Source organism: Gigantopelta aegis, chromosome 6, assembly GCF_016097555.1.
Source record: "Gigantopelta aegis isolate Gae_Host chromosome 6, Gae_host_genome, whole genome shotgun sequence".
In the NCBI taxonomy this organism is placed as follows: domain Eukaryota; kingdom Metazoa; phylum Mollusca; class Gastropoda; order Neomphalida; family Peltospiridae; genus Gigantopelta; species Gigantopelta aegis.
Window position 1 is genome coordinate 42,384,862 of NC_054704.1, and position 144,179 is coordinate 42,529,040.

General features: G+C 38.0%; 1 protein-coding gene and 1 long non-coding RNA gene across 2 annotated transcripts; both read left to right on the plus strand.

The window, feature by feature from the left end:
• The first annotated feature begins 5,241 nt into the window (after positions 1–5,241).
• LOC121374210 lies at positions 5,242–80,121 on the plus strand. The gene is made up of 3 exons (XR_005958202.1): positions 5,242–5,384; positions 53,825–53,880; positions 79,982–80,121. It is a non-coding gene; the product is annotated as an uncharacterized LOC121374210 (long non-coding RNA).
• Positions 80,122–90,766: 10,645 nt separating this feature from the next.
• LOC121374557 lies at positions 90,767–110,530 on the plus strand. Its single transcript, XM_041501662.1, has 5 exons — positions 90,767–90,843; positions 93,846–93,983; positions 94,654–94,745; positions 96,072–96,222; positions 108,087–110,530. Exons 1-5 carry the CDS (start codon positions 90,767–90,769, stop codon positions 110,089–110,091), a joined length of 2,463 nt encoding a protein of 820 aa, XP_041357596.1. The 3' UTR covers positions 110,092–110,530.
• The last annotated feature ends 33,649 nt before the right edge of the window (positions 110,531–144,179 follow it).

Here is a 144,179-nt window from a genome sequence, read left to right on the forward strand (position 1 = left end):
TATAAATGGCCGATAATTGAGTACCGGCTTACAAATGTAATATAGCCGTGCCCAATACTTGCCCAGTAACAGCCGTCTCATCAGCATGCTGGCGATCAGTGCGAGATTACTCGTTCGCGCCAGTCGATTATCGCGTTACACTAGACCGAAAACATGTCACTTCAATCAGCGTTCAGTGCAGCAAAATACAACTATTGGACGTTTCCCAGTCACGCGATATGTCCGCCATGACACTTGCCATGGCGTGCACCAGGTCTAAGTTCAGCCAGCGAACGTTTCGCTAACGTTCGCGAACTATTTGATTAGTTCCCGACGTCGCCATCTGGTTTAATGTGAAGCGCATAAAACAGTCTAGCGGACGTTAGCGACAAGCGGTTGACTGAACTTACTCCTGGGCTGAGTTCAGCCGGACGGACTGAGCAGAAAAAACAAGTTCGCCCGACTGTTTTATGCGCTTGACGTTAAACCAAATGACCACGTTGGGAACCAATCAAATATATAGTTCCGGCTGAACTTGGGGCTGCGCTTAGTTCAGCCAAACTGAGCAGGAATGAAAACGTTCACAAGGCTGGTTTATGCGCTTCAAGTTAAAGGTTCTAATAGACCAAATCAAATCCTATTGTCGATAATGTTAACGTTTATTAATAAAACGGATATGAGCAGCCTATCAACATACCCAAGTATAGCAATAAAAAGTGTGGCACCTCACATCTAATCTACCTGCAAGAAAAAAATGGGGGGTCACATACCATTTAAGAGATTTAATTAATGTTTTTAATATCAACCGTCGTGTTTTGCTGAAAATTGCAGTTCCATTTTTGGGGGTACTCCACATTAGTTTCAACCTCTGGTATATACTGCATAACAACTGTATAACAAATAAACTGTATTTATTTATTGTCAATGGATAATAGTATTTGCACAAATAAGCAAAGTCACATATTACTATCAATCACACCCACAGCTGCTTTTACTCCGTAAATATTTGAGGTGCACCTCGAACTTTGACACGGAACTCTCTTCTTTGGTACTATCCAACCTAAACTAAATGTAGACATATTGGACCCGTCAACGAATTCGCCAATGTTGGCATCGCTCGCTGTTGCTGGAATGGTGGCAGGTGTCTGGTGTTGTTGAAAACATAACACCACGATAAGTGACAAAGTTAGGCCTACCTGTCAATAACGGAGTGATATATTAAGCTTCTGGGTTTAGGGATGTCAGATGCTGGGGTCGTATCCAAGTAATATCATAGACGTACGGGCTTCTATTTTTGTGGGAGGGGCATGCTGAGTTTTGCCCGAATTAAATAAAAATGGACAACAACGTTTATTTATCTTAGCATTATTGCCAAACAGCTATATAGGGTAGCATACGAATCATGAATTATGGAAATACACGGTCAAAACGTTTCAGGCTAGCTCGTGTCGCCCAAATATCTATATAATTTTTGTCCGAATTTGATGATTGTCCTCAGCACCAGGGGAGCAGTTGCCTCCCTGCCTCCCTGTCTCGTACTCTTATGCGTAGTATAATGGTTCCAGAGTGCATAGCTCTTTCGAGGGGTAAAGGCGAGTACACAAACTCATTTCTCATTCCTCACAAACCGCTAACCTCTTAACAGTTGTTCTAGACCAATAAATGAGCTGTTTGCTGATGGGTATTCAAGTTTAATATTAGATATAAGTAAACACGAACAAATAAGAATAAAATGAAAACACTTGACCTGTGTCAAGTATATACGGTTGTCTCCTTCAATCAAAATTGGTTCTATCCTGTAGACACCAAGGTGTTTGGTAGTTGGTACGATGATGTTAAGATGGTAGACATCTTAACGTCATCCTACCAACTACCTTGATGTCTACAGGATAGAACCAATTTTCAAAAACGCTGACAATTTTTTATATGCCAGATTTGGGTTTTATAATAAATGGTAATGAAGGAAGGAAATGTTTTATTTAACGACGACCTCAACACATTTTATTTACGGTTATATGGCGTCAGACATATGGTTAAGGACCACACACAGATACTGAGAGAAACCCCGCTGTCGCCACTTTATGGGCTACTCTTTTCGATTAGCAGCAAGGTTTTTTTTTTTCTATGCACCACCCACAAACAGTATAGTACATACCACGGCCTTTATTACACTAGTTGTGGAGCACTTGCTGGAACGAGAAATAGCCCAATGGGCAAATTGTAATGACTACTTCGTCCTAGGTCAGCTCACTGGTCTGACCTGAGACAGGGGTGCCTGAAACCATTCGGGTATATGAGCACGTAAATAAAGTTCCGAGTCAGAGTCTGGTAATGACCAGGAAAGATACACATTTCAGAAGTTTGTTTGGTTTAACGACACCGCTAGGGCACATTTATTAATTAATCATCGGCTATTGGATGTCAAACATATGATCATTCTCGTAGTTATCAGAGGAAATCCGCTACAGTTTTTCTAATGCAGCAAGGGATTTTTTATATGCACTTTCTTACAGACAGGAAAGCACATACCACGGCCTTTGACCAGTTGTGGTGCATTGGTTGGATAGAGAGAAACAAAAAACAGTAAGTTGCATGGATCCACCGAGGTGGTTCGATACTGTGATGCAAGCACTTCAAGCGAACACTCAACTGACTGAGGTAAATCCCGCCCCACACATTTCAGAGTAGCAAACGCCTTTCAGAAAGGAGTGCGGTGTAGCTTATTGGTAGATCGCTTACATGAGATGCGATGGGTTGCAGCATCTAAACACTCGATAGACTCGAGCTGTTTTCCCGTGTCACTCAGTGCCTAGAGGAAACTGCATACAAAGAAGGAAACAAAGAAAGAAAGGAACAAAGAAAATAACAAGAAAAAGAAGAAGATATATTTTATGTAATGATACGTTTTCGGCAGTGGATTTGTTGTGTTTCTGTCTCCACCAAGTATCAAAATAACCAGGTTAGACACAAATTCTGTTTGTCCGTTATCCGTATGCGTAAATCTTAACAATCACTGAAAATGCAACTAGGGCCGTACCCTCCGGGGGGGCAGGGAGGGGGGGGGGGGGGCTGGAGGGCAGCCCCCCCCCCCCCCCCCCCTGAGAATCTTGTCCTTTTTTTTTTTATATATATCTCCAGTAATAGCATAGAAATGTCAGGGTTTAATTTGTATAGTGTTTAATTCCCTGTATTTTGTATGTCATACGCTCAGGTAATATTCTAGAGGTTATAATATGTTATACGGCTACAGGTCTCTGACCGTCCATATTAAATAATAATACTGTATATCGAGACCAACGCGCTAAAAATAGAACAGGAAATGCATAACGGAAACCCTAATAGTTTGATATTTCGAGAATACAAAATCTAAAATGGCAATATCCAATTCTCCAATTTCTGATGCGCCTAGCGCTAAGAAGGCAAAGAGATACACACAGCAAAATGTATCGTCTTTTTTTCACAAATCAACAAGGTAAGTTGCTGTTAAGTCTTGAAAAATTACCATTTGCATTAATGTTGACACAATCGATGTCACGGACACGATGTGTTCAGTTGAATAATAAAATTAATGCTGATTGTATATTGCCTAATCATCTTAATAGACCCTACTACTACTGTCCCTACTATTATAAAATAATATAAAAGTGTTGGGTTTTTTTGTGTGTTTTTTTGTTGTTGTAATGAGGTGAGTTAATATAGCTGTATTCCTACAGAATCGTTTCCAGAAACAAAATGCGTGCACATAAGTTGCACCAAGGCATGCGTTGTCAAAGCTGCGTTCACCGACACGTGTTCACGAACGCTAAGGGACTGTCTAAAAATGTCATCACTTCTCCTTAAAGGAATAACCCTCTAATACTTTTCAACACCCCCTACCCCATCCAAACTAATTTAGTCAGGGAAAAAGCAGGTGTTGAAATGTTTTGTGCCACAACACTTGTAGGACGAAACTGACAAGGTGTATCTTAAATGACAGACTCGGCAAATCTTGAAACAAATCGGAAACAGGACATTTACGTATAATTGCCGAGACTAGTTTACGTGTAGTTCGTGAAAATGTTTGTTAAAGGTGCTTTGTCTGTTTTTCTATATTTTAATATGTTTTACTAAAACAAAATATAAGCAATACTGCAGTTTAAAAAAATTCGTGCAGTTTTTTTTCTATCAACGAATATCGTCCTCTGTCCACACGCAAGGCTCAGATTTTGACGCCATTTCTCTGTTAACCTGCCGTTTGGCTGACCGCTTCCAGAACTAATATATAGGAAAATGGCGTCAAAATGTGAGCGATGTATGTTGACAGTGGACGTTATTCGTTGATTGAAAACGCACACGAGTTTATTAAAACGGCAGTTTTACTTGTATTTTGCATTAGTAAAATATATTAAAAGATAGAAAAACAGGTTTAGAATTTCACTTTATAAATAAATAATAAATTAAAAAAAAACAGTAAAAAAAAAAAACCGAACTTTTGGACACTTCCTTTTTCGACTTTTTATTTGCATGGGCGTTTTACCCCCCTCCCCTCCCCCCCCCCCCTCCTCACCTCTCTCCCCTTCCGCGGGTTATTCGGTTAGAGAGAAGTGATGAAATTTTGATGGTCCCTAACGTTCACGAGCGCTTTGATTGAAGTCGACGACACATGATTGTGAACTTTCTTATTTGCTTGGTACACAATAAATATTGCATATCTTACCATAACTTGATGTTAAATTAATTTATAAAATTTAGTGCCCCCCCCCCCCCCCCCCCCCCATGGATTTTGGTCAGGGTACGGCCCTGCAACGTCTCTGTACTCGTATACTTACACGTCTACGTATCGATTCACTCTAGGCATTATGCATTACGTATACGGTTACGGATTACGGACAGAATTTGCGCATTATACATGAAACATCCTTCACAAACCATGTTGTTAAACAAATACCCACATCCCTTTCCTTTTTTCTTTTTTTTTAAAGAAAACAATTGTATGCGTGTAGCCTCTGTGAACGGTAGTGTAGGCATTTCATTCACAAGATGCATAAGTTGGGGTCATTCATTATCACTTGACAACCAATTACCCGGCATTATCTTTCCGCCGTTCATTTTTGTTGGCAATAGTTCTGAGGTATCTTGCCGGTTGCAGCGGCTGTTGGCAGGAATCAACGCTATCGATCTCAAACTCGACCTTACTTCTGGTTGCCGCATTCTTCCTGACTCCAGATTAGAGCGAAATTCAGAATCGGGCAGACAACAAAAGTGGGGAGATAGAGAGCTCTGTTTTTCACGTCTGTGTGTACACACGTCTGCAAACCATTTGCTCGCATGCACGATTTCGCAGGCGATTACACCCTACGCAGATGTTGCATGCAGCATCAGGATATGAATGACGTAGACAAATCCGGGTTGCATGTCAAACGAAGGTAAGAATTGTTTGTCGGTTTGTTAACGAACATTCTATCGATTTCTGTTGGTCATACGTTTTAATTCCAAGTGAGAAGATGTCAACAGTGTTTCGCTGTCACGATTCCACGCTACGGCTTTTGCGTGACATGGCATGAGAATGGGGATGGGGTGGGGAGCGGGGGCAATTACGAATTCGTAGCCTTCTCATTGGCGTTAGAGCTCGCAGTTTTGTATTGGGTGGGGAGTGTGAGGGCAGGCTGAGTTTGACACAAGTAAACGAAAATGCCCGAATTTGGAAATCCCAAAACAACATTTATTCATATTAGCATTACTGCCAAACAGCTATATATCGTGTTGCATATGAATCACTACGCATTTTCACCTGAATTACAACTAATATTGTGGTTAGAATGATGCAAATACATGGTGAAATGGTTTGAATCCAGCTCATTTTGCCCTAGTATCTCTATGGTTTTCCCACGAATTCGAGTATTTGACCAACACCCCACCCTCACAACCCACCCCCATCCGAACCCCCACACACCCCAACCACACCCCCGTCTGGTAAACTTAGAACATTTGTCTAGTATGTATAATGAAACACAAATATACACTGATTGTATTTAACAGGGTTGCGATGCAAATCGAATCATATGATGCCATAATCCCATCCATACAGTGGGGGTTTTTGTGTGGGGTTTTTCTACTTTTCTCGCCTTTCCCACCATCTCCTCCCTCGTTTTGTCACAGCTCTATGCTAGGTATGTTTGGTATTATGCATTATTTCAGGCGCTGTACGTGTTTAAAAGCACAGTTGTATGACAAACATAACTCGATTTGTCGCACAGTTTGCATCCTTACGATTCCTGAAATATTCTACGTGTGACATGCCACACCAAAATACAAGTTCTCTCTCCTTATATATTTAATTTCAAACATCAACTGCGAGTACACATTTTTGAAGAACTTGTAGATTACATTTTTCACATTTGGAGCAACTGGTAGCCTGTGCAAAACTAAATCGCATTTATTATGCAAAACCGGTTTCCCTATTTACGTGGAAAACGCAGTCACCTCAGTTCACACGTATGAAGCAAAACCGGTTTCCCTATTTACGTGGAAAACGCAGTCACCTCAGTTCACACGTATGAAGCAAAACCGGTTTCCCTATTTACGTGGAAAACGCAGTCACCTCAGTTCACACGTATGAAGCAAAACCGGTTTCCCTATTTACGTGGAAAACGCAGTCACCTCAGTTCACACGTATGAAGCCATTTATATTACACACTTGCAGCAGCAACTTGTAGTAGCCTGTATACAGAGTGCGGAAATTGGTCACGTAAAACGAATATTCGATTTGTTGATCAATTCCTCTTTATTGACTTAGAACTTTACAACTAATTGGTACGTTGACGAGGCATGCTACACATGCACACGTTCCCGTAGGAGTTAGGACCCGCAGTAAAGCCAGAACGAAGTGGTGTTTTTGAAATAGGGCCGTGTTCAATATGGTCGGGCTTCTTTTTTTTTTTTGGTGCAGAGCGGGCGTGGAATACTAAATATGGAACCATCAAACAATCGATCCTAATGTTATCAATAACAATCTGAGTGGGTGTTCCAACCAGTGCACCACGACTGGTATATCAAAGGTTGTGATACGGGTTCTCCTGTCTATGGCAAAGTGCGTATAAAAGATCCCATGCTACTAATGGAAAACAATATGGCGGAATTACCTACTGTGTGGTATCCAATAGCAGATGATTAATTAATCAATGTTTTCTAGTGGTGTCGTTAAACAAAACCAAACTTTAAAGGGACATTCCTGAGTTTGCTGCAATTTTTAAGATGTTATCGACTAACACAGACTTTTTAACGATTGTAATTGCATATCAAATATATTTTTCTGCATCAAATATTAGTGGCTGTATATTAAACGTGTTTCTGATCGTTCTAATATTTGTACTAGGTTAAATTTCATTTTATTTCCTAAAATATGATTTTTTCGTACGTACGAAATTATTTAAAGACAAAATCCTGTTTAGGCTTCTTATAAATATTATGACGACCAGAAATACATTGAATATACAGACATTGATATTCTAAACAAGAAAATATATTTAATTTGTAAGTTTAATCGTTGAAATATTTTATTAGTCAGAAACATCTTACAATGCAGCAAACTCAGGAATGTCCCTTTAACCATGCAGTATAATGTTCAGATTTTTCAAAATTAAGCACACGGGAGGTATGTGGTGTGTGGTGGGGGGGGGGGGGGGGGGGAGATACCGTAATACTTATTTTATGCCAGGTGTGTCTGTTGTAACTGGGTGAGCCATTTAGCTCAGTCGGTTGAGTGCCCGTTTGAGGTGCTTGCGTCGCAGGATCGAATTACATCGGTGGATCCATTCAACTGACTTGGGGGGTCGTTCCAGTCAGTGCACCACAACTGGTCAAAAGCCGTGGTATGTGCTTTCCTGTCTGCGGGAAAATGAGCATAAAAGATCCCTTGCTGCATTAGGAAAAATGTAGCGGGTTTTCTCTGAATTACCAAATGTTTGACATTCAATTACCGATGATTAATTAATCAATGTGCTTTAGTGTTTTCGTTAAACAAAACACACATTTTAACTGTTGTAATTGTTTTAATACGGATCGTTGATACAAATACAATTTCATTATGTGGGTGGACAGTGTACAAAAGCAATTTGCCTCCTGACCAAGCCATACAATCAGTTCTTGGACAGGCCTTCCCAGACAGCTTCTAGCGTCAGCTATCTATATGTTTCTTTAATAAATCGCGAAATTATTGGTGTTGAGAGGTCGTTAATCCATGCCAGCGGTACATCATTCGTGCAAACAGCACGGGAATTAGGTCTTTGGGGCACATATTGCCGTCGGCGTTATACGTATAGACTATTCCTCCCGTTTTAGAGTTCGTAACTCGTGTCATCATCTGTTCAACAGGATAGATGCAGCGGTACTGTCTTCATGTGAGAAGACGTCAAACTAAGTACTAATAACTGTAGTTGGATTGGTCAGTTTGAAAAAAAGGACAGATATTTATTTTTCACAGCTCTATGGACGATGTTTGAAGTTATTTAATGAATTTAACATATGTATAATTTAGCTTTAACACCGAAAACCAATAGCCGATGGTTTTGTTCCTGGCTGGTTCCGTTAAATATTAATTTATTAATTCATTCAGATTCATTTTATTCATACATTCATTCTACGATTGGTACATCACAGACCTATGTTTGAGAGGTATTAGGTCATAAGATTGATCTATTTTGGTGTATACATTGGGGTTGGGGTTTTTTTAATAGATTGAACCAGTATATTATAACTGGTATATCATTGGCTGTGATGACCCCAGAAACTAATCGACAAGAGTAGCAGACGTGGCGTTAGCGGGTTCCGCATATTGTTTTCTAGATCAAGTGTTTGATGTGTTCACATGCTCATATCCCGAGAATTCAAACATGTAGGAACAGGCTGTGAATTAACTTTTTACAGTGATTCATGAGTGCTTGTTATCACAGCTATGCATATTCCACTGAGCTCTATTCTGTGCAGGTTTGCGTTTTCTCTCAGTCTTGAGAGTGGCAGTCCTCCTGAGGGCGGCGCGGAGATATGAAACATTATGTATTTCCTATGGGAGTGGCGGTCCTCCTAAGGACGGGAGTATGATAGTGGATCATAGAAGCAACGACTTTGTATGACATCCTTTTGACTCCGCCTTATGCAGAGATACGATTTCGATATCGGAATACGGTTTTATCGTTCAGATTAGCATCAGGAATTGTTCCCATAGTAAGAAAGAACAAGCTTGGGCGTGGGTAATTTCTGACATTTTTTCTTTCAAAGAGAACTATTTAAGCACGCTTGCCGTGGCCACAACTTATGACCAAGTACCACAATTTTCAAACTTTAAATACGCAATGGCCGTAGAATAAAATGTACCGGGATGTCGTTAAACACAAGCGTTTCCTTTACTTCCCATGTAGACCGCTGGTGTTCATCCATTGTAACCTCATCTTTCCGGACTTGATTTGGACGAGATTTCACGAGAAAACAGTTTAGCCCACTGATTGTTCAGCTTGATGTTGATCTTATCTTGTTATATCTATTGTGTCAGGGTTTTGCCAAGCGCCGGTTGTTCCTTTGGGACACGTTTTGATCGAATCTCTGCTCCGGTGCTTAGCAAAATCACCAAGGATACAAGTTTAAGTCTGATGGAAACGAAGTCTACAAATTTGAATCAAGATAATTTACAATTCTCAGATGAATCTCCGTCAGTCGCAACACAAAAGTTACAAATTATACAGTTGATTGTGAATAATTCTCTTTTTTTTTAATCAAATGTCGCATGGTGCTGGCGATTGCATAACCCAAACTAGTTTCGTCATAAAGAAGGGTTGATTTACTCTCCAATTTTCTTGGGTTGTGGTGTGTGTGTGTGTGTGTGTGTGTGTGTGTGTGTGTGTTTCAGTCTTAAGAGTCAATTTTATGTATATATGTATGTAGTCATTTCAGTATATTTATGTGTTGTCATGTGTTATATTTCTTGTGAATGCAAAACAGCCGCCGGCGGGACGTAGCCCAGTGGTAAAGCGCTCGCTTGATGCGCGATCGGACTAGGATCGATCCCTGTCGGTGGGCCCATTCGGCTGTTTCTCGTTCTAGCCAGTGCACCACGACTGGTATATCAAAGACTGTGGTATGTGCTATCCTGCCTGAGATTGGTGCATGTAAAAAACTCCCTTGCTGCTAATCGAAAAGAGTAGCCCATGAAGTGGCGACAGCGGGTTTCCTCCCTCAATGGTCCTTAATCGTATATGTCCGACGCCATATAACCGTAAATAAAAAACGTGTTGAGTGCGTCGTTAAATAAAACATTTCCTGTCCTGCAAAATAGCTATTCTTAACATCATTAATTTGATCAAATGGATGAGTGGCATATTATTTCAAGCTACAGTTATTTCAGTAGACTTAAGACACAAGTCATACGTAATCAATATGTTTCGAAATGAACAAATAGTTCATCCTCCTACTATAAATGAATACAAAAAGAAGCACCGATGAATATTCATTAAAATCATATTTAGTCATTATTTTCTGGCTTTAACAACGTTCACTGTCCTTCAGTGCCTTTAATATCTCTCATTTAAACAAAGGTACACGATAAAACGATACAGATTGGCTTTTTGAAGACAATGATATCGAGCAGGAATATATTTAAATGCTGTAGGTGGCATACTGGATATTTTCGTCTTTGGTAGGTATTGTGTTACAGCTCTTGACGTACATTTTTGGAATACTTTTACTTTTAGTATCAGTCGTGGTCATTGCGTTGGGCGAAATCTAACGCTCGCGAGTCGGTATAGCGCTTGCTCGAGGTGCTTGCGTCGTAGGATCGTATCACCTCAGAGGACCCATTTTCTGACTGGATTTTGTCCCGTCCGAACCAGTGCACCACGACTGGTATATCAAAGGTCGTGATATGTGCTGTCCTGTTTGTCAGAAAGCGTATATGTCAGAATTACCAAATGTTTTACTTCCAATAGCCGATGGTTAAATCAATGTGATCTAGTGGTGTCGTTAAAAAATAAAACATTCTCTCATTGGATTTTTGCCCGTACCAACCAGTGCACCACGACTGGTATATCAAAGGCCGTCATATGTTTTACTTCCAATAGCCGATGGTTAATAAATCAATGTGCTATGGAGGTGTCGTTAAGCAAAACAAACTTTAACTTTGTGGTGATTGCGTCTTGATTGTTTGGATCAAATTGATGGACATTTCATATCCATTCAGGTCGTGATCTAATCTAAACAAATATTAAAATTCATAATTCGTGGTTTCCTTTCCTACACATGTATGGTGTAGCTGTTTTCGGAATTTGAGATACCCGAAAATCAGCTTTGATTAGCTCGTTAATACATTTAGTTTATTTCTATGCTTCTTTATTATAAACGTAACCAGCTGTAGATTTGTTTGTACACTGTTATTAGGACAAATAAGTATGTTATTTTTGGTTACACATGGATGCTTCTAGGTGATGACCAGGTCACCAATGTCATACCGCCAATGAAAAACTACACGATGGAAATCGATTACACTGTGACGTATAGTTAACCTGACATTCGTGTGTCTGTGACGCGTACGTCAGCTACAAATGCAACGGCTGTAAATAACTGTTAGTCGAAAACGATGTTAAAATTTGCTTACAACCTTAGGATATGTAAGAAATAGAATAGTTTATTTCTATGCTTCTTTATTATAAACGTAACCAGCTGTAGATTTGTTTGTACACTGTTATTAGGACAAATAAGTATGTTATTTTTGGTTACACATGGTTGCTTCTAGGTGATGACCAGGTCACCAATGTCATACCGCCAATGAAAAACTATACGATGGAAATCGTTTACACTGTGACGTATAGTTAACCTGACATTCGTGTGTCTGTGACGCGTACGTCAGCTACAAATGCAACGGCTGTAAATAACTGTTAGTCGAAAACGATGTTAAAATTTGCTTAAAACCTGAGGATATGTAAGAAATAGAATAATACATTCGTGTCCGTTAGATACCATTTATTTTACAACTCGTTGTTTATAAAAGTATGAACTCGCTTTCGCTCGTTAGATACATTTTAGAACACTTCGTTGTGAGATAAATGGTATCTAACGGCCACTCATGTATTATTCTCCATTTAACTAACCCTCTAATGAATGTGTTTCTTTCTGTTTTACTTTATTTGACTAAAGGAATAATTTTTGAGAAACCGTTAACTGTAACTTTCTGGTGCTGTTTTTGTATTAAATCTATATCGTATAAGGTTAAATAATAGAATACGGGAATGGGGTCACGTCCACAGAGAGACGGGAAATGCATTTCTGAAGAAACGACTTCGTTTTATTACATCATAAATTAGCTCTTGTTCGTTACTATGAAGAAAACACATCTGATTGATAGTCATTATGACTTTACTATGATATATTGCATACTACTCTTGTTACTGCGGCTGTTGATGATAATGGCGGCTGTTGATGATAATGGCGGATGTTGATGATAATGGCGGCTGTTGATGATAATGACAGTCATTACTTAAGTATGGCTACGCTTACAGTTAAGGTTTAGCAGAGGCGGCTCCAGGTGGCGGCTCCAGGTGGTAACAAGGAGACCTAAATATTTAAAGTTTGTGTTGTTTAAAGGGACATTCCTGAGTTTGCTGCAATGTTTTAAGATGTTATAGACTAATAAAATATTTCTACGATTAAACTTACATATTAAATATATTTTCTTGTTTAGAATATTAAAACGACCAGAAACACATTGAATATACAGACACCGATATTCTAAACCAGAAAATATATTTAATATGTAAGTTTAATCGTAGAACTATTTTATTAGTCGGAAACATCTTACAATGCAGTAAAACTCGGGAATGTCCCTTCAACCAGTAGAGCACATTGATTTATTAATCATCGACTATTGGATGTCAAACATTTGGTAATTCTGACACTAGTCATCAGAGGAAACCCGATACATTTTCCCATTAGTAGCAAGGGATCTTTTATATGCACTGTCCCATAGACAGTATAGCACATACTACGGCCTTTGCGATGCCAGTCGTGGTGTACTGTCTGAAACAAATAATGGGCCCACTGACGGGGATTGATCCGAAACCGACCGCGCATCAGTCGAACGCTTTACCACTGTGCTACATCCCACCCCTGTCCCCTAAATATATTAAAGTACTTCTTTTTTTCTGGGGGAAATCTGATTTTACTTGTTTTAGTCTTCGGTGGGTTTCCCTTTTCACGGGTTGATCTATGTGTCCTTTTTCCCCTCCCCCACACAAATATTTTCCGTGGATCCAGCCCTGTCAAATTCAGTGGCCTGGACATCCAACTTCGCTATCTACGCAGAATAGGGCTGAGTTCAGCCAGACTGAGCAGAAAAACGTCCGCTAGACTGGCTTATGCGCTTCACGGTAAACCAAATGGTCACGCTGGGAACTAATCAAATAGTTCCAGAACGTTAGGGAATTATTTGCTGGCTGAACTTGGGGCTGATGTTAACGGCTTTTGTTATTCTGAAAGGAAATCCGCTACCGCCAAATAGGCTGGTCTGGCTGATTAGCACCAATGTCATGTCATGTCATAGGGTTTTACGTGCACATTCAGAACAAGCTGTTGTAGCGCACGCCTGTCGTGGGCGCAAGAGCCGGCCTTGGCCGGCTCCTCCGTCCATGACAGGAAAGGATTAGCACCAACGTATTTTATTATATATATATTAATAATAATGTCTAAAGTACACGACAGTCCAAGGAAGGATTCAAAGCCATCATCCACAAGCCTTAAAAGCGATGACTTATAATAAATAACCACTACGTCACCGAGGCAAATGTTCAGATGTTTTTCAAACACATGTCATTGGCTTGGTTATCACCATTGCATTATATATTATGATACCAGGCTGTAGAAAACACCCATGGTAATCAATATTTGTCCTCAGTTGCCATAATAATCAATATGTTTTTAATTATTTCACTGCCACCAAAAGATGCAAAGTTGCATTCAGCCTTTGTGTGTTATTTAACCGAAATCATAACACTTATTACAGTTAGCCTTGAGACGTCGAGACAGTTGATACATAATTTAGTCGTTGGCGCCCGTACACGTCGTGTATGGGCGTATCACATCAAGGCTGATCTACGATCCCAGACGTTGTTGTTGTGTTAACGGTAATATGCATTACGTTGGCGACGATATGCTTATGTTTACGTTTTGTTTTTCTAGCCTGCCTTTGTAGCGTTCTGCATGAATGCAGCTGTTCCAATGATGTAAGGAATTTAGGCAAAATCAAGAGTATGGACAACGACGAATGTTTTACCAGACAGACAGACAGACAGACAGATATTTTTTTTTATTAAAGTCTCACCCAATATATATATATGAAGGAGTTTTGCAGGTTTATATACCACAAGATTTCAAACATGCCCATCACGAGTTTATACATATAACAGTAAAGTTTGTTTATTTTGTTTAACTACACCACTAGAGCACATGGATTTATTAATCATCGGCAACTGGATGTCAAACATTTGGTAATTCCTATATATAGTCCTAGACTGCACAGTAAAACTCATGAGAAACATTCTTAATGAACAATATAAAGACCACGCCTTTTGGAGTTGTGAGAGACTAAAAATCACTTTTCATATCCAGGGGATGGACTTAGCCCTGTGGTAAAGCGCTCGCTTGACATGCGGTCGGTCTGGGATCGATCCCCGTCAATGGGCCCATTGGGCTATTTTTCATTCTAGCCAGTGCACCACGATTGTGCTATCCTGTCTATGGGATAAAAAAAAAACCCACCAAATTGTTAACATCCAATAGCTAATGATTATCAAATTAATGTGCTCTAGTGGTGTCGTTAAACAAAACAAACTGTTTTCTTTTTTTTCATATTCCATATCCCATAGTACTGCATCAGTAGGAATGTACTTCTCCACCCACGAAAAGAATCGGCAAGCTCTATTTCACCTGAAACAAATATAGTCTGGTCCAAGATGTGCTTGAAAGTAATAATATATTTTGTTCGCAAGCGTTTTTAAAACCATAAGACATTATCACTATGTATTCGTCTTACTGAACCACAAAGAAATCTTGATAAATTTTGTTCGAGTTAGATCATTTGTACATCACATCAATTTGACAAACATAATCGATGATGGTAAATGTACTTATTTCTCGGATCATAGAAAATTGTGTATGTTTATTAACCTTCAGGGCACGTCTCTTTAGCAAACAGTCAGTGCTTCCGATCTACGTGTCCAGGAAACGTACTTGGAAATTGATTAATCACGAACACGCGAATTTGTATTACAAGATAGGTGAAACGGTGCAAAGGATGTAGGTGTAATACTTCATTACTGGTCGGTGTCTGTTGGATGGTGAATATAAAAGAACCCTTGCTACTAATATGGCAAAAATGTAGCGAATTTCCTCTCTCATTATGTTTGTCAAAATTACCAAATGTTTGACATCTAATAGCCGATGATTAATAACTAAATATGCTCTAGCGGTGTCCTGTCCCGGACTTAGCCACTGGCGTTGTCAGACACCAAGCTAGTGATGGGCATGCTTAAAATCTTGTGGTATATAAGCATGTAAAACTCTTTCAAGTTCAAGTTATAGCGGTGTCGTTAACCAAAACAAACATTAACTTTAACTTTAACTTTTAACAACATACTTTGTCGTTTTAAAGGTGACCAGACCATTATTAGGATCGGACTGTCAACGGCCCTCGCTATTGATTTTGTAAATTTATTTGGCGTCCTCCAGGGCAGTCTCTAGAAAATTGCGATCCCTTGCACACAGCAGACTTCGTTTTCGTTCATTTGGCAAGGAAGCCAGATAAAACAGCTAAAAAATTAATTTTGCCTTTCCGCCTTGACGCCAGGCGGCAAGTCCGAACGCCATTTGTAACAAAGCCCACATGATTTATTTGCCTGCCAATACAGCTCTGTCTTTGATACCTACTAATGAGGTTGTTGTTGCTGCTGGGTTTTCAAAGCGCACCTGGTTCTGTGTATCGGATGACGTCTGTGGTGGCGTGGAGCAGCTGGAAGGAACTCACGATCTGGGGGCCGTGTTTAGAGAACCATTCATTACAAATGTTGCCAAAATGCAAGGTCGCATGTAATGCTATGTTAGGTAGAGGTGGATCTAAGGGGGGGGGGGGGGGGGGGGGGGGCAAATTTTGCGACAGTTATAATTTTATTATGTATTAATTTTCATTTAAGTTTCCTTGGCATTCCGGCTCATGTCACTGGGCCCCCCCCTAAATAGATTTTCTGGATCCGCCACTGTTAGGCAAATACACCGGCCTCGGTGGTGTAGTGGTTAAGCCATCAGACATAAGGCTGGTAGGTACAGAGTTCGCACCCAGAGCGAGTTTTAAAGACTCACTGGGTAGGTGTAAGGCCACTACACCCTCTTCTCTCTTACTAACTACTAACAATTAACCACTAACCCACTATTCTGGACAGACAGCCCAGATAGCTGAGGTGTGTGCCCAGGACAACGTGCTTGAACCTTAATTGGATATAAGCACGAAAATAAGTTGAAATGAAATGAACGCATGTATGCTATGTAAGGCAAATACACCTGCCTTGGTGGCATAGTGATTAAGCCATCGGACATAAGGCTGGTAGGTACTGGGTTCGCACCCAGCTACCGGCACTCACCCAGATGGAGTTTAACGACACAGTGGACAGGTATAAGGCCGCTACACCGACTTTTCTCTCATTAACCACACACAATTGAACGCTGAATCTCTGTCATGGACAGACAGCCCATATAACTGATGTGTGCCCAGAACAGCGTGCTTGAACCTTAATTGGATATAAGCACGAACTTAAGTTCAAATGAATTAATGAATAGGCAAATACTTAGCAGTCGCGCAGTCATTGTTGATGCCATGACCATAGTTAGCTAAGTCATATGAATACCAAATTATAATCCTTAGTATGTATCATATAACCACATAATATTCCCTTTCATATATTTAAAATACTTAGTCAGCCGAATAATTCATCCAATAGTGTGCTCTAGAGGTGTCATTAAGCAAAACAACTTTCGTGGCAATTTACCAATTTTTTCGCAGTTATGGCCCTTGAACTTAGAAAATACGAAAATGTGTTGGGCCCGGTAGGGGACATGTATTGATTTAGCAGTACTCTCAGAATGTTTAACTTTTTTCTGAGACACCTTATGGCTGATGTTTGTTTCGTTTTGCTGTTGATATTGTTTGTTTGGGGGGTTTACTTGTTGTCGTTGTTTTGTATTTTGTTTGTTTGTTGTTGTTTTGTTGGGTGGTTTTTGTTTGGGGTTTTTTTTTTTTGGGGGGGTTGTTTTTTTAGGGTTTTTTTTTGTTGTTGTTGTTTCTGTTGGGATATTTGTAAGGGGGTCGTGCTGGGGTGTCTTTAAACATTAATTCATTACCAGATGTGATTCAAACATCTGATACATTAACCTTCGGTCTCGGCTAATGAATTATTGGTATGGCTAGTAGAAAATATGACTCTATTACTATAACACATAGGGCACATAATCAAATGTCGAATACTGGGTGAAGACGACTACACTGGCTTATTTCACTGACCACACGCAGCTACACCAATAAACCAAAGCCCTCAAATATCTCACAACTAACCCACTCTCATCAAACTATCAACAATTCGGATAGATAACAGATGTGTCCAGGAGAAAATACTTGAAAAGCCATACACTATTTAACACGATGATTTTGAGTAAAGGCTCACAATGAGGATTATTTACTATTTGCACAGTTTAAGCAGCATCACGTCATTTTAATTGTGTTTGGTCGTAAACCTTGGAAGGTTTTAAAATGTATTAAAATAGGCATTAAGAAGCTAATTTTCGATAGTGTACTGAGAAATTTGCGAATCCAATTGCGTATTTTGCAACTGGTGTGTTTCAAAATGTATTATAACATACATTGAGAGGCTAATTCGCGAACAGTTGTACTGAATGGATAATCTGCGAATGCATAGAGATTATTATACCAGCTTGTGTGTCGTACTGATTTTACGAAACGAATGTCAGGATTATTGTATTACCCTCGCTCTCGCTCGGGTAATACAATAATCCTGACATTCGTTTCGTAAAATCAGTACGATTTACACGCGAGTGTAATAAATAGAGATTATTATACGAGCTTGTGTGTCTGGTTTGAAAAAAGTAACAAATTTAATTTATGCAAGAAACATTTAACACAACAGGCAAAAAAAGCCATGTTTTAAATTTAAAAAAAGTCAAATGAACTTTCTTTGTCGATAGAATACAGACTTCAGCTGTTTGATGCAATAGTTGTTCCTATATTACTATATGGTTGTGAAATTTGGGGATTTGAAAATATAAATATTATAGAAAAGATTCATATTCAATTGTTACGATATTTAGCGCCTGTCAGGAAAAGTACTCCAATATATATGTTATATGGTGAATATGGAAGAACACCTCTATCTCTGAAAATACATCTAAGAATAATTTGCTTTTGGTCACGACTGTTAACGGCTAAAAGCCTAAAACCATCTGTAAAGGCTTACCAAATAATGTATTACGATTTTATTCAATTCGGTATGCATTATAAATGAATAATTAACATCAGAGATCTATTTTACCAGCTTGGATTGAATAACGTTTGGGACCAGCAGTCATTTAAATCAGTAGAGTGGTTAAAAAGAGTTGTGAAGAGAAGACTGTCGGATCAGTATCTACAAACATGGAGAAATGACATCTTTACGACCAGCAAAGGAACTACTTATAGAATATTTAAAGACAAATTGGAAGTAGAATCATATTTTAACATTCTGGATAAAACAATGTACACAACAATTTTTCAAATCACGTTTTACCAGTTGAAAAGGGGAGGTGGACAAATATTTTATATGAAAATAGAAACTGTACGCTTTGTAATAGCAATATTGTTGGAGATGAATTTCATTATCTATTTATATGCAAAAAATTTAGACAAGAAAGATTAAAATATCTTAACAAATACTATGTAAATAGATCAAATATATACAAATTCCAGCAACTCTTCAGCTCAAAACGTATTAGTGTTTTTAAAACATTGTGTAAGTTATATCAATTATTAACAAACAATTTTGTGCTTCTTGACTTACGTGTAATTTTAACTGTTTTTAATATTTAGCTGCTCATCTGTTTGTATCGTGGTATATATGTTTCTGAAATCATCTTGACAATTTGTATGTTTATTGTTATTTATGTTCCTCTGATGCCACCGAATGGGGGCCATGAGAGTAAATAAAGTTCTGTTCTGTCGTACTGATTTTACGAAACGAGTGTCAGGATTATTGTATTACCCTCGCTATCGCTCGGGTAATACATGAATCATGACACGAGTTTCGTAAAATCAGTACGATTCACATGCGAGTGTAATAATTTCTTTATTATCCACAACATTATTTTCATGAATAACAAGCTAGGATCATGTCAAAACGTTTCAAACATAACTAAAAAGAGACGACGAAACGATGTCATTTTCCGATATGGCGTCATTTTGATAAGCGGTTACACTGTGGAAGCCGCATTAAGTTGTGACTTTGCTTCACACAATTGCGTCATTAGTTGTGCACGTAAAGTCATTATATTTCCCTGAATATCTTGAACTATTACTTATTTTTACAACCATTTTGTAGTTCGCAGATTTCATATAATGTTCGTGGCTAAGTGCAACTGGTGGGTCAAGATAAGCTCACGGCCACCCGTCATATTTACGGTGATTCATGAGCTCAAATCCATTAATGTCGTGATCGGTCCTTAAGAGAAACCATGAATCAGATTAAAACCGGTCAGTTCAATGAATACTCAGTGAAAGGAACCTATAAAGAAAACTGTTAATGGCTATGTGGCAAGAGTCATTGAAGCAACCGGCCTCGATGGCACAGTGGTTAAGCCATCGGCTGGTATGTACAGGGTTCGCAGCTCGGTACCGGCTACAGTTCAGAGCGAGTTCTTTAGGGTTCAGTGGGTAGGTGTAAGGCCACTACACCCTCTTCTCTCTCCCACTAATCACTAACCAACTAACAACTAACCCACTGTCCTCGACAGACATCCCAGATAGCTAAGGTGTGTGTGTCCAGGACAGCGTGTTTGAACTTTAATTGGATATAAGGACAAAAATAAGTTGAAATAAAATGAAATGAAGCAACCATAAAATATTAATTCGTGATTCAGCTTTCCTATACAGTTGTACGATTCACTGAATATGTTAACGTTTCTTCCGTTTAACGACAATACTAGAGCACACTGATTTATTCATCATCGGCTAATGGATGTCAGATATTTGGTATTTTGACTCATAGAATTCAGAGAAAACCCGCTACATTTTCCCATTAGCAACAAGAGATCTTTTCAAAATGCACTTTCCAGACAGACAACCATATACCAGTCGTGGGGCACTGGCTGGTACGGGTAAAACCCTATTAAAGAACGGGACCTCCGAGGAGGTTCGATCCTGCACGATTCACTGGAAGTTGTGTGACAACATCCTTTACAGAAGAAAAACAAACTATGAAATATTTATAGGAAAATTATGAAAAATATATCATAGGAAACTATCTTGCAGAATCATGAATGGAACATTTGATACTGTTTAGCGTACGAGGTACATACACCATAAGTTAATTACCGCTTTTTCCGAACTAGCATTTACAGACCGATAGTAATTATTAAAATCCACGGGATGGTGGTCTGGCATCTTGTTTTAGGAACAGATAATATAGACGGCTTTCTCGTCGGTGTGTCTTGCAGAGTTCAGTTAATGTTCTTCTGCTAATTAGATTCCAGATACTCCAGCGTGAAGCTTAGAAATCCAAATCTCGTTAAGGAGGCATTTGATGATAAAACATCAACAACAAACAGTTTACTGACATTATGATTATGACGTCTTCTTGGTTTCTGGAACTTTAGAATGGTGTATATTTATGTAAATGTACTGGTTAAGCGAAATGCCAGTCTCATCGGCGCTGTGTTTACCGTACTTTATCGAGTATATTACGGGGTTCGTATCCCCAGAATGGTTCCAGCTCAGAGTCTGTATGTATGCCCACATAAGACTGTCAAATCAAATGTCGGAATTTAACGTGCTTATATCAAATTAATGTTCAAACACGCTCACTGGGAGCACAAACTCTGATTTGCGCTAGAAATTGTGTCCTAGATGAGAAAATGGGGTAGGGATAAAAGAAGGCAACTGAAATTTGAGGGAAAAAAAGAAAAAGGCTCAGTGTATGTGGATATCTCTGTTATCAAGGGGACGGGATTTAGTCGGTTGACAAGGACAAAACATAAAATAGTTTCACGCGCATGCTTTATAGACAGGTATCATAATTTTCTGACATTTTCTGTAAAGCTACGTAAAAATCACGATGCCCTTGATGTTGTGCGATATAGCTGTAAATCCCATTTACTTTCGGGCGAAATATTGCTTATATTGTATATTATATAAATAGTTAGGGCTGTCGCCGTTTGAAACGTTTATATTGCTAAACTAAATTAAAGTATAATTAGTATTCTAAGTGTGTTGGTTTAGTAACCTGTTTTCATTGTTTTTGTTTCTGTTTAATTCACTTCACAGACGTTGACCATGATTTGAGAGTACAGGAGCTTGCTAAGCCAGGTTGACACTGTACGGATAGACGAATGTTAAGTTTGTTTTGTTTAACGACATCACTAGAGCATATTGATTTATTAATCATCGGCTATTGGGTGTCAAACATTTTGTCATTTTGACGCGTAGTTTTTAGAGGAATCCCGCTACATTGTCCCATTAGCAGCAAGGGATCTTTTATATGCACATCCCCAACTGACAGGACAGTATATACCTCAGCCGTTGATATACCAGACGTGGGGCACAAGCTGGTTAGACGATTATCATGTAACTCAGAATATAATACGCCACACCTCTGTGCTCCAAATCGCCGTTAATGTTTTTTGGACCGTCGCCGTAATTCAATTATAAATATATATTTTATAATATCAATAATGAATGGTATATGATGGTTAAGTAGACTGTTGAATAAAGTAATTTTCGGGACAAATCAAATATACATATTGTCAGGTAATATTTTGTCGGGTCATTAAATGGGTCAATGATCTGTGACTGTATGCCTTTAATTGACTTGCGCAGTCACGCAATTCTACAGGAAGCAATCAATAACGTAGAATCTTCTTCAAGTTGTGGAGTATTTGTTGTACTAGTTTCAATTACGAGGAAGTTGACATAGTTAATCTAGCACCAGTATTTGTGTCAGACGGGAAAATCCAACCTCGCGAAATACGACCGCTTGGAATGAACCTTGGAGAATTTCCGGTAAAAACATTTTATATAGAGAGGTTCAGATTCCCCTGTTTCAAACATCAACTAGTAACTACCTAATTTACAATAAAGAGAATATATCGAATATTGTTATAATAGTTTTGCAAAATTTCAAACTCTGTTAAATAATATTTTTCAAGCTCCTGTACTCTCGGCTATTGGGTGTCAAACATTTTGTCATTTTGACGCGTAGTTTTTAGAGGAATCCCGCTACATTGTCTGGGAATCCCGCTAACATAATTTGCTATAATATTACAAAAGATTATTGTAAAACTAGAAAATAAATAATGCAAATAAATGCTATACAGGGAGACAGAACTAAACGACCACTTTGCATTGTAGACCGAATTCCAGTCACTATTAGCGTCGTAATGCACAAATGTAATGTGATATTTAAAGTCAGTAATGTGACACTATTGACGAGGAGGGGCGGGACGTAGCCCTGTGGTAAAGCGCTCGCTTGATGCGCGGTCGGTTTGGGATCGATCCCCGTAGGTGGGCGCATTGTGCTATTTTTAACTCCAGCCAGTGCACCACGACTGATATATCAAAGGCCGTGGTATGTGTTATCCTGTCTATGGGATGGAGCATATAAAAGATCCCTTGATACTAATCGAAAAGAGTAGCCCATGAAGTGGCGAGCAGCGGGTTTCCTCTCTCAATATTTGTGTGGTCCTTAACCATATGTCTGACGCCATATAACCGTAAATACAATGTAAAGAGTGCGTTGTTAAATAAAACATTTCTTTCTTTGTTATGTATGTTCAGCCTGGGTGGGTTCATATACTGCTTACATTTATGATTTAAAACGTGATGTACATTATGGCATACCTGTAACGATGACCATTGTTGGTTATTCACAAAATAGTATTAAATTCTATTTCTGCTTTCTGTTTTAATACACAGCATGTAGTTGTCATAAAGGCAAATCTTTTTTTCGTAGGCGATTGTTTGGGATATGATTGCCCGTAGCATCGATCTACCTCGATAAACCCAATAGTGTGCCCATCCCAACCACTGCTCCGCCATATAACCGTAAATAAAATGTGTTGAATAAAACATTTCCTTCCTATTGACGAGGACCGGCCTCGGTGGCGTCGTGGCAGGCCATCGGTCTACAGGCTGGTAGGTACTGGGTTCGGATCCCAGTCGAGGCATGGAATTTTTAATCCAGATACCGACTCCAAACCCTGAGTGAGTGCTCCGCAAGGCTCAATGGGTAGGTGTAAACCACTTGCACCAACCAGTGATCCATAACTGGTTCAACAAAGGTCATGGTGTGTGCTATCCTGCCTGTGGGAAGCGCAAATAAAAGATCCCTTGCTGCCTGTCGTAAAAGAGTAGCCTATGTGGCGACAGCGGGTTTCCTCTAAAAAAAAAAAAATATGTGTGGTCCTTAACCATATGTCTGACGCCATATAACCGTAAATAAAATGTGTTGAGTGCGTCGTTAAATAAAACACTTCTTTCTTTCTTTCCTATTGACGAGGGATTATTACATTTTCGACATCCAGTAGCCAATGGTTAATAAACCGATGTGTTCTTGTGGTGTCGTTAAACAAAACAAATTATTGATGAAGGCTGTGGTTGCAGTGACCTTTTCCTCTTATTATTGGTGTAATCCCTTATATATTTTTCATTAATATAATATTATTATTACATAAAGTCCACTATGGTCCAGTGATTAAGGCGCAAATTCCATTTGTCTGTAATCTGTATGCCAATACGTATATGTAATCCCTATGCACTGCAGAGTAATCGGATACGTGGAATTTTTTACACACCCGTTGATGAGAACACCATACGTTATTTTATAGAACACATGGTTGTTTACACATTTGCGTGTGTTAACAATTTCAAGACATACGACTGGCTGATCCTATAGGTGATGGCCAGGTCACCAATGCCATACATTCAATGAAAAACTACACGATGAAAATCAATTACACTGTGACATATAGTTCACCTAACAATCATGGGTCTGTGACGCGTACAAGTTAGCTACAAGTGCTACGGTTGTAAACAACTTTTAGTCGAAAAAGATGTTAAAATGTGCTTAAACCTGGTTTTTTTTTAGAATATGTAAGAAATAGAATAATACATTCGTGTCCGAACGATACCATTTATCTCACAACTCGTTTAAAAACGTATGAAACTCCTTTTAAAACAACTCGTTGTGAGATAAATGGTATTTAACGGACACGAATGTATTATTCTCTATGTAGTCCACGAGTCAGAGGGGTCGGTCGGTACCATTTGGGGAGACGGATGCTTATAGCGATTTGTTTCGTGACCTACATCCCTAGGGATGGAAAATGTATGATTGCATTGCAGGCTTCACAGCTTTCTGTATGTATCTACCCGTTTTGTGACCCTACCCCTATTTCCACAACAGTTATATTTGTTACAGAATTGGTAACGGGTGACTATATTAAAAACATTATAAAATGTTTGTCAGAGCATTTAGGAAAAAAGAAAGAAAGAAGTGTTTTATTTAACGACGCACTCAACACATTTTATTTACGGTTATATGGCGTCAGACATATGGTTAAGGATCACACAGATTTTTTTAGAGGAAACCCGCTGTCGCCACATAGGCTACTCTTTTACGACAGGCAGCAAGGGATCTTTTATTTGCGCTTCCCACAGGCAGGATAGCACAAACCATGGCCTTTGTTGAACCAGTTATGGATCACTGGTCGGTGCAAGAGGTTTACACCTACCCATTGAGCCTTGCGAAGCACTCACTCAGGGTTTGGAGTCGGTATCTGGATTAAAAAATCCCATGCCTCGACTGGGATCCGAACCCAGTACCTACCAGCCTGTAGACCGATGGCCTGCCACGACGCCACCGAGGCCGGTAAAGAGCATTTAGGAATACAAAACTTGGAGGATTGGGAGTTAATGGATTGGAGAATTTAGATATGTTACCAATATTGAAATCCTTTGAGAATTAGGGTCTTATATAACACTTTTTCTGTAATGTTGCAAAATACAATTCAGCACCTCAAATAATATCTTTGAATGTTCTAATTACATCCTATAAATAAAGGTTTGTTGCAGGATTTGCTATGTAATTAGACATTTTATATAGTGATATCTGTATCCGTTTTCTGTTAACCGACTTCCATTCACTTAGTCAATGGCGAGAGTCAGAGATTAAGCCCGTGACAGGCATATACGCACGTTAAAACTTATCCGATCCATTCACTGTGCTGGCTGTGTTCTAGTATCCTAGTATCGTCATTCATGTATTTAGTGCTTCCCGACTGATTTCATCACAAGCAGATTTGTCCATTCAGATGTTCAGTGAATAGGGATGTCGCTCAGTGTAGAAACCGGACTCGGTTGCGTAGATGTTAATGTATTGGCTTTATAGCTGAAAGGTATCGAGTTCGCATCCATGTACCGGTTTCAATCCTGAATGCGACATGATGACGTGTCACTGGGAGCATGTGAGGTCATTACACCCCCACCCCACCCCCCCCTTCCCCTCTCTCTCTCTCTCTCTCTCTCTCTCTCTCTCTCTCTCTCTCTCTCTCTCTCTCTCGCTCTCTCTGTTATTGCTCTCCCATCATGGTCATTAAACACACTTTCATTTCTTTCTTGTATACATGACAAAACCGTTTTTTATTGTTCGATCCCGTGCTAAAAGGTTAAAACCTGTTATTTCACAAGGTCATTACACCCCCCCCCTCCTCTCTCTCTCTCTCTCTCTCTCTCTCTCTCTCTCTCTCTCTCTCTCTCTCTCTCTCTCTCTCACTCTCTCTCTCACTCTCTCTTTCTCTCTCTCACTCTCTCTCTCTGTTATTGCTGCCCCATTACGGTCATTAAACACACTTTCATTTCTTTCTTGTACATATGACAAAGCGGTTTTTTACTGTTCGATCCCGTGCTAAAAGGTTGAAACCTGTTATTTCACAAGACACATTGTTTACTAATATCTGAATGAAACAGTTGATCCTGTAGTAAAGATGGTCATTATTGTTATCTTCGTAGTAAAACGGTTTACTGCTTTTATGTCCCGGGTGAAAAGGTTCAAGATTGTTATTTCTTGAGTGAAAGGGTTTACTACTGTTATTTGCCGCAGTAAAACATTTATTATTTCCGTGTGCTAAAATCAGGCTCAGTATTATGTATTTTTGCGTGTAAAAAGGTTAACTACTGTTGTCGTCTTGGAGAATGTTTTACGGTCATAATCTGAAGACTTCCTACCTGTCTATTCTCTAGTCCATACTATCATTGTTTTCTTTAGTAGAAATATGTATTTTGGGTATATTGCCAGTTAAAATATTCTTGCTATCGATATTAATATTTCTTAGCCAAGTTTAGCCTTTAAACCAAATCTGTTATGTAATATTCATTACATCAGATTATCACGTAATACGGTTTTACCGATTTCATTAACTGGTATGGCACTATTAGATAATTTGTATATTGAGAAGCTCAGTGTGTGATAAGTGAATTACTATACATATTGATTGTCTGTATGTAAGATATTGAAAACGTCGAGCTTCTGAAAGTGTTATGTTTGTATTCCACCCCCGCGCCTAATTGCAATTATATAATGTTTTTGTTTTCCTATTTGTGTGGGCGTCGGCTGGTGGTGTTTCCGTTCTTTCTAATAACTCGGTTACACATGCGAGTTATGGTTTCATTCATCTAATACATGTATTATATAGATTTTAAAAGGTGAGACGTTAAAGGGACATACCCTAGATTTTAAATACTAAGACATATTTTTTATTATTATTATAGCCGTTTTTGATCACTGAATTCATACTTTACTTAGAGTTTATGGTTTAAATTATCAATTTCCTTACATTCGAAGTGTTTGTGGTCATCCTGATGTTTTTAATATCACAAAATGCATTTCTCATATATTTTTTAAAACGCACGTGCGTCAGAGAAATAACTGTTATGGAGTCGAGTTTTAGTCTATGTTTAGAGGGTATTTCACCATTTCTAAGTCGCAGACTCATGTTTCACTCAATTGTAACTTTATCCAAATGTGTTACAGGTTTGTAGATTAACTAAACTTAGTGTTAATTTTCACGGGTTGAAACTAGGTCTGTCCCTTTAATAAAAGATTGAATTGAATTGAATTGAATTGAATTGAATTGAATTGAATTATAGACATTAACAGTACTCCACTTACACCAAAGTTTATATTTCACTTCTTGCGATATCTACTGGAATCTATTGTAATGTAAATAGCAAGCCGTATCATTTAAGTCTGGGTATTAGGAAGAAAGGGACAGGCGGGACAAATTCTACCTTCTACTATTACTATCTATGGAAAAGAAATTTTGTTTTTGTTTAACGACACCGCTAGAGCAGATTAATTAAATAATCATCGGCTCGTAGTCAACAGAGAACCCGCTACATTTTTTCCTAATGGAGCAAGGGATTTGTTATATGCACGTTCCCACAAGCCAAGCGGCTGGCTGAATTTACATCAAGGTTTTACTGGTTGATAATAGAGATTTTAAAACTACATTACTAGAACACATCGATTAATTAATCATCGGCTATTGGATGTCAAACATTTGGTAATTCTGACTCGCTACATTTTTCTATTAGCAGCAAGGGATCTTTCATATGCACGTTCCCACAGACAGGAAAGCACATGCCACGGCCTTTGCTCAATCAGTTGAACGGATCCAACAAGGTGGTTTGTTCCTGCGACTCGAACACCTCAGGCGAGCACTCAACCGACTGAGCTAAATCCCGCCCTCTTGGACAATGCAGTGCACATCAAGCTAAAACATTTAATGATGTCTTTAAGTGGCGGGGGGTTGGCGTACGCCTATGTTCACCGCAAATACGACCCACCGATCCCACTCACCCCACCCACCCCCATTACACGATCATTTCAAGAACAACTTTTACTTCAGCAGAATGTCAATACATTTGAGAAAAGTAATTTTGATTTATAACATATGGCACTTTTATTAATCGTTTTGTTATTGTTCCATTCCATTTCCCGCGGGTCCCAATGTCCTTAGAACATTTTGCAATGCCTCCGTTTCGCCTAACGCCATCCGGCTAAATGTGTCGCAGAAAGTAGTCCCCAGTTGCATTTGATCCGTGGTCGAATATCACAGGGATTGCCCCAATATCGAGAACGTTACTGACGTCATGCGAGTAGAATTTCATTAATCCGCAGCTGTGTGAGATTTAATAGTTCTGTGGAGACAGTCGATGATGTGCTGTAGGGACAAACGTGTATCCACAAAGGATATGTGTGAGGTGTTGGTGTATGGGTGCAAAATGAGACACACATGAAATAAATGGCGAAATAAAGGAGTGTTGAATAATTAAACTAATGTCGAAAACAATACGAAGGTAGGAAACTGATAGTAATAAAATTAGTTTACTATTGGTAGTACATGTATATGGTACATATAAAAGATAGTAGTGGTAGTATTAGTATTAGTAGAAGTCGAAGTAGTAACAGTAGTAGTAGTAGTAGTAGTAGTAGTAGTAGTAGTAGTAGTAGTAATAGTAATAGTGGTAGTAATAGTAGTATTAGTAGTAATAGTAGTCGTAGTAGTAGTGGAAGTAGTAGTAGATGGTACATATAAAAGATAGTAGTAGTAGTAGTTGTTGTTGTACTGGTAGTAGTAGTAGTAGTAGTGGTGGTGGTGGTAGTAGTAGTAGTAGTAGTAGTAGTAGTAGTAGTAGTAGTAGTAGTAGTAGTAGTAGTAGTAGTAGTAGTAGTAGTAGTAGTAGTAGTAGTAGTAGTAGTAGTAGTAGTAGTTGTTGTTGTTGTTGTTGTTGTTGTATGTCACATATATCCGGTATATCGCTATACAAATGAATAGATTATAATAATACATTGGGTAGAATGTTGAAACTTGAAGTCTTGGAAAACTCAATGTAGTTTTCACCATAACCCAGCACACACAAATCGTACTAGCATCTATAAAACTAGAATTTTTTATCTAGACAGTGTTATTTTGCAGGATAATGGTAAAATCTTTGGCTGAAAAGAGTCGATGATAAATTGAGGATGACCTTTTAAGTAACATCAATTAGGTATATCTAAGAGCATACTCTTACCATAAATGTTTTATTGTCAAAGTCTACGAAATTCAGATGTGCTTAATTGAATGTCTTTGGAAAACACCATCTTCATTAAATGTAAGAAATAGATGATTCAAGTCCATATACAAAGAGATATGAATTTGTTTTAAACCTTTCTTGGAAAAATTATATAATCACGTTAATATACTGTCTGTCTGTCTGTCTGTCTCCAAGATAAAGGAGAACACGATAACGCGATTAGAATAACCGCAGAGGATGAACACAAATACAAATCGTGAACGCGTCAATGATGCTGTCTATTTAATTGTCATCGACAAACTTTATCTAAGTGAAAATCAAAGCTGAAACAGTAAACCATTTTTGACACGTGTTACAAATGAGATTCGGATTAATTCGACAAAAAGATCTTGCAACAGAGTATGAGGTTGCTAGATTCGTTGTTAATTAATACACATAGAGCTTGGCAAATAAAGGGGGATTTGATGTAAACCATTCTCAAATTGCTTTTGGTCACAAGAAGTTTGTTTTGTTTAACGACACCACTAGAGCATATTGATTGGCTATTGGATGTCAAACATTTGGTAATTGTGACTCTTAGTTAAGAGAGGAAACCCGCTACATTTTTCTTAATTCAGCAAGGGATCTTTTATACGCACCTTCCCAGAGACAGGAAAGTATATACCACTGCGTTTGACCAGTTGTGATGTACTGGTTGGAACGAGAAAAACTAATTTTGGTCACAAGTAATGTATCCTATTTAATTCTTACGATTCTGATAAATTTATACCTTGGTAGGGATAAATGAAGGCAACTGAAATTCGGGGGTGGGGGGGGGGGGGGGGGGAGAGAAAGGCTCAGTGTATGTGGATATCTCTATTATCAAGGGGACGGGATTTAGTCGGTTGACCGCTCGCTTGAGGTGCTTGCGTCGCAGGATCGAACCACCTCGGTGGGTCCATTCAGCTGACTGGTTTTTTTTTCTTTCCAGCCATTGTACCACAACTGGTCAAAGGTTTTCCTGTCTGTGGAGAAGTGCATATAAAAGATCCCATGCTGCATTAGGAAACATGTAGCGAGTTTCCTCTGATGACTACGAGTCATAATTACCAAATGTTTGACATCCAATAGCCGATAATTAATTAATTAATGTGTTCCAGTGGTGTCGTCAATCCTTAAATACTGCGATTCATGAGTGTATTGAAAAGTACCTTTAATTGTTAGTTTCATCAAACCTTCATGAGTGCGAGTGCAAGCTAACTGTATTAAAGTGTACTTTTGACTTGTTTTAGAAATATGATATCAACAATTTAATCGCATTATTATCTGATTACACAAATGGAGTGGAAAAAAAGCGACTTAGGCGTATGTCCCCGGGCAGTTTTCTCCTTCTTTCACATGGGACTTTGATGCGACTGTATTTCGTCAGACTTCATCTCGTTAATCACCTAAAACCAAATAACAAACCAGAGCGTGTTCGATTGGCCATGTCGTGGAGCATATTGCGACTGTCCAGGTTTCTGTGTTCTCTTTTTGTGTTAAAAGCACTGAAGCCGTCTTGAAATCACATTAGTAACTTAGCAACTTTCGTTGACGTCAATGCGAGAGCAAGATTGGTTATCCACGCATTTTTTTCAGCTGTGATCATCATTTTGATAATAATTTTCAAGCCCATATCCAATTAGGGCTTTTGCACGTTCTCCTGGGCATTCATCTCGACCGCCTGGGCTGCGTCTGACAAACGTTACTCCGTTAGTTTGAGAGAGGAAACCCGCTGTTGTTACTCGTTAGAGAGAGATGATATTTTATACGTACTTTCACAAGAGAAATAATATAGCAAATGCAAGTGGCCTTCGTGGGTAGCATGTGAAACAATCTAATGTGTCTAGTCACTGGGAAGGGGCTGGGGTGGGTGTTTATCGATCCTATTTCTTCAGCTAGGCGTAATCGTCTGTATGTGTTATGTCTAGACGCACATTACACAATATCGTTCCATTACCCCAGTATCTGAACCGTCATATTTAAAGGGACATTCCTGAGTTTGCTGCAATGTTTTAAGATGTTATCGACTAATAAAATATTTATACGATTAAACTTACATATTAAATATATTTTCTTGTTTAGAATATTAGTGGCTGTATATTAAACGTGTTTCTGATCGTTCTAATATTTGTACTATGTTAATTTTCATTATTATTTCCTAAAAAAAGTTTGGGCTTCTTACAAATATTAAGACAACCAGAAACACATTGAATATACAGACGCTGATATTCTAAACAAGAACATGTATTTAATATGTAAGTTTAATCGTAGAAATATTTTATTAGTCGGAAACATCTTACAATGCAGCAAACTCGGGAATGTCCCTTTAAGTATGGTAGGTAATAAGTATGGCATGTAAACGCTGGTTGGATACAGACTCCACTCCAGAGTAAGGTTGTAGATAATTACCAAAATATGACCTTCTGCCACTGAGAGACGACCTATAGTCATTCTCAGCCTCCACGAACATTGTTTTTGAAAATAACTTCATTTAAAATGAAACATATAGAAAAGTAGAAGTGTTTTCTAAATCGGTTCAGAAATAAATAGTTTAAAGTTTGTTTTTGTTTAACGACACCACTAGAGCACATTTATGTAATAATCATCAGCTATTGGATGTCAAACATTTGGTAAGTTTGACATATAGTCTTAGTGAGGAAACCCGCTGCATTTTTCGATTAGTAACCAGGGATCTTTTATAGGCACCATCCCACGACCTTTGATATACCAGTCGTGGTGCACTGGCTGGAATGAGAAATATAAATAAAATGATTCTAATGCATACCATACCATAATAAAAAAGAAAACGCCATTCACTGCTAGGAAGGAAGGACATGTTTTATTTAACGACGCACTCAACACATTTTATTTACGGTTATATGGCGTCAGACATATGGTTAAGGACCACACAGATACTGAGAGAGAAACCCGCTGTCGCCACTTAATGGGCTACTCTTTTCGATTAGCAGTAAGGGATCTTTTATATGCACCATCCCACAGACAGGGTAGTACATACCACGGCCTTTGATATGCCAGTCGTTCACTGCTAGGAAGGACTATAGATAACTGAAGTGTCCGCCCCAGGACAGCGTCTTTGAACCTTAATTGTTCTTAAGTACGAAAACGAATTTCAAATAAAAATAAATAAAAAAAACACAGAAAAAAACCATGAAAGCAAATCCAAAACAAAATACAAACAATAATGTTTTTATGGTTTATTAATGTGAACACTTCCTCTCTCGGAACTCTGCCAGTCTGTGAGAACAATATGAAGAAATTTAATATTTTATGTCCGTGTTTTATCTGAAGTAGCTCAATCTCCGCACGGTCTATTTACAGTCACTTAATGGGCAGACTCACGCCATGTTTCATGCGTCTGGCGTGTTCGTCAAACAAACTGCTCAATTCGCCAACCGTCGGCACCATTGGCCTAGAACGAATTTATGTCGCAATGGCAGGTAAATCGGTGGCAGTTTGATGGTGGGTTTACCGTTATTTCTAACATTACGTTTAGCTAATCACAGGCATGTGATTTTTCATCTCTGTGTTTGATTTCAGGTTGGGGTTTTTTTCTGAACGTAAAAACAGTAATAGGTAATCAAGGTCCTATCTCTACACACAGCAGAGTCGAATGGTCATTTGGCAAAATAGTGGTTGATTCTAGTGCCTCGTCTATAGGAGGAAAGCTGCTCCTGAGGAGATCCTTTACTAGACATTTCATCCTTCTTGCACCGCCACTCCCAGACTAGTTTATTAAATCAAAACTAGCACAGGGCAGAGCTCATTGGAGTAAGTTCAGCTCTGACGACATGCGCTCACGAATCACTTTTAAAACAGTGATGATATCAGGTGTTGTCGAAAGTGGAGCACATCCTGCCCTACTTGTGGCACCCGTCATGAGTACTGCCACCACATCTGTCAAGCCCGCCACTTCATCTAAATGTGCAAGAGGTTTACCAAAGTGACGAAAAAGTATGGGCATGTTCAACATATGGAACATCATCAACTATCATTTTGGTCAGTGACGTCTATTGAAGCAGATTAATAGAGACTGAAGCAGACAGACATGTTTTTTATGGTCTATTGCGAATCGGTAAAATTGAAACCTGTTCAGGAGCCTAATTCACTAAACTCTCGCAACTTTGCGATATCGCAGTGCAATGCCAAAAGACTTGCAAAGAGGATGCTTTGTTGTCTAGCAGAGCCTAAGAGAGCTTTGTGAATTAGGCACCAAGTTCGTTGATGCGCCGCAGAGGGTCTGCATCAACATACGTCTGTTACAAAGTTTATGGTAACCAGGCTTAATGGGCCAGTGTATTGACAGAACCAATCTCAGGTTTCCTCTCTCACTTTTTAGAGCAACAATCGTACTTATAGTGTGGTAGCCATAGGATACAACACACATTCCGTATTTCTTCTTGTGTAATACCAAATGTTCTGTTTACCAGTTCTGTATTCCACACCGAGACATTTATGCCTTTTGTTCTGCAGTCGATATCTGAATTCAAATGATAGAATTAAATTACTTCGCTATCTCCAGAGAGATGTAAAATTAAAGCAAGGTATCGGAATCGTCTAGAGTTGTTTTTTTCATGGTTTTTGTCAAGATTGCAAGTTGATATGTCTGAACAGTTTAACATGGGATTAATAAACATAACATAACACGTATAACCTGGTTCCGTTTTAATTCAGTTTTCATATACGAATATGTACATAGGAGTAACTGGTATTTTAAACAAGAACTTTGGATAATAGCGATGCGCTGTATTATCGGTATACCGATATGTTATGATCCAAAGGGTAAATGATCCGCATTACGATCCATCCTGCCTCAACCGATACACTCGGTAATTTCCGTATTTCAATTTCGTTGTTAATCGGAAAGTCCGATCTCTTAGATTCGACTGGTTTTCTTAAAGGGACATACCCTAGTTTTTAAACACTAAGGCATTTTTTTCACGATTAGAGCCGGTTTTTGATAACTGAAATCAGACATTATTTAGATTTTATTGTTTAGATTATCCATTTCCGTACATTTGAAATGTTTTAAGTCATCCTGGTGTTATTAAAGGGACATCCCTGAGTTTACTGCAATGTTTTAAGATGTTATCGACTAATAAAATATTTCTACGATAAAACTTATATATTAAATATATTTTCTTGTTTCGAATATTAGTGGCTGTATATTAAACGTGTTTCTGATCGTGCTAATATTTGTACTATGTTAATTTTCATTATTATTTCCTAAAAAATCTTTTTTCGTACGTACGAAATTATTTGAAGACAAACTCCAGTTTGGGCTTCTTACAAATATGTCCGTACGTGTTTGTAAATGTATATGCGTATTTCCATGTCCATTCCTCTGAACCAAAGTTAAAGTTTGTTTTGTTCAATTAGAACACATTGACCGGCCTCGGTGGCGTCGTGGCAGGCCATCGGTCTACAGGCTGGTAGGTACTGGGTTCGGATCCCAGTCGAGGCATGGGATTTTTAATCGAGATACCGACTCCAAACCCTGAGTGAGTGCTCCGCAAGGCTCAGTGGGTAGGTGTAAACCACTTGCACCGACCAGTGATCCATAACTGGTTCAACAAAGGCCATGGTTTGTGCTATCCTGTCTGTGGGAAGCGCAAATAAAAGATCCCTTGCTGCCTGTCGTAAAAAGAGTAGCCTATGTGGCGACAGCGGGTTTCCTCTAAAAACAGTGTCAGAATGACCATATGTTTGACGTCCAATAGCCGATGATAAGATAAAAAATCAATGTGCTCTAGCGGCGTCGTTAAATAAAACAAACTTTAGAACACATTGATTGATTGATCATCGGCTATTGGATGTCAAACAGTTGATAATTTTGACATAGTCTTAAAGGGACATTCCTGAGTTTGCTGCAATGTTTTAAGATGTTATCGACTAATAAAATATTTCTACGATTAAACTTACATATTAAATATATTTTCTTGTTTAGAATATTAGTGGCTGTATATTAAACGTGTTTCTGATCGTTCTAATATTTGTCCTAGGTTAATTTTTATTTTATTTCCTAAAAATATTAAGACGACCACAAAAACATTGAATATACAGACGCTGATATTCTAAACAAGAAAATATATTTAATATGTAAATTTAATCGTAGAAATATTTTATTAGTCGGAAACATCTTACAATGCAGCAAACTCGGGAATGTCCCTTTAAGACACGGAACCCGCTATATTTCCCCATTAGTAGCAAGGGATCCTTTATATGCACAATCCTACAGACAAGATAGTACATATCATGGCCTTTGATATACTAGTCGTGGTGGAACGAGAAATAGCCCAATAGGACCATTGACGAGGATCGATCCGAGACCGATCGCGCATCAAGCACGCGCTTTACCACTGGGCTACGTCCCGGCCCGCCTTTGAACCATGTCGTGTCATGTTGCTCCAAGAATTGATCGTCATCCCACTGTGCAGTCGCAATTGTCGCCTTCCTTGAGCGACAGATAATCACGTGATTCCATACTTTGTAACAAACAGGCTGGGTTTTTTCCCCTCTTAATTCTTCTTTTGCTGCTGATGTTACTATGGCACTGCTGCCATTGGTTACATTCCAACTGATGACAGCTATTGTGTAATGACTAATTTAAGGTAGTCTTTAATACTTTTACAAGGACAAAAGATGCATTCTCAATTTTAAAATCTGCTTATCTATTACCTTTAAAGAAGAATGGGTAAGTGGTAGAATCGTAGGGGTGAGTGCTTGGTTATGCAACCCTTGAACTTCGAAAAATACAATGATTTGTGTCTCTAAAAGAAACGATGCAATAGGCATGGGTCCTGGAGGTGAGTGCTTGGGTTATGCACCCCTGGAACTCCGAAAAATAAAATGTTTTTGTCTCTATAGGAGAAGATGCAATATCTGGGTTGGCAACTGCGCTTTAAGTTTTGGGAAAAAACCTGCCTACACAGCCTACACATACCATGCATGTTAGAATACTTTGCAATGCTGTCGATGCCTTTTTAAAAAACATTGCCCCATCCCATTATCATATTCCTCGGGTTCGAGCTGCTCTGTTCATTTCATGTCTCGCACGTCAGGATTACCTTGCGCAGTTGTAAATAAAGTCTTGTCTTGTCTTGTCTTGTCTTGTTAGACCCTTTTTGCATGGTATTCTTCAGTGGGCGTTCTAAAGCAGACTGCACTCATCCTCCAAAGAATGACTGACGTCAGAGTTGAGGAAGTGAAGCATTAAGGACATTATCCCACGTCCGGGTAGGCAGCGCCTCTCCGCGACTAATTAACATGATGCATGACACATGGATTTACTAAAACGTGGGCTATCGATTCTAACATATGTCAGGTATACTTTTTATGTATCATGACACTCACTACAAAAAGTATTACCCGTGTCAGGTGTATTTTTTATATTATGACACTCACTACAAAAAAGGTGGGTTTTTTAAACAACCATTAAAGCACATTAATAAAGCTAACATGCATTATGTTGTCATTTATCTATCCATCCCCCCGGGTGCAATATTTAGCTTAGTCGGTAGAGTTCTTGCCTAAGGTTTATGGGTCGTAGGATCGAACCTCCTTGGTGGACCACTGGGGTTTTCCTGTTCCAACCAATTTCCCACAACTGATCTATCAAAGGTCCTGGCATATAATGTATTGTCTGTGGAGAAAGTGTATATAAAATATTACCTGTTGTAAATGGACGAAATAATCCCCTGTGACTACATATCAGAATTACCCAAATGTTTGACATCCTATAGCTGAGAATTAATTAATCAATGTGTTCAAGTTATGACCCATCCATCTAGTTAGCCAGCTATCCACCCATTATTCTGAATGGTTTGTTTCAGTAAGTCACTCATTTATCCCTTGTACAGTATGACCCGATGCATTGTAGGTTAATAATTTAATCATGGTATCTTTATGAAGTCATTAATTAATTACTTACTTCTGACACCAAATAGTGAGGGGCGGGACGTAACCCAGTGGTAAAGCGCTCGCTTGATGCGCGGTGTGTTTGGGATCAATCCCCGTCAGTGGGCCCATTGGGCTATTTCTCGCTCCAGCCAGTGCACCACGACTGGTACACCAAAGGCCATGGTATGTGCTGTCATGTCTATGAGATGGTACATATAAAATATCCCTTGCTGCTAATCGAAAAGAGTAGCCCATGAAGTGGCGACAGCGGGTTTCCTCCCTCAATATCTGTGTGGTCCTTAACCATAGGTCCAACGCCATATAACCGTAAATAAAATGCGACGTTAAATCAAACATTTCCTTCCTTCCTTCCAAATACCCCTGCGCGTGCTGTAACCTCACCGTGGTGCAGGGGTGTAACATTCTTTTTGAGAATGGCCAATACAGCACAAAATTGAAGTTTTGAGTAAAAGTCAGTATCTATCTGTGATATTTGTGTTTTTGCACAGTTCTTTACACTGTTTTTGTTTAAATCTTGAATTTTTATATTGATGTTGATCATCACTTTATTTGTTTGCATTACCATAGTTTGACACCCAATAGCCGATGTATTTTTCGTGCTGGGGTGTCGTTAAACATTCATTCATTCATTCATTCGTTCATTCATATATTCATTCACTCATTCATTCATTCATTCATTCATTCATTCATTCATTCCAAATAGTGGTGTTTTCTTCCAGCTTCAGAGTCGGTAAGGAGTCATTGCATGTAGTACTAAACTAAATAACATCCGGCTGGGTCAAAGTTCGAGGTGCACCTAACCTTTGATAGAGCAGTCAATACCACAACTTCTGCCGTTGGTGATAAATATGACAGTGTTTGTTGTGATAACGTGTTGGTTGACTTGGCCAGTAAATTCCTATAATTTAATGTGTACCATTGTGTACCATTGTGTACCATTGTGTACCATTGTGCTCGAAACACATGCGGGGTCCTACTAAAAATAGAATGACAATTTTTATGCGGGACCAGTGTAGTCATAGAATCTACACGTTATCTCTGAAATGAGCAGCTTTAAAGGGACATTCCTGATTTTGCTGCATTGTAAGATGTTTCCGACTAATAAACTATGTCTACGATTAAACTTACATATTCAATATATTTTCTTGTTTAGAATATCAGTGTCTGTATATTCAATGTGTTTCTGGTCGTCTTAATATTTATAAGAAGCCCAAATTGGATTTTGTTTTCGAAAAAAAATATTTTAGGAAAAACAAAAGGAAATTTAAACTTATATTAGAACGATCAGAAACACGTTTAAAATAAAGCCACTAATATTTTATGTAGAAAAATAAATTTGATATGTAATTACAATCGTTAAAAAGTCTGTTAATTGATAACATCTTTAAAATTGCAGCAAACTCAGGAATGTCCCTTTAACACCCAATGTTTCTGATTTACTTTAAGGTTGAGGGGTGGTATTATTTATATCCATGGTGTATTATGTCGATAGATACGCTGCATGTAGGAGTTTTAGTCCACATATGTTACTATTGTCGTCTATGGGATTTGATTTGGTGGTATACACCCTCAGAAGAAAGGCACCCATATAGCGATACAAAAATTCTTGTAATATTCATCTCTACATTTTCTTAAAACTACGGATGTCAGCGAACTTTTTTAAGAATCTATGTCCAAATTGTTTACCCCGTAGTGTTAGTTATCAGTCGATTAATATGAAACCACCATTATAATCGCTCAAAACATTATATTCTCTACCCAAAATAGAACTCAAACGGTTTTTTTTTTAAACCATCAAATCAGTTGTGACAACTACACTACAGAAAATGTTCGATTTTACTTTATAAGAAACATATTATACGAGGCCGTATTTCCTGTGTACGTCAATATTTTTAATCAACCAATGTGTTTACTGTATCCGGAAGTACCTAATCAAAATGACATTTTTTTTTCGTTAGAAAAAACATTATTTTAGAAAAAAATATATTGAACTAGATTTAAAATATTAATAACCGAGATAGATCTAGACATCTTGAAAATATGTTTTTAAAAATTGTAAGAGGATATTCGAAGATTAGTATCTAAAAATAGTGTATTTCATTAGTCGGTACATTAAAGATTTATTTACTTGTTTACTGTGGAATTATTTTCTATAAATATTCCAGGTATTGTGAATATCTATTGACCACTTTAACAACTAGTATAAGACGTCATAAAAGAAAGATGGTACCAAAATAAATTTCAATCCATCCTTTGTACTGATTTTAGATTTTGCTAGTAACATTTAGTGCAATTGTAAACAAAATTCACATAAATGCATTGACATCTGCAGTTTGGTATAACTTTTATACGGGTGGATTTCGTTTTTCTTTTCTTTTTTTTCTTTTTTTGTGGTGTGTGTGTGTGTGTGTGTGTGTGTGTGTGTGTGTGTGTGTGTGTTCAATAATAATTTCTTTCAACAAATTAGAAAAATAAAAAAACCCAAAACATTAATGAACTAAAAATTTTGTAATTATTTTTATTTTCCTACAACATACCTGAAATTCCCCCCTAATACCCTCCCAACCTCCCTCCCCCCCCCCAAAAAAAAACCTCAACCCAAAATAACCCCACCCCAAAAAACCTACAAAAACCCCCAAAAAACCTCAACTTTTATTTTAAAGATTTCATAATTTGGAATCACAGTTTAACCGTTCAAAAACGTTATTTTTGGTATCTGATAGACTTAAATATAATATTTTATTCACTTTTTTATTATTTACATAAAGTATTTTCGTAAATAAAATATCTGAGGTGAGTTCCAAATGAATTCTCTTACTGCTTTAGATTGACAGTTTATACGACATTTCATTACTAGATTTTATCACGACACGAACTAAAGACAACACAACTCGTGTAATTGTCATCAGTTGAAATCGGCCTCGGTGGCGCAGTGCTTAAGCCATCGGACTACAGGCTGGTAGGTACAGGGTTCATAGCCCGGTACCGGCTCCCACCCAAAGCGAGTTTTTAAGGGCTCAACGGGTAGGTGTAAGGCCACTACACCCTCTTCTCTCTCACTAACCACTTACCCACTAACAACTAACCCACCGTCCTGGACAGATAGCTGAGGTGTGTGCCCAGGACAGCGTGCTTGAACCTTAATTGGATATAAGCACGAAAATAAGTTCAAATGAAATGCTAACTCGTCGCTAGACTTTCACAAACTAAGTAAATCCTCACTAAAAAAAATTTAATTCCTCTTATAGATATGACAAAGGGAAAAAACAATAGAAAAGGAGCACGTGCATAGCGATATTTCAGTACAGTTTTAAACTACGATAATTTGGTGTCTAACGTATGGTTATTGCGAAAGTTGATCTACTGTAAAAGAGACAGAACCTGCTTAGGACTACAAAATTGGATAGTCCGACAGCATGTTTGTTTGCTGATGTATGTTTAAGCACGCTGTCCTGGGCACACACATCAACTATGTGGGCTGTCTGTCCAGGACAGTGGGTTAGTGGTTAGTGAGAGAGACGTCGCTCTGGTGGGAGCCAGTACCGGGATGTGAATCCAGAATCTGGCAGCATTATGTTCGGTTGCTTAACCAGGGCCGTAACCTGATCAAACTCCTAGGAGGGTGTGTGTGTGGGGGGGGGGGGGGGGTCTACTTTTTATAAACAAATGAAACACTATACAAATTAAACCCTGAGATGTGTATGCTATTTTCTGGAGTGAAAAAAAGGTGAGATTCTCAGGGGGCAATTGCGTCTATGGCGTCAGACATATGGTTAAGGACCACACAGATATTAAGAGAGGAAATCCGCTGTCGCCACTTCATGGGCCACTCTTTTCGATTAGCAGCAAGGGATCTTTTATATGCACCATCCCACAGACAAGATAGTACATACCACGGCCTTTGTTACACCAGTTGTGGAGCACTGGCTGGAACGAATGAATGAATGAATGAATGAATGTTTAACGACACCCCAGCACGAAAAATACATCGGCTATTGGGTGTCAAACTATGGTAAAATGCAAGAAAAGTGTGAAGATCATCATGAATATAAAAATTCAACAATTAAATAAAAACACAGTGTAAAGGACTGTGTAAAAGTACAAATATCACAGATAGATATAATTAAAATTTAGAATAAAATTCAGTATCTCGTAAAAACTGCAATAAAAGTTCTGGATGGAATCGAAATGATTCCATCACATTTCTTTGTCCAAATATATCTTTTCGAGTTTCTGACAACTGCTTACACTCCACCAAAATGTGTCGCACAGTCAGAAGACACTGGCAGTGCTCACACTGAGGTGGAGGATCTTTTTCAAGATAAATGAATGGGTTAAGTAAGTGTGACCGATGCGGGCACGACACAAGACTATTTCATCCTTCCTGCACCGTCTATAGGAGGACTGCCACTCTCCCAAGACTGGCTTGATAGCATGAAGCTTGTTCGCAACCTCACCGTCCCAATCACGTTGCCAAATCGAAAAGATAAATTTGTTAATACCATATTTAAAATCAGTATACGGTACACCAACCCTGGCATGAGGCAAATCCAAAGCAGACTTGGCAGCTAAATCTGCCTTTTCATTACCCCTGATGCCAACATGGCTGGGTACCCAACAAAATACAATGTCTTTATTACCAATAGATAAAAAGACACACTTTCGTATCACCATCCCAATTAAGGGATGGTCCAGCTTCATATTACGTAAAGCTTGGAGACAAGAAAGTGAGTCAGTAAAAATAATAAATTTGGATGCACTAGAATCCTTTATTTCTTTTAAGGCTTTAATGACTGCCCAAACTTCAGCACTAAAGATCGATGCTGAGTCAGGTAGTCGCATGGAAAGTATTGTGTCAGATGGAAAAACTGTAGCACAAGCCACAGAATTCCCATCCCGTGATCCATCTGTATACACAGGAATGTAATCACGGTACTTGTCCTGAATTTCCATGAACAATTGTTTATAAACTACAGCATCTGTACGATCTTTCTTCAGATGCGCCAGATGAAACACAATTTTAGGTGGTGTAATACACCATGGTGGTAAAACAAAATATGAAGGAGTTTCCAAAGTGTCAGTTAAATCAATGTTGGAAAGCGACAAAAAACGCTTAATGCGAAGACCAAATGTACGAATAGCATTTAGCCTTGCATCAAACAACTTCATATATTTGTTGTCAAACACAGCATCATGAGCTGGATGTGTTGGTAAAGATTTAATCTTGGCAGCATACTGCAGAGAAAGCTTTGTACGTCTAGCACCCAAACAGGGTTCATGTGCATCAACGTACAAGCTCTCTACAGGTGATGTTCTAAACGCACCAAGACAAAGCCTAAGTCCCTGATTGTGTATAGGATCTAGCATCTGCAAGTAAGACTTGCGTGCCGACCCATACACAATGCATCCATAATCAAGTTTAGACCTCACAAGAGATCTATACAGACGGAGCATAACCTTGCGGTCTGCTCCCCATTCCGTATTACCAATAACTTTTAAAATATTGAGAGCTTTTAAGCCCTTCTTTTTAACATATTTAAGATGGGGCACAAAAGATAGCTTCCTGTCAAATATAACCCCCAGAAATTTAGTCTCCTCCACAAACAACTGTGGATCTAAGTGAAGACCTCTTTTCTGGCAGATATGCATACAAACCGTTTTTGCCTTTGAGAATCTAAAGCCATTGTCAGTTGCCCATTGATGAAGTTTATTCAAACAAAGCTGCAACTTACGTTCAATGATACTCATATTGGACGATCTATAGGAAATCTGAAAATCATCGACATATAACGAGCAATCGACACCAGGTGTGGCTGGAACGAGAAATAGCTCATATATATATTACCAATGTATTGGAAATATTTAACTGTGCACGCTGAACTATGTCACGGAAGTGCCTAATTCAGTGTAAAGCAACCCATACTGAAATTGTTTTCAAAAGGTATCAAGTAGAGTATAATTGTATAGCTGCCTGACGTGTTCTGATATAACTGAACTGGAACTGCTGCCTTTACGTTACAGCCTCATGTGGTGTACGCCTCGTATATTTAGCTCAGTTGGTAGAGTGCTCGCCTGAGGTGTTTGGTGGAAGGATCGTATCCCCTCGGTGGATTCCCCTGTCCCAACGACTGGTGTTTTAAAGGATGTGGTATGTGCTGTCCTGTCTATGGGAAAGTGAATGTAAATGACCCCTTGCTGCTAATGGAATAATGTAGCGGGTTTCCTCTGAAAACTATTTGTTAAAATAGCCAAACGTTTGACGTTCAGTAGCCAGTATCCAATGTGTTCTAGTGATGCGTTAAATGAAAGAAAATTGCATGTAAAAGATGCCTAGCTGCTAGTGGAACAATACAGCGGGTTTCCTCTGAAAACCATGTCAGAATTGCCATACGTTTGGCAATCAGTATCCAGATCTCAGTGTGCTCTAGTGGTGTCGTTAAACAAAATACAATTGACTGTAAAAGATCCTTTGCTGCTAATGGAACAATGTAGCGGGTTTTCTCTAACAACTGTGTCAGAATTACCAAATGTTTGACATTTTGTAGCCAGTGCTAAGTTTGCTCTAGTGGTGTCGTTAAACGAAAGACGCTTTTAAACGTCCTTAAATGACGCACATCCACACTGTCCTAATGAGCAAAACATTAATGAACTCCGCGATACATGTAAATTACTTGCCATAATTATTAGCCGTACCGCCTACATTGGCAATTTCCCGCATTTCGACATGACTGGTTTGTTAATAGCCTCGTGTTAAAACGTTAGTAGGGCTAATTCTCCTGGGATGAGTGTGATATGTATTCAAATTTGTTTGTACAATGTACAATGTAATCGATTTCCACTGTGTAGTTTTTCATTGGATGTATGGCAGTGGTGACTTGCTCATACCTTGGAGCAGCCAGTCGTATGTCTTGAAATTTAATTTATACGTCACAGGCGATGAATCAGGACACCCCAACCCTGGCATCATCAAAATGAGCTGTGGGACAATAAAATATAAAAAAAAAAAAAAATTTACGCGTCACAGACAAATAATTGTCATGTTAACTATACGTCACAGTGTAATCGATCTCGATAGTGCTGGTTTTATGGGATGTATAGCATTGGTGACCTGGTCCTGTGCTTATAAAACTTTTACAGTTCAGAGTCAATATCTAATGATATCACACGCATACAATTTGTATTTCGCTGTTATGACATTAGAGTCTCGAGTCTAGAATCTCGAGTCTAGACTCTAAACGTTTTATAAGCACGGTGCCATGTCATCACCTAGGAGCAGCCAGTCGTATGTCTTGAACTTGTTAACATACGTACATGTGTAAACAAGTATGTGTTATCAAAAATAACGAAAGATGTTCTCACCAACGGGTGTGTAAGAAAACAACGTTAACAATAATGCGTGGTCGTTTTCTTTCAAATTCAACATGTCGGTCATCATCGTGATTGGCTCTCTGTTCATATTACACATGACGTGCATGAAGGTATAACACAAGTGAACATGTCACTTCGTGACGCGACAAACGTCTGACACGTATGAGATATGATGCGTCAAGTAATTTAATTTGACATCCTGCAAGATGCCTGCTGACGAACGGAATGAAACATTTTTGTTAAAACATTAGTGGGAGTACAAACTCGTGTTTGTTATTTGTTAGGTCATTGATTTATCTTCATATTATAGATGCATTATTATCTAAACTACTAATACCATATTTCGATACATTTATTGTAATAAATTAATCCATCAAACATATGACCTTTGCAAACTTAACTCGAAACTATCAAAATGGTTTGTATGCTTCTACAAGGTACAAACGGAGCCTTCACCAAGAATCATAGTTTACAAAACAAGAAACAAAATTGTCACGTGACGATGTATCCATTGAAACTCCAGCCAGTTCTTCGCTGTCAGAGAAGTATGGGTGCACAACACGTATACAATAGCTATGACGTCACACATTTAAGCTCTAAATATTTTCTAATTTAAAACCCAAAATTACTTTTGCAAATGTAACTACATGGTTGTAGTTCAAGGCATATTTTTTACATTTCAAAAGAAAAAGAAATTTTCAATTATAAATTTTGATAGAGGTTCTCTAATACGTTTTTATCGAACACTTTGTATATATGTGATTAGTCCAGTCAATGTATGCGGAAAAGGGGGTCAACCCACAACAAATTGCAACAGAATTTATTTCTTCACCATTCACCCCAGAAAGGCTAAAAAAGAAACACATTAAAAAAATCCTCCTAAATCCAAGCAGTGGAAAAGTGCCTAATTTGCATAAATCCAATATGACCGCCACAATATTAGATTTAAAAAATTGAAATAAATGCATTAAAATATTCCAAGAACATTTTAAATGATTGAACTAATGTTTTAACAATACCCTCACACATTTTATTTTACAGCAATTATGAAAGGAAATGAATATTAGATTAATAACAGCAGCTCATTGCATTCTAAAGTATTGGTATTATTAGGTGTATAATCATAATAATGGTAATTGTAACACGTTTTCTAGACATTGAGAGAAGAAACCTGCTGTTACCACAGGCTACTCTTCCGATTAGCAACAATCAATATTTCATATGAACTTCCACAATGGACAAAACAAGTCAAAACACAAATTCCTCAACAAAATATTAAGTATTTGGAATATCTTTTTCATAAAAATATATGGGGCTTTTTTACATTCTTAAAATCTCTTGCTTTTGTGTTCTGGTTTATATAAATGTGAACATTATGTGTTTGTGACGTCAAGTACAGTTTAATAGTACATTTTAATGTATTTATTGTGTTCCATATTTGAAGAAGGTCATGGTGTCACAGAAAGTAAATGTCATACCGTTTATTCTGTTACGGTAGGCCCTGCTCAAACACCGACAAGGAAGTTGACAATGGTAAAAATCAATTCTGTGTTTTAATATCAGACGCACGTTAAAATGAAAAAGCACTCATTGTCCTGGGGCCTAATTCACGGAGATCTCTTAACCACTATCGCATCGTCCATTACACTGTGCGATCGCGAAGTTACGAAACTTTAGTGAATTAGCTTTCTGTTCTGTCTGTAAATATCATGCGTCGAATTTCAAGAGGAGCGGGATTTATCTCAGTCGGATGACGTCTCGCCTGAGATGCTTGCGTCCTAGAATCGAATCACCTCGGTGGATCCATTCAACGGATTGGGTTTTTCTCGTTTCAACTAGTGCACCACAACTGGTCAAAGGCCATGGTGTGTGTTTTGCTGTCTGTGGGGAAAGTGCATATAAAAGATCCCTTGTTGGTAATTTTGCGGATTTCATCTGATGACTACGAGTCAGAATTACCAAATGTTTGACAATTTTGCTCTAGTGGTGTTGTTAAACAAAATAAACTTTAACTTTAACTTAAACGCAAGTGTTTAAGTAAAGTAAATGGGCCGAATCTATGCATTATAAATACATGTAGTTGCACGTGTGTATATAAAAAGATCTCTTGCTACTAATTGAAAAATGTAGCAGGTTTCCTCGCTAAGACTATATGTCAAAATTACCAAATGTTTGACATCCAATAGCCGATCATTAATAAATCAATGTTCTTTAGTGGTGTCGTTAAACAAAATAAACTTTAAGAACAATAACGGCGATTGCAATGTGCTATAGTTATATCGTATGTATCTTTGAATATTTTGAACTTTAAACGACGAGCTTTAACTTTCAAAATACAAACGTACTACGGTATAATAATATTTGGTTGTTTGAAACTATCTGAGCCCTTTCAACTTGCAAAATCAACAAACCAAAATCCCGTTTAAAATTAAACCATACGCATAGCCAACCATAACTGCTAATTAGCTAGCTACCTGACTAACTGACTGAAGAACCAGTTAGCAAACTAACCAACTAATTGACTATCTAAACCGGCCTCGGTGGCGTCGTGGTTAGGCCATCGGTCAACAGGCTGGTAGGTACTGGGTTCGGATCCCAGTCGAGGCGTCCGATTTTTAATCCAGATACCGACTCCAAACCCTGAGTGAGTGCTCCGCAAGGCTCAATGGGTAGGTGTAAACCACTTGTACCGACCAGTGATCCATAACTGGTTCAACAAAGGCCATCGTTTGTGCTATCCTGCCTGTGGGAAGCGCAAATAAAAGATCCCTTGCTGCTAATCGGAAAGAGTAGCCCATGTAGTGGCGACAGCGGGTTTCCTATCAAAATCTGTGTGGTCCTTGACCATGTGTCTGACGCCATATAACCGTAAATAAAATGTTTTGAGTGCGTCGTTAAATAAAACATTTCCTTCCTTCCTTCTTTCCTTATACTGAAATAATAAAAGTCTTTAGAAAAACCTAGATCAGATTATAAATAATTTAGTAATATATGCTTGATTAGTCATGCAAAAACGAAAATGGTCAGAGATTTTTTTTAAGTTGCAGATAAACATGTGCCATATTTATAAACAAATATAAATCGTATTTTTAAAAGAAAAAAGACTGAAGGTGCACCGCATCTTAGTGAAGTGCAGTCATCTGAAACAAAAAGAGAAAAAAATATATATCTGGTAGGAGAAATGTGATGAAACCATTTCGCTTCCATTCTGAATTAGTGTACTTTTATAAAACACACCAATTATTCCAACTCATTTTACTTGAGATAGGTATATGTTTGTACAGCTCTTCACGCTGTGATTTATTATAAATGTTGAGTCACATTCTACACAAATTGTTTATGATAGTGTCCACTGATAAAATCCTCTAACAACATAACTATTAAATGTAAGTACCATTACATAAATTGTCTCAAAAATGAACTTGGAACTCACACAAATTCAACTTGTACTACATATAAGGCCACTATATTGTGCGAGGAAGAAATATGTCAAAGCCACAAATCTGTTTGTCGCACATTTGGTTTGAATTTAAAATCTGAGGACATTCCTCTTATGTGTTGGATTCCAAAACTTAAGAAAAACGTAAGAATCCGTACAGTGATAGCTATGCTGCAGGGTCCAGAAAATACACCACCAAATCTTTGTTTGGAAACAAAAAACCCATTATCCCGATCACTGTCAAGGGTGGACTTCAGATATGTTGCCAAAAGGTCTTCGAGACAAGTTGTATTAATCACATGTGGATTCTCAAGAACTCCAAAGATTTTCTTGAAATTATCCGGTTGCAATCCAGATCAAAGTTGATTAGTGTTAAAACATTCGATTTTTCCACAATGTACACAACGATCCCCCCCCCCCCCCCCCCGACAAACTTGAGGGAAAACTCCATTCCTTAATCAAGGTTGCATTTGTATACTAGTACGTATATATAATTTATATAATGTACTCTTCTGATGCCACCGGATGGTGGCTTTGAGTGAAATAAAGTTCTGTTCTGTTACTAAAACTGGTGAACAGAGATACAAATATATAACTATCTTTAATGGATCTTGACAGTTTGTTATGACTGAAAGTAAATCAAGACAAAAGTATACCTTTTAATATATTGATGATCTTATATTATTCAATAATTATAAGATCACAGATTACCTTTCACTGATTTACCCAGCTGAGCTAGAAAGAAAGAAAACTACAGAAAGTATCAAATCTGTATCATAGAGATTCAGAATGACATTAATCTTCATAGAGATTCAGAATGACATTAATCTTCATAGAGATTCAGAATGACATTAATCTTCATAGAGATTTCAATGGTCAATTTACTCTTCGTGTCGAGCAATATAATATTCCTTATGCAGCACATTTTTGGTGTCTATATTTCGCAACTTCTGAGTTACCTTAGGGCATGCTCATCATATGCTGATTTTAAAGACCAACATATCATTCTGGTAAAGAACTTGTTTGATCAGGGTTATAACATTCGACTCCTGAAAGCCTTCGATATTTTTCATAGTAGACACTCAGATTATGTCTAATGCAATACCCTATTTTGACCTGGAACACGACTTTTGGGTTCAAATCCTGTACACTTCAACTACGGACTTGGTGACTGTATGTTGTGCTCGTGGTGGGTGCCACCGGTGGGACAGGATATACTCATCTGTCGCGAACACCTGATATCGTCACTGTTTTTACAGTGATTCACAAGTGCATGACATCTCACTATATATATATATATATACACACACACACACACACACACACATATATATAGATAGATAGATGTATATATATATATATATGTACGTATGTGTGTGTGTGTGTGTGTGTGCGTGCCCTGTGCAAGTTTAGATTTTCTAAGCTAGTATTGGGATTGGTAGTCCTCTTACGGGTGGTGCAGGAAGAATAAAATATCCTGCTACGGATCTCCTAGGGAGTGGCAGTCCTATAGAAGCAATCACGACTTTGCCTAACGTCCTTTCGACTTTGCCTTGTGCAGAAATACCACTTTGATATAAGAATACGGTTCTGTCCTTCATATTTTACTACGTCTGTTTGACACCCAGTAGCCGATGTATTTTTTTGTGCTTAAGGTGATGTTAAACATTCATTCATTTGTGTTCTCTTTAGTGTTAGCAATACATTCAATACAAGATATCTACTTAACATTAGTGTGTATACTGCAGGACTGAAGTACGGACTTGTTGGAAGAAGGCGAAACGTTATTGCACTAGATTCTGCCTTTCCAGAGTTTCATTTCCGCTTTGTAGACGCATAGTAAATACGTTAGTGTTTGAACAGTTTTAATGAAACATTTTATTTCTGTAATGATTTAGATACGTATTTGATCACCATCCACATTAGAAATTGTCAGAGTAATTGCCATACATGCGCCAAACCGCTCTTTAGAGCACAGCTGAATTTCTAGTCCAATGGGAGCTTCATATTTGGTCACATGAAGTACATTTATATCCCGATAAAGTACTTCAGACATTCACTTTATAAGCGGTATTGCTGCACGTGCAGTCATAACGATTTTGGCTCTGCTCTAAGACAGTTAGAGGACGAGTAACAATACTTTATTGGCGTATAAAGGTAGTGTCGCACGAGAAAACGCTCGGCTAACGCCTCGCCTTTGTCTCGTGCGACACTACCTTTATACGCCGATAAAGTATTGTTACTCGTCCTCTAACTATTACATAAAACATTATAATATGTTAATAATAGCTTAAATAAGGAAGGAAAAGGGCAGTTAAGAAAGACATACACTAGCACAGTGTGTGTGTGTGTGTGAGAGAGAGAGAGAGAGAGAGAGAGAGAGAGAGAGAGAGAGAGAGAGAGAGAGAGAGAACGGGGGTGGGTGAAGCAGAAGGGTACAAAGTATGTCCCCCCCCCCCCCCTTGAAAAGCGATCTAAAGTTAGATTTGATGTTTTCCCCTCCGAATGTATACGTAGCCCATAATTCTCAACAGTTCATTGAAACATTCTAAACTGGTTTATAACAGTTGTACACTAGATGCGTGTAGCCAATTCAGACTGGGTGTACACACTGTCCTGAACTGTACCAACAGAAACCTCTAGAATATATACTAGTGTATAACTGTTATAAACCAGTTTGGAATGTTTTAATGAACTGTGGATAATTATGGGTTGGAGGGTGGCAGTTATTAAAGATGTTATAACTATATATGCCTAGGAAGCTGTGAGGGGAGGTTGGTGTCACAGAAACATAAGAGTCTGAAAATGAGAAAATGATATCCATAAAAAAAAAAACGTATTATATGTCTAGCTAATCAAATCAATAAGCTCTAGTTGCGTATAGCCAATTCCGACTGGGAGTACACACTGGACTGAACTGTATCAACAGAAACCTCTTGGATATTTGTTGTTTCGCTTTCACATAATACTCATTCCAATTAAAAAGCGCGCAGCGGAAGTTCACCGGACGTTGTTTTCACATGCAGCCGATGGTCAGAATCTGCAGATGGCATCGCCAGTGATTGGCAACCGCAATAACGAGTCATTTTGTTTCCACGTGCTGCACGTAGCGTGACGGCCAATTCTATTACTCGGTGTGTTTACATACCGACAAACACATTAAGCGCAATATGGCGTCTTCACAAAGCATTAATATCTGTCTAGGCCGGGGTAATAATACGAATTTCTATTGAAATGATCTGATTGTTAAGGTGTTCTTGGGGCTATATTGTCACCTCGTGACTTTATCCCTATTTTCTCTGTCTCCACGTCTTCGTGGAGCCATATTGCCACCACGTGGCTCTTTCCCGATATCCTCTGCCTCCTCCCCCCCCCCCCCCCCTGTTTGTCCCATAGAACCGAACTGAACCGAATCGAACAGAACAGAACAGAACTTTATTACTTACAGATCACCATTCGGCGACATATGGGGAGTACACAAGCTTACAAAAAGTGAGGAATCAGATGGCAATATTGCCTATTGATTGTCTATCTGCCTGTTCATCAGTCGCACCCCTCTGTCCATCTGCGTCCTCCTCTCCCCGCTTCTAATCCCTTGCCGCATTAGAAAAAAAATGTAGCGTGTTTCCGCTAATGACTACGAGTCAGAATTACCAAATGTTTGACATCCAATAGCCGATGATTAATTAATCAATGTGCTCCAGTGGTGTCGTTAAACAAAACAAACTTTAATTTTTTCTCCCCGCCTCTATTTACCTACCCTGATGTCTGAGTTATCTACCAATAGTAGAAGATTATCAAATCATCATCTACCTTTCATGTCAGTGCCTTACGGGTATTTAGTATATACCTTTTATGCAAGAAACCCCAGAGTTAATTATATCCTTTGATTTACCTGTCGTGGGACACGTATTAGAACACGGGTGGGTGGGAGAACCATTATGATCACCGCTGCGGATCTATCTTACCACCCATAACACCCCAGGCTAGTGCTAAAGTTATATTCTTCCCCATACTAGTGACTACTACTGGGAAGAGTAATTAAACTTCAGATGTGTGTTTTTATTAACGGATCGAAATATGTATCTACAACTATGCTTTAACATTTCAACCGAATTCCAGATGCAGAATTGAAATATTGATGTCTGTACCATTGATTCCGCTGTAGGACATGTGTTAAAAAATTCGATTCTGTTGTGTTTAAACAAACGTGGTCTACGTGCAACACTTCGGGAAGAGGGCTGGGTATGGGTCGGGTATAGAACGCTCGTTTGTAGTGTAATGGGTCTTGAGATTGATGGCTCTTGATGCAGTCTGGTTTTTCACGTCCAAACCAGAGCCTAACGAAAGGTACATTAAAGGTCGTGAAATGTACTGTCCTGTCAAAGAGATGGTACTTATAAAATAACGATTGCTGTCTATTTGGTAGTTTAATTTGTACTGTGGTCGATTCCCCGCTCTCCCCCCCCCCCCTCTCTCTCTCTCTCTCTCTCTCTCTCTCTCTCTCTCTCTCTCTCTCTCTCTCTCTCTCTCTCTCTCTCTCTCGCTTTTTTATAATCACCAAATCCTGCTTCAAAAAGGTATTTACGAAGCCCATTATGATAAAAGAAAATCTGGCAAAAAACGGCAATGTCTTAAGCTTCAACAGACATTTTGACAACCAAGAACATATATCTGTTGTACCGAAATAACTATTATAAGCGAAACATTATCTTGCATCCAGAAGTAGTAAAAATGGGGCAACTGAATCTGTTAAAAACAAATATTTTTCTGTGCTGTTAAATAACCATTTTTGCTGTTCCCTGTTCTACCATCACACAATACGACGGAGACAGACATATTTACATCTGGCATTATCTTTTCTACGTCTTTCCAAATCTCTTCCTCATCTACGACATCATGTAAATGTCCCTGATCTTGAATCCTTTAGCTATTGCCATTGAAAACATTTGCACTATCTGCTGCAATGACCCTTCATGTCAAGACATGATACCGATGCCATTGACATTTCGGATTCCACCAGATTACGGGATCTTGGCGATAAATGAATGAACGTGGGAGGAGGCCCGACTCACACGTAGCTTTGCACAGCTCCTATCAGAACTGGCCTCGACTGCATCACGTGTGTTCGCTTTACCAGTCAAGACAAATTATTGGCTTCGTACTGTGAACGAACTGGCAGTATTTCACTCGGATTCCTGTAAACCTATAAACCTCCAACGACGTTCAGAACTCGTGTAAAATTGCATTCGTTCATCGTTTGTTTCAGTTCTTTCTATCTTACTCCCTTTCTTTTTATTAAAAAAAAAATCTCAACGAGATTAAATTTGACCAAGAGTGTCTTGCGGAATCATTAGTCGTGATACAGCGAAGAAAAGGTCAGAGCTGCTACGCGTGCTGTTGTTGTGAACAAAACGACATCGGTGTAAAAATCGCGTACGGGCGCTATTGATTAATCGACGTTTGAGCAGAAGTGTGAACGAAGATTTTCTATGAAATGCTGTCATTTGGAAACAGTTTTGTGGGAATCTAAGCCGATACGTTACTGTTATACGAACTCTGGCCGACGTGATTAATGGAAGATTTTGATTTCAAAAAACAATGTACAGTTTTCTATATATGGGATTTACGTCTATCTTTGCTATGTACTCCGATGAAAAAGAACTACGTTTTTGTTTCAGAACATAGCCATGAATGAAAAGCCATGGATGCAATTGCCAGTGCAGCCAAGCAGTCGGTAAGTACTTTTTTTCAGTTTTAATAATTAGTATTTTGAGATTTCTCGGCAGCAAGGTATTTTTCAAAGATTCAGTATCTCCCTTGGTTACCTTAGGTCGTAAGTTCGATATTGTTAAAAAGAACGACAAAACCGTAATACATGATCACGGTCGTATCTCTGCACAATGCTGAGTTGTATGGAAACACTGTCCTGGACAAACAGCCCAGAGAGCTGAGGTGTGTGCCCAGGACAGCGTGATTGAACCGTAAGCACGAAAATAAGGTGAAATGAAAATGAATGGAAATGTAGAAAAATAGTGGTTGATTCCATGAATTTCTATTTAATGCCTCGTCTATAGTAGGATAGCCACTCCCGAGGAACACACACTCACAGTTAATGTATTAAAAACCATGGTATGTGTTGTACTGCCTGTGGCAAAGTGGAAATAAAATACAGTAATGGTAACTGGAAAATTTTAACCTAATTTGCAGCAGCTGTTTCCTTCCCTCATTCTCCGGACATTTCGCTCCTACTATAACGTTATGAATGTTACGACACCAAATGGACCATGGTTTAAACCATTTTCTGCAGGTGTTGGTGAACAAATACTCATTTCCTTTGCTTCTGATTTGTATGTCTCAGTCTTACTTAAAGCAATTTTGCATTTTATGGTCGCCAGTGAAGCGAAAGCGATTACAGATATTGTCAATTGCTCAACGTTAATGCGAAGTGCATCCGCGTTAATGAAACGTGAAGAGTGCCGTGTGCATCATTGACGACCGGCGACTTGAGAGTGAATGAACCTGTTTATGAACGTTTATAGCTTAAACGTGTCGAACAATTCCGGCTCAACGGCCGACGTGAATTTACGTGTTTGTTCGCTCCTAACATTCAGATTGAATCTTGTGGTCACGTCGATTTTCACGCAATTCCATTACAAATAGATGATCGACAGAACTTGCTTTGAAGGGCAGGTCCAATATTGGAATCGTTCAAGAAGGGTACGCGTTGTTTGATTCCCTTCAGTTTGAACAAGTTTACTTTATTTATTTCTTTCTTTCTTAACTTATTTTTGTGCTTATATCCAATTAAGGTTCAAGAACGCTATCCTGGGCACACACCTCAGCTATCTGGGCTGTCTGTCCAGGACATAGGGTTAGTTGTTAGTGCTTGTTTACTGTTCTGATGTGCCACATCACTATAAAAGATGTGTGTCTGTGTCGTATATTTCAGTGGGGTGTTTTAAAACTTATATCTAATTAAGGTTCAAGCACGCTGTCCCGGGAACACACGTCTCACCTATACGGACTTTCTCTCAAAGACAAAAACTAATGGTTAACTCAGTGGGTTATTTTTTAGTAACCTAGCCTATGGTTTTTTTGTGTGGGGATATTACAATTAACTGTTTAACACAGACCAAGTTGTATTATATTAGATTATTTGGAAGAACTTTAAGGTTACCTCTTAAGACTTAGCTTCTTAATAGATGGCCTCTTGAACAAAAACAAATACAGATCAGACCAGATTGGTTCATGATATTAAGAAGTCTGTTAAAGCAGGTGACTGAGTAATAGAGGTCAATATGCTTTTAAATGATATATGAGAACATTAGGGCTCTTAAGATATGCGGTTGGTTAACACAGGTTCATACACAAATGGTTGTTATACGAATCATCAGTAAGCAAGTGCCGTACAGAAATACAAAGTATTTCTATATACTACAAACTATTTTTTTAAATTCAGAATGGTATGTTGGTAATACCTTGGTGATCAAAATGTCTTCTGTCAGCTTTCAAAAAATGGATATATAGGTACCAACAACCTATTAATCGTTTTGGAATTGAATTCATGTGACATATTGTATAAAACCTGCTCCCCAACCCGTATACAATTCTTAGATCCTCCCCTGGATTTGTCATTTACCACAGTTTCCACCTTACGTTCTAATCTCCTCTCATCTTCCGGTTTCTTCAGTGCACGGCTTGGCTGTAGCCGTGGTAACTGCGTTTTTTTGTGTAAACAAGTCGATTAAAGGTAAAATTCCATTGCTGTAAATACTAAAGGCAAAAATGTTTTGCCAGTTCACAGTGCGAGACGTTTTGCCTAATGATGTCTCCGCGCGAGTCATCATCAACAACGTGGTCACGTCGATCGATGGAGGACAAATTGCAGTGTCAATGAACAAGCCGTGGTTCCCGCGGCCATTGTTCGTTATCCGACCACCTTCGTGTGACAGTGGCTTCAAGTCAAACTCATTTCGAGACCTTTCCCTATCATACGGAAGATGGTAGTGATGATCGATAGCTGCTTTGCTGACTACATCTAGCACACCGTTGGGAAGTCTGTATATGCTTGGTCTGTCGTGCAGAAACAACAACAACAATCATACCGAACAATATTGCAGAGATGTTTAATTTAAGCACACATTTTTTTGTGTGCATAATATCAATAGCAGATAATGCAGTAATAGTGTGATAGGCTATGCTTGATTAATAATGTAAATGATGTAGTCACACATCGTACACACACAAGTACACACACACATACGCATACACACTCACATCGTACACACGTACACACACACATACACACATGCACATACACACAAACACACACACACACATACATACACACACACGTACACACACATGCATACACACATACAACACACACATACACACATCGTACACACACTCGTACACACACACACACACATACACACACACGTACACACACATACACATGCACACACGTACACACACATACATACAAAATTATCTCTTGCTGCATTAAAAAAAAATGTAGCGGGTTTCCTCTATTGACTACGAGTCAGAATTACCAAATGTTTGACATTCAATAGCCGATGGTTAATTAATCAATGTGCTCTAGTGGTGTCGTTAAATAAAACAAACTTTACATACATACATACATACATACATACATACATACATATATATACATACATACACAAACACATACAAAATGCACAACACGCAGAACTCGACTTCCACACACAACACAATACGTCACAAGGCAACACACATTTTGTTCAAAAAACTAAAGTTGCGGATAGATATTTGGTGTATTTGTACTAAAACAAGCTTTTTAAACAATAGAACTAGATCTTGCAACCATAATATGCTACCTTCAACAAGAACAACCGCACAATGTAGGCCTACCGAAGACTTTTTTTTGTGTAGTTTTTTATGAAAGTATTTAGAGTTAAATAAAAATAATTCTAAGATCAAGACATTTTTTTATAATTTATAGATTATTGATGCAATTTGCTTTCTTTGGTGTGATCGATAATGCATTTTAGGGAAGATCATATTTTAGGGAAGTTGTTTTTGAAGACGATATTTTAGACAGGCTTTTAGAAATAAATAAAATGTATTGGTGCTGGTTTAAAGGAACATTCCTGAGGTTGCTGCATTGTAAGATGTTTCCGACTAATAAAATATTTCTACGATTAAACTTACATATTAAATATTGTTTCTTGTTTCGAATATCAGTGTCTGTATATTCAATGTGTTTCTGGTCATCTTAATATTTGTAAGAAGCCCAAACTGGATTTTCTCTTCAAATAATTCTGTACGTACGAAAAAACTATATTTTAGGAAATAAAATGAAATTTAATCTAGTACAAGTATTAGAACGATCAGAAACACGTTTACTATACAGCCACTAATATTTTATGCAGAAAATGTATTTGATATGTAATTACAGTCGTTAAAAAGTCTCTGTTAGTCGCTAACATCTAAAAAATTGCAGCAAACTCAGGAATGTCCCTTTAATATTAACTAAAAAAATACATTGTTTACTAGTTCATGCTTGGCCAGTTAGAAAAAAATATTTGGTTCGTTACAAAAGTATATTTTATGTTGTCATACCGAAATAATAATGTTTTCAATAATACCAAAATCCTCTTGTAAAACTCATAAATTATTTACTAGGCTGCGTTTAGTGGGTTAGTCACGCTAATGTATTGTAGTTATAAAGACGTAATAGTTTTGGGATGGTTTGTTGAAAACATGTAAACATGTTATGTACTTATACTGTAAAGCGTTCGCTTGATGCGCGGTCGCTCTAGGATCGATCCACATCGGTGGACCCATTGGCCTATTTCTCGTTTCAACCAGTGCCCCACAACTGGTGTAACAAAGGCTGTGGATATTATCCTGTCTGAGGGATGGTGCATATAAACGATCCCTTGCTGCTAATCGAAAAGAGTAGTCCATGAAGTGGTGACAGTGGCTTTCCTCGCTCAATATCTGTGTGGTCCTTAACCATATGTCTGACGTCATATAACCGTAAATAAAATGTGTTGAGTGCATCTTTAAATAAAGCATTTCCTTCCTTCCTTCTTTTCTTATACTGAAATAATAAAAGTCTTTAGAAACACCTAGATCAGATTATAAATAATTTAGTAATATATGCTTGATTAGTCATGCAAAAACGAAAAAAGTCAGAGATTTTTTTTAAGTTGCAGATAAACATGTGCCATATTTATACGTATGTAATACGTAATGGAGAATGTACGATGAGGTGTAGATTGGTGAAAAAAAATATTCACGAGCCCCGCAGGGGCGAATTAATTATTTTTCATGAATTTGCACTTCCTTGTGCATTCTCCAACTTAATCCATTATTGATTAAAAAAAATACGTGACTGCTAAATTAACTTCTATTTCATCTTTTTTAATGAAAATGTTGGTTAAAATGGAAAAGAATATTTACAAAACTAATAACCCATTCGGACCTAACCTGAACGATTCTGTCAAGAAAACCTCAGCAGTGGATAGCTGGCATTAAGCGTGATGCACGTGCTAAACGTGTAACCTCTAATTTCCGACATCATTTCCGACAATCTTCGTTGTGTTCCGCCAGAATACATTACTATCACTATTAAAAAAAAAATAGTATCAGGTTTATATGGCTTAAATTACATATTTATTTAATGATGCAGATGCTTGGCCTCGTGAGTTAATGCGTTGTACTTGTTTACAATGTACAAGTTATATCGGTAGTGGGTTCGAATCCCTGACCTAAACTCATAAAATATTCAAATTGCATTGTTTCACAGGTGTTGATTCTTGAAAAATAATCTACACCTTGAACAATAATATGACGTCACAGGTATGGATTAAAAATCTGTAATCTGTTCTGTTGTTATGTACATGTATATTGATATTCATAAACATTCATTCTAGTTACTAAAAACAAACATTTTAATGATGGTTTTACAGATAAGCGTGCAAGTCTAACTAATGAAACCGAGTATAGAAAAGTCATTTGTGCTCCATCAGTAGGTATATATAATAACACAGAGATACGATTATACAAGTCAATGCATTATTCACAACGCTATGCTTGGTCACTCACAAGCAAAGAATGTAAATTCTAAATACACATGCACAGGCCGGATCGGATGGCGTGTATCAGTTTATACTGATCTAATAGAAAGGTCTGACGTCTTTGGTTATTCATGAAATTGTTTATATGTAAAAACACAGTGTAGTTCAAGCCCATGAGAACGATATGGGGGGTGGGGGCAATATTTAGTGAAGGGGGCAGAAGCCTACATGTTCGTTTGTATGTATGTAGAGTAGGACACAAAAACCGTACGTGGGGTGCACGGACTGTTCGTGAAAATACACTGAGTGTATGTCATTAAAACAGTTTAAATTTTCCAGTGAGCAATTTTGTGCCAGTTTTGTTTTGTTTTTCTAATCAGTGTTGGCAATGACAGTCCTCTTACAAGCAAAATAAAAAGTGGCAGTCCTCTGTTGGATAGTGATCAATAGGCGCAGTAACAACGCTGTCAAGATAAGAATGTACTACGCTCAGGCCGTATTCTACGGCATATGAGGACATGTGATCAATGGTAGGACATGTTTTACAGGAACAAAAAGTAGTACAATTATAATATTGGTCGTAGTATAGATATAAAACAATTGCGTATCTTTGCCTACCTTGTTGTGCAGATATTAGATTCTGGAAATGTTAACGGTTGTGTTATTCTGGTTTTATAAGATTTACGACAGTAGACCAAATGACGACCACCATTTTGGCTACTTAGAATACTTCACCACGTCTGGTATATAAACATGACGTGGTATATGCTAGCCTGTCTGTGGGATGTTGCATATAAACGAGCCATTGCTACTAATGAAAAAAATGTAGCGGATTTCCTCTTTAAGACTATATATCAAAATTACTAAATGTTAGACATCCAACAGCCGATGATTAATAAATCAATGTGCTCTAGTGGTGTCTTTAAACAAAACAAACTTTTTAACTTTGTTTGAATACTTTTGCAAAAACAGGTGAAGCCACAAAGACAACGTTTTCAAAAGGTTATATATTTTTCTCAAGTATATTTGGGCGACATGTTACCGCCATTCACTCGTGAAGTGAACGATGACACCAGGACTTGAAAAATAGACTGCACATGGTTGTATCTGCAAAATCCAAATGCCAATCCATACGGCACACAAACACACACACACACACACACACACGTGTCTAATATTTCAGTCAGAACATCAAAACCGCTGTCATGTTCAAACTCGTATTCTTGCACAAAACACAGTTAAAATGACGTTTATTAAAGGGACATTCCTGAGTTTGCTGAATTGTAAGATGGTTCCGACTAATAAAATATTTAAACCATTAAACTTACATATTAAATATATTATTTTCTTGTTTAGAATCAGTGGCTGTATATTCAATGTGTTTCTGATCGTCTTCATATTTGTAAAAAGCCAAAACTGGATTCTGTCTTTAAATAATTTCGTACGTACGCAAAAAAATATATATATTAGGAAATAAAATGAAATTTAACCTAGTACATTATATTAGAACGACCAGAAACACGTTTAATATACAACCATTAATATTTTATGCAGAAAAATATATATTTCATATGTACTTACAATCGTTAGAAAGTCTCTGTTAGTCGATATCATCTAAAACACAGCAGCAAACTCAGGAATGTCCCTTTAAACTCATAATGACATACACCCATAATAAAAATAACTGTCATTATTGATCATTAACGACGAGTTGCTCTATAAATCGTGGCCATGCTATGTCATTCACGAATGTTGTTTATCCATACCATTCACGAACTGGTCATGGCCATCCATATCTAGTCTGACGTTTATTTGCTTCGAAAAAACAACAAAAAAACCCAAAATGTGTACTTATTTATTGTTCTTTATGAAAGCAAACACAAATAAAAGGAAAGAAAACAATAGACGTCGTCAGTGTTTCTGTTACCAGCCAACTACTAAAGATTTTTCTCTTTAAAAAACTAGTAGTATATAGATTTATCCGGTCACAAGTACAAATGTACACGAATTCTATTGAAACTTGAAGCGCAAGTAGCCTTAAAAACCTACTGTCGTGGAACCTTTGACATTTGTGAATCACGTCTGGTATTTACGTTTCTTTCATTTCTGCTGAGCAACTGGAGATTAGCTGTAGAAACAAGGCAATGTATTGGGATTGGATACATTATAAACGACTATCGATCGAAGCCCGCGGATGTCGAAGAAGAATAATGACCCCATTGACAGACCAGATACGACAATATAGAGTTTTTGTTAGCTCACGAACAACTGTCCTCGGCAGTAATTGCCTACCTTATAAGGGATCAACGGAGCAAAAGAGCAAACTCGAACGGATTTGTTCCTGAATATTTTTTTCAAAACAACATTAGCATAGAGCAAAGTCCGTATTACGGCCTCAAAGAGAAACAATAAACGGCTAGTACTTCCAGGTACTGACTTTGGAACCCAATGTCGTCTTCAATCGAAAGTTAAAGGAGAGGTAAAGTAAAGTTTGTTTTATTTAACGACGCCACTAGAGCACATTGATTTTTTATCTTAACATCGGCTATTGGACGTCAAATATATGGTCATTCTGACACTGTTTTTTTTAGAGGAAACCCGCTGTCGCCACATAGGCTACTCATTTACGACAGGCAGCAAGGGATCTTTTATTTGCGCTTCCCACAGGCAGGATAGCACAAACCATTGCCTTTGTTGAACCAGTTATGGATCACTGGTCGGTGCAAGTGGTTTACACCTACCCATTGAGCCTTGCGGAGCATTCACTCAGGGTTGGAGTCGGTATCTGGATTAAAAATCCCATGCCTCGATTGGGATCCGAACCCAGTACCTACCAGCCTGCATACCGATGGCCTAACCACGACGCCACCGAGGCCGGTCTTAAAGGAGAGGAATACGTCTTTATTAATGATACGTCATCACATTTCTAGCTACAGATATTTGATGTCACAATATGTTTATTTAATTTTTGGTCTGAATAATGAAGGGCATTATTTACTCCCATAAATGCTAAAACATATCAGTTAAAGTTTGTTTTGTTTAACGACACCAATAGAGCACATTGATTTATTAATAACCATCGGCTAGTGGATGTCAAACATTTGGTAGTTTTGATCTGTAGTTTTAGAGAGGAAACCCGATACATTTTTTCATCAGTAACAAGGGAACTTTTATATGCACCATCCCACAGACAGGAAAGCACATACCACAGCTTTTGAAATACCAGTCGTGGGTCATTGGATGGAACGAAAGATAGCCCAATGGACCCAATGATGGGGATCGATCCCAGACCGACCGCGCATCTAGCGAACGCTTTACCACTGGGCTGTGTCCCGCCCCCTCAATAGTGAAAGAAAACCAGCTACCGCTACAAAGGCTACTAAAAAAAGAAATGTTTTAGTTAACGACGCACTCAACACATTTTATTGACGGTTATATGGCGTCAGACATATGGTTAAGGACCACACAGATTTTGAGAGGAAGCCCGCTGTCGCCACTACATGGGCTACTCTTCCGATTAGCAGCAAGGGATCTTTTATTTGCGCTTCCCACAGGCAGGATAGCACAAACCATGGCCTTTGTTGAACCAGTTATGGATCACTGGTCGGTGCAAGTGGTTTACACCTACCCATTGAGCCTTGCGGAGCACTCACTCAGGGTTTGGAGTCGGTATCTGGATTAAAAATCCCATGCCTCGACTGGGATCCGAACCCAGTACCTACCAGCCTGTAGACCGATGACCTGCCACGACGCCACCGAGGCCGGTCCAAAGGCTACTACTGCCGAATAGCAGCAAGAGATCTATAACAAATATACCACATTTGACATACCAGTCGTGGAGCACTGGTTGAGACAGGACAAAAGACCCATCGGGTGAAGACGATCGACTAGACGACCCAGCATACCTCAGCCAAGCGCTCTATCAGTAATTGGCTGAGGAGGGTGTTTAAAAAAAAACCCGTGTCTGAACCTTAATTCAGTATAAAGTTAAAGTTGGTTTTGTTTAACGACACCACTGGAGCACACTGATTTATTAATCATCGGCCATTGGCCACTGGATGTCAAATATTAGTCTTAGAGTGGAAACCCGCTATATATTTCCATTAGTAGCAAGGGATCTTTTATATACACCATTCCACATACAGGATAGCACATACCACGGCCTTTGATATACCCAATGTGTATACCTTTAACTTTCATTTCAGTATGTGCCACATATTCCAATTATAATATTGTTCACTTGGTAACTGAAGCGTTTTCTCCCCATCGGTGCAGCCATTAAGACAGATTGTGTTCTATTCACACCAGGTTTGAATACCGATGCCCACCCCATCCCCGCACTCCGAAATACCCTGAAAATCGAATATATATTGTTTGAGAAATTATGAGACGTGTTTACCTATACAGTAGTGTATATACACGATAATTTCATAATTATATGAGTATGGATTAGTAATTATATATCTAGTGGTCCTTCAAAAAGATAACCTTACTGAATATGGAATTATCTAAAATGTATGAGGTGTGTAGTTTTAATATTTCACACTCATTACTACATATATATGGATATTTGCCACAGTCAGTGAAAATTGACCTATTGGTTTACAATTGTTACTATATAATTCTATATCCAGTAGGGTTATGTTGTTTTAGTAGTAGTAGTAGTAGTAGTAGTAGTAGTAGTAGTAGTAGTAGTAGTAGTAGTTTGTTTTATTTGTTTTATTTTTTTAAATCTTTTTTTACATTTGTTTTAGGGGGGGGGGGGGGGGGGGATTCCCGATATACTATAAACTTGTGTATAGCAGCCGACACCAGCTTTAGGCGGACTTGAGTGAAACACTCGAATACACCACGATCACGATGATGTCAATAACTGACCGATTTATCCAGCCCACTTCGAAATGAAAGGTTTCGTACTTTGATCGGAGATTCACAATCAATGACACATTGCACTACACAAGTCCGTACAATGAAAGAAGGGATGACTTCAACGTTAGATTGGTTGTTTCCATTAATTGCAATCTGAATTTTTGTAGATTCTCACATACTTCAGAACCTTCGCAGGCTGTTCGAGTCACCCTTGTTCAGAACCTGTTCCATCCAGGTTGTGGCTTTTGTTTATAGATAAAAGGTTGTAAAACCCTTTGAGCGACAGCGATCTGTAGTAAAAACGCTATCGGTTGTAGCTACATTTAGCTGTGAAGTTGTTGCCGTTCCTTCCATTAAAGTTAAAGTTTGTTTTGCTTAACGATATCACTAGAGAATATTGATATATTAATCATCGGCTATTGGATGTCAAACATTTGGTCTTAGAGAGGAAACCCGCTACATTTCCATTAGTAGCAAGGGATCTTTCATATGCACCATACCACAGACAGGATAGCACATATTACAGCCTTTGATATACCAGTCGTGGTGCATTGGCTGGAACGAGAAATAGCCCAATGGACCCATCGACGGGGGTCGATCCCAAATCAACCGAGCGCTTGACCACTGGGCTAGGTCCCGCCCTCCTTCCATTAAAGATAGTCTGCCAGCCATTTGGCACGTGCTTACATAAGCTAAATGTTCAAGTAAACCTTGGTTTGGTTCCCCGAGATATATCTTTATTTGTTAAAGTTTAACTTGATTTTGATGCATATATACTAGTATTCGGTTACTGTTCAAACATGCTGTATTCTGTTATTTGGGATGTATGTTCAAGAAAATGACCGGCCTCAGTAGCGCAGTGGTTAAGCCATCGGACTACAGGCTGTTAGGTACAGGGTTCGCAGCCCGGTACTGGCTCCAACTCGGAGCGAGTTCTTAAGGACTCAATGGGTAGGTGTAATGCCACTACACCCTTTTCTCTCTCAATAACCACTAATCAACTAACACACTATCCTGGACAGACAGCCCATATAGCTGAGGTGTGTGCCCAGGACAGCGTGCTTGAACCTTAATTGGATAAAAGCGCGAAAATAAGTTGAATTGAATTGAATTCAAGAAATTGTCCAAGAAAATGCGTCATTGGTGTGTTATTATTGTTTAGTGAGAGAGAAGTCGGTGTAGTCGTCTTACGCCTCTCCATTGAACCGTAAAAACTCGATGTGGCTGAAAGCCGGTACCGGGATCCATACCCAGTACATACCAGCTGTAAGTGCAAAGGCCGGTAAGGTAGAAAAGATTTGTCCGAGACAAAATGGAATATATGTCTTAATAGTTTGCATCACTGAATAAACTGACAGTCCATACCTTATTTTTGATCATGTATATTCACTTGGTAATAAAAGCGTGTTGATCGGTGTCGCCAATGAGACATGTGCTGACCCAGGTGGGTGCTCGGTGTGTTCACCCCTCCCCCGCACCCAGAATTGCCCTAAAAATCCAGTGTTTAACGTATTAATAATTACACTGAATTTATTTCATTTCAGTCAGGAAGATGTAGTGTTTAGGTGCTTCGTGGGAGGGTGGGGGGATTGGCCTCGTATATTGTATGTCATTGTATCTTTTAATACTGCAGGTGCCTTTTCTGACGATGACCCTCTTTCTAAAATCATAGTTGTCACTTGATAATATCTATTTTTTAAAATTACATATGTTCCCTATTTATTATAGTTGAGTTTTGTTATATACGATTTTGTCATTTTCATCTCATTTTGATTTATGTCGGTGCTTATCTTCAGTCAAGATTAAAATCCATATGCGTAAATCGACCTTTAGTGCTAATGTGCGTCAGTTATAAATAGGATCTTACTGCGGCTATGATGGCGATTGTGGAGGAGGGGAAGACTTTTGGGAATACTGGTATGCTATTCCCATCGTTCAGTTACTCACAAATAGTGTGGTCAGCTTGAATATCAACGAAGGAAGTCGGCTAAACTAATTCGTTTCCAAACTTATCCCGTCCGTGCCACTAACAATAGGGTTGATCCTTATGTCTGTCGATAATCAGTTTGAGATCTAATAAAAGCGCAGAATTCAAAAGATTATTTTTGGCATCCTTCCGGGTTGTACTGTGACTTACGTTCGTTGTCTGGATATCGCTTAAAATAGACGCTGCCAGCTCATATCCAGTCTGAATCATGTTTTTCATTTTCCGTTCAGGGTGGGATGGTAGCATTTCCAATTCCTTTTTTTTTATTATAACCAGGAAGTCCATTCCACATATCCATATCGTCTTAACATTTCAGGAACCTCTCCGGTTTAGGTAATTTTAACTTGATATTCCTGCTTATATTTCTTGTTGAAGGTCATGCACGTTGTCTTGGTACACTGGTACCTGGACTGTCCGTTCAGGACGGTGGTTAATGCTTCATGAGAGAAAAAACTGCCATCCCACTGCATCAATACAGACATGTACGCACACGCATGATTTACAGATAAGCAATTACATGGTATGAAATGTTTGTCGTGCTTCCAACAGAAAATTGTTCAAGTGCGCCTGTTGTGGGTGCATATCATATCTGAGCAGAGAAAGACGTATGCTTTTGTTTAACGACATCACTAGAGCACATTGATTAATTAATCATCGGCTATTGGGTGTGAAACATTTGGTAATTTGGTAATAGAGGAAACCCGCTACATTGTTCCTAATGCAGCAAGGGATCTGTTACATACACTTTCCCACAGACATAAAAGCACATACCACAGCATTTGACAAGTTGTGTGCACTGGTTGGAAAGAGAAAAAAACTCAGTCAGTTGAATAGATCCACCGAGGTGGTTCGATCCTGCGACTCAAACACCTCAGGCGAGCACTCAATCGACTGAGCTAAATCCCGTTCCAGCTGACCAGATAGTTCTGCCCACGGCAGGGCACGATTGCATGTTCTAATTTCCTATATCCAATTAAGGTTCAAGCACGCTATTTTGCAGACACCTGCTATTTGAACTGCCCGTTAAGGACGGTGGTTAATGGTTAGTTGTTAGAGATAAGGTTACCACTTCACTGCATCGGCACAGATTCATGCGCACAAGCACGTGTTACGGACGTGCAATATTACATATCTAAATCACTAAGGACATACACATTGTGATGAACGTTGTTGTCCGTGAAGTGCGTAATCAGTGGAAAGGGATTCGTACAAAAACCCATTGATATATAGAGAATAATACATGAGTGGCCGTTAGATACCATTTATCTTAAAACGAGTTGTTTCAAAACGTATCTAACGAGCGAAAGCTAGTTGGATACGTTTTTAAACAACGAGTTGTGATATAAATGGTATCTAAAGGGCACGAATGTACCATTGTTTCTTACATATCCTCAAAAAAACAGGTTTTAAGCAAATATTACAATCTTTTTCGACAAAAAGTTATTTACAGCTGTTGCACTTGTAGTTGACTTACGCGTCACAGACGCATGAATGTCAGGTTAACAGTCACAGTCTAATCGATTTTCATCGTGTAGTTTTTAATTGGATGTATGACATTGGTGACCTGGTCATCACCTAGGAGCAGCCAGTCGTATGTCTTGAAATTGTTAAAACAACCCATGTGTTATCAAAACTAACGCATGATGTTCTCTCTCATTAAAGGGTGTATAAGACATTGTAATTCCTCATGTATACGCGCCTGGCCGTGTCTTTGCGGAGGCAGTAGAATCGTGCTGCGACCTAAGTCTATATAGTAGTCATACGGTGTGAACCCAGTAACAACCTGCGTTAAATCCAATTGCTTATCAACCATACAACCGATGATAGTCACATCTCTCCTGGTGGAGCTCAAAAATATCTTTTGACTCTACCTTGTACAGAGATATGGTTTTGACTTAGAAATCCACATTTTGTCGTTCAGTTTAAACGGACATGGACACTGATGTTAACATCATTAGGAAAAAAAGAATGAAATGTTTTATTTAACGACGTAACACATTTCAGGTACCGTTATATGGCGTCGAACATACGATTAAGGACTATAGAGGATATTAGAGAGGAAACCCACTGTCACTATTCATTGGGCTACTCTTTTCGATTAACAGCAAGGTATCTTTTATATGCACCACCCCGGAAAGAATAGTACATACTATTGCCTTTGTTACAACAGTTATGGCGCACTGGTTGGAGTGTAAAATAGACCAATGGATCCATCGACGGGAATCGAACCTAGACCAACCGCGCATCAAGCGAGCGCTTTGCCACTCGGAGTGTTTCAAAACCCGGCGTCATAGTGAATAATTTATAATGAATTACTAAGGAGCTCGATACTGATGTCAGATCTCTGCCACTGAACTAAATCTGCGTGGTGTAACTTACGTCACTGGTGTCCATCCATTCTCGCCCATTATCACACATATTACGAACACAAATCAACTTAATCTTGCTTACGCAAGAACGTATTAGCGCGCTAATACTGTCTATAATTTGGCTTACAGGGTTAATATGTTTATGTCGAGGTAAATGCTATTAGTTTGTAGATTAAACCCATGATGGTCAACAACAATGCACAGAAAGTGAGACACGAGTCTGAGATACGATAGTTCGAAGGATCGATTCCCATCAATGTACTGATTGAATTATATCTCCCTTTCGATAACAGTGTTCCACGAATTCAGTCATCTATACTATGAACTGTTATCTTGCCACTGATGCCTAAGGTACGATAATTCGCTGGATATAACCCTCGTCCCTCTCCTTGAGATAACCCATTGTTTATTCCCTGTGTTAGACACTGTCTCAGGGGCGGGGCGGTGGGCTATTGGGCCATTTCTCGTTCCAGTCAGTGCACCACGACTGGTATATCAAAGGCCGTGTTATGTGCTAGCCTGTCTATGGGATGTTGCATATAAAAGATCCCTTGCTACTAATGGATAAAATGTAGAGGGTTTCCCCTCTATGACTATATTTCAAAATTACCAAATGTTTGACATCCAATAGCCGATAATTAATAAATCAAGACTTCTTTCTTCTAGACACTGCTTCATGACTGTGGCGTGTTCCGAAGGGAGAGCGCCCGCGTTCAGTAATTATGATTGCTTTCAATTACATCCTATCTTATTACATTCATTTAACGCCAAGCGCAAGCACAAGTCTGGCGAATCACCGATAGCGCTCGTCCTCTGGTATTTTAAATATCATGGCATCTGTATACATGATTCCTTGTTGCTGACCAGTAACACTAGTAGTATCTGTACCAGAAGCGGGTTTCGTTTTCACGCTGTACCGACTGTCACAAATACCAGGTGAAAACTACGTGCCATTATCCAAAAAGGTTCAGGCACGTCCATCATGTGCCCACGTCCATCATGTGCCCTGTCTCTGACAAGTCCAGTGGCTAGACGGTAGGCCAAAAGCATAAATGCCACGCGTCTGTCATCTAAAAGTCACTGATAAAACAATATGCTAAGAACGTCGTTAAACAAACATTCCTTTTTGCATGATCCGCCTTCTTCTTTCAACATGATTACGTTGACTTTGTTATGCAAAGAGCAGGCGGAATTGGTGCCAGTAGCATCAGATGTGGTGACCCGATGTAATATCCGATGGAAAACCTTAGAGGGACAGCGCGGTATTTTATAGAATGTCGTAATGAATAAATAAAGAGGTCTGGCTCTTCCTAGTCTCCAAGTAATAATAAAGTAATAAAGCGCGTAGAGTATTATGTTAATTTATGTTTTCTGTCTTGTCTACCTCTATTTCATTCGGAGATTATGCAGACTTAAAGGGACATTCCCGAGTTTGCTGCATTGTAAGATGTTTCAGACTAATACAATATTTCTATGATTAAATTTTCATATTAAATATATTTTCTTGTTTAGAATATCAGTGTCTGTATATTCAATGTGTTTCTGGTCGTCTTAATATTTGTAAAAGCCAAAACTGGAAATAAAATGAAAATTTAACCTAGCACAAATATTAGAACGATCAGAAACACGTTTAATATACAGCCACTAATATTTTATGTAGAAATATATATTTGATATGTAATTACAATCGTCGAAAAGTCTCTGTAAGGCGATAACATCTCAAAAATTGCAGCAAACTCAGGAATGTCCCTTTAAGCATTTACAAGCCACATACTAACATGTTACAAAGGAATATGTTTATGTAATGACACTTAAGCAGTGTTGTGCTGCCGTATTCATTCATTCATCTATTTGTTCATTCATTTATTGTAAATATCGGGTTTAATATAAAATACTAAATGGTATATGGATTAGTTTACATAGGAGACATCTCTAGTAATTTTGCATTCGTTTCTTCAAACCGGCGTCGGTGGCGTCGTGGTAGGCCATCGGTCTACAGGCTGGTAGGTACTGGGTTCGGATCCCAGTCGAGGCATGGGATTTTTAATCCAGATACCGACTCCAAACCCTGAGTGAGTGCTCCGCAAGGCTCAATGGGTAGGTGTAAACCACTTGCACCGACCAGTTATCCATAACTGGTTCAACAAAGGCCATGGTTTGTGCTATCCTGCCTGTGGGAAGCGCAAATAAAAGATCCCTTGCTGCTAATCGGAAGAGTAGCCCATGTAGTGGCGACAGCGGGTTTCCTCTCAAAATCTGTGTGGTCCTTAACCATATGTCTGACGCCATATAACCGTAAATAAAATGTGTTGAGTGCGTCGTTAAATAAAACATTTCTTTCTTTTTTTTGTTTCTTCAATACCAAATACGTCAACTAGTTATGTTAGATATTATCCAAAAACAGCCCTATTTACCACTGTTAGATGTAGAAGCTTGTGGGTTTAAAACGGAACTGAATCATGTTTGGGATTTTTTCTAATAACAACTAAAATCATTAATTTTGATCAATACGTATTACGAAACACGGTATGTATACTGTTGTTTTCCCGTTTTGGAATTGCAGCTGGACTATTGGTGCTTTGTGGAACCACCAACTTAATATCAGAAACTGCAGGCATAAATAAATACAGGGTACACACTCCAAACTTGTGTAATATTTGAAATCATACTTTGCTTTCCTTTTTTTTTCGTTTTGTTGTTTTTTTTTTTTTTTTTTTTTTTTTTTTTTTTTTTTTTTGTGTTGGGTTTTTGTTGTTGTTGTTGTTGTTGTTGTTGTTTTGTTTGCTTGTTAGTTGTTGTTGTTTTTTTTTTTTGTTGTTTTTTGGGGGGGGGTTTGTGGGGGGGGGTTTCGGGGGGTGGGGGGTGGGTGGGTTGGGAGATTTTAGCTGAGTAATAAAAGAAACTACCATAGTACAGTGATAGATAACCGAGAAACACTACAACATTGACCAACAACGTAGGCGTAGATAATCGAGTAATACTAATCGAGAAATACCACGTAATATGCGTAAATAATCAAGTAATACTATAAAACAGGCGGAGATGTTTGAGGAAATACCACAGCATAGACGTCGATAATGGAGAAATATCAGGGCTGGGGCACTAACAGGCATCCCAGAAAACACACACAGTCGATAGTGTGGCTTTGATGTTGTAATTGGTTTTCTTTATACTCGTCCAAAAAAGAAACCTGACATTGGTAAAAATAATGCTATCGGATTATTTTTACAGAATCAAAGACATCGATTTGCATAAACGTAGCCATAGTCAACGTTTGTACTGAAACGCAAAAGCGCAATCTTCAGAGAAGCACTGCATCATGAAGTTTTGTAACTTTGCATGCCGAACCCTCCGTTGTTGGGGCATAAAAGGCCACATCAGCAGTGATTCAAACAGACCGCATAAAGACACTGTAGGTAACGCAATAATTCCATGATTGACGTCAGCTCAACGTACTAATGCCATTGGGAGATTGCAAGCAGGGGCAACTCAATAAGTTGTGGCAAGGCACTTTGGTGTCTCCAGACAGAACATCTCTGAATTATGGGCACGATACAACACCACTCAAAATGTTAATGACAGGCCAAGGCCAGGTCGTCTCAGAGTAACCATCGCCGCTCAAGATCGATACATCCGGGTGTGTCATCTTCGAAATCGAACCTCAACAGCAACAACCACAGCGACACAAATTCCTGGACTACGCTGAATTTCTGACCAGACAGTTCGTAATCGGCTGAGAAGGCTGGAAGTTTCCCTAGAAAACCAGTGCCACGTAACGTTTTGACGACGTCACTTAGCGGAGCGTCTGCAGTGGTACCAGCAGTGGGTGAGATGGGCACGTGCTAGGTGGAGGACTGTTTTGTTCTCAGATGAGTCTCGTTTTCTCCTGTGTGCTGATGGACGCACACGTGTCTGTAGACGACGTCGAGGGGAACGTTATGCTCAAAACTGCGTGCAATAAGTCGATCGTTTTGGTGGTGGCGGTATCATGGTGTGTGCAGAAATCCGTCATGGTGGTAGGACGGTTCTTGTGCATGTGGCAGGTGCACTGACGGGCATCAGATATCGAGACGAGATCCTGCAGCATCACGTCATTCCGCACATGAACATAACGGTGGAATGTTTCAGCATGACAATGTCACACCGCATGTTGCACGTGTTAGTCAGGAGTTTCTGCAGCGCCAGAACATCCAGACATTAACTTGGCCTGCCTGTTCTCCGGATTTAAACCCAATAGAACATCTATGGGAAGCACTGGATCAGCGTGTGCGCCGGAGGAATCCACCACCCCAAGACACTACCGCAACCTCTTACGGCACTGCAGCATGAGTGGCAGAACATTCCACAACGTGTTGTGCAACGTTTGATTGTTTCCATGCGCCGCCGTTGTCAAGCTGCCATCAGGGCTCGTGGTGGTAATAACCGATACTGACATTTTGCCCACCCCTATGTCACACATATGTGTACATGTTTCAGGTGGATTCCCAGATGTGCTGTTTCGAACATGTACAGAGTAATCCCCTTCCCATGGCGTCTTGATCTTTGATTGTTTGTATCATGTCTACCAGATTTTTTAAAATTAAACTTTGAAAATCAATGTCAAGTTTCTTTTTTTGAAGAGTATATATATTTGTTTATCAAACCACTGAAAATGTATTAATGAACCCAAGCGTAGTGTATTTTATCAGACGTCATTCTATTCAGGATTACATCTTATTAAGAAATGACCTCTAAGCGTATTTTATGGCGGCAAAGAGTCTTTCTCTCACACACGAACTCATTAAACTCTTCTCTTTTTTTACGGTCATAAATGGAGCTTTAACGACACAGCACGAACAAAACCATCTGCCGCTGCTGCTTGTTTTCATGCTCAGGTCAGCATAGTTAATCTTATTTGGATCATAAGCAAGACAATAGTGTATCAGTAACATTGGCACGGATGCTCATTTTGAGGTTAATTGGACATATATGAAAACAGTCATGTAATCCTGGTCGCAGTGCTGATACTAGAGGTAAGATAAGCTATGATCACGGTTAACATGATCAAAATGTCTGACAATAAAGAAAACATTTGCTTTACTTTTTATAAACATGTTCTGTTGTGTCCTATTAAAGAGATGAAGAAAGGGAATATGTCATCAGTGTTGCTAGAGGCTGGCAATCCACCATGCACTAACCCACCCTTAACTCCAACCAAATCAAAACCAATTTGGCAAATAATAGTACAAATGAAGAATCTTAAGCTATAGTTTTTAATAAAAAGGCATGTCTAATTTTGTTTAATACATTTCAGAAGACTAATTTACAATCAAATTTCAAAGTAGAAATACAAAGTCGCTGTTGACAATAGTAAAGGTTATAGATGCAGCTAAAACGTTGATACGCCGGTTATATTAGTACATATGTTATGCGACTGTGAGTTCGCCTATTGGAAGAATGGCTGACTGCCTTGGAATTCTGAATATTGTAGATATTAGTGCTCCACGACTGATATATCACGGGTGCATTATGCATTATTTTCCTGCTTGGTAAATAGCGTGCAGCTGATCTCTGAAAGAGTAGTCCAAATGGAAGCAACAGGTTTCCTCGCTAACAATAATGCATTAACCGCAGGGCGATATCTAGCCCAAAGTTTGGGGATAAAAAAACAGAAGAATCATGGAACAGTAAAATATAGTCTTCTCCTGCTAGACATAAGCTAAACAGCACATATTAACTGAAAAGGGTACTTTTAATTTTTCTGAGAGGTAACTGTCCCACCCCTGCCTCTACGTTAGGTCTGGCCCTGAACCTCTGTCTCGGTCAATCAAGAAGGAAGCAAATGTTTTATTTAACGACACACTCAACACATTTTATTTACGGTTATATGGTTTAAGACATATGGTTAAGGACCACACAGATATTGATAGAGGAAACCCGCTGTCGCCACTTCTTGGGCTACTCGTTTCGATTAGCAGCAAGGGATATTTTATATTGACCATTCCATAGACTGAGTAGTACATACCACGGCCTTTGATATGCCAGTCGTGGTGCGCTGGCTGTCCTGGTCAGTCAGTCCTTTCAGTTGAGCTTAGGTCAGAATACAAAGCTCAGGACGGCATACTTGAATCTTAATTTCGATATAAGCACGAGCATAAATCATCTCATCGCCATTTAATCGTACTGCGATCGCTGATCAGATATTCAAAGCAGTCAAAAATAAAAGAAAACTGTTATTATTTCCCCTTATGTAAAAGCACATAAATGTGTTTCAGCCTGGGGGAGTAATCAATCATTGTGAAATACACTGTATACAGTGGAAATCCATCACGTGTGTCACTAACGGATCGAAATAAGGTGCTTCGGATTTCATTTTATTAATTGATTTTAGACTTTCGTGCCTGAGTTTCATGTGCGTGTAGAGTGCTATATAACATGAACTGGTTGCAGTATGTGGCAATATGACCTGCTTCTAGCACGAACGTCTGTCACAGGATAGGTGGCACTATGCTTCCAGCACGAATTTCTTTCACGGTTCTTCATGCCATGGATGTCTTGAGGGCATGCTACAAAAAGATTGTTGTACAAATTTCGTTTACAGTTTGTTTTGTTTTTGCCAAACATGAATGTCTTATATTGGGTGGCAATAACCTCCCAAATTATGTCTGTGACAGAGTCATACAACATTAATGCTTCAGGGTATGTCACAATAAGATTCTATCACATTGCTACATAAAATACATAGCTTAGGCTATGTTGCAATATGTTTCTAGCACGAATTTCTTTGACAATGTTACATAACATGGAAGCGTTATGGTTATTAAGCAACGCGTCACTAGCAGTCTGAGACAGTGCTACACAACATAAATGCCTTAGGATATGATGCAGTAAATGTTTTAGCACCAATGTCTTTCAAAGTGGGGTATAACGTAAATGCCTTAGGGAGCATATTGCAGTAAGCATGGTAGGACGAATGTCTTTGACAATGATATGTAAAATCAATGACATATGGATGGTATTACATAATATAAATGCTATTGGGGATGTGGCAGTGAGTATTCTAGAATATCACGAATATCTTTGACAATGGTATACTACATGAATGAGTTAGGGTATTTGGTTATAAGCGTCTGACACAAATGTTTTTGACATATGGAACATAAATGCCTTAGGGAATGTGACAGCAAGTATTCCACCTCTAATTTCTCTAACGATGGTATATAACGTAAAATAACAGTTTATGGCAAAACACGTATAATCAATACTCATTATGATAGTGCTGCTTAACTTGAAACTCTGCAGGTAACGTGACAATAACCTTCTAATATGGATTGATACTCACTTAAAGGGACACTTCTGAGTTTGCTGCATTGTAAGATGTTTCCGACTAATACAATATTTCTACGATTAAACTTGCATATTAAATATATTTTCTTGTTTAGAATATCAGTGTTTGCATATTCAATGTGTTTCTGGTCGTCTTAATATTTGTAAGAAGCCCAAACTGGATTTTGTCTTCAAATAATTTCGTACGTACGAACAAATTGTATTTTTGGAAATAAAATGAAATTTAACCTAGTACAAATATTAGAACGATCAGAAACACGTTTAATATACAGCCACTAATATCTTATGCAAAAAATATATATTTGATATGTAAATATAATCGTTAAAAAGTCTTTATTAGTTGATAATATCTTAAAACGTGCAACAAACTCAGGAATGTCCCTTTAATAGGTTTGCTGGGGGGTTTTGGTGTTTTTTTGTAATATTTATTCAAGAAATGAAGTGCAATTGGTAAACAGGTAGTAGACCTATATAAATTCTCTCCACAGTAGTATGTAACATGAATACTTTCTGGTATGTGACAGTCAGCTTGTAGCACGAATATCTTTGACAGTTGTATACAACATGAATGTCTTCTGGTATGTGACAGTCAGCTTGTAGCACGAATATCTTTGACAGTGTTACCTAAAACAAATGTTTTAAGGTATGTGCCAGTAAATATCCTAGTACTAATATATTTGACAGTGGAATGCAACACGAATGCCTTATGATATGTGACAGTAAGCTTCTAGCACGAATGTCTTTGACAGTAATACATAATATAAATGCCTTAGGGTATGTGTCAGTAAGTATTCTAGCATAACTGTCTTTAACAGGGATATACACCACGAATGCCTTAGGTTATATGGAAATACGCTTCTAAGCTCGAACGTAATGCTTATCAGTGTACATGAGTGAATGTCTGACTTAGTGCTCATATAACAGTAATATAATAATAAACCCTTTTAGGAGTGATCCACTTCGTAGTGCATTCGGTACACAGTGATTGTGCAGATCCTGGGAGTTCCTCAATCTCTCGTTGATGATATTTGCAGACAACCCCATGATCTTTTCACAGTCTGGCTGACAAGAAGCACTACTTTTTCAAATTAACATGTCACTGTGCCTCTCCCAGACCACACTGACTAATTTATACGTAGCTTGATCTCATTCATGGCCGGGAGCTTTTGACGTTTATAGCGCTACACTGTCTTTTGGTACTGCACGGATTGCCAGACGATTGGGGCGTCGTGAAATCGTTATTCACGCAAATAATAATACGGCGATAACTGCACTGAACATTTGTCATGCCAGCATTCGCGTAGACCACTTTGCAGACTTGTCAACAGCCGTGGATTCGCGCTGAGGTAATAAAATAGCCCTTGAGCTACATCGTCATTGCTGGCCTCGCAACGGTAGTGTAAGTGGGTAAGCCAAACAGATTTATGGCTGGTAGGTACTGGGTTCATATCTCGGTACCGGCTCCCACCCATTGAGTTTAACGGCTTAGTGGAGAGATCACTGTACCAACTTCTCTCTTACTAACCAATAACAGTGGCGGATCCAGAAGGGAGTGTCCGTCCCTAAATAGATTCTCAAGTGCCTCTTTCTTTTTTCTTTCTTTTTCTTAAAAGACATTGGATTGCCCTGTTCATAAGTTTGTTCATGTGGCCTTTTCCTCTCAGACACCCAACAATTGTTTGTTCTGGTTCCGCCCCTGATTAACCCATTGTTCCTGAACCCCAATTGGATATATGCCTGGAAATCGAGTTATAATGAATGAATCATCGTAAATTCGCTTAGACCATCGTCTAGTTAACGTTAGTGGAAGAGGTACACTATATGTATGCGTTACATGAAAACCAATATGGATTTGTCAGTGAAATCAGTCAGTGATATGTCCGTGTGAAATGACTCCTATGATTTAAACGTTTATTTGCTGTAATAATACACAGTTTTAAATTGGCCAACACACTGACGCTTATATTAAGACCTCCCAGCATTTGACAAAAATAGAGTATTTATAGTAAACGTGATATGTACAGACTACTATCATGATATTACAAGTCTATGGACAAATCAATTGTTAGTCAAAGGTTATTATTACTACCCAGACACGCTGAGTATATCTAGTCAGTGGTTAAAATACAGTATTTATAGTAAACGTGATATGTACAGACTACTATCATGATATTACAAGACTATGAACAAACTCAATTCTTAGTCAAAGGTTATTATTACTACCCAGACAATATGATTATATCTTGTCAGTGGTTAAAATACAATAGTTATTGTCAGCCGGATAACTACAGACTACTATGATGATATTACAAGTCTATGGACAACTAATTCAATTCTTAGTCAAAAGTCATTATGACTACACAGACACTCAGATTACATCTTGTAAGTGGTTAAAATACAATATTTATAGTCACGGTGACATTACAGACACCGAAGATGGTATTACAAGACTACAGACAAACTCAATTCTTAGTCAAAGGTCATTAAGACCACTCAGACTCCCAGTAAGTGGTTAAACTACAATATTTATAGTCACCATGACGTATAGACTACTATGATGGTATTACAAGACTATGGACAAATCAATTGTTAGTCAAATGTTATTATGACTACTCATACTCCCAGTAAGTGGTTAAACTACACTATTTATAGTCACCATGACGTATAGACTACTATGATGTTATTACAAGACTATGGACAAATCAATTGTTAGTCAAAGATTATTAATACTACCCAGACACGCTGAGTATATCTAGTCAGTGGTTAACATACAGTATTTATAGTGAGCATGGAATGTACAGACTACTATCATGATATTACAAGACTATGAACAAACTCAATTCTTAGTCAAAGGTTATTATTACTACCCAGACAATATGATTATATCTTGTCAGTGGTTAAAATACAATAGTTATTGTCAGCCGGATAACTACAGACTACTATGATGATATTACAAGTCTATGGACAACTAATTCAATTCTTAGTCAAAAGTCATTATGACTACACAGACACTCAGATTACATCTTGTAAGTGGTTAAAATACAATATTTATAGTCACGGTGACATTACAGATACCGAAGATGGTATTACAAGACTACAGACAAACTCAATTCTTAGTCAAAGGTCATTAAGACCACTCAGACTCCCAGTAAGTGGTTAAACTACAATATTTATAGTCACCGTGACGTATAGACTACTATGATGGTATTACAAGACTATCGACAAACTCAATTCTTAGTCAAATGTTATTATGACCACTCAGACACCCAGTAAGTGGTTAAACTACAATATTTATAGTCACCATGACGTATAGACTACTATGATGGTATTACAAGACTATGGACAAATCAATTGTTAGTCAAATGTTATTATGACTACTCAAGACTCCCAGTAAGTGGTTAAACTACAATATTTATAGTCACCATGACGTACAGACTACTATGATGGTATTACAAGACTATGGACAAATCAATTGTTAGTCAAATGTTATTATGACTACTCAGACTCCCAGTAAGTGGTTAAACTACAATATTTATAGTCACCATGACGTACAGACTACTATGATGGTATTACAAGACTATGGACAAATCAATTGTTAGTCAAATGTTATTATGACTACTCATACTCCCAGTAAGTGGTTAAACTACACTATTTATAGTCACCATGACGTATAGACTACTATGATGTTATTACAAGACTATGGACAAATCAATTGTTAGTCAAATGTTATTATGACTACTCAGACTCCCAGTAAGTGGTTAAACTACAATATTTATAGTCACCATAACGTACAGACTACTATGATGGTATTACAAGACTATGGACAAATCAATTGTTAGTCAAATGTTATTATGACTACTCAGACACCCAGTAAGTGGTTAAACTACAATATTTATAGTCACCATGACGTATAGACTACTATGATGTTATTACAAGACTATGGACAAATCAATTGTTAGTCAAATGTTATTATGACTACTCAGACTCCCAGTAAGTGGTTAAACTACACTATTTATAGTCACCATGACGTACAGACTACTATGATGGTATTACAAGACTATGGACAAATCAATTGTTAGTCAAATGTTATTATGACTACTCAGACACCCAATAGTATGTTTGTGCTGGGGTGTCGATAAACATGGATTAAAATTCAAATTCATCTGATACACCCTGATTGCATCGTGTAAAGTGGTTGTGATTTGCTTCTTTCAGAACTACGTTGGTCACGGCGAGGCGACGGTGTCCCCAGTGATCACCCTCATCATCCTCATCACCGGCGTCGTCGGGGGGCTCTTCATCGTCGTGTGCGTCATCATCTTCTGCAAGTACTGCGTCAAAGCCAAGAAACATTTCAGGAGGTACGTCACGCTTTGTTTTGTGGTAGGTTTTTGGCGGGCTGTGAGGGATACAGTCGATATGGCGGTGGCGGATTTCCTGTCTTTCTCTCTATCAACTAAATGTCGCAATAACCAGGTATACACTAAATAGCCGCAGATTAAAATGGGCCAAGATGTTGTTAAAAAAAGACTCTTTTTTTTCCCTTCGGCAGGATGTAGTTCAGTGGTTTTAATTAAATTTACGAATGTAGTTCTGATTTTATTCTTGAAGTGACTATCCTGATTTGTTTTCTTTTGGCGATTGTTAAGATGATGTCAACCAACAGAACTGTTTAACGACTAGAATTACTGGTATTAAAACAAATTCTAAAACAATTAATCCAAAACATCTTGCATTTTGAAAACAAATCTCATCTCCTGTTAGGTGCGGGACGTAATCCAGTGATAAAGCGCTTACTGGATGCGCGGTCGGTTTGGGATCGATCCCCGTCAGTGCGCCCATTGGGCTATTTCTCGCTCCAGCCAGTGCACCACGAGTGGTATATCAAAGGCCGTGGTATGTGCTATCATGTCTGTGGGATGGTGCATACAAAAAATCTCTTGCTGCTAATCGAAAAGAGTAGCCCATGAAGTGGCGACAGCGGGTTTCCTCTCTTAATATATGTGTGGTCCTTAACCATATGTTCGACGTCATATAACCGTAAATAAAATGCGTTAAATAAAACATTTCCTTCCTTCATCTTCTGTTATGGCTGAAGTCACAATATCCTTGTTTGCTTTTTCAGTAGGAATAGTAGGAGCGTGTTTTTCTCTCTCTCTCTCTCTCTCTCTCTCTCTCTCTCTCTCTCTCTCTCTCTCTCTCTCTCTCTCTCCGACTCCTTTCTCTCTCTCTCTCTCTCTCTCTCTCTCTCTCTCTCTCTCTCTCTCTCTCTCTCTCTCTCTCTCTCTCTTCTCTCTCTCTCTCTCCACATTCACTCCTGTTGAAATAACCATATCATATTAGGCATCCAATGAGTCATACGTCGGAATGCCTTGAAGTGTCGCTAAATAAAGAACCCTTTAATTTCTTCTGTTTTCTTGTAGCTAACAATTATTTGTAACATATGCCTTCAATTGTTTTAATGTGCGTGTAATGTCTTCACTGATATTTTGAGTGGTTTCAACAATTAACTATTTACGAAGCTACGAAAATGGGTCATATCTAATGCAGTTTTATTTAATATTTTGCGATTGATTATAAATGGTATTGCAAAATATAGTTTTAAAAACTGTTTAACAAATGAATGATTTTGTTGCAAAGGTCACACACAATGACAAGCATAATGCAATTTATACCGGCACAATTCCCTTAAATAGCAATAGTAACATTCAGTCATAATAGGTCGTAAATGTATTTCTGCTTCTGAGTACAGATGGACGCATTTGAGTCTCTTTTGAAAAACCTCGCTTGATGCGCGGTTGGTCTCGGATCGATCCCCGTCGGCGGGCCCATTGGGCTATTTCTCGTCCCAGCCAGTGCACCACGACTGGTATATCAAAGGCCGTGGTATGTGCTATCCTGTCTGTGGGATGGTACATATAAAATATCCATTGCTACTGATGAAAACATGTGGCGGGTTTTCTCTCTAAGATTATATGTCAATGTTTGCCAAATGTTTGACATCCAATAGCCGATGATTAATAAATCATGTGCTCTAGTAGTGTCGTTAAACAAAACAAACTTTAACTTTTGGAAAAACATGCGTAAAGTAAACCTGGAAAATCACATTGTAAATTCTAGTAAATCAACATTAAAATTTTAGATACACCTTTAAACAGGACTTGTAGATACATTATGGTAGCTATCCGTGTCCTATAATTATTTGTAATAAACATTAAGCTGTACTGACGGCCAAAAGAAAGTATACCAAAACATACCTGTTACGTTTAGATGTTCAACTAAAACCATTGATTAGTAATGTTGACATGCTTCTTGATCACACCCAAGGAAAGAGCGAAAACAAGTTTGTTTTGTTTGACGACACCACTAGAGCACATTGATTTATGAATCATCGGTTATTGGATGTCAAACATATAGTCATTTTGACAGTCATAGCGATGAAACCCGCTAACATTTACCATTAGCAGTAAGGGATTTTTATATGCACCATCACATAGACAGGATAGCACATACCACGGCATTTGATATACTAATCGTGGTGCACTGGCTAGAACGAGACATATCCCAATAGGCCCACTGATGGGGATCGATCCTAGACCGACCGCTCATCAAGCGAGCGTTTTACTACTGGGCTAGGTCCCGCCCTCCAAGGAAAGAGCAATGCATGCGTTTGTCAAAAGGATGGTTTTGAAATTATTATCAATGTTTTTTCAAGATTTCGTTTTGTTTTGTTTGTCATTGTCAGAACGCACCTGGTATAGTTTCGTCTGGCTGTATAAGTGCATTGGTGTTATGACATCACCGTGTGATTAATAAATCTGAGAATTAGGGCGGATCAATAGGAAGTAATTCCGATTTCATAGCTACTAACAATCTTGAAACAAAATCTCATCTCCTGTTATTCTACGCTTTGGCAGAGATCATAATGTCGACAGAAAATAATAACAGTAAAGTAAATCAAACCCTGTTTCTGCGTCATCAGGTGTACTAATACGTAACTCAATCAGCTAATGGAGGTTTAATAGCTCAGTGGTAGAGCTCGTGTCCGAGGTTAGATGGGTCGTAGGTTCGAGCGTCCTTGACTGACTCGTTATTTTCCCCCGTCTCATCCAGTGACCGACCACTAGTTCATCAAAGGACTTGGTGTATACTGTCCTGCCTATGGGGAAAGTGCATATCTTTTTTTTTTGGGGGGGGGGGGGTGGGTGGGTAAGAGTAGCCTATGTAGAAATATATTATTTTCTCTATCACGACCAAGCGTCAAAATAATCATATGTTAATTGACGGATCCAGGGGTCACGGGTCCATTTGAGTTTGTTGTATTTTAATTTATCACCCGCAGTATACAATATTAAACAGTCCTGAAACATATGAACATTTTTATTTATCGCAATTATCCAGGAGCACGTCCCTGACCCCCCCCCCCCCCCCTACAAATATTGCTCCCTCGCCCTCGGCTCATTTCCTTCCGACAAACGCAAATTCACACATACACACACACACACACACACACACACACACACACACACACACACACTCAATCACATATACACAATTCCACACAAATACACAAACACACACACACACACATACACTCACTCGGGCACAATCACACACACACACATACACAATGACACACACACAAACACATACACATTCAGACACAGTGACACACACACACACATCACAAACATACAATCACACACACACACACACACACACACACAGGCACAATCACACACACACACACACACACAGATACACTCACTCAGGCACAATCACACACACACACACACACATACACACACAATGACACACACACACAAACACACACACATTCAGACACAATGACACACACACACACACACACACATAGACATACACAATGACACACACACACACACACACACTCAGGCACAATCACACACACACACACACACACACACACAGATACACTCACTCAGGCACAATCACACACATACACACACAATGACACACACACACAAACACACACACATTCAGACACAATGACACACACACACACACACACACACACACACACCTTTACAAAATCTTGGATCCGTCCTTGATTTTTCACACCAAATAGTCTTAGTTTCTAAATTATGCGTTGTGTCGTGAAACAAGGATTTCTTTCTTTCCTTAAATCAGCTAAAGCGACCACCTCTGTTAACCGCCACCCGTCTTAACACCTAAATGCCATTTCAGTGTTCTCTCATAATATCATCATACAGACTGACCTGCACTAACATACTACCAGACAGGAGCGTAACTAAGCTTTCAAACTGGCAATTAATACGCTGCGCTGACACGCAAAGCACTTTTATAATAAAGGTACATTCATATCGTTATTTTAAATACGAACTCTACTGAGTTTATTCCGAGCAGGTAGTTAGTCATTAATAACGCACGTGACAGATGGCTATTTAAAATGACAGACCCTAGGGTTGTTGTTTTTAAACCCTGCAAATCAGGTATTAGACCAACAACAACAAAAAGTCGGTCTCTGGTCAGACCAATGTTCTAGAATTGATGCAGCGATGTGATTTTTTTTTTGCTCTTCAAGCATGAATTGCACAGAAAAGGTGGGTATATTTAGAGTGTTTTACGTCCTCCTCATCTGCCTTGGTCCATCCTCAATAACTATGGTGACGCCTCCTTTGCCTTGGTACCCAGTAGCACGAGGGGTTCTGTACAACGCACAAAAATCAACGTCATACCGCGAGAAATTTAAAAAAAATAAAATCGAATTTATTTTATTTGGCCTTACTTAGATTCTGTTGTTTAGATTATCCATTTCCGTACACCCGAAGTGTGTCTGGTCATCTTGGTGTTTCTAATATCACAAAATGCATTTTAAACGCACATACTTCGAAGTCCTAACGGTTATGGAGATGCGGTCTAGTCTATTTTTCAGGGTATTTCCGTTTCACAGTCACAGACATAAGTGTACGAAACGTGGGCTTTAACACGTGTTTGACTGCATATGTTTCCGCTGCAAAACTAAACAAAACTGTTTGCATTATTATGAAACGTAATTTCGATGTTATAGCAAGGGGCGGGATTTAGCTCAATCGGTTGCGTGCTCGTTTGAGGTGCTTGCGTCGCAGGATCGAACCACCTCGGTGGATCAGTTTAGCTGATTTGGTTTTTCTCGTTCTAATTAGGGCACCATAACTGTCTGTAGGAAAGTGCATATAAAAGACCCCTTACTGCATTAGGAAACATGTAGCGACTTTTCTCTGATGACTATGAGTCAGAATTATCAAATATCTGACATACAATAGCCGATGATTTATTAACCAATGCGCTCTCGAGGTGTCGTTAAACAAAACAAACTTCAAACTTTTCAAATTCTAAAAACGCACACCTTTTGTGACACTCAATAGCCGATGTGTATTTTTGTTCTGGGATGTCGTTAAACATTCATTCATTCATTCATTCATTCATTCATTCATTAATTAAAAACGCACATACCTCGGAGACGTAACGATTATGGGGATGTACTCTAGTGTATATCCCTATTTCAAGAAAGAAAGAAATGTTTTATTTAACGACGCACTCAGCACATTTTATTTACGGTTATATGGCGTCAGACATATGGTTAAGGACCACACAGATTTTGAGAGGAAACACTACATGGGCTACTCTTCCGATTAGCAGCAAGGGATCTTTTATTTGCGCTTCCCACAGGCAGGATAGCACAAACCATGGCCTTTGTTGAACCAGTTATGGATCACTGGTCGGTGCAAGTGGTTTACACCTACCCAATGAGCCATGCGGAGCATTCACTCAGGGTTTGGAGTCGATATCTGGATTAAAAATCCCATGCCTCGACTGGGATCCGAACCCAGTACCTACCAGCCTGTAGACCGATGGCCTACCACGACGCCACCGAGGCCGGTATCCCTGTTTCAAAGTCACAGACATAAGCGTACAAGGCTGGAGCAAATTCTGTAATTCAAGCAAAAAAACTATCTGCAAAAACCAAACTAATTTTACTAGAATTAAGTTAATGGAGTGACACACAACACTATTTGCTGGTTTGAGTTCATCAAGTAGAAGACGATTTAGAAGAAGAACACTTTTCTTTCTTGTTTAAAAAAAAAAAAACCCAAGTTAATACACATCAAGTTACAAACCACTGAACAAACGACAAATGTCACAAACCAGAGCACAAAACAAAATTAATAAACGAAGAAAACAAAGCATTCGATAACTCGGTAAAATACAAAAGTACTGAGATAATTTAATCAGAAAAATTACTTGTCTCGATTTCAAAGAGACTTTCTTATAGCATTGTAGTGGTCGACTGGTCTAATACCAAAAACCTAATCTAATTAACAGTTAAATAGTATTTAATATGATATGGTGTAATTCAATACAGATTTCCATTACAATTAACCTGGATAGAAGAGATAAAAAATAACTAAAACCTAATGCCTTGTCACGTGTAGCTAGTGTGCACGTCTGCGTTCACAACAGGGCCAGCTGCACTCCCTTGATGCCAATAACTGTCTTTATAGTGGCGGAATTCGCCCATCACACGGCTCCCCGTAGATTCGTTCACACGGCATGCGTGCCATATTAATAAATCTTAGTTTCAGTGGTGTAAGTTTCGTACCTAAAAATAATACCAGTCTTAGTTTGAGAACTACTAAAATATATTTTAAATACAGATACAGTTAAGCCATCTTATAAGCTTATTTCAACTAATAATTGAGACACACAGACACAGACAGACAGACCGACAGACAGACACACACACATACATACATATATATATATATATATATATATATATATAGAGAGAGAGAGAGAGAGAGAGAGAGAGAGAGAGAGCAAAGAACATGTCACGGTCATCTGAACTCTGGATCATTGAATGTCCATCACTGAGGTCAATTATAGCTTAGCACCTCTTGCTAACAGAAGCAGTCAAGATCATTACAACTTGAGGAGTCTTATCCCGCTTAACAGGCAGTACACGAACACGTGGATCCAGATTAAGGCGCCAAATGCGGCAATTCAGTTCTTCCATTGAACAATATCCGCTGTTTCTGTTCTTGTTGAGATGTCATGAAACATTCATGCGATCGTTTATCCGTTCATCCATCCCATTATCTGTAGGAGTGGAGAGTCTGGTGAATGAAACAGCTGTCTATATATGCAGTGCACTACGACGGGTATATCAAAGGCCGTGGTATGTGATATCCTGGCTGTGGGATGGTGCATATAAAAGATCCCTTACTACTAATGGAAAACGTGTGGCGGATTTCCTTTCTAAGACTGTATGTCGAAAATACTAAAACATCCAATAGTCGATGATAAATAAATAAATGTGCTCTAAAACAAAACAAACAAAAATATATGCAATGTAACAAATGGTCATTGAAAACTAATCTGAAACACCCGTAATTACAAAATAAGGATAAAAGATGCAACTAAACGCCCCACCCAAATCTAAAAAGTCAGTGAAACTAGAAGAAAGAAAGATATGTTTTATTTAATGGAGCATTAATAATATTAGATGAGTCAGTGATGTTTTGTCAACAGCAAGTCCGAGAGCAAATATTTAATAAAAACTATAGATAATAATTTCATCTACCAACATGGCTTTCGGCGACGTAGACTTGATAGAAATGATTCAGTGTCGGGATTCAAACACTGATTCGTGTATTCACAACAAATACAAAGCCAAAATTAAATCCACTAACCAAATTCCCTTCAAATAAAATAATAACGAAATGATCACGTAAGACCATGTTCCAGTAAAATATTACACCTTCCAGATAAACATATCAGCGTAACAAAACGATGACCATATCAGCAACTGATAATGAGACAAAATGTCAACAATTAATCTGTAATGTTTAACTAGGTTGAGGTTGAGTTACCAAGTGTACTATTGCACGAATCGAATGTTTTAATGACACCTGAACACACCGGGATGAGTCTTTAGGTTTTCTACACGTTTGTCATTCATATGTTTAGGTAGACAATTAAAAGACACAATCGCAAGTATATACTGGATTGCAGAGACATAGCAAAAATATTTGTTTTTAAATTCGTAGACAGTACAAACTAATCATATGTGTTGTACTGGATTTCAGACGCAGCATCTTCATCCCCTCGAGATGCATGACTTATTTTAGACAAGCTTTTGCATCTATCTGATTAGAATTTCTCCGTCTGAGATGGATGGTCCTCATCTCTCTGGAGGCTGAATCTGATATTCAACAATACTCTGTGTGTGTTTTATCACAACTAGTTGTAAACTGTATAGGTGCGTGACAGGCTGGATTCACCGCACCATTAATGACAGATTTGCATTGTGTGTCACAAGGCTTGACACTCGTCATGAAAACTGGGAATAAGTGCAAATGTGGCAAAAGATAACCTGGAGTAGCTACTAACGGATAGGTACGTGTTGTTTGGGAACATATTAAGCTGCGAAATTCTGGTCAGTATCGACATACCAGGTGTTGTGTTTATAAAACGTTAAAGGGACATTCCTGAGTTTGCTGCAATGTTTTAAGATGTTATCGACTAATAAAATATTTCTACGATTAAACTTACATATTAAATATTTTTTTTTGTTTAGAATATTAGTAGCTGTATATTAAACGTGTTTCTGATCGTTCTAATATTTGTACTAGGTTAATTTTCATTTTATTTCCTAAAAATATTTTTTCGTACGTACGAACTTATTTGAAGACAAAATCCAGTTTGGGCGTCTTACAAATATTAAGACGACCAGAAAAACATTGAATATACAGACGCTGATATTCTAAACGAGAAAATATAAATAATATGTAAGTTTAATCGTAGAAATACTTTATTAGTAGGAAACATCTTACAATGCAGAAAACTCGGGAAAGTCTCACCGCTTTAAAAAGTCAAGCTCAGAAAACCATATAGTTCAAAGTCTGATACACGGATTCTAGAGAATCCAATATCAAGCATTTTACAATTCAGGATTTAAATAATAATAATAATAATAATGGGCTTTATATTGCATCATTAATAATTAAATGCATGTGTATAGTTGGGTAGCGATGTTATATGTTGTTAATGCTAGTACTAAACCAAATAACTTCCGGCTGTGTCAAAGTTCGAGGTGCACCTAACTTTTGATAGAGCATTTAATACCACAATTCCTGTCATTGGTGATAAAATGAGAGTGTGTTCGTTATAAAAACAAATATTAGTTTCATCTGAGCCACAAATGTGTGCATTTGTTTTCATCTAGTACCACTGTGTCAAGTAGCCTTGTGCTTGAAACATGTATGGTGTACATGTAAAAATAAATAAATACTCAAATTGAATGCGGAACTAGAGTAGTCATAGATACTACCCGTTATCTCTGAAATGAGCCATTTCACCCCCAATTTTCTTTTATTATTCACTTTAAAGGGACATTCCTGAGTTAGCTGCAATTTTTAAGAGACTTTTTAACGATTGTAATTGCATATCAAATATATTTTTCTGCATAAAATATTAAGTAATTGTTTGAAGACAAAATCCAGTTTGGGCTTCTTACAAATATTGAGATGACCAAAAACACATTGATTATACAGACACTGATATTCTAAACAAGAAAATATATTTAATATGTAAGTTTAATCGTAGAACTATTTTATTAGTCGAAAACATCTTACAATGCAGCAAACTCAGTAATGTCCCTTTAAGGGTGAGGGGTGGTAGTATTTATATTCGTTGTGTTTATGTCTATTGATGCGCTGCGGATAGGAGTTTTAGCCACATGTGTTACTATTGTCGTCTATGGGATTTGATTTGATGGTATACACCCTATAGGTTGGGAAAATCCACCATGGTTCTGATAACTTGGAATATTCCCATACATTGAATGTGTGTTCAATTGTGCTACAAACACACTCTGTTAAACAGTGAAATGTTGTATGGAATCCAATGTTATCAAAACATCTGATTATGGGTGAGCAAACACGATGAATAATTACACACTACTTCAGAGTGCGTAACGTGATAGGAACATGTTCATTACAGAATGGGATTTTCCCATTGAGGGGGCGGGACGTAAACCCACTGGTAAAGCGCTCTCCTGGTGTGCAGTCAGTCTAGGATCGATTCCCGTTGGTGGATCCACTGAGCTATTTCTCGTTCAAACCAATACACCACGACTGGTATATGTGCTATTCTGCCTGAGAGTTAGAGTATCTTTTTAAATATCCCTTGCTATTAAAGGGACATTCCTGAGTTTGCTGCACTTTTTAAGATGTAGATACTTTTAACGATTGTAATTGCATATCAAATATATTTTCCTGCATAAAATATTAGTGGCTGCATATTAAACGTGTTTCTGGTCGTTCTAATATTTGTAGTAGGTTAAATTTCATTTTACTTCCTAAAATATAATTTTTTCGTACGTTTGGGCTTCTTACAAATATCAAGACGACCAAAAATTCATTGAATATACAGACACTGATATTCTAAACAAGAAAATATATTTAATATGTAAGTTTAATCGTAGAAATATTTTATTAGTCGGAAACATCTTACAATGGAGCAAACTCAGGAATGTCCCTTTAATGGAACAATGTAGCGGGCTCCTCTCTAAAACTATATATCGTAATTACCAAATGTTTGAAATCCAATAAATAAATAAATCAGTCAAGGTGCTCTAGTGGTGTCGTTAAACAAAGCACACTCTAACTTTTTCTCAGTGATCACACTAAGCCGATATTCCTGTAGTTGTTATTTGTGAACGACAACCAATGTTTCTTCTAGAATCAGTGTGTAGCTCACACTAAGCCGATAATCCTGTTGTTGTTATTTGTGAACGACAACCAGTGATTCTTCTAGAGTCAGTGTGTAACTCAAGTCCAGGTAACGGTTCCTTAGGGTGGATAGAATTACCAGCCTAGTTTATTTTCATGATGCTGCCTATCATCTTCCCGACATGAAATGTGATTACATGCATTAACTCACGGACAAGAGTACACAATGGCCTACATCTCGCCGTCGGAACCATATTGCATTGCTATGGACACCGAGGTGTCGTGTGAGGATGGCGGAACAGGGCAATTGCTCCCGGCGCCTTGTTTTATGGAGTGTATCGTTAACATCTAGTTTACCTTATTCGCAGATGTTTTATAGAAGATCATGCTTGAAACTTTAGTGGTATAGGGGCATATAAAAATACTCAAAGTATAGAAGACAACCACAAGACAAGATATTGGTAAACATTATTTCAGCACTTTCGAGAAACATACTTTTGTAATTAAAAGTGTTCATCCTGAATGCAGTAGTGAAGAAGAACGCATTTTGTAAACATTACGAAACCTTACAAGGTCATCACTGGAAAGACGAATATTAACCCGAGAAGCGTTATTCATACATAAAATATGTACATGGGAAACAGATTTCGCCTACGCTTGGCTTTTACGACATAAGCTTTGGAAATGTCCTGATTTTTTGCACTGTCATTTACTTTATGTGTTTAAGTTGGCATTGCAAGGGGAAATCAGATTTCTTTAGTTCCTCATCTGTAATGTGCCGGTAGTCAATTCTGTTTCCGTGTCATTGCAGACATTCGGTATAGGTACGTAACTGTGAAGCAAGTCACTTGATTTAAATTAAACAATGGCTCGACACTAAGGTTTCAGCTCGACTAATAAAAAGAAAGCTAATTATGATTGATGTGATTGAAATGTGCTTCGCCAGCTTTCCAGCGTCAACAAAGGCTTCGAAGCCAGAACTTAACGGATTTCATTGAAAGTGCACTTAAGTGCGGAATTCATTAAGTATCGTCCCTGGTGACAAATGCCCAGTTACAGCCTTTCAGGATGTTCTCGATGCTGTAGGAGAAATTCAATAAAATCCTTATTAACTGGAAAGATATATTACCCTGGTTTTTCTCGCAGCGTCCTCCCAAGAGAGGGGCGTCCCGCTGACTGCTGCTGTCATTTCTACAGTAGTATGTGACAGTCCCATTCGTTGTCAAGGCATTGACGTCATCGGTGGGTTTATGTCATCAGCGCGAATCAAGATTCTGGTAAAAACAATCTGCTTTAGCAAACACTGACATAACTAGGAACTAACCCTTCGACACTCTCATTTTGTTTGGCAGTCCCTGCCTGTTGTGATTGAACAGGCAAATGACATTAAGCGAACGAAATGAAGGCCGCAAAATCTATGGTTTGGTGTTGATTAATATAAAAGAAAGCTGATATTGTATGCGAATATCGATAAATCAAGCATGCGGCGTGGTTCATAAATTTTCTTGGTAAACATTTTATGATAAATCTTGTACGACAAATCTGACGCACTACTCACCTTGACCTAGTTTTATACTTTTCTCACAACCATTTGTGAAGACGGTGGTCTTCTCAATCAGACGTTTCTTTAATCGTCATTATTAAAGGTTGTGCGCATCGCATATGTTATTGCTGAGGAAGCACACATTATCTCGTCTAGACGTGAACTCTTGGGCAGAGATACACTTTTATTCGAATCATTTTGTTATTCAGATTATATGATGCCTGTTTAACGAGTTGAATTGTGGTGCCAGTGACGTCTTTTATTGAATCACATGAATCATGTCTGTTAATGCTTGACACCCCAGTATAATACGACAACTATAGCAGCAGTATAAGATGACGTGTTAGTTCTAAAAGGTGCTATCTCCATTTTGACCAAACTGAATTTAAATACTTTAAGATGACTTTCTGGTTCTGCTTTGTATCACATATATTAAATCACCTAAGCTTACTGCTGAATATTCTGTTACACGATTTATTCAGGAAAACGCACCATCAATTTAAAGGGACATTCCCGAGTTTGCTGCATTGTAAGATGTTTTCGACTAATAAAATATTTCTACGATTTCTGGTCGTCTTAATATTTGTAAGAGGCCCAAACTGGATTTTGTCTTCAAATAATTTCGTACGTACAAAAAAATATTTTTTAGGAAATAAAATGAAAATTAACCTAGTACAAATATTAGAACGATCAGAAACACGTTTAATATACAGCCACTAATATTCTAAAGAAGAAAATATATTTACTATGTAAGTTTTAATCGATAACATCTTAAAACATTGCAGCAAACTCTGGAATGTCCCTTTAATATATAAACTGTGTCAGCCAGATGGTCCTATCTTTGAATACCGATCTCAAATAGTTTAATTTAGATAGAAGGAAGGAAGGTAATGTATTATTTAACGACACACACAACACATTGTATTTACGGTTATATGGCGTCCGATATATGGTTAAAGACCACACAAATATTGAGAGCGGAAACCCGCTGTCGCCACTTCATGGGCTACTCTTTTCGATTAACAGCCAGGTATATTTTTTATGCACCATCCCACAGACAGGGTAGTACATGCCACGGCCTTTGATATGCCAGTCGTGGTGCACTGGCTGGATAATTTAGATAGTATTATGTAGCTCCAGTAGGTCAATAAACAACTAAATTGTTCGTAACATTTAAGGAGAGGATTTATGAATTATTTATCTTTTAAATTGTCTGTTATCGGTATTTCTTCTTTGGGTAGCGTACTGATATAGTATACGCATAGACAAGGAATGAACAGAACTCATATACAACATATCTAGCTATCATTCTTGTTATCTAGCATTTGAATTGAAGTCGGGTCCTTAACTATCTCGAGTGTTCTCTATTCGTGTCTTTAAACAGTATGTTTTTTTTATACAAAAACATATTAGATCTAGAGGACACACGCGCTGGTGTAACCTGATTCCGTAAGCTCTCATTTGTTAAACATATGATATCGTATTGCCTCTTTCTTTCACAGAAGACGAAACCTCGTACACAATTGCAATACGCTAGCTATCTGTTTCGATATCTTGCATTCAAATTTAGGTCGAGTATCTATTCCTCACACATAAATATAATAGGGATAGAGGGCAGTCGAGCTATTTTCTAACCTGAATCCATACACATTAACAGTATATAGTCTCACTTGTCAAGCATAAACAATGTCATTTCCTCTTTCATCCATGGAAGACGGACGCAGGTTATTATGATTTTGTTATAATTCCAACCTTGTTTCAGACAGCACGGAGTTGAGAGGGAACGCCACTTCAGGCCTCTTCAACGCTATGAAACTATCAACTCTGATGCATTCTCGGAAGCCAGCAGTGCATCTATAGATGATACGCAGCACAAAGCAAAGAAATACTTCGGATTTGGGTACGTTGTGACTGTATCATTATCGCAGTATATCGCAAGAGTGTCTTGGTGTAGCTGGTACTAGTTTTGTTAATACTCTAGTATATAGCATGTAATAGAATATCAGAACATTTTAATGGTACAATTCTCATTCTGATGTCTTGGATCAGGATTTCTCCTTCCCAGATTTCTTTACCTTGAAGCTTCATCTTGAAATTATATTGCCGTATGGCTAATGCTTAGGACACCACACTCTGACAAGAACAAATTTATTTATAGCATGGCAGATTATTGCGTGATTCAAATATGGTTGCTGAAATTATACGCACAAAGATAAACTGTATGTACATTTGCCTCCAAATAAAGGTCATCAAAAACATGGGGTATTGGAAGCGTGGATGATGGAATCGAGGATGATAAAATAGAACAGAACTTCATTATACCAAGACCTACCAATCGATGGCACAAAAAGGAAATGCATAAATAGTATTTTAAATTTAAATAAATAAATGGCATGACGATAACAATTACTACAACTTAAAGTTGTCTTATGACTGTGAATACATTGGTTTCTTTTTTACGCTAAATGTTAATTACTGCTATAATTGTTGTTATATGTAATGACGAAAATGTAATATTGGCTTTGTGTCAGTATTTAGAAAGTGTTAAATGTCTTGTTATTTATTTATAGATTCTTGTCCTTCAACAAAAGTCACGAAAACAAGCTGTCAGAAAGCGAGGATGTCGATGAAACAACACACCTCAAGTCAGACTTTGAAAAAGGTATTGCTGAGGAATTACATAGTCAACCATGTGTCACCTGAGAAGCTACCGAATGTGGCTTTTATTGTATAAATAGGTTTTGCATTAAGTAATTTGGAAACAACACTACAGACTATTTTGTAAGAGATTATTTTTTATGCTAAAAGGTATCAAGCAAAACAAAAAACAAATCCATAGCGACGGAGAAATATGTCCGTAGTTTTGTTTTATTTTGTTTTATTTTTTTCATTCTGGATACTTCATACGTGCTATAAACCACTAAATTGTTTTTACATTTACTGGTTTTGTTTTATATATTAAACATCCGTACCTGTAATTTCAGGATATTTACAGCTCTTTACAATTAGGCATGTTGGTTTTCATGCGTTAAACTGAGTCTGATACCTAATGACCGATATATTTATCGTGCTTGTGTGGCGATAAACATTCATTTGTTCATTCTAAACCTCGTCTTTGGGCTGGATCTATCATAGTCGATAGAGCGCTCGCCTAAGATGGTTGTGATGTCGGATCGAACCACCTCAGTGGACCGATGCTCTGATTTGGGTTTCCCTTGTCCAAACCAATGCCCCACGACTGATATATCAGAGGTTTTGGTATATGCTGTCCTGTCTGTAGGAAAGTGCTACTGGAAACATGCAGCCAGTTTTCTCTGAAGACTTCCTGTCAAACAATACCAAATATTTGACATCCAGTAGCAATCATTAATAGATCAATGTGGTGTCGTTAAACAGAACAAACTTTAACTTTATCAGTGATGACACCAAGCCGATATTCCTGTAGTTATTAATTTGTGGACGAGAACCAGTGATTCTTCTAAGAGTCAGTGTGTACCTTAAGTCCAGATAGCAATTCCTTAGGGCTAATGGCATTACCATCCCGGTGTCGTTAAAGGGACATTCCTGAGTTTGCTGCAATTTTTGAGATGTTAGCGACTAACAGAGACTTTTTAACGATTGTAATTACATGTCAAATATATTTTTCTGCATAAAATATTAGTGGCTGTATATTAAACGTGTTTCTGATCGTTCTAATATTTGTACTAGGTTAAATTTAATTTAATTTCCTAAATTATATTTTTTTAGTACGTACGAAATTATTTGAAGACAAAATCCAATTTGGGCTTCTTCCAAATAAGAAGATGACCAGAAACACATTGAATATACAGACACTGATATTCTAAACAAGAAAATCTATTTAATATGTAACTTTAATCGTAGAAATATTTTATTAGTCGGAAACATCTTACAATGCAGAAAAATCAGGAATGTCCCTTTAAAGAAAACAAACTTTAAATTTTCTGAATGTCTCTGTCATGTCTTCTAGCTCATTGCCATGACGACGAGGCGGTGGTGGAGGACGAGACGAAGTGCGAGCCGGAGGAGCAGCCCAACTCTCACAGCGGTGGAAGGCGAGTATCGTTTCAGCTGGATGAGCCGCCGAAGCCCAAAACGAGCATATTAAAGGATTTCAGAAGGTTTGGGTCAGCTTGCCGCACAGTCAACCCTGTCACTCGCCGTCCACACCACTTGTTACTCTTACCCTTTGTGTAATCAAAATGATGAACTCGTTAACATATAGTACATCCGAATATCTAAGACAAGACAGTTGATATGGTGTATTTAATTACATAATTAAATGCGAATGTGTTAGTTTAAATATATTTCTTCAATTTCGGTAAGATTTAAAGTCTGAGGAGCAAATTAAGATTTAAAATTTGTTGAAACAAAAGAATTATTTGTATTGTATTTAAAAATCGTAAGAACAAAATACTAGTATTGCATTTAAAATCATAACAACAAAGTAGGCCTATCGTCATTGTATTGTAAAATCGTTAAAAACGAAATATTATAATTGCACTAAAATGCGTTTAAATGTCCTCGCATGGTTTAAAACAGATATAATCACTTTAATACAAAAACATTTAAAAAAAATAAAATGAAAATGTATAAATACAATTAGACAATTTCCATTCTTACGATGTTTCCGAATAAAAGAACACTTTTAATCACTAAAATTATATATTAAATACGTCTTTGTTTTTTTAAATACCAATGTGTATATGCAATGGGTTTATAATCGTCCTAATGTTTATAATTATTAAACTTTATTTTACATACCTAATATGTTTTTGTTTGGTTTTCGTTTGTATTAAATTATTGGCAGGTAAAACAACCCAAGTTTGGGATAGTAGGAGTACAAAAATTAGGATGACACATTCAATATTTAGACATCGGTGATCTACACACAGACATTAATCTAATATGTAATGTTAGTTGTTAAAAAAGATTCAGAAACCTCTTACAATGGGAGAAAGCTTACGACTGTCTCTTTAAAAATAATACAGTAAAATGTTTTTCTGATTATACAAAGGGTTTGAGCATCTGCTTGCACGTGACGTGAGTGACGTGGTTGTCGGGTCACGCGGCCTTGTCTGTGGTCACATCTGCACCTGACCGGCTGCACCTACACCCAACTGATTTCTGTCACCATCTCCGTTATCAGTCACATCTCGTCATGTCGACAGTGCACTCACACACCTTTGCAATATTTTGTGGGATCAATTTTTTATGCACACTTGATAGCCTTTTCACACGAGACATTTTGTATATTGGAATATATAGTTAAGCTGGATATACAACATCGGTGCCATTTAGTCCGAATTTGTTTTTGTGTGGGGGGTTTTAATATATATTTTATTATATATCGCTGTACGGTATTGAGTGAAGCAACTTTGGTGCATAGAATGAATGAATGAATGAATTAATTAATTAATGTTTTAACGACTCCCCAGTACGAAAAATACATCGGCTACTGGGTGTCAAACTATGGTATGGTGCATTGAACTTATGTATCTTAGTTCTCAAAAAGACGGTTATATTTTAAATATTTAAATTTTAGTCTATTAAAGTCTTTTTAAATATTTAAATTTTAGTCTATTAAAGTCTTTTTGACCAAATAACCTCAGGTTTTCGGGGGTCTTTTTGCGGGGATTTTTGGTTGCTTTTTCTAATATTGTTAAAAATATATATCAAATCTGTCGTCTTCTTTCAATTATTTTTGAGAGGGTGATGGACAGCTCCATTAATCGCCAGTGGTGGACACGGGGTTTTCGTCCATTACAACCAGTGCTCCACGACTGATACATCGGGTGCTATCCAGTCTACGAGAAAGCGCATGTGAAATATCTAGGTGGGTCCATTGGGCTATGTCAGTTCACCACGACTGGTATATCAAAAGCCGTGGTATGTGCTCTCTTGTCTATGGGATAGTGCATATAAAAGATCCCTTGCTAATAATGGAAAACTGTAGCGGGTTTCCCCTCTAAGACTATATGTCAAAATTACTAAATTTTTGACATCCAATAGCCGATGATTAATAAATCAGTGTTCTCTAGTGGTGTCGTTAAACAATCTTTTTAGATACTATTGTGCAGCAGCTTTCTTACTAATAAGGGAATAATTCCTGATATTAACTTAGAGGCAGTTCCCACAGAAAACATGTTTTAACTCTCGAGATACAAGCATGGTAATACATACCAAACAAACATTCAGCAGCGGTGTCTTCTCTCATTATTGAGATAAAATGTTGAAATAATCAATACAAATATTTGACAGCAAACTGCAGAAGTGGTACTAAACAAACATTCCTTTCCTTTCTTTGTTGGCTTCCTTCACACTTAGCACTTCGTCCACAAGCCAGAATACTCTAGCTTTGTCGTTGGAGTAGAAAACCCCGCCCTTTTCTTTTCATAGAGTTGTCTCTGACGGCAGACAGCAATTATAACGGTCCAAATATCCGTTAAATGGCCCTCGAACGGCAGAGTACTCGCGCTATTCGTCAACAAACGTCTTACTACACAGATGTCATCTGCCATTGAAACTCATGTTAAATTGCCCAACTTCAAATGAAGATTGCCAATAGAACGGGTTCTCGTTGGCACTACCATTGCGAACATACATTATATAAGCATTTATTTTCACTCCAAAATTGAGAACATTTCCGTCTCAGGTTTTTGCGATATGACCGCATCTGGCTGTAGTATTGGTCCGAACAGGTGGTTCATTAACCGATTCACTCCGGCTGTTTCTTGCGCTATACACCCATGTCCCAAACGGTCAATACACAGTATTACAAAATAACATGGGCAAAATACAGGCTTACCATTAAACATACATATTGTTTTAACTCTTCACCATTTCCTAGAAGTGAATATGTGTACCATAACCGGAAGTGATCTGTGTAATGAGACCAAAATGAACGACAATGAGTAATTGGTTCTCTCCCCTTGTTCTGTCAGTTGCGTTGATTACCAAGTAGCAAAATCCATATTGTAGTGATTGCTTCTTTTCGACTCTTGTTCTGTCAGTGGCGTACGTCACCATGTAGCGAAATCCGTATTGTAGTGATTGCTTCTTCTCTCCCCTTGTTCTGTGAGTGGCGTACATCACCATGTAGCGAAATCCGTATTGTAGTGATTGCTTCTTCTCTCCCCATGTTCTGGACGTGGCATACGTCACCGTGTATTGAAATCCATATTCTAGTGATTGCTTCTTCTCTCCCATTGTTCTGTCAGTGGCGTGGGTCACCGTGTATTGAAATCCATATTGTAGTGATTGCTTCTTCTCTCCCCTTATTATGTCAGTGGCGTACGTCACCGTGTATTGAAATCCATATTGTAGTGATTGCTTCTTCTCCCCCCTTATTATGTCAGTGGCGTACGTCACCGTGTATTGAAATCCATATTGTAGTGATTGCTTCTTCTCTCCCCTTGTTCTGTCAGTGGCGTACGTCATCATGTATTGAAATCCATATTCTAGTGATTGCTTCTTCTCTCCCCTTGTTCTGTCAGTGGCGTACGTCACCGTGTATTGAAATCCATATTGTAGTGATTGCTTCTTCTCTCCCCTTGTTCTGTCAGTGGCGTACGTCACCGTGTATTGAAATCCATATTCTAGTGATTGCTTCTTCTCTCCCATTGTTCTGACAGTGGCGTGCATCACTGTGCATTGAAATCCATATTCTAGTGATTGCTTCTTCTCTCCCCTTGTTCTGTCAGTGGCGTACGTCATCATGTATTGAAATCCATATTCTAGTGATTGCTTCTTCTCTCCCCTTGTTCTGTCAGTGGCGTGCATCACCAAGTAGCGAAATCCATATTCTAGTGATTGCTTCTTCTCTCCCTTTGTTCTGTCAGTGGCGTACATCACCATCTATTGAAATCCATATTGTAGTGATTGCTTCTTCTCTCCCCTTGTTCTGTCAGTGGCATACGTCACCATGTAGTGAAATCCGCATTGTAGTGATTGGTTCTTCTCTCCCCTTGTTCTGTCAGTGGCGTACGTCACCATGTAGGGAAATCCGTATTGTAGTGGTTGGTTCTTCTCTCCCCTTGTTCTGTCAGTGGCATACGTCACCATGTATTGAAATCCATATTGTAGTGATTGGTTCTTCTCTCCCCTTGTTCTGTCAGTGGCGTACATCGCCAAGTAGAAAATCCATATTGTATTGCTTCTTCTCTCCCCTTGTTCTGTGTGTGGCATAATCCATACTGTATTGATTGCTTCTTTTCGCCCCTTGTTCTGTCAGTGGCGTAAATCACCGTGTATTGAAATCCATATTGTAGTAATTGCTTCTTATCTCCCCTTGTTCTGTAAGTGGCGTACATCACCATGTATTGAAATCCATATTGTAGTGATTGCTTCTTCTCTCCCCTTGTTCTGTCAGTGGCGTACATCACCATGTATTGAAATCCATATTGTAGTGATTGGTTCTTCTCTCCCCTTGTTCTGTCAGTGGCGTACATCACCGTGTATTGAAATCCATTTTGTAGTGATTGCTTCTTCTCTCTCCTTGTTTTGTCAGTGGCGTACATCACCAGGTAGCAAAATCCCTTTTGTAGTGATTGCTTCTTCTCTCCCCTTGTTCTGTCAGTGGCGTACATCACCAAGTAGTAAAATCCATATTGTAGTGATTGCTTCATCACTAATGACCCACGTCTTTTAATGCTGATCGAGGTTCTGATTTTTCTGTTCCCAGAGTATTTTCTCACCGACTGCTTGTTTACAAAGTGGAATAAACCTTAATGAAATTTATCATGATAATGTATGGGAAATTGTGTGACGATACACTTGCATATGGTTTAATAAAATGATGTAAGTCCGTAATATTATTATACATTATTAATTCCAGCAGTACTTAGTCTGGTAAGGAGGCGGGTAGTAGCTTTGTGGCAAATCGCTCGCCTTGTGCTGGATCGATCCCCATTGGTGGGCCAAGTGGGCTATTTCTCATTCCAGCCAGAGCCCCACAACCGGTGTAGCAAAGGCTGTGATAAACATTATCCTGTCTGTGGGATGGTATATATAAAAAGATCCCTTGCGAGTTTTCTTTCTCATTGTTTGAGTGGTCCATGACCGAATGTCCGACGCGATATACCGTTAAATAAAATATGTATTTCTGTTTAATTTGGTAAGACGTAGCCTGCTGCCGCAAAGACTACCAGGGGCAGGACGTAAACCAGTGGTAAAGCGCTCGCTTGACGCGCTGTCGGGTCTAGGATCGATCCCCGTCTGTGAGCCCATTGGGCTATTTCTCGTTCCTGCCAATGCACCACGACTGGTATATCAAAGGCCGTGGTATGTGCTATCCTGTCTATGGGATGGTGCATATAAGGATCCCTTGCTACTAATGGAAAAATGTACCGGGTTTCCTCTCTAAGACTATATGCCAAAATTACCAAATGTTTGACATCCAACAGCCATGATTAATTAATCAATGTGTTTTAGTGGTGTCGTTAAACAAAACAAACTTCTTCTTCAAAGACTACCAATGAGACTACGTAGCGACAAGAACCAGGCTCGGTAGTTTAGTGTTCAAGCTATTGGATGATAGGTACTAGGTTCGCATCCCCGTACCGGCTCCCATCCAGAGCTAGATTTAATAGTTTGTTTATGGGCTGTTAGGTCACCAAACCGACTTCTCATCCACTAACAACTAACCATTAACCCGCTGTTCTGGACAGACAGTCCAGATTGCTGTGTGCGCCCAGAACAGCGTGTTTGAACCGTACTTAGATATAAGCGCGAACATAAATTGAAATGTGGCGATAGAATTGTTTTAACACTGGAAAGTGTCACAAAATTTATCAGTGTTTCCAATCACTAATTAACTGACGCCGCAAAATATAATTTCCCTTAAAGGGACATTCCTGAGTTTGCTGCATTGTAAGATGTTTCTGACTAATAAAATAGTTCTACGATTAAACTTACATATTAAATATATTTTCTGGTTTAGAATATCAGTGTCTGTATATTCAATGTGTTTCTGGTCGTCTTAATATTTGTAAGAAGCCCAAACTGAATTTTGTCTTCAAATAAGTTCGTACGTACGAAAAAGTTACATTTTTGGAAATAAAGTGAAATTTAACCTAGTACAAATATTAGAACGATCAGAAACACGTTTAATATGCAGCCACTAATATTTTATGCAGAAACATATATTTGATATGTAATTACAATCGTTAAAAAGTCTTTGTTAGTCGATAATATCTTAAAACTTGCAGCAAACTCAGGAATGTCCCTTTAATGTCTACGTGTGAAAAGGATACAGGTTCGTCTGTTTTATAACATTTAGACTTTTTATCTTCGTTACTAACATAGATGTTTATGCATTATAATTATTCGTTTATTGTTATTCGTTATAATCAGTGCCCCACGACTAGTATATTAAAATGGTATTTTCCCGTCTTTGGGAGTATGCACATGAAAGATCCGTTACCTAGCCCCCTTCCCCCCCCCCCCCCCCCCCCCCTCTCTCTCTCTCTCTCTCTCTCTCTCTCTCTCTCTCTCTCTCTCGATATATATATATATATATATATATATCTCAACTGCCAAAATCGCTATAATTATATAAGATATCAAATAGTTTAAAGGTGTCATTAAACAAGTATTTCTTTCCTTTCCTAATATTTATGTAATATGTACAAAGGAGAGAATGAAGTGTTGATCAAAGGTTTGATCACTCGCCTAAAGAACAGAATCCACACCTACTCTTCGATTACCTCCCTTTACAACCAGGGTTCCTCGACTGGTCGATTATACACTGTGATATAAAGAAAGAAAGAAATGTTTTATTTAACGACGCACTCAACACATTTTATTTACGGTTATATGGCGTCAGATATATGGTTAAGGACCACACAGATTTTGAGAGGAAACCCGCTGTCGCCACTACATGGGCTACTCTTCCGATTGGCAGCAAGGGATCTTTTATTTGCGCTTTCCACAGGCAGGATAGCACAAACCATGGCCTTTGTTGAACCAGTTATGGATCACTGGTCGGTGCAAGTGGTTTACACCTACCCATTGAGCCTTGCGGAGCACTCACTCAGGGTTTGGAGTCGATATCTGGATTAAAAATCCCATGCCTCGACTGGGATCCGAACCCAGTACCTACCAGCCTGTAGACCGATGGCCTGCCACGACGCCACCGAGGCCGGTACACACTGTGATATGTGCTCTCAGTTTAGAAACCAAAAAACCAACGTATTTTATAAGACCCGTTGACTCCTAATCGGTGGTTTGGTGGTAAAGCATTCAACCTTAAGACTGATAGGGTATGGGTTCGCATCTAGGCATACGCTCCGACTCAGAGTGTGTTCTAATGACTCTTTAGAAAGAAGGGAGAAAGGAAATGTTTTATTTAACGACGCACTCAACACATTTTATTTTACGGTTATATGGTGCGGACATATGGTTAAGGACTACATAAATATTGAGAGAAGAAACCCGCTGTCGCCACTTCATGGGCTACTCTTTTCGATTAGCAGCAAGGGATCTTTTATATGCACCATCCCACAGACAGGATAACACATACCAGTCGTGGTGCACTGGCTGGAGCGAGAAATAGCTCAATGGGCCCACCGACGGGGATCGATCCCAGACCGATCGCGCAACAAGCGAACGCTTTACCACTGGCTACGTCCTGCCTCCTCCCCCCCCCCCCCCCCCCCCCCCTTTAGGAAGATGCAACACCAGTATTCCAACTTCTCTCACTAATCACTAAATAACCCAGATAGCTGAGATGAGTGCACAAAGTACAAAGCAGCCTGCTTCAACTTTAAAGGGACATTCCCGAGTTTTTTGCATTGTAAGATGTTTCCTACTAGTAAAATATTTCTACGATTAAACTTACATATTATATATATTTTCTTGTTTAGAATATCAGCGTCTGTATATTCAATGTTTTTCTGGTCGTCTCAATATTTGTAAGAAGCCCAAACTGGATTTTGTCTTCAAATAATTTCGTACGTACGAAAAAATATTTTTAGGAAATAAAATGAAAATTAACCTAGTACAAATATTAGAACGATCAGAAACACGTTTAATATACAGCCACTAATATTCTAAACAAGAAAATATATTTAATATGTAAGTTTAATCGTAGAAATATTTCATTAGTCGATAACATCTTAAAACATTGCAGTAAACTCAGGAATGTCCCTTTAAATGAATACAAATACCAAAACGATGGGGGGGGGGGGGGGGGGGGGGGGGTCGTAAGCGGAAGGAATATCATATATTAACAGCAGTGGGTTTCTTCACTTTTTCTCTGGAACTACCACAATCGCCCAGTTACACACCTAGTAACCACAGATTTACACAATGAGCCGTTACAACATTCAACACAAATTATTTCCTTTTTTTCTACGCACAATGACTGTCGCTATGTTCTTTATAGAATGTAAAATATTCAGCGTATGGCTTTGAATATTCTGAAATAATGCCTTCACATTGTGTAAGCTTTGATCTCTTTCACACTGCTTTGATCTTTTGTATAATGCCGCTTCGGTGCTAGTTGTGTCGTCGAGAATTCGAAGTCATTGCTGCTTGAACAAATACCCCAATTGCAACTACATGTTTTTCAAATTATTGGTTCACAGAACTGTGGATAAATAGGACTCCGAAATAGAATTAATGGTTGATAATTTTAACGTTGTACATACAGGGTTTTTTGGTTTGTTTGTGTGTTTTGTTTTGTTTGGGTGTTGGGGGGGGGGGGGGGGGGGGGGTTTGGGGGATCTAAAGAGGGGAGTTAAGCTGGCTTCTTTTATGTCAAGAATGGGATGGCTAAATAATGTTTATGCTTCATATCAACTTTCGAGAACTGACACCTTTTTGTCATATGGTAAACACCAATTAGCCATAGTTTGCAATATGCTGAGGTGTCGTAAAACAAATTTTCCTTAACTTTCTTTCCTTAAACAGACTACTGTTCTGTTTTTATCAGATGTTTGCCACTAATAAAATCGTTTTACGGCTAAAATCACATCTAAACATAATTTCTTGTTTAGAATATCAGTATCTGTATATTGAAAGTGTTTCGGGCCATCCTAATGTTTGTAATAAATGAAGAAATTAATGTTTAACGACACCCCAGCACAAAATTACCCTAAATGTTTGTAAGCAGTCCAAACTGGATGTGGTATCCCAATAATTTCGTACATACAAAAAACAAAAATATATATATTAGGGAAATAAAATGACTTTGACCTAGTGCAAAGATTAGGACGATCAAAAACACATTCAGTATATAACCACTGATATTTTATGTAGAAAAGTGTATTTAAAGTTAAAGTTTGTTTTGTTTAAAGAGACATTCCTGAGTTTGCTGCATTGTAAGATGTTACCGACTAATAAAATATTTCTACGATTAAACTTACATATTAAATATATTTTCTGGTTTAGAATACCAGTGTCTGTATATTCAATGTGTTTCTGGTCCTCTCAATATTTGTAAGAAGCCCAAACTGGAGTTTGTCTTCAAATAATTTCGTACGTACGAAAAAATCTTTTTTTAGGAAATAAAATGAAATTTAACCTAGTACAAATATTAGAACGACCAGAAATACGTTTAATATACAGCCACTAATATTTTATGCAGAAAAATATATTTGATATGTAATTACAATCGTTAAAAAGTCTGTTAGTCGATAACATCTTAAACATTGCAGAAAACTCAGGAATGTCCCCATAACGACACCACTACAGCACATTAATTTTGCGCTCTTGGATGTTAAACATTTGTTCATTTTGCGCTCTTGGATGTTAAACATTTGTTAATTTTGCGCTCTTAGATGTTAAACATTTGTTCATTTTGCGCTCTTGGATGTTAAACATTTGTTAATTTTGCGCTCTTAGATGTATGTTAAACATTTGTTCATTTTGCGCTCTTTGATGTTAAACATTTGTTCATTTTGACAGTCTTAGAGAAAACCCGGTACATTGTTCCGTTAGTAGCAAGGTGTTTTTTTTATATGTACCATCCCACAGACAGGATAGCACATACCAAAGCATTCGATATACTAGTTGTGGTGCACTGGCTAGAATGAGAAATAGCCTCAAGGGCCTACCGACGGAGATGAATCGTAGACCGACCGCGCATCAAGCGAGCGCTTTACCACTGGGCCATGCCCCGTCCTTATGTATTTAATATACAGTTTTAGTCTCTGTGAATTGACAACATTTTATCATTGGCAAAACCTCAGGGCATTCTATTTAAGGATTAGGATATAATTATATGAAGATCCTGATGTCAGTAAGAGGGTTAAAATGTCTGTGCTAGTTGAAAAGTACAAAACGAAAATGGATTTCGTTTAATGTATTAAGAAACGGAAGTCAGGGTTTACGTATTTTTCATACCTATGATACAAGACACTTGTAATCCCGCATTAACTGTGTAAAAACCCTCGTGTTGTCTAGCGTGAAAAGGGTATCATTTTTCAGTTACCTATTTAAGCACACTGCATATGTTATCTTGGTCACCAAGACAGTTCTGTCGCACTTCACTTTTGTTGTAACTGATACTATAACAAATGCGTTTTTATACCAAGTAATAAATATGTCTACTGTCGTCATTGTTCGGCTAATTTAGGTAAAAGTATTATTTTTCAGCAATTTAATACATCTATTTTTATTAACTTTTGTTTGATACATTGACAGCCAAGATGTCAAAGCGTACAAATTAAATATATTGGTATTTGTTTCTAGTGTATCTATAGTTAGAAGGCAGTTGTAACGAATACCACGTCACAAGGATATTCTTTCTCGCTTTGAGACCAGTACTAATTTAATAGTTACGTTTAGATAAATTATTTTGTCACTATAGTAACCAGGTAAGTATGTAACATATATAGAGGATATTTCATGGTTCTTTGATTGATATCTCATCGAGTGAAGTTTGCAATTATATCTCACGAGTCGAGTGTGATATGATTGTAAATTTCACGAGATGAGACAAAAAACATGAAATTTTCTATTTATTATATAACTTTTGGCAATTTACCTTTATTTTTCTAATGCCAGCAGCAAAATAGTTTCGGCTTTCGTACAGTGAAGATAACACTTTCTACAGTGACGATAACACATTTTGGAGAGAAATAGTGAAATTTTCATTCTAAAATGTGTTATCGTCACTGAGTGACTGATAACACTTTTATTTCACTGATACTTTAAGATATTTCACTAAATTTTATATAATAAAAAGTTAAACCTATTTTAAGCGGGCACTCATAGGAGTAATCCGTTAACGTGCAAGACAGGTTGCTAGATTTACAGTCTTTTAAATTCTTTCTTTTGTTTTACTGTCTGTACTGAAAGTTTATTAGTCGATGTGTGTTTTTTATATACATAACAAATAAATTTTAAATAAGTATTTTTTAACAGTTTGGAATTAATTCTTTCGCCATTTTTTTTTCTTCTTTTAAAAAAAATATAATTTCTATACGTGTATTGTCACAGTAGATAAAGCCACGTATATTAAGCGTAGGTCAATCGGAGCCAATAAGACACATCCTCCTCGCAGTAGATGGCAGACGTTAACCCGTTTGTCACCCTTAATGGGTTTTGTAATAACATAAATTTATAAAATAGTAGTAAATGGAATTATGTGGTTGTAATATTTTGTGGGTATGTAGTTAAAGGTTTCACAATGAAAATGAATTTTTTTTAATTTTGCAGCTTTGAGATCGCTCCTTTTAGTCTGGTTATTCCATTACACCAATACAAAGTTATTGACCCTTGTCCTTGGACAGACTAGACAAGTGTGTGCCCAGGACAGAGTGTTTGAACTTTTAATGGATAAAAGCACGAAGATACAACTAACATAAAGTAGAATACAATTCAGGTATAACAGCAAATTTTGGAAAGGTCGGTGCCTCCTAGATGCATTCTGTAACGTTTGTATGTCTACAGTGTTTTATGTAATGTTAAAAGAATGAGTATATATGCAGAATAAATTGTGTGAACAATTGTTTATTGTCAAAATTTGTGTTCATTCCAGGTATACAGAAGGCGACTTTCACCATTTAAAAAGATCCAAAATTGACCGTAGTGTTCACAGACAATATTCCACTGGTGTGTCTTCTATCAACGGATCGAGAAACTGGTTTGACGAAGTGGCTCTCAGAGCTAGCATAGAAGAGCAGTTCAAGGAAGCGCGTAGGAAATCCAAACCAGAGATCATTCCTATGGTGGATCTGAACGAGTCGCCTTCTCCTCCTCAGAGACCCGTGAAAACCGAGATATCAGTGGAAGTTCACCACCAACAAAACCACAGAGCGCTCGACAAATTCATAAAGTCGGAAAGTCTGGACGCGAGGAAAGACCCGAGACCTGCCCATCCTCAGTGTATACGGGTGAACGCGGTTCAGAAGTATTCCCACAGTCTGGACACGACGACGCCTTCGCAGAGCAGAGTCTACCGAGAGACGAGGAAGGTGAAGAGTTACGAGGACGTCCCGGACTACGACGTGTTGAAGATAACCGAGTTCTCGAAAGGACCGTGTTACAACACAGACTTCGAGATCATTTCCGAGCTGGGCTCGTCTCTTAAGTGTAAGGTGCGATACAATGACACAGGCAGTCTGGAACAGCTAAACGAGGAACAAGTGGAGTACCTCAATGATTTGGACCTCGACAGTGTGATGCTGGGCGACAGCGACGAAACAGAGACGCTGAATGGCACGCAGAAATACAGGGAGCTCTGGAACCTGCGAGCTACTCTGGAGGAAGAGGACGAGTGCAGCGACACCATACGCATGGAGGATATGACGTCACCGGAAGAGTCTCCGGACAGAGAGCACGTGACGCCGTGTACCACGTCGTTTGAATCGAACGCCGAGGCACCCAGTGATGCTGGAATCAGTGATCAGAGAGACAGTGGCATTCAGTGGGAGAGCAGTATTAAGGCGTCGTCTAAGAATCTCCTGCATCCAAATTACGAAAACAGGAGACAGAACTACAAGAGCATTCTTACCCGACGTCTTCAGAAGGCCGGGCCGAACACCAGCACGGAAAACAGCTTCGACAGTGTCGAAACGGATGGTGATATATCTGACACAAGTCGGTACGAGGTGACAACAACATCGTTCGAATCAACGACGGACAACACCGACAGCACGACGGAAAGTCAGACGAGCAAGCTGAGACAGATGAAAACTGATAGCGGTTACAAGTCCCTCGAAACTCAGCAGTCGGCGAAAGAGGGAACGGAAGGTGAACGTGATATTTCTCCTGGCACATACCAGGCAGAGAAACTGATACAGCGATCTCTACAGAAATCTCCGCAGAAGTCGCCAGAGCATATCGAGGAGGCTGGCCCGCCAGACAGTCCAAAGCTGTTGTATAAACGGTCAGGTAACGCTTCTCATTTTGAGAGACGAAACGGCAAGACTGCGTCGAAGAAGCGAAGGGCTTACAGCCGCGAAAGACAAATGGTACGCGTTTACGAAAGCATCAACGAACCAGAAACAGATTCTAAATCGGAACTGCCTTCTGGCGATAGTTTTGAGGACAATACGGTGCCCAACAAGATATCTGTGTTTGCTAGGTTCTTCAAATTCCATTCCCGTGAGTACAGAGAAAGGTATTTGACAAGAGACTACAGTATAGACGAAAAGACTAACAAAATATTCAATGACTTCATTCGTCACGATTCTCTGGATCCAACTAAGTGTGGCATGCGGAGATCGCCAAAGTTGCATAACAAACATCGGCTTCAGAGAAAGCATACAGAACCGGTTGTGGGTCACGAACAGAGGCGGAACAGGCTGGCGCCTGACATGCGTAGTGCTAGTCTGGGAAGTGATAGTAGCGCGAGCTCGGTGCGGCGTCCTTCACCCCAGGACAGCATAGAAGAGGAGGAATGCGTAGAACTGCTTTCAGGAGCGATGGGGACCTGGGAAGCGATGGAGACACAGGATGATCCCGAACTGACATCACCACCTAAGCCTGTTCATGAGATTCCTATTATTAAACTGCCAGAAGAAGAGACGGGAGAAGTGTAGCTAAACGTAACTCAGTAAAAGTGTATGGGACATAATGGTTAATATATTACTTATCCAATCTCCAGACAAGGTGAATATGAAACCTAAGAATGATAGCATTCAAAACTTATACGATTCGTTCTATAGTGTTAACGAATCTTTATAAGGTTTTTTCTTTCTTAATTATATTAATAAAAATGAGCATGAAATTTATTTCAGTCCTTTAAAGCCCAAAAACTATTATTTTGATATTGGATTTTGAAAACAAAAACAATTATTGCAGTCATTTAAAGCCCGAACACTATTATTTTGACATTGGTTTTTGAAGAATTTGTTTTTTACACATATGTTTTTTTATTATTATTATTAATAATCCATAATGTAATTTGTTTTATTGAATAATAAAACTCGTAGTGCGCACTATCACAGTACATAAAGACACGATATGTCTTCGCATGGTAATAATATGATCCTTGTCTGCAAATGGGTAATAAATATAATATTGATGTAAGTACTACTAATATTACGTTTATGAGAATCTTAAAATGTATTACTGGGAATATAAATTTGCGACCTCCTTTGAATTACATGTTATTAGTTTGCAGATCAAAATAGGTTGTACACACACTGTATATGGAGTACAAAAGAAACAAATAATATAAATTATAAACATAATCATTTGCAAGTCTGAACAAAATTAGTGTTTGCATTTGGATGAAACGCCAAAACTGACTGTATTTATCCCATAGTATTTTACATAACTATTTCACACCCCTGAATCCAAAGCATATCATTATTATTTCACATCAAACATTTATTATATTATTTTCTCTATAAAACAGCTTTGTAATGTGTGTAAATAGATATATTGTTTGCTGTTCTCTATTTTTATTATGGATATATGTTTATGTCAGTTGTCATTGAGATAGATAGATGTGAGAGATGAATGTAAGAGTGAATGACAGTGGGCGAGAGATGGGATACCAAACAATATCTCACGAGGTTTTTATTTTCGTTATCTTTGTGCAATATATTAATATTGGTGCAATATCAACTAACAGTGAACAAAGACATTTGGGGACATCAAATAGACAATAACACTCGCAAATCCCCCATATGGTTATTTCTGTTGTAAAGTAAAGCGTGTTTCATCGGATCTATATATTACCAATTAATTGTCTCGTCTTTCATTAAAGAAATACTTGATATGACTACAATCTAATTGTAGACCCTAGAACAGTTAACTTGGCCTGTCCCACTTTCTAAAGACGTCACATTAAATGATGTGGCAAGATTTGCTGGTGTTATTGTGTATTTGATTTCTGTAAAACAATGTTGTTAACCAATACTATTACAGAACATACCATCAGTTTACAATTTATTTATCTTCTTGAAATATATTCATATTGATGCACTATGAATTTGATACATCTTGTATCAAATGCACTATTTCACTTCTCTGATAAAGAATTATTTCTCAAAACAATATTAAATTAAATTTTAAAATACTCAAGTTTTGTTGGCATGGTAAATATTCATCGTAATTTCGCAGATTTAATTTTGATCAATATATTTTGTGTTAAACATTCATTATATTATTTTAATATACCATATAACATTAATGTATTTAGTTTTAATTTATATCATGTAAACTAATATATATTAAAACATATGTACGTTAGAATACCAGAAGCTAGCTTTAAAAGAAATTAAATACTGAGGAACAAAGAATATTATATATCATGAATATCGCTTCGTACCTCAACGCCTTAGATCTTTGTAATCTTTATGACTAAGATAAAAACCAGTTACAATTATTATTAAAATAATTCGATAGTTAATGCGTGAAAGAATGTAATGTATATTTATATATATATATTGTTCATGAATATATCAAACGTTATATTTTTGTTTGGGTTGTTTTGTTAATGAATAGTCGTTTTTTACACAACACTTATTGTACTCTACAGAAGTTCAAATGTAAATACAATATGTAGAATATTTTGATATATATGTCATGTGTTTTGGTTAGTAAACAGTGTATCTCCGTATCAAATCAAAACAGCTTTTTTTCTTAAAATAGTTATGCTTCAGCTTTCATAGTACATGTAAATAAGCCAAAATGTAGTGTTTTTAAAAAATAACAACAGTATAATAGAGAAACAATTATGTAACTCTTTGAAGTCAGAAGGATTTGCTTTGCATATTCATGTATATTGTACGTCTACGTCTCTCTCTCTCTCTCTCTCTCTCTCTCTCTCTCTCTCTCTCTCTCTCTCTCTCTCTCTCTCTCTCTCTCTCTCTCTCTCTCTCTCTCTCTCTCTCTCTGCTATTCGCTTTACCACATTTATATTCTGCCATTTATTAATGACTGTATACGTCATCTGGCACTGAAATATTTAGCGCCTTGATAAAACTGAAATTAACAGTGAAATGTTATTTATTACAAACACTATAAATTTACATATCTCACGATTTATTATTTCACAGATGAATTAATGTATTACTTTGAGTGATCTTTTTCCATTTGCAATAATATTAAAATTAGTATGCTACATTTAGCTTGCTGACATGTCAAATTAAGACCGAGCCGTAAACGTTCAAAGCCTTGTTTATTAGTTATTTAAATTCATCGTCCACAATATATATATATATATATATATATATATATATATATATATATATATATATATATATATATATATATATATATATATATACTAGTTTGTCCCGGAAAGGCGTACCTGAGCATTTTTTTAAAAAATTTTAAAGTACTTTGTTACTCTTCCCACCTTCATAATAATAAAATAAATGCGGAAAGAAATAATAATGCATAGGAAAACAATTAGGGTCGGCCGTTTTTCTAGGTAGGGTCGGGTTCCCGAAAAATATTTTTTTACGCCTCATGTCTACACCATGGGAACACGAGAGTGCATGTAGTTTTCTATTTCGCTTTTCAATTTTATTATTTAATTTCTTTTCTTTTCTTTCTGTTTTTTTGTGGACATATACATGTAATAGGTGTTTTGCAAAATTAAAAAAAATTTAAAAGATTTCTTTACATTTTTCTAAATTTGTTTTTAAACATTAATATTTAATTTTTTCTGAAAACCATGACTTCGGATTTCAATATGAAACATTATAGATCTTCTATCGTTTTAATGATCAAAATTATAAAGTTCGGTTTTTTTATATACTTTTTATACATGTACATGTTTGTTAACGGGATGTTGGTAAAAATAGTAATTTCCTTTCTAGTCAAGCTGTCGATTTGTATTATCAACTGCGGCCTTGGTCATTTGCCTTATCCATAACGGAATGATGTAGATCAAATCTTATTCAGCAAGTAAAACCGAAATATGTACATATGTTATCAAACAGTTTTACTTCAAACTTCTTGCTCATTGTGAGACAAATAAAGGTTGTCTTATTTGTTTTTTGTTTTATTTACATTTTATTACCATGTTGTCAAATTACCAAAACATTGTTAAGTCATATATATTAATTATTTATAGATTCCTATTTCAAGTAGATTATATATTTTTATGTATTGTGATCTCAGCTGCTCAATGATAAAATCACGCCTGTATTTAAAACCATTGTCGAATTCAATTTTGGTCCATACCACCAACAGCACTGATATGTTTCCACACAGAGAAATGCAGGTAGATAGTTTGCAGGATTAGCCTAACATTGTGTAGCATTAGTCAACTTTGTTACATCATTAGTCTTGTATTATAGTTAATAAACATGTATCAAATAGCTTATAGGATTAGTCAGCTGTTGTGTAGCATTAATCTTGTAGAATTATGCAGAGTACACACATACCGATTAACCCCAACTGGACCCTCGGCAGTAATCTGGAATATGCGCCAGCACAGACCAAGTTTTGATGGAAGATGACACCCGCAAAACTATAGATTTGACAGTCTTTGCCCATCAGATACCTTCTGACTGATCAATCGGGAGTGGCAATAAACCAAAGCGATGGGCATTTTGGTAGTGTGTTCTAGGCAATTGTCATGCAGAAGTAAGACAACAATTTTTATTATTAAACATCAGACCTCACCGTTAAAAGGGAGCTATCAGTCTCGCTCCCCATCACTCCCCTGAGACTAGTTGATGGAGGGTTAGTTTAGCTTCCTTAAGCGCATGAATTTGTATGGTATCAGTATGGTAATATTTAAAATGGTTCCCCATAATCTAAGTTAGGGGAGTGATTAATCAGTCCCCTTAATATTCTAAAACATACCTTGTAGTTTTATACAAATGTTGTAAAGCAATAACCAGCAACATGGCGTAGTATGCAGTATTAAACATTTCAGCTGATATAGGATGTAACTCGGTGACAGAGTGCTAGCCTGGGGTGCGATGGTTCGTAGGGTCAATTATTTTCGGTGATCCACTGGCTGTTCGTCTATGTAAGAGATCGTTTATATTAGACACCAAATAACGTTAGTTTTAAATTTGTGGAGGTGTCGTTCAACAAATATTCTTTTTTTTTAAATAACCGTGTAATTCATCAATGACAGGTTGATTTGGAGTGATAAATGTTAAACGTCGACAGAATATAGTTTCTGAATAGTTTGTCTTTGGTTAACAAGGACGATTCTGTTGTAGGAATTACTGAACATGCAAATTGAGTAACATAGTAACATTAATCTGAAATGCACTTCATTCATTTACATTAGTTGGGTTGTTTTTTCTTCTTTTCTTCAGAGTTTTTGTTATTTCAGAATGAGCTTACATAAAGCACTAGTGGATAACCAATGTTAATAATCATTCCATAGCCATACATGTATGTAGACAAAATATAAATATAGCTGTAGTCTCGGGTAGTGGGGGATCCCCTGGGCTATTTATCTGATGTTTCGACGTGTTATACATATTGGTGCTTTAGGCCCAATTTCTCTTTGCCTGTTCAACCATGATTCCTGGTTTTAATTATGTCTGTGAGGGCAATGTTTAAGCAGGCGGCCATGGTAGAACAAGCGATGAGATATTGGGCCATGAGAGTATGGATCATGCCAAACTGAGTGTGCCCGTCATGAGTGAATGGTTCTGTAATTATCAAATGAATGTTGATGGTGTCTGTGAAGACATTCGTGTCATCGTTTCATCAACATTGTTATATTCTTGTATGAAATAATTGTCGGTATCAATCTATATTGTCTCTTGTTTTGTGATACTTCCACAGAATTAACACTGATCATCCGTCATATCACGATTCATTACCCACGTTAATCCAGTTACAGACACAAGGATGTTAATATGTTGATATGACACACTGAGGCGTGTTCTACCTTCTTGCATTGTCAGAATTGTCCATTATAACAGAACTGTGTATGGAAGAGACTTTGTTACACCATGATGGGTGCAGGTTGCAATTGCTAACTCAACGACCTTCGCCCGAGTTCAAGTTTAAACGGGGTTTCGTTTAACGATTACGTGTAGACCTATAACTGACATATTGCAGACCCCTATACCATGTCGTAAAAAGTAAATCCAACATTTCAAGTCGATGTCAACTCAATTGTTTGTTTGAATAAAAGTATGGTTGTAAAGAGATCTATTATTCTTAAAAGCAAAAAAAAACCCCATAATTTCATGATTTATGTAGCAAATAATTGTGTTCTATTGTAGTAAAACGACTGCAAATACAATGTGATAGCCAAATTCCAGTCAACGTACGAGAAATACGTGTGCAGTTTGTTTTTGTTTTCCATCTTCTACAGTGCCGTGTAATATAGTGCAGGGCGCACATTAAGTCAGTACGTTCCTGAATGTGCAGGGCGAGTTGCTTCCCTCTATTTAGCAAATTTAAGATGTGTGGAAATATTTTATGTTGTTTTGTTATTAATAATACAAGTACTTCAATCGGGATTTAATGAGTACGGTAGGTTATACATGTTTGTGTCCATTTGTTGCACTATTTCGGTTGAGAAACAGTTGAAACATGGTGCCACAAGTTTTGAAAATCATCTATATATAGGGTATAGAAAGAAGAAGACGTAGAAAGAACTACACTTTCTACGTCTCTTCGGACTACGTGTAACACAGCGCTGGAGTTGTGTTATCAAGGATGAACACTTTGAAATCGTTTTATGATGAATACAGAGACGCCATTCGCAGTAATTGTAGGCCTAATATGGTACAATACCTTACACAGGTTAGACACAATCTAAACGTGTTGGTGAGAACAACGGATGTTAATTCTGTATGCTGTGTTCATGGCGAGGTTTTAGCTTTGGGCGAGGCATGATACATTTACATATCACAACCGCCTCGACATTGATTTACCATGTGACGTCATACCCATTCCAGTCATCTCGTTTCTATATGACGTATAGGAAATTGATACTTTTTGTGTAAACATTTATGTTCATATTAGCTTTTTTCCGGGATGTGAGAGTAATCATTTATAATCAAAACAAATTATTCTGTGATGTAAAATTAAGGTCATTCAGTCATTAATATCCATCATTTGATGTATTTTCAATATACGTGTCAATACTGTCAATATGCGCGAGCATCTGTGTTCCCCTGGCTGTCTGTTATCTATTACTACAATGTTTTTATATATTCTATAAGCTGTTACTAACTGTTGTTGATGTTTGTAACGTGAAATAAGCACCATGTTTAATATTTTTGTACATACATGAGTATATATTTTACAATCTCAGGATTTATTCCATGTTGCACTTGTGCAGAAAGCGCATCTTCTTCCCACTCTCTGAAACACGTTATTTTTGTATGGCATAATATAGATATTAATTACATGCATGTTGATGTATAATTTCTGTGCACTGTGTCATGTGTTGCCTTGAAGACGAAAACAAATCAATCACATGCTGACTATTAACTGCTGGAATAAACTGAAGCTAGATTCACATAGACAGGTAACTGTGTGTGAAACAGTGTACGCGTAATACGCATCCGTTTTACGGATCATAGTGAACACATAATAAAATACTAGCGCACACACATAATTCGACCAAGTGCATATCAAATTAATGCGGTGATGTGGAAGCGTTGACCTTTAGGAACGTGTACGTAGAACGCCTTCGTATAATCGCACCTGTTTTACTGTGAAGAGTTGTATGGGCTTATGTGAACCTAGCTTTAAACAACGCATACTATAAATCTGACTTAGTCCTGGGGCCTAATTCACAACGTTATCTAAAGGTTCATACTGAATGGATTCGAAATACGTTACTTTCAATGAGAGCGTCTAGGCTGGATGCGTGCGATGCTGCCAGCCACAATGAAATAATCGTATATGGTATATATGCCCAAAACGCAAGCCGCAGACGCAAGAGATGGACCACACGCACGCGCCGCATCCAATCTATATTTGAGCCTGTAGGTTGTCTTAAACAAGTATTTTTGCACTGCACTACGAGATCGCAACATTGAGGGTTTAGTTAATTAGGTCCCAGAACAGTTCACAAAACAAGGTAGGCTGAGGAATTGCCTTCCATCATCAACATACATAAATTAAATAAAATAAAAAAAAATTCGTTGACTGTCCCAAGCTGTTATGAATGCTCAAGTTTTAATGTTAGCACCAGGTTCTAAAGAGACTGCCCTGAGTTTGCGGCCATTGTTAACATTTTCCTACTAATAGACCTTTATTAACGACCAAAATTATATATTAAACATATTTTTCTCTTGTTTTGTAATAGCAATGTCTCTACATATAATCTGTTTCCGGGATTCGTCATGTTTGTAGCACCCCAAGCTTCATTCTCTTATTATCATCACACACACACACACACACACGCACGCATGCACGCACGCACACACACACGGGGCGGGATAGTCCAGTCGTAAAGCGCTCGCCTGAAGCGCGGTCGGTCTGGGATCCATCTCCGTCTGTGGACCCATTGGGCTATTTCTCGATCCGGCCAGTCCACCACGACTGGTTTATCAAGGGCCGTGGTATGTACTGTCCCTTCTGTGGAATGGTGCATATAAAAGATCCCTTGCTACTAATAACAAAATGTAGCGGGTTTCATCTCTAAGACTATGTCAAAATTACCGATGATTAATAAATCAATGTGCTCTAGTGGTGTCGTTAAACAAAACAAAAACAAATTTTCTAACACACACACACAGAAAGAGAGAGAGAGAGAGAGAGAGAGAGAGAGAGAGAGAGAGAGAGAGAGAGAGAGAGAGAAAGAGAGACGCATACACACGCGTGAGAAAAATATTGGTAAAATTCAGTTTGGGCTACTATAAACATGACGAGGACCGGAAACACGTTGAATATGTAGACATCTGTATTGTAACAAAACCAAACGTATTTCGATAGAAAGTTTGTTTGTCGGAAGGGGGTATATTTTGTTAAAGTGTAGCCAATACAAAGAAATAATGTAGTTAAGGTCTGAAGACTTTCCTGGAGTCCTTGTAAAGTCCTATATGCACGCGCCAGTGCTGTCAGTAGGGGAGCAGTTCCTAAACTTCACCCAAAGAAATATCTCTAAACGTAACTATAGCATTTAAATTTAGGGTTTTTTAAAATATTATATTCCTAAACAATTCGTTTGTGAAATATTGCTGATAGGATACTACAGAAGAGCATAGGTTTAAAGGTATTTCGTTCCATAAAATACATGGGGAAAAAAACGGTGAACGATTTCAAAGAAAGATATATTGTTTACAAATAACTCAAAGAATATATTTTGAACTATACCACTATTTAGAATAAAAACGTGTTTTATTTTCTTTTTCTTTTTGTTTTCTGTTCTTGATCAAAATTTGGAGTCCTCAGATGCCTTTTGTGTTACCAGGGCAACCATATAAGGTTTTTTTTAAATTGTTATATTATAATAGTTGTATTCTTTCGGGTAACAGGTAAATGTTTTTTGAAATAGTTCATTTTTAATTTGGATACATATTTTTAAAATCTAGATAATCGTTTTAACGTGCCGTTGCCGTAGTATCGTACTATAGAATTATATTTTGGTGTTGATAGCTATAAGCATACACGGTGGGAAACTATTAAGATTCAAAATTATTACTTTATACGTGTTTAAGTGAAGAATTAGATTGTATATGTATTACTTATTTCGGAAGCATTTTAAAATTCTATGAGATAAAGTTATTACAGAATTTAAATTGATTTACATATCATACTCTATGCTTATAAAAGTCTACTGACGTCATACGCATTGGCGTTGTCATGATGTAAAAGTCTCAAGAGTTACTAAAGTTTTGAGTCTGTACTAAAACAGTTTAAAGCACGGGACAAGTACCTCTATCTAGGATTGACACCGGATATTGCTACTGTCATAGTGATAAATCTTGCTACTATAGCTATAGGAAATAACCATTACATTTTCGTATTCTATTAATGATGTTTCCAGTTCGTGAAATGCATAATGTAGGTTTAAAATTGCTGAATTATAAGTTATAACTCTCAGTTATATATTAGAACAGTTTTATTACCGCAATTCAGTTGTGGTATCAAAATGTGCAACAAGTTGTATTGCTATGCTAGTAGCAATATCCGGCATCGGTCCCAGACAGTGAGTACACGTAAATGGCACAGGTGCTGCTATGTTCTTTCACAGGTTTTGACATGTTACGTCAGGTTTTTATATATGTGACATGATGTCATCGTACGAAGTAATTGATCTGTTTTCTTACTGTTAAAAATATTATGATGTGCACCACAACCACAATAAACTTGTTTCAACAGTGAAATCGTCTTGCTTCATGTGTAAATGCCCAAATTTGGATAACAACAGTTATCCACATTAGCATTACTATACAAATAAAACAGCCATATACGGTTGCAAACGCAGCACCATGATTTTTTTAAAATAGATTACAATTAGTATTGTGGGTAAAAATTATGGAAATTCATGGTGAAAAGGTTTAAGGCCAGCTTATTGTGCCCGAATATCTGTATACTTTTTACCCGAACTTGTACTAACCACACACACACACTCCATATGCACACAGAGAGGATAACACATACCACGTCCTTTGATATACAAGTCGTGGTGCACTGGCTGGAACGAAAAATAGCCAAATGGCCATCGAGGGGAATCGATCCTCGATCGACCGCGCATCAGATGTGCGCTTTACCATTGGGCTACATCCCGTCCCTTCTCAACAGCAGTGCGTGTCTCTTTGCCGAATAAACGGGAGATTTGCGTTAATCTACTCACCAGTAATATACTTTTTTTTTGAAATTTTAAAGCCTGAAATAGAAACAGCAACATGGCTTACTATTACGAATCTGCCATTTGTAATATTCCAAACAGTGTCTCTGCACATGGGTGAAGTTATGTCAGTCGTAATGTTATGCAGCTATGGCTAGCAGCCAGGTACTTTGTGGCTGTGACCATAACAAAAATGTTATTTTTATGTATGCAGTTAAACAATTAGTTCTGTAAATGGATGTTTGAAAATTGGGGGCGGGATTTAGCTCAGTCGGTTTTGTGCTTGCGTGAGGTGCTTGCGTCGCAAGATCGAGCCACCTCGGTGGATCCATTCAACTGATTGGGTTTTTCTCATTCCAACTAGTGCACCACAACAATTTAAAGGCCGTGGTATGTGCTGTCCTGTCTATGGGAAAGTGCACATAAACGATCCCTTGCTGCATTAGGAAAAATGTAGCGGGTTTCCTCTGATGACTACATGTCAGAATTATCAAATGTTTGACATCCAATAGCCGATGATTAATTAGCCTGTGTGCTCTAGTGGTATCGTTAAACTTTTTGTTTAAAAATGAGGAAAGCAATCGTCATGCGCATAACTCATTTCCTAGTGACCTGATAACACATAACAACGCGAAGGTTACTATGCGAGGAACGGGAGTGGTATCTGACAGAACAAAACAGAACAGAACTTTATTACACCCAGGCCGTTAGGCAACGGCATATGGGAAAACATGAATAATTACATAATATAATATGTGACACAATAACACTTCGAATTATCAATGTAGGGCTTATTGAGTCACGGGAAGCATAGTTGTATGATAATTAGGAAGCTGTGCTTTTGTATATGCTTCTAATGTTTTGATTGTCTGGTATCGGCCCTGTACATATTATGTCCATTGATGAGTCATAATATCTGTCAACAGGCAGGATAGCACAAACCATGGCCTTTGTTGAACCAGTTATAGATCACTGGTCGGTGCAAGTGGTTTACACCTACCCATTGAGCCTTGCGGAGCACTCACTCAGGGTTTGGAGTCGGTATCTGGATTACAAATCTCATGCCTCGACTGGGATCCGAACCCAGTACCTACCAGCCTGTTCCCACCAGGCTAATAATGCACGACACAAAGAAGGACGGAAACAAAACAACGTCTGTATATGTTGTATGTTTTTAAACTACAGTTGTTTCGTCAACACAGACGTCCATTTCGATAACCTCATTTCTCCAGTCTCTGTGGGAATCAACGCCAATGCACGTGACAGAACACCATTAATGACTGATTCACGGAAACTGGCCTGAATACGTATCACCAGGGAGTAAATGAGACCAGTCTGTGCGACACTTTTAAATCCCAAAGCCGAACATGATTTGTGTCACTGTCGTAGTTTTCACTCTCTTAGGGATTGTGTTATAGAAATTTGTAGGGCATTTTGTTATAGAAATTTGTAGGGCATTGTGTTATAGAAATTTGTAGGGCATTTTGTTATAGAAATTTGTAGGGCATTGTGTTATAGAAATTTGTAGGGCATTGTTATAGAAATTTGTAGGGCATTGTGTTATAGAAATTTGTAAGGCATTTTGTTATAGAAAGTTGTAGGGCATTTTGTTATAGAAATTTATAGGGCATTGTGTTTTATAGGGCATTTTGTTATAGAAATTTGTAGGGCATTGTGTTATAGAAATTTGTAGGGCATTTTGTTTCATTTTTTAATTATTTCTTCGTATTGAGAGGGACAGGACGTAGCCTAGTGGTAAAGCGTTCTCCTGATGCGCGGTCAGTCTCCTTTCAGCCAGCCCACCACGACTGGTATATCAAAGACCGATGTATGTGTCTGTGGAATGGTGCGTATAAAAGATCCCTTGCTACTAATGAAATAAAATGTAGCGTGTTTCATTAGGATACATATTCAGATGAAGAGGAATGATATACATCTTAAACTTCTTAAATTTCGTATTACATCAGTTCCGTGCGTTTATTAGCGATACTTGTTTTGTTTTCCTCTTTGTGTCTAGTCTGAACACACCGTCTCACCATCAACCATGTTTAGCAAGGATTAACTCCAGAAAGTTCTGTCTTTTTTAGAAAACTGACGATAATCTGCGTTAATCTACTCACCAGTAATCCACCAAAAATACAATTTAAAAAAAATGTGTAATAGAAGTCATAACGTACAAATCATGACGGTTACATCAGCATATTCATTTCAGTATCTCTGCACAAAAGTGATTAAAAAGACGTTCTGGCAGTTGTGAGGGTATGCAGCCAGGACACAATGTCCGGTGTTTTGTTTACAGAGAAATGATTTTGATATTTATATGGCTCATACTCCGTCAGTTGGATATTTTTCGTACTGGGGTGCCGTAAAACATTCATTCATTTATTCATTCATTCCGTTTGTAGGAAGGGACGGGACGTAGCTCAGTGGTAAAGCGCTCGCTCGATACGCGGTCGGTCTGGGATCGATCCCTGTCGGTGGGTCCATTGGGCTATTTCTCGTTCCAGCCAGTGCATCACGACTGGTATATCAAAGGCCGTGGTATGTACTACCCTGTCTGTGGGACGGTGCATATAAAAGAACCCTTGCTGCTAAACGAAAAAGATTAGCTCATGAAGTGGCCACTGCAGGTTTCTCTCTCAACATCTGTGTGGTCCTTAACCATATGTCTGACACCATATAACCGTAAATAAAATGTGCTGAGTGCGTCGTTAAATAAAACACTTCTTTCTTTTTTCCGTTTGTAGCAGGACTGCCACTGTACCGCACTTCAGTATATGCGCCAACAACGTTTTGTACGTGTAAACACAGGGACGTCCGAACACAGGATGTAAATAGATCACGTATGTAACCAGAGACGTCAATACACAGCTGTTCATTGATATGTAAACACGGGGACGTCTACACAGGTGTGCATAGATCAAATATATAAACACAGACATCTACACACTGGTGTGAATAGGTGGGCATAGATCACATATGTAAACACGGGGACGTCTGTAAACATAGGTGTGCATAGAACACTATTTCCGGCAAGGAACTGTAAGTATTTTGCAGAAACATTTACAAACTTGTTTAGAGGATGAAGCGTCTTGAAGCTACTACACAATGCAAAGACACGTAGTGGTATTAGGATTGGCTAACAGGCTAAAATGTACATTAAGGCCTTCCCTGTATTTGTCAAATACAGATATTTTATAAGACGAAAGGTGTTACATTCTCCATAGCGTTAATTAACTTCCAAGTATTGTCATGCTGAAGATATATATTTAATTAAGTTTGAATTTAGTGGCGATTTGAGATTATTTGTGATAAATGCTAGATGTGTATCCTCTAACGGCTATATCACACTATAATGCATGTTTCCAGTCCATTATCCTCTGCCTAGCATTTTTGTATTCGCGTGCGCGCGCGCACACACACCCAGACACACACACACACACATATATATATATATATATAGAGAGAGAGAGAGAGAGAGAGAGAGAGAGAGAGAGAGAGAGAGAGAGAGAGAGAGAGAGAGAGAGAGAGAGAGAGAGAGAGAGAGAGAGAGAGAGAGAGAGAGGATGGATGGATGGATTTGAATCAGGTCACACACACACACACACACACACACACACACACACACACACGTCTAACCATACAGTGTCAGAATGACTTCGGCGAAGTGGACTAAAAACAATGAAAACAAGTTGTCCCAAAAAATATACTCTTCAAAAGAAGAAACGCAAAACCACATTGTCGTAACATTTGGAGAATTGATTTAATTATTGAATGGCGAGTCCGATAATTACCAAATGTTGCAGGATTGTTCACAATTCACTCTAGTCCATTGTGAGTAAGTGATAGGACACACCACCAAGGTCAAGGTTATCTGGAGTCAATACCGGGTGTGGCCTCCGCGTGTGTTGACAACTGCCTGGCACCGCCTGCCCATTGAAGCAACCAGAGTACGGATGACGTCCCGGGGGATGGTGGCCCACTCGGCCTGCAAGGCTGCTGCCAGCTCGGGCAGGGTCTGGGGCTGTGGTTGTCGCTGTCGGAGGCGTCGGTCCAACTCGTCCCATAGATGCTCAATTGGGTTCAAATCCGGTGATATCGATGGCCAAGGAAGGACATTAATGTTGTTGTTCTGTAGGAAAGCCGTTGTGAGACGTGCTGTGTGAGGCCTGGCGTTGTCATGTTGGAACACTGCGTTGGCGTTGGCCATAACTGGAACGATGTGTGGCCGGAGGATCTGGTCAATGTAGCCCTGTGCATTCAGGTTGCCCTGCACGTGGACCAGGTCAGTTCTGCCAGTGTGTGAGATGGCTGCCCACACCATGACACTACCCCCGCCGAATCTGTCCACTTCCTGCACGCAGTTTGCCGCATAACGTTCACCACGACGCCTATACACGCGACATCTTCCATCATGACGTCGGAGCAGAAATCGGGACTCGTCACTGAACCACACCTGTCTCCATCGCAGTTGAGGCCATTGTCGATGAATCTGGCACCACTGCAGTCGGGAGTCGACGGTGTTGTGGTGTTAAGATGACACCTCGAACTGGACGTCTGGCACGAATTCCTACCTCACGTAGGCGGTTCCGTACGGTCTGGTCGGATATCCTGCGCAAACCTGGTATTGCTGCGGCTGTGGCAGTAGTCAATCGTTCCCGAAGGTGGCGTACCCGGATGTAGCGGTCCTGCCCGGGGGTAGTGACCCGTGGTCGACCGGATCTAGGGAGGTCACGTGTTGATCCATGTTGCTGGTAACGGTCCCACAGTCTGGAGATGGTGCTTGGGGACACATGGAATGCCCTGGCAACGGCCGTTCTGGATTCGCCTGCGTCTAGTCGGCCGATGGCATTGTTTCTCTGCGGTTCACTGAGACGTGGCATGTCCTGGATTGTCAACTGTCGGCCAGATACAGAGGCCAGGCAAGCGAACACCCTGCACTTTTATACTGTCGGTGTTCATGTTGCACGTGCAGACAACGCACGTGCAGTGGTGACATGGTTTGCACGTGGCTGCGTTTTTGCGAATATTCACATTTTGGAACTTTATTGTACAGTAGCTGCGTTTTATCGAATGTAACCGTGGGAATGTGTTTGGGACATGCAATGACCTTATATTCACAAAGCATGAACCGGTAGGAAACATAAAATCGGAGTTATAACCCATTTGTACCCTTTTGCGTTTCTTTTTTTGAAGAGTATATATACACAAAATGAAACGCACAGAATGATAATAAGCTTATACATTCATTGATTTTATTTTAGTAACAAAAACAATTTATACATGAATTGTAATGTAATATATAGCGATTTCGCCTAACAGTAAATTAGATTTACGGTTATCTCGCCATTAAACGGTGACAAGATCGCCGAACGTCTCATGGAAAAGTTCCAAGATTCAAAAATTAAAATTGTCAAAAGGTTCAAAATTAATTTGTATTTATAATCCATATTTAAAGACATAACGTCCTGTAAATCCGTGGTGCGCCTTTGAATCACAATATTTTAATATTTCATTTCAGCCCCTCAAACAGTCGGATTTATATCAATCGAGGATAAATTCGTTTCGCTACGATATCTCTTATTTACTTTATAAGGATATTTCTTGTGTCTAACGTTCGTAATGTCTGTGTTCGCAACACTATCATGGCTATATCCACTGTCCGTGATGTCATCCACATATAAATAGGTCTTGGATTTAGTTCTGGGGCACTTAGGTAGCACGTGCTGTATTCCTGTAGATGAATCTGCACCTTTTGCTCTGTGCAGATGTCTGCTGAACTGTTTATAGCTACTGCTTTCATCAGCTACATTACTATGGGTTCGTCCCTCTTTAGCTAAAACTGTGGAGTCTGAAGTATTACGATCGTCATTGTCGTCTTCTTTTGATGGGTTACGGTTTGCACGTCGATTAAGCAAGTTAGTAGTGCATTTCAAGTTTCCTTCTATGTGGCGAAGTTGATTGTCCTTAATGGACTGCCCACTATCACAAATTGTATAAGCAGTCCTATCTCCCGATTTAGTACATGTTGATGTTTCTGAAAAGGCAGCATAATTGCTATTTAGACAGAAACCGTTATTGGTTTTACTGATAACGCCAGGGGACTTTTTGATACTCAAGTTCATACCAGTAATATCATCCGACTTATCTGCTATTAAGTTTGGAATACAGTCGTCATTTCCAAAGTAACCATCATTATTTTGTCCACCAACATCAGTGGACTTCGTATTTGTGTTCCCGTCAGTTGCATCTCCAGAATTAGGTACGAATGAGTTGGGAGCAACGTTACTATTTCGGCAGAAACTGTTACGAATTACTCCGGCGTGGTGATTGGCGCACGTTGTGTTCCAGTTGACGTCTGTCCTGTCTCCAATATAGGAGACGTTGTCTGAGTCGCCGTTCAGACTGATGACGGTATTTTTGCGGCAACGTCCCAGCAGTCGAGCAACAAGACGCTTGACCACTCGTCGGTAGTCCTTGTTGAGCAGGATGAAGATGACGGGGTTGACGGTGCTGTTGGCGAATGCCATCAACGTCGTCAGGAGGTCGGCGCTGTAGGGCACTGCCTTCGTCTCGTGGTTCACGGACCAGAAGTTCAGGATCACGTAGGGTCCCCAGCATACGAAGAAGGCAACTGAAACAAGAAAGGAATGGAAATGGAAATATTTGTTTAACGATATCTCGAGGCTTTTAGTTTTGAAATTACGGTTTTCAGGACTTCGAACCACAGATTTCAGGACATTTAGTTTTGAAACTACGGTTCTAAGAATCTTTTAGTTTTGAAATTACAGTTTTAGGGACTTTTAGTTTTTAGACTATGGTTCTCAGGATTTTTAGTTTTGAAATGATGGTTCTCAGGACTTTTAGTTTTGAAATGATGGTTTTCTGGACTTTTAGTTTTGAAACTACGATTCTCGGCTCTTTTCTGTTTGAAATTAGAGATATCAGGAATTTAATTTTTGAAATTACAAGTCTTAGGACTTTTAGTTTTCAAACTACGGTTTTCAATACTTTTATTTTTCAAACTACGGTTTTCAGCACTTTTAATTTTGAAACTACGGTTCTCGACACTTTTTATTTTGAAAGTACGGTTCTGAGCACTTTTATTTTTGAAACTGCGATTCTTAGGTAATTTAGTTTCGAAACAACAGATCTCAAGACTTTTATTTTTAAAATTAGTTCTCAGGACTGTTATATTTGAAACTACGGTTCTCAGGACTTTTAGTTTTGAAACTACAGTGAAATCCGTTGCAGCTATTAATTCAAAGACTGAAAATAGTCCTTATAATTCAATTTACTTCAATTTATTGCCCAAAACCAAACAATATGCTGTCAGCAAACAGAGATAAAAAAAATTATATAACATCAGTAACAACAACAAAAACAATATTTAATAATAATAACAATACGAATGTACAGGATAGATATTACTAGTATAGTATAGTATAGTATAGTATAGTATAGTATAGTATAGTATAGTATAGTGAGTTCGAAATAAATATATATTTCGTAATTAAGGACTTTTCTTTCATGAAGCAGATGCCAAACACATGTAAACCTACTGCTGCTAACGGTAAATGTAAAGATGTTTTGTAAATTTGGACCCAGAATCGGAGGAACATATACATGTATAAGAAATGGTCAAGACCAATCCAAGAACAAAACTGTATTAACATACAAACAGATGAGCGGTTAATGTTAAAGAAAACCCACAGAAAATGATATGAGTGTTAGGAAGGAAATGTTTTATTTAACGACGCACTCAACACATTTTATTTACGGTTATATGGCGTCAGACATATGGTTAAGGACCACACAGATATAGAGAGAGGAAACCCGATGTCGCCACTTCAGGGGCTTCATTTTCGTTTAAAAGCAAGGGATAAGACAAGATAGTACATACCACGACTTTTGTTACACCAGTTGTGGAGCACTGGTTGGAACGATATGAGTGTTAGGAGACACAGAATTGTTTATGAATAATACATATAACTTTACATACATAGTTACTGATATGGTTTCAAGAGCGAGTTGCTGGAATTTGTATATAATACTTGGTCCGTTCACATAGTACCTCATGGAACATTTTGTTCAGTATCGTGTCGCGATTTGTAAGTTTCAGAGATTGCTAAAAAAAAATTAAACATTAAACAGTAGTTGTTAATCGATTTTCAATTGACTAAAAATATCGCAAAACAAGATCTTGAAAACAAAATGTTCCTTGTCCCTTTTAAAGATACCTTCTGTAAACTTGGTACATAGGAAGGAAGGAAGGAAATGTTTTATATAACGACGCACTCAAAACATTTTATTTACGGTTATGTGGCGTCAGACATATGGTTAAGGACCACACAGATATTGAGGGAGGAAACCCGCTGTCGCCACTTCATGGGCTACTTTTTTCGATTAGCAGCAAGGGATCTTTTATATGCAACATCCCATAGACAGGATAGCACATACCACGTCCTTTGATTTAGCAGTCGTGGTGCACTGGCTGAAACGAGAAATAGCCCAATCAGCCTACCGACGGGGATCGATCCCAAACCGACCCCTTGGTACATAGGAAGTGACTAGTGAGAGAGAAGTTGGTGAAGTGTTCTTAAATCTACCTGCTGGGCCGTTAAAGGCTTTTTCGGTTGTTGTTGCACAACTGCCGGACATATATGGGACAATACTCTGGTACCTTGTACGCACGAGTTGTTGTTCTTTAATCGCTACATTTTACTCCCGTTTCCACGATAAACATCGCAAAATGCCTGCTCGTAGACACAGGCAACGCGCGTGACAGATCAAAACAATAAATCAGAAACCCTCGGCCTCTGCGTGACCTCGAGTCAGTAACTCAGTCTCCGGGGAACATGACAATGTGACGTGTGTCTGCGAGCCTGACGAAACGCTAATGGCAACGGTTTCTATCCCTACTAACTGGAGACAAGATCGACGGATCGTAGAATGGGCGTTAATTGCGAGTGTAACAGATGCCTACCTGGGTGTTACGTAATACTGGAACAAATCAAATAAATACATTATTGCATACAGGGGCGGAAACAAGGATTTTTCGTGGGTGGAGTTGCAACGTTTAAAGAGGGCACCAACAGTATACTAACATATAATAATGTTCTACTTGTAATCATCCACAGAAATATCAAGTTGAGCAAGATATTACATGTTCCCCACTAAATTCAACTCTATTCAATTGTTAAACATGGATGTTTCAGGCACTATTAATTCCGGGGATACACACAGTCGGCACTCTCTCTGTATGTGTTTTAATTCCGGGGATACACACAGTCGGCACTCTCTCTGTATGTGTTTTAATTCCGGGGATACACACAGTCGGCACTCTCTCTGTATGTGTTTTAATTCCGGGGATACACACAGTCGGCACTCTCTCTGTATGTGTTTTAATTCCGGGGATACACACAGTCGGCACTCTCTCTGTATGTGTTTTAATTCCGGGGATACACACAGTCGGCACTCTCTCTGTATGTGTTTTAATTCCGGGGATACACACAGTCGGCACTCTCTCTGTATGTGTTTTAATTCCGGGGATACACACAGTCGGCACTCTCTCTGTATGTGTTTTAATTCCGGGGATACACACAGTCGGCACTCTCTCTGTATGTGTTTTAATTCCGGGGATACACACAGTCGGCACTCTCTCTGTATGTGTTTTATAAGAGGTTTCCTTGTCTGTTTGTAAAGTTGTATACATTTTATTATTGTTAGAAATGCTGATAGCCAGATATGACAATGTTAATGTATTTTGAGTTACAAATTTTTTTAAAAGAGTAAAGGCTATGGATATATATTGTTAAATAGGCCGGTGACTTACGAATGCTAGCAGTATAAACAAGAATTTCTTTTAATTGATTGAGAAAATGGTTATTAGGTATAGATTTATTTAATGTCAATTTAAGGTATTTGTCGGCTCAATGGGAGAAAATGGCAACCTGTCTGAAATGCCTAAAAAATATCAAACCTGGTGACACCACAGTTTTTGTCAGATATATGTTTTAATATACTGGTAGAATAAACCAGCATTATGAGAGTACTGCTAAAGCAATACATGTCCCCTACCGGGGGCCCAACAAATGTTTGTGTCTCTTAAGTTCAAGGGCCATAACTATGTGAAAAATAAATAAAGCAACATGAAAGTTAAACGTATAAAATATATACAAAATTCTCCGGGCATTGCAAAAAAAAACTCTGATTTTTAATCGTATCTACTAAGATCAAGGGCTATAACTCTGTGAAAAAATGGGTAAATTGCCATGAGAGTCAACCTTATTCTGTCGCAATGCAGGATAAAGCTATACACCAAATTTCATTTAAATATCTTGAGGCATTGTGAAAAAACATCCGAAAAACTATATGGACATGTGAATGGATAGATGGACAGCCAGAACGACGGAGATGAAATCTATAATACCAATTGGTTGGATCAGTAGCGGACTAATAACTGAAACATTAGCCAATTCTGAATAGTAGAAGTATTTGTAGCAAATGCTTTTAAAACTCGCTCTGTATGGGAGCCGGTATTTTGAGTTGCGAACCCATTACCAAACAACGCTAACCACTAAGCACACGACGACCGTTTAACCTCAATATAATTAGTAGATAGCTAGTGATGAAAACCGAATTCTTCTCGAGGATAATGTCTCTAAGTGATTGTCGATAGTTAAATGACCAGCAAGAAAAGTATATGTAGTAGTGATCAATGCGGTCGTCCACCTATCAGCCATACGCAAACATCTATTATCATAATTGTGTTTACAACAGTTTATGAGCATATATATATATATATATATATATATATATATATATATATATATATATATATATATATATATATATATATATATATATATACTAGTTTTCCCTAGCTTGTTTTAGCATAGTCTAGCACCATATTTGTCTTTAATGAATAAAAGTGCCCTCAAAATGGCTTAGTCTGCCTTGCCGTGGATAATTTCTAGGAAAAACATGTTTTATTTAACGACGCACTCAACACATTTTATTTACGATTATACGGCGTCGGATATATGGTTATGGACCACACAGATATTGAGAGGAAACCCGCTGTCGCCACTTCATGGGCTACTCTTTTCGATTAGCAGCAAGGGATCTTTTATATGCACCATCCCACAGACAGGATTGCACATACCACGATCTTTGATATACCAGTCGTGGTGTACTGGCTGGAACGAGAAATAGTCCAATGGGCCCACCGACGGGGATCGATCTCAGACCGACCGCGCAGCAAGCGAACGCTGTACCTCTGAGCTATGTCCCGCCCCGCGTCGTTAAATAAAACATTTCCTTCCTTCCATAATCGATAGTGTGGGAAAATGTTAACTGTAACTGTTCCTCCAGTTTAGATGATAAAACATTTCCTTCCTTCCATAATCGATAGTGTGGGAAAATGTTAACTGTAACTGTTCCTCCAGTTTAGATGATAAAACATTTCCTTCCTTCCATAATCGATAGTGTGGGAAAATGTTAACTGTAATTGTTCCTCCAGTTTAGATGATAAAATTGATGGAAATATACTGTGGTTTGGGTTTGTTTTCATGTGTACATAAAGAAAAAAATATATTAAATACGTAGTTAAGAAAGGTACAATTAGCCATTTGCAGGGTGAACACGAGAATAGGTACATGGTCCTTATAATATGGTCATGGAATTCTAACTGATTGTGTAATCGATAGTTGATCGCTTGGTGCCGACCGATTATAACAGATGATCGATGATCAAATCCCAACCGATTCCCATCACTAATACTCACTATTTACGTTTAAGCAAAAATGCATTATTCTCCATTTCAAAACTGAACATTTTCAGTGGATTGGATTTGAGTTATAAAACATATCGATCGACTTCTGCGTTACGTTGTATGATGGTCGATAATGATAACTATTGATAGAGATAACAAAACGAGTTGATTACAACTATTCCAGTAATAACTACATGTACACTATAGTTCATTTGCGGAAAAGGGAACGGATGAATTGGCACTTAAAGGGACATTTCTGAGTTTGCTGCAATTTTTAAGACGTTATCGAATAACAGATACTTTTTAACGATTGTAGTTACATATCAAATATATTTTTCTGCATAAAATATTAGTGGCTGTATATTAGACGTGTTTCTGATCGTTGTAATATTTGTACTAGGTTAAATTTCATTTTGTTTCCAAACATATCTTTTTTCGAACGTACGAAATTATTTGAAGACAAAATCTAGTTTCGGCAAAGATTAAGACGACCAGAAACACATTGAATATACAGACACTGATATTCTAAACAAGAAAATATATATAATATGTAAGTTTACTCGTAAAAATATTTTATTAGTCGGAAACATCTTACAATGCAGCAAAGTCAGGAATGTCCCTTTAACTACATACTGTATAATGCTAAAGCTTATATTTATTAAAAACATATTATTACGTTTTAAACCCATATCAACTGTCATAACATATTTTCCAAGAAAGGTTTATGAAAATAAAAAGGTTTCTTTTCAAATTATCATAAAATTTTATTGATTAAATCAAATTTCTAATACAGGGGCGAATACAAATGCTGGAACAGCAAAGCTATGCAGTGTCACCAAAATCAATCGATAATACAGTACACAAAGGCTAAAGGCAGAACTGAGGGTGTTCATCTTGGCTGTTCTATCAGATGGCTTCATCCCTGTATCCAAAAAGGAGATTTAACCTATGAAATTTGATTTAAATTTGTAAAGAAACCTTTTTGTTTACACTGATATTTCTCTAAACAAAAACAAATTGCGAGTTGGTATGGGTTTAAAACGTAATGTTATATTTTGATATGAGTTTTAACGTTATTCGTGACAGTTACAGGCCAATTCATTGATTCTCTTTGATATGAGTTTTAACGTTATTCGTGATAGAGTTACAGGCCAATTCATTGATTCTCTTTTGACGCAAAAGGACTATAGTTTGCGTTTCAATTTTGTATTGGCTAATGATGTTATGTCGCTAGAGAAGACAGACGTTTTGATATCTTACTGGTATATTATCGATGGCAATTAGAAAATACTTTCTGAAAAGGTTATTCGTGATTGTAAATCACATCAACTGGTTAACGGTTCTTTACGAAGTCCAACCTTATTAAATTTGCATACCAATAATGCCAATCGGGCGGGACATTGTACGTAGAAAGAGAAAATGGCTTATTTTTCTTTACTCTTTGTTCGTAATAATATGCAGGTTACGGGTCGTCTGACGATTTCTTTTGTCATACGACTGGGTTTTTTCTTTCTTTTTCAAGACATTCATGAATATTCTTAGTCTTAATGACATATATATTGATGTGGGTTAATTTTTTTTTTTTTTATCAAACAACGTGTGTGATTTAGATATGGGTTGTTTTTTCACATCAACCTGAATAAACTGTATAATTCAGTGGATAATATAAACTTGTTATGCCAACAACGAAAGGAATGTATGTTTAGCGATACTAAAGTAAAGATAAAGTTTTTTTTTTTAACGACACCACTAGGGAACATTCATAAATTAATCATTGGCTATTGGATATAAAGTATTTGGTAATTTTGACTCGTAGTCTACAGAGAAAACCCGCTACATTTTCCATTAGCAGCAAGGCATCTTTTATATGTACTTTACAACAGACAGGACAGCAAATACCACGACCTTTGATATAGTAGTACCAGTTGTGAGGCACTGATTCAGACGGGACACATTAGCGATACTAAAGCACATTGTTTACCCAGAGTATGCTATAATTTCTATTTAAAAAACCGGTCTCGGTGGCGTCGTGGTTAGGCCATCGGTCTACAGGCTGGTAGGTACTGGGTTCGGATCCCAGTCGAGGCATGGGATTTTTAATCCAGATACCGACTCCAAACCCTGAGTGAGTGCTTCGCAAGGCTCAATGGGTAGGTGTAAACCACTTGCACCGACCAATGATCCATAACTGGTTCATCAAAGGCCATGGTTTGTGCTATCCTGCATGTGGGAAGCGCTAATCGGAAAGAGTAGCCCATGTAGTGGCGACAGCGGGTTTCCCCTTAAAATCTGTGTGGCCCTTAACCATATGTCTGACGCCATATAACCATAAATAAAATGTGTTGAGTGCGTCGTTAAATAAAACATTTCTTTCTTTCTTTATATTTAAAAAATGTGGTTGTTTGGGAACCTGACCCTATCCATAAAAATGAGCACTCTAAATTTTTCTGTCTTTTTTTCGAATTTTTATGTGTGTGTGTGTGTGTGTGTGTGTGTGTGTGTGTGTGTGTGTGTGTGTGTGTGAAAACAGTACATACATAACATTTTATCTGTACCCGTAAGTGTGAATGTAATAATAAAAAACGTTTAAAGCCGACCAACCCTATCTAATTTGTTTGGCACGTTCTGGGAAACACGTAATTTACGAATGGTACAAAATAAACCCCAAGCTATATAGGTTACTACTTTTGACTAGTAGCATGGCATCTTTTGAAAGTCATTTTCATATGGACAAGACTCGAGAGTGTCACTATTCTTGGGAGTGGCTCTCCTCCTGAAGTCTAAGTATACACGAGATGGTTAAAAATCTTTGTTAGTCAATAACATCTAAAAGGGACATTCCTGAGTTTGCTACAATTTTTAAAGGGACATTCCTGAGTTTGCTGCAATGTTTTAAGATGTTGTCGACTAATAAAATATTTCTACGATTAAACTTACATATTAAATATATTTTCTTGTTTAGAATATTAGTGGCTGTATATTAAACGTGTTTCTGATCGTTCTAATATTTGTACTATGTTAATTTTCATTATATTTCCTAAACAATATTTGTTCGTACGTACGACAAAATCAGTTTGGGCTTCTTACAAATATTAAGACGACCAGAAACACATTGAATATACAGACATTGATATTTTAAACCAGAAAATATATTTAATATGTAAGTTTAATCGTAGAATATATTATTAGTCGGAAACATGTTACAATGCAGAAAACTCGGGAATGTCCCTTTAAGTTGTTATCGACGAACAGAGACTTTTTAACGATTGTAATTACATATCAAATATATTTTTCTGCATAATATATTAGTGGCTGTATATTAAACGTGTTTCTGATCGTTCTAATATTTGTACTAGGTTAAATTTCATTTTATTTCATAAAATATATTTTTTCGTACGTACGAAATTATTTGAAGACAAAATCAAGTTTGCGCTTGTTACAAATATTAAGACGACCAGAAACACATTAAATATACAGACACTGATATTCTAAACAAGAAAATATATTTAATATGTAAGTTTAATCGTAGAAATATTTTATTAGTCGGAAACATCTTATAATGTAGCAAACTCAGGAATGTCCCTTTAAAGCCTCCGAGTCTATACTTTAACCTTTTAAGTACTTGGTTTCATCTTGCTGCCCACTTCATCACCATGGAGGACCCCATTCGTAGATCTCGAGTAGTCATTCCGAATGCGTTACGTTGATGGCAAGTTATGACTGATTGTAAGAAATGTCCTGTCGGACACGATAAAATGTTAGCTTTGTTCATATTTACAATGTCCACGTTGCGGACACACCGAACCTGCCGTGTGTCCCATTTACAAGTCCCTTACCGGTCCATTCGGAAGGGACTGTAGATTTTGTGTCCGCCAGTCCCATATATCGTTTTTCGGACTTGTTTCGCAATGCCTCAAGATATGGAGCTACAATTTATGAATATCTTAGTCATACAGACGAAGTTTTACTTTGTTAGGGTTTTACCCATTTGTTTGGACAGTTATGGTTCTTTTTTACAAGATATGAAAATTTGTTCGGCCCGGTAAAGGACATGTATTGCTTTAGCAGTTCTCAGAATGCTTGTTTATCATGTATCCTTTCTATATACAGATTAATTGGTCTGACCCACGGCACTAACTAACGACCGCCGGTAGTATGGGGTGCATAGTAGGTGGTTACAAGTGCCTCTTAAAAGGACATTCCTGAGTTTGCTCCATTGTAAGATGTTTCTGACTAATAGCATATTTCTACCATTAAACTTACATATTAAATACATTTTCTTGTTTAGAACATCAGCGTCTGTATATTCAATGTGTTTCTGGTCGTCTTAATATTTCTAAGAAGCCCAAACTGGACTTTGTCTTCAAATAATTTCGTACATACGACAAAACTATATTTTAGGAAATAAAATGAAATTTAACTTAGTACAGATATTAGAACGACCAGAAACGCGTTTAATATACAGCCACTAATATTTTATGCAGAAAAATATAGTTGATATGTAATTACAATCGTTAAAAAGTCTCTGTTAATCGATAACATCTTAAAAATTACAGTAAACTCAGGAATGTCCCTTTAACAATGCCAGAAATAACTACTGAACACTCCCCGAAGTGGTCAGACTAAGCCCACAGCTAAACGCTGATGGGGAATGGCAGGTGTGTGGCACAGATAGCCACAAGAGACAAGTAATTGGGTTCTTCTTGAATATTTAAACCTATAAATGTAGAAAACAATTAAAGGGACTATCCTGAAATTTCGTCGATTGTTAAAGTGATGCCGACCAACACAGACATTTTAACGACTCATTACATATTAAATATATGTTTCTAAATTAAAAAAAAAAATTGAATATTAAACATGTTGCTGATCGTCCTAGTGATTTTACTAGGTCAAACTTTTATTTCTCAATATATTTTTTCATACGTCCCGACATTATTGGGATACCAAATCCAGTTACTTGCAAATTTCTGAACGACCAGAAACACATTGAATAATCAAACACTGATATTTTAAACAAGAAAATATATTTAATACCCAATACTAGTCGTTAGAACATTATATTAGTCGGAAACAGCTTATAGTGCAGCGAACTCTCTCGATAGTCCATTCTCTTTTCGTTGAAAACAATACCTTTACCAAATAGAATATGGTTTCTACGTACAAATAACGAAATTGGTGATGAATGTCATTATATAATGTGTTGTCCTGTTTTTAAAGAGAAAACAAAATACTTGTGCCAAATTGTTGCCAGTCTGGAACAAAAGTTTACAAATATAGAAAGCTATTTGACTGTAAAACCAACCAGTGTTATCAGAAAAGTAGCAGTTCTCTTTTTTTAAAATAAAGAATATTCATGTCCCATGGCTGTAATGTATGGTTGTATAATTTGATTTGACTTGTATTTTCACTGTATGTTTTTAAATAAACCCATCATAAGGGTACGAGACAGGCGGAGGAGGCACACACACACACACACACCCAATGCTGGGGCAAATTTTCAAACTCGGGCAAAAACGATGGAGATATTTTAGGCACAATGAGCCGGCCTGGAACCTTTTCTCCATGTATGTCCATGTGAAAAATGCGTAATAATTCGTTTGCAATACTATTAAGTAATGCTAGTATGAATAAATGCTGTTATCCAGATTCTGGTCATTTCGTTTAATTTGGGAAAAAAACAGCCTGTCCCCTATGCAAATTGGAGCCTGTACGCCTAGGGATTCATGGATATACAAACGTTTTGGGTTTTTTGTTGTTTTTACACGTTTGAATATCTAATTATTATTATTATGACGAATGTGCCATCCTGTCATATGTTTTTACAATGTACCTCATATGTGGTTGAATTAGGGTCAGATTGTAAATAAAGTTCAGTTTAGTTAATTATAAGGATTACTGTTTCAGTGTGTGATACGGGTGGGAGCGTCATCGTTAATTCATCTTTTATATTTCACAACAAACGACATATATGTGTAGATTTATAACAATACCTGCCATTCCTTTTTAATAGGACCAAACCATCATTAGTTTTTATTTATTTCTCAATGTTTCCACTTTGTATTTACTTGGTTTATTACCGCTATAACAAAATGAAATAAACATCTCATAAGTTTACGTTTAAAAGCTTCTTTCATTCTTTTTTCTCTTATTTTAGCAACAAACATTATAGTAGACAAATAATAAAACCAACAACCGTAAATCTTAAAACAAATCCTGTATCATAAGTATGTCACAAAATGAGTTAAAGAGACATTCCTGAGTTTGCTGCAATTTTTAACATGTTATCGACTAACCGACTTTTTAACGATTGTAATTACATATCAAATATATTTGTCTGCATAAAATATTAGTGGCTGTATATTAAACGTGTTTCTGATCGTTCTAATAGTTGTACTAGGTTAGATTTCATTTTATTTCCTAACATAGTCCAAATTACTTGAAGACAAAATCCAGTTTGGGCTTCTTGCAAATATTAAGACGACCGGAAACACATTGAATATACAGACAGTGATATTCTAAACAAGAAAATATATTTAATATGTAGTTTTAATCGTAAAAATATTGTATTAGTCTGAAACATCTAACAATGTAGGAAACTCAGGAATATCCCTTTAAATACTTTCAGTAAATACAGTGTATCCTCTATCCTAACATACAATCGGGATTTTACTTACCAACAGCTATAAACACCCTTCTCACTGTTTTCAAGTTCCTTGCAAACTTTGATTTGGCGTGGTGACGTTCATGTGCATGCGATATTCGATATGTTGCTTTCGTCGATGTATCTACGCCATTTTGATTATTGTTTTGATTGTCGATACTCATCAACTGTTCGTGGTAGGTTTGGGCAATTTGTATGTGAGCTTCGTCTATCCGTCGTATGTGGTTTCTGGCAATTTGAATTATTTTTATATAGGAAATCAACATCAGCGAAAAGGGCAACGCCATGCCGACCAGTATGAGAAATATGGTGTAGGAAATACTGTCCAAGTAGAGAGGGTTGCATATTGGAATCGTCTGTGGCTGGAAGCGGTATTTTCCCCATCCGTAAAGCGGAAAGCTTGCTACAAGCAGACACGCTACCCAGATCCCGAAAACCACAAGACCAACCCTCACGTTTGTAGCCAAGATAGGGTATCTTAACGGGTGTCCAATACAGCAGTACAGATCGACAGCGATTCCAGACAGAAAGAATATGGAACACTGCATGAGAGTGGTGGTCACAAAGGCCGTCAGTTCGCATATCTTGAGAGGAAGAACCCACCCTAGATGCGCCGTCGACGTGATCCAGAAGGGTAAGATGAAGACGCCTACTAACACGTCGACTACGGCAAGGTTGGTCAGCAGAATGGGCGAGGCGCTCAGTTTGTACGACGCAGACGACGACGTCTTGTAAACCGCGTAGAACATGAGTGCGTTGGAAATCACGCACGATACTATGAGGACGGAGATGATAGCGATCTGAGCGGAGATGGCTGCCTGGGTCGTGAAGACTCGAGAGTCCCAGCTAACGTGGCAGAACGTTAAATGAGACTCCGTCCAGTTCATACACAGCAGTCCACCTGTCATATTCTTCATCTGTTAAGTTGAAACATTTCTCATGATACGATCTTGGCTTTCATAATAATCTCATGCCCCAAAGATGGTTGTCAATAATCTATATGATACACTTCATTCATTATGTCATTTCTCTTCTATAACACTATTGTTTTTTGTATAATATTGTCTAGAACGTTCTAATATAACATTTCTTCCAGATGCCAAGAATATATTTAAAACTTCGTTTATAATGTTATTTCTCTTTCATAAAACAGAATGTTTTTTTAAAGATGATTGTCTAAACAATTTAACATCCTATTTGTCCAAGACTGTTGTCAATAATCTATATCATAACTATTAAATATGATTGTCTAGAAAGTTCTAATATATTCCTTAAAGACGGTTGTCAGGAAGCTATATAACAAAACAAAAATTAAAACCTCTTACTAAATATTATTGTCTAGAAAGTTCTAATATCACATCCGTTGTTGCACGATTGATTCCATAATGCTGTTCTATTACAGCAGTTTTCGTTTGACTCTTCTTGATCTCTATCTATGCTGCTGGTGTTTTTCTGGTATGACCGTCCTTGCTACTGGTGACTTTCCAGAACGTTTTTCTCCTTCTATAGTTATCATGTGATTTTCGTTTCTCTAAAGATGGCTGTCACAAAAGTTCTTCTAATTAGAATATTCTCTTTTTGAAAGGACACTTGGACTTTTCTTTTAAAGATGACTGGTTCAAATATTGTAAGTACAAATCTGTACTGATCTTCGTTCTGGATGATTCTTTTCTTCGACAGACCTCCACGTGTATGGGGTTTAGTTTAACAGTTTGTGTTTACAACGTTGCATCGTGATATGTTTTACAGATCTGACACATATTCAAGCATCCGATAAATCCGAGATTGTTTTGAAATTTTGTATTCTTAGGATTGGTAGGACGTACTAAATCGTATTTATTACATTTTAAAATATAATACACAAAAACATTATCCACATTATTTCACTAAGCACAGTTCAATGCACAAAATCAACAACTGTTACGTCTCTATCGAGTGTTGTACACATCACGAGAACGCAAATACATAAACATGTTTCCAAACAACAACAAAGTCATAACCACTTTCTTCGCATATTATTCTTCGCAGGACACTTTATTCTTGCATACAGAAGACTTTTTTTCACGTCACGAATCCGGGAACTTTTATTGGTACCACATTAACTTTCTTTTTTATACTGAAAACTACATTTATCCGTCCGATACTGGTTATGAACGTTCATATCCAAAACTGATTTGATCAAAGCGGCAGTCTTCAAAGGACCAATGGAGAAACCAATATTGAACGGAAGTAACAATCGCCAATCAACGACTTGTAATCTGGCTGCTGTATAGGCAAACAATTTCGCTGCCAAAGTATACAAATTTTCCACGGTACATTAATTACGCCCAGTCTGCGAGGCGAATAGCGGCCTGGAGCCATTAATGGCATCGTTGTTAGAAGAGAGCTAATTTTTCAGAGAAGTAATTAATAAAAAAAATACTTGAAAAGAAATACTGTTTAATGACACTCCGGCACATAGTGTAATAAATAATATCACAGATATCGTTTTAGATTACTGCATCCATAATGGTGAACTGTGATGTGCTAACATGAAGGTTGTTGATCGGTTAATTAGTTCTATGGGTGAATTTATCGTTTATCGTTTCACCTATATCCTCATCTTATGTTATGTTTTTATTATGTAGTTGTTTTGACCAAAAACATGTTTTACATTATCTAGAAAGTACGATAATATACTCGATATCTTCACACAAATCTTGACTTACATATTTCGTTAACCTCTAAAAATTAATCAAATAAATACGCGTAGCTCAATTAATTTTTAAAAACGTACGTTTCTTACATATACATGTATTAATATTCAGGGATCGCTTGTCATATATATATATATATATATATATATATATATATATATATGTATATGTATATGTATATGTATATGTGTGTGTGTGTGTGTGTGTATATGTATATGTATATGTATGTGTGTGTATATATATATATATATATATATATATATATATATATATATATATATATATATATCATACTTTAGTATTGGAGTCCGGCTGATTTACAAAATACCAATCTGAATGGTCTTCAGACAGTGATGCGCTCTCTCTCTCTCTCTCTCTCTCTCTCTCTCTCTCTCTCTCTCTCTCTCTCTCTCTCTCTCTCTCTCTCTCTCTCTCTCTCTCTCTCTCTCTCTCACTCTCTCACACATATAACAGAGAGACAGAGACAGATATATATGCATACACACCAAACACATACATACATACATATATACATACATATGACACATATAGATAGTGTTTGATGTGTGTGTGCTATAGTTGTCATTTTTAAAGTTGCATCTCTTCATTAGAAAAAAACTAATATATCCTACAATATATATTATGGGCCATATATGGCTATCAGGCTCGCTGTCAGGTTTTTAAACTTGTCGGTGTATGACGGGGGGGGGGGGGGGGGGGGGGGTGGGCACGAAACTAGAAAGATAGAAAGAAAGAAAGAAATGTTTTATTTAATGACGCACTCAACACATTTTATTTACGGTTATATGGCGTCAGACATATGGTTAAGGACCACACAGATTTTGAGAGGAAACCCGCTGTCGCCACTACATGGGCTACTCTTTCCAATTAGCAGCAAGGGATCTTTTATTTGCGCTTCCCACAGGCAGGATAGCACAAACCATGGCCTTTGTTGAACCAGTTATGGATCACTGGTCAGTGCAAGTGGTTTACACCTACCCATTTAGCCTTGCGGAGCACTCACTCAGGAGTCGATATCTGGAGTAAAAATCCCATGCCTCGACTGGGATCCGAACCTAGTACCTACCAGCCTGTAGACCGAAACTAGAAGTCAAGCGATTATTATTGAAGGTGGATCGTTAAACTTTTGCCTTTTATTGGTCGATAAGCTCTGTGGTTGTGAGAGATCAGTAAACACTACATTCGAGTATGTTAAAAACCAGCTGCCGCCCAACATCGTCACCAATGTGCGACACAAGAGGCAACAATCAGTGGGCCTGGTGAGTATGATGAACTCATGCAATGTATTGATCAAAGCAAATAGTCACCACGATCTACGTGGTGCTCTTTCAGAAATGATTATACGGGGGCAGATGGTAGATTATTGTTAATACCTACCATTGAACGACAACATTCAATTAGTTGTACACCACCCACACATCGTGATTGAACAACACGCAGAAAATGCACGGAAGGATCCCCTACATGCCTCTACCTCAATCTGTCGAAATATTTTTTTTTCATAAAGAAGTACCCAAGGGCCTGTTTCTCAGTCTGTCAAATATACTCAACCAAATTAAGAGCCAACAGATATTTTCGGTATTTTCCTTTTAAATATTGTAAATGTATATATATATGTTAAAAGTATTGCCACGAACCTGTAACGAATCGTAGTTGATTATGAATTTTGGAGATTTTTAAAAATCACGAAAAACCCACTGTATGAATGTCATCTGTGATCAAAAAAAAATAATTATGTTACTACCAAAGACTTACCAAAAGTCTACTCGCCCTTAATTAATTTTGTTGAGTATATATCCTAGTAAAGAAGTCCACACGTGTGGGCATACATCTCAGTTTGTCAAAAATGTATCATTATAAAGTTGTCCACATAGACCGATCGATGTAGGACAAAATGTCAACGGTAAAAAGGCCAACGGTTTAAATGTCAATGATCAAAATGTCAACTGACAAAATGCCAACGGTTTAAATGTCAGTGATCAAAATGTCAACGGTAAAAAAACAATGGAAACAAATGTCAATAGTTAAAATGTCAAATATTAAAGTGGTACCCAGGTAAAAATGTTAACTTTCAGATTATACATTTGTAAAACAAAATAATAATAATACTTTTTAATCCACCCTTTCTATTGTGTATAACCTTTCATTTGACCATGTGTATATGGATTTCTCAATAAAGGAACATTTTCTTTTTTTTAAATACCAATAACTCTTTTTTTAAAATACCAATAACTCTTTTTTTTTAAATACCAATAACTCTTTTTTTAAAATACCAATAACTCTTTTTTTCAAAGAAAAGCTGGCTAATGTGGCTACAACCAACACTATCATCCTTTATTTATTCAAAACCCTAACATACTCACTCTCTCTATTTTGTCCGTCTTCGCACACTGTAAAATAATCCCATCTGTCTTTGGGTTTTTTAAATAGTTATTTCCGTGCCTATATCCAAGCACGCTGTCATGGGCACACACCTCAGATATCTGGACTGTTTGTGAGAGAAGTCGGTGTAGTTGCCTTACACCTATCCATTCAGTCGTTAAACTCGCTCTGGATGGGAGTCGGTACCAGGAGGTGACCCGGTACCTATCACCTTTGTACCCAATGGCTTAACCACTGCACCACCGAGGCCTATATCCTAGTGTCTCAAGATATATCCTAGTAAAGAAGTCTCCATGGCCAATGGACATTTTACCGCAGTTTATTAAAATATATCCTCGTTAAGTTATTGCCCACAGATTTACATTCCAAAATAACCAAATCTGCTTTGTATAAAAACA

Coding starts and splice junctions, on each gene's coding strand:
- LOC121374557 (XM_041501662.1), top strand. CDS start 90,767: ATGGCCTACATCTCGCCGTCGGAACCATATTGCATTGCTATGGACACC. Junction 90,844..93,845: donor TGTGAGGATGGCGGAACAGG/GCAATTGCTCCC, acceptor ACCTTGTTTCAG/ACAGCACGGAGTTGAGAGGG. Junction 94,746..96,071: donor CAAGTCAGACTTTGAAAAAG/GTATTGCTGAGG, acceptor CATGTCTTCTAG/CTCATTGCCATGACGACGAG.